This window comes from Triturus cristatus, chromosome 11 (assembly GCF_964204655.1).
Source record: "Triturus cristatus chromosome 11, aTriCri1.1, whole genome shotgun sequence".
NCBI classification, from domain to species: domain Eukaryota; kingdom Metazoa; phylum Chordata; class Amphibia; order Caudata; family Salamandridae; genus Triturus; species Triturus cristatus.
The window spans coordinates 1,173,265,675-1,173,409,853 of record NC_140594.1 but is presented as its reverse complement, the minus strand read 5'-3'; the positions used below and the strand labels follow the sequence as shown (position 1 = coordinate 1,173,409,853).

The window sequence follows — 144,179 nt, the reverse complement described above, 5'->3', positions numbered from 1 at the left end:
TCTTTTCCAGAAATTACCCTACCTTGTGAGTTGGAGATGTCTTTAATTGGCAGTGGCAGATCTGTTTGTCCCAATGATGTTTACTTTCACGTGTGGTTACTGCATAGTTTGGCGAGTATTCAGAGAGGTTCTAAGGCATGGCCAAAGTGGGAAACTGCCTAGGGGACCCACCTTCCAAGGTGGCCCTTGGAAAAGTAATTTGACTCCATAGATGGCCTCTCTTGTTATATTGGGGAGAGGAGTTGGCCTAAAGGCAAGGGGATACCAAAAAAGGGGATTCCAAAGGGGATGATGGACGGAGCGTTTGAGCAAATCAAACACTCACCCCCAGTCAACTGATCTGGGTTTAATCCATCATCATTCTTTAGCTCACTCCACCACCCCAGTTCAGGCATGGCCATATGCAAATCAGTCTGACCCTGTGCCTCATGGGAACAGTCCAACCCGAACTGCCAAGCCAGGTCTTCCCTGGACCGGAAACAAGCTTCCTAGGACCGGTTTCATGAAAAACCGAAACCGCTCCTACGATGCTTGTTTCCAGTCCAGGGAGGACCTGGCCTGGCAGTTCGGACTGGACTGTTCCCATGAGGCACAGGGTCAAGACTGATTTGCATATGGCTGGGTTCAAACTGGAATGGCATGGTGAGCAAAAAAACGATGGATTTAGGCCCAGATCTCTGTACTGGGGTGAATGTATGACATTGTTCTGCATTCTGTCCATCAACTGTTGTTTTTACTAAAGACAAGGGCTGTCAACCTCCAATCTGGAGAACTGGCTTCGAGTTTCAGCAAGGACGCGCAACATCCTGTGATTCTGGGCAAATCACTTAATCTCCCCGTGCCTAACAAAAAAAAAAATGAATGTGTCCTCATATAACGCAACTGGTGCTCGTGTAAAGCGCCCTGATACATTTAGGTCAAGTTAGCACTATATAAAACTATGTAAAAAAAAAAATTGTAACCTATTTCCTTCTGTCTGCCTACCCGTCTCACGCTCTGTCTCTCTCCAGTGTCATCTTAAGAAATTTAAGTCCCTAGCCAAAAGATGTATTTTGGCTCTGTTTTTGTTACCCAGTTTGTAATAACTTGCCTTACAATTCAATGCTGTTTGGTATCTCACAGACCTCATTTATCAGAAACAGGGGGGCATATCATCAACAAGGCGTCCATTTTCGGGCGAAAAGCGGCGATAATTTTATCGCCTAGTGAGCAAGGTCACGCTTTCGCGTGAAACCTTGCATTAGCGCCTGAAATGTGAACGCCCAGCTTTGCATCTCTAATGAGATGCAAAGTGGGCGTTCCTGCCCTGACATGACTGGAGAAATGTAGCTAAGCGACATTTCTCCTATTATCAAGCCCCACGCTATGAAGTATAGCGGCAAGAAAAGTAGCGATAACCCCTGTTATTGCTACTTTCCTTACACCTGCTTCAGGACTGACTTAGCCATGATATCCTATGTAAGGTGGATATCATGGCTAAGTTTGTGAGTCCCTATCAGCAAGCTAACGCCAAACTTTGTGAAATTATCGCTGGATTTCCAGCGATAATCTCACGTTAGGCAGTTAGCGCCAGGATTTTTATCGCTTTTGAGATAAGCGTTGCTAATAGCACGCTATCCCAGCGATAAAAATCCACGTTACCCGGCGATAATTATCCTAGCGCTAAGTGCGCTTAGCGATAATTATCGCCGGTCCTTGATGATATGCCCCAGAGTCTGTAGCATTGTTCCAAAGAGGGGCCCCAAAATATGTCTTGCTCAGGGCTCCAAAAATCCTTGAGACGACGCTGCAAGTGCTGCCTGGCTTGATTTGAGCCGGTGTTGTTTTCTTCGAGTGTTGCTCTGAATGTGGCATCCTCCTCGCCTTCTGAAGGCTTCGCGCCTGAAGCTTGGCCAACCTTTGGCAGTGGTGAGGCAGATCACCCCAAAAAAAGCCCATGTTCACTGCTTTCAACTGGTGTCTCGGTCAGTTAGAAACTTTATTGCATTTTGGAAACTTCCTTCTCTCATTTTTTCTCAACCAGGGACACTTCTCCATTTTTTCGTGGCTCCTCTTTACTTTGTTTGCATCTTCATTTCCCTTCGTCTTTTATTGTTCTGTTTCCTATCATATTTTTAGTCCTTTCCCCTTTCTCTTGCTCTTTCTGCTTGCCATCCAATCTCCACTTTTATTTCGAAATTTGACACTCTTTACCTCTTTTCCTGATTGTATTTAATAGTCCCTTTAAAGTTCTGTTGATTCTTTTTTAACCCTCTAACTTTATAATTGTTCTGTGATTTTTGAATTTTAACTTTTGTTTGAAATTCCCGAGCTCGCTTCATCTTCAGCTCGGCAGTGTTTCCCAAAGCTGCCAGGATTTATTCCCATCGCTCATCAAATCAGTCGCAGATGCAAAGGATGTTTTTCTTGCCCTGTTTTCCGCTGCTCCATGTCTGCCAGTGTCTCGGGGTTTAGGGCGAGATGCACAATTATGGAAACCAGAAAACGCTCCCTGGTGAAAGGTGTCATCATCTGATTTGTCTTGTAAACAGAAGCTGCCTTTGGAAGTAGTGGGGGCTGCCCTCAACCCTCGTCGGAGGCCCTCGCGCACAATTATCCGTCATTTCACGGTAACAAAATGATTATTTATAGGGATGAGAGCGCTGATCCTGCACACGCCTGCGATTATTGGATGCCAGAGAACCACAATGGGCCATGTTGTTCTCCAATTGTATGAAAACAAGAGGCTTGTCTCTATCCCACGACTGCCAGCCGGATTACAAATTAAGCTGTGGAGTTTAAGTAAAAAACACCACAGGGACGCCCTTTTTACACAAATACACACACAGAGAATTACACACACGCCCACATACACACAGATCTGGACACAGAAAAACAGAGAGAGGCACACAGACACAAAAACAGCAGCCAATCAGAGCACTGTCTCCTGCTGGAGTCTGGCTCGCATGGGACCGAGAGGGCACAAAGGCAAAGATCTCACTGGGCCAATGAGAATGCTCTATTTTTTTCAAATGGGTTTGAGGGAGAGTCCCCCGAAACCAACTGTCGAAATATACAAATATTTTCAACCTTAATTTCTCAAAAACCACTGAATGGATTTACACCAAATCACAAAAGCACAATCTGGGTACCAAGATCTCGCTTCCTGCAAAATTTGGTGTAAATCCACTCAGCAGTTTTTGCTGTAGCCCGACCTGAAGAATTATTTGGAAAATGCATGGGATTTTGCTTTTTTGGGGCTTGCTTTTTTCTCGGCCCCAGCTTGACAGATCACCCCAAAACTTTCCATGCTCAAACTAGGCATAAAAGAGCAGGTTTTAAAAAAATAAGGTTTTTGTGGGGATTCGTCAAACGGTGCCGAGGTTATTAGCAACACAAAAATGCATTTCCTATGGAACAGCTGAGATCTCCTGTTATCCGGTGGCGACCGCCACCGGATAACAGGAGATCTCAGTTCACATGGAGCGTCTCAAGGCTGGTACGGACTGCACCATCCTGTTCATTCATTTGGGAACCACTGGCGTAACAAAACTTGAGGGGGCCACCCTGCAAGGCATGTGCAGGGGCCCCCTCTGGGCTCAATCAGGAACTCTGCAGCCGAGTGCTGTGCTAAGGGGGCCCCCTGGAGCTTGGGGGACCCCCGCACCGCGGGGGCCTGTGTTACGCCCCTGCTGGCAACTCGGGCTCTGGTTCTTGTGCCCAGGGCAAGTAAAGCGGAGTGACCATGTGTATCCCAGTATGAGGAGTTCCATGAGTCTGGATGTGTGGACAGCGCACACGGATCGGGCCGTGAACCACAAGAACATCGACTGACCATGTCTATCCAAGTGTGAAGAGGTCTATGTGTCTGGATGTGTGGACAGCGCACACAGATCGGGTCCGTGAACCACAAAAACCCCAGCTGACCATGTCTATCCAAGTGTGAGGAGTTCCATGTGTCTCGATGTGTGGACAGCGCACACGGACCTGGTCTGTGGACCACAAAAACCCAACTGACCATGTCTATCCAAGTATGAGGAGTTCCATGTGTCTGGATGTGTGGACAGCGCACACAGATCAGGTCCGTGAACCACAAAAACCCCAGCTGACCATGTCTATCCAAGTGTGAGGAGGTCCATGTGTCTGGATGTGTGGACAGCGCACACAGATCAGGTCCGTGAACCACAAAAACCCCAACTAACCATGTCTATCCAAGTGTGAGGAGGTCCATGTGTCTGGATGTGTGGACAACGCTCACGGATCAGGTCCATGACCCACAAAAACCCCGACTGACCATGTCTATCCAAGTTTGAGGAGGTCCATGTGTCTGGATGTGTGGACAGCGCACGCGGACCAGGTCCGTGGACCACAAAAACCCCGACTGACCATGTCTATCCAAGTATGAGGAGTTCTATGTGTCTGGATGTTTTGACAGCACACGCGGATCGGGTCCGTGGACCACAAGAAACCTTTATGGCTGTAATGACTTTACTAAGCCTCACTAGCCCGTCAGTTGGCCCTTCTGAATATAGTTCCTTTTCGTGAAGACCTCTCCTTTTTGTTGTGCATTTGGGTGAGGGGGGATTTGTTGTGGCTTAACATTTCTTCCATGTCCTTTCCATCATCCTTCTGTTCTTAGCCTGTCCCCTGGTTCTTGGTGGCTCACTTCTGAGTGATGAGGAACCATGGGAGGCCACCTGGAATGTGTGATGTGGTGGGGTTACCAGGTTAGTCACTTGAAAGAAGGCTTGTCCTGCTGTGTGCCTGTGGTGCTGTTTCTCCCTATGTCAAGTAATACATGACTTAACGATCATCTGAGCGTGCGCCTGCACTTTTGGGGACATGCATCACAACATGTGAACATGGAAACATCTCCCAGAATAAAAGTAGAGTCGTCCTGGCCTTATTAGAGCAGTGTTACGGGGTGGAAGGGTGGATCTTCCAAGGAGTCTGTCATTCCTCTCCGAGGACTCTGCCCTCCAACTATATATATATACACACACACACTTTTTTTTATATTCAAGCCCTCACTGCCCGGAAATGACGTCATGTTCCATACTGAAGCTCCTCCTTTGCGCTTCCTGCAGTTGAGGCACTCTCTTGTTCTTTATTCTTTCAGCTTCCACTGCCCCCCCCCCCCCCCCGTGTTTCTTCTGTTCAGCTTTCACCCGTTGCTCCAGATTCATGCTCTGCAGTCACACACCTCTCGTTCAAATTAAACTCGCGATGCAGACAAGTCCACGCCTGCTGGTACCGCGCGCTGCTCTCTATCAGTCACCATTATAATGAACATTAGGAGCAAAAATGTAAAAACAATCATACTGTGAACACTGCATGACATCAAACAAGCAGTGGTCGAGGCCACCGTTTAACCTATGTCTGTCCTATACGAATCTTAGCAGAGATGTTTCCTGCTCTTCAGCTGGGGTTTCCTGGCCTTTTTTAACCAAAGGCAGGAATTTAAAAAACTATTTGCAGCTTTTATAGCGCGAACTCGACCCGAAGGTATGGGAGCGCTTTCTTTACATGACCTCCATTTACATTACACAAGGACACATTCATTTTTGGGAGGCACGTGAAGATTAAGTCATTTGCCCAGAATCACAGGATGTTGAGCCGACGCCGAGACTCGAACCTGCTTCCCTAGCTCGAAAGTCAGCAGCTCTGGCCGTTAAGGCACATCCTCAATCAGCCGACCATACACATGTTTTCTGTCCGATGAAGGGTATCAGAACCCACCCCCCTCCTAACACCCCACCTATGTGAGGTAGTTGAGGTGACCGAGACCAGCACAAGACCAGGCTAGTCCGGCAACCGGTTCTGCAGCCTGGCTGCTCGGAAAACTGGGGGCCTGCCCTCCGCCTCTGAAGATTACTGCAAACGGTGTTTTTGAAACTTTGGTTTTGCAAAGTAAGGCGCTTTGAGGTCTGCGTGGGTCAGAGGGAAGAGGAGGCGCGTTGGAACATGTTGGAAAGAAACCAGTCCTGGGCTGCCTGGGAGGTTTAAGAAAGAGTGAAATGCCAGAGGAGGGCGGGAGGGCTCAGGATGAGCACACATGTTCCCTCTGCATCGTTCACTCCACAACCCAGGGCCTGATGGGAACTTTGGGGGCCTGAGTAGTGTCCGGGGACATTACCTCCACCATCCTGAGGGTACTCCGCCTGCCACATTTAAGATGTTCTCCGGCCCTGTGGTCATCTCTGTACATTGAAGTGAACCGCCACCGCGGTGGAGCCTTTCGATGTAGTAAAAGGTTTGGTGCGCGGCCCCGACTGTTTTGATGGCCGCCCACCAGAGTATTTTTTCTCAAAAACAAATGCGGAGGTATAAGTTTGTTTTTACAAAATAAAAAAACGAATGACCCACGCCCTGGAAGTTTTCTCCTAGGGGGGACATCATTATTCTTTTCATCATGCGTCTCTCCATTAGGTTTTTCCTCGCGATGATGCAAAGACAAAAAAAAATGCATTACACTGTCCACTCTAAACAAGCAGGAGGGTGTAATGTCCTTCCTCCAACGGCCACTACTCCATTGGGCCATTAGAGGAAGTATCCCGTCATTGGACCAATGGGGCTCTAGTGAGGGAATAGTTAAGGTCCACCATCGCTAATTCAGGTTGGTCGACTGAGGATTTGGTGGGCAAACATGACCGAGTACCATTTATGCCAAATTTTCAATTGAGCCCTTAGTCTGAAGGGAGTGTGGATTGAAGTAGGCGGCTCTAGGATTCAAAGGCAATACATCTGCCCTGAACTTCACTCACTCCCTAAGATTCGATACATTTGTTCGAGTCCTAGGTGAGTACTTGATTCACCCACTCATCAGCCAGGCTCTCATCTCTATTGCATTGTTATTCGATAATCCTGGATCAGATTACAAAATCGCTGGTTTGTGATTCCCTAATAGTGAATTTTAGGGATTCGCTATTAGGAAATTGCAAACAGTGATGTACTACAGTGTGTTTAGCACTGTTAGCGATTCCCAGTGGGACGCCATTGACCTACCTCATTAATATTCATGATGTAGGTCGCAATTTGCAACCCTTTTGGAATCGCTAAAAACTTTTTAAGCATCCCGTTTTCCTTAAAGGAAAACAGGTTGCGTTTCAGGAATGCAAATGAAAAGTTGTCTATTTTCATTTTGTATGAGAAGGAAGTTGTCCGTGGGACCACTTCATGCTCTTACAAAACGTCTTTACCAACATTCAGAAAGGGGAAGGGGTCCCTTGGGGGCCCCTTTCCATATGTGACTGGGTTACCATCTCCTTCAAGGAGTCGGTCAAATGTGAATGTTTTGCAAACACATTCTGTTCACAAAATATTCACACATACTACTGTGATTCGGTATTAGGAAGGGACTCCCTAAACATGCACCTTTCTAATACTGAATCGCAAACCCTGTTTGTGATTTGGTAATTGGTTACTGAATCGCAAATAGGACCTCTGTACATACGGAAATGCTTTTTAGCAGTCAAAAGCGGCCTGATTCTGCGAATCGGAACGTTTGCGAATGCTAAAAGGTTTTGTACAAGTAGCCCCATGTTTCTCCATTTGAAAGCTTGATACATAAGGGGTTAAGGCTGTGCTTTAGGTGATGGAAGGGGGTTTAGACTTGAGATACTCTCTGAAACTAGAAATTACACTGAGTAAACTTAAAGACAAGGCACAGCTTTATATTTGAAAACACTATGCTTTATTTATATATTATAAAGTAAGGATGTTATCAACACCACCGAAAATAACAGAAAGCCCTTGCACCTCCAGGGCTAGGAAAGAGCTCTAAGCGGTGTGAGCACTCTCCCAGAAAGCTACCATAATCGGGGCAATTGGAAGTATATGGTTCTGTGACTGCCATTTTCTGCATAATTATGGATTTACTGCACCTGTCACACATAACCCACGGTCTGCCGCATAAATTGAAGATTTTAACAAAAGGATTAAAAGTTACTAAAAATAATGCCACCCTTGGTGCAGCAGAACAGTGACCTTTTAGATGCTGCTTGCTTTTATGTTATGTGTATTTGTAAAGCGCACTACACAGATGAGGGTATCCTCGTACTGAGCAGGTGTGCCTCATCCTGCCTTAGGTAGGTCGGTTAATTGAAAAGCCAGGTCTTCAGCTTCTAGTGGAGTTCAAGAAGAGAGGAGACGGAGGCTCTGATGTGGAGTGGGAGTCGTTCCATGCCTTAGGAGCGATCTTAGAGAACGCTCATCCGTCTGATCTGGTTCTGGGTCTGCCTGGGATGTGTGTGGGTAGAAATCCTGCAGAGCAGAGGTGTCTGGGCAGTTGGTGGAAAGAGAAGCAACTGTCCAGCTAGGTGGGGTCTAAGTTGTGTAGTGCTTTGAATGTGTGTGTGAGGAGCTTGATATGAGCATGTTTGTGTGTTGAGTGCCAGTGGAGATCCCCGAGGTGTGGTGTGAGTCGTATTTGGGAGGTTGAGGATGAGTTTGAAAGCCGAGTTCAGGATGGTTTGTGGTCTGCTAAAGAGTAGCTTGGTGATCCCAGCGTAGAGGGGGTTCCCGCAGTCCCGTCATTTTTCAAGTGTTGCTTGGGAGCCATTTAAAGGTCTTCCTCAGCAGGTTGCGGTGACGGCGTTGTCTTGTGCGGTCATGTCAGTTTCCTATCAATGATTATTACGAGGCTCTTGGCATGGGTGCTGGGTGGGAGTCGGAGTTTGGCCAGCCACCATTTGAAGTCACATCGGGAGTTGTTCCTGCTGAAGATCGCTACTTTTGTCTTGTCGGTGTTGAGCTTCAGTTTGCTTTCATCCAGTTGGTGAATTGTGTCATGCAGGCGGGGAATTTGTTTCTTGTGTTGGGGGTCTTGTCCGAGAGGGAGAGTATGAGTTGCATGTTCTTGGCATAGGAAAGGGTGTTGTGTGAGTGAATTATGTTGGTCAGAGGGATCATGCAAACGTTGAAGAGGGTGGGATTGAGCGATGAACCTTGAGGCGCTCCGCAGATGAGTTTCTCAGGAGTGAGGTACCAGGCTGACAGCTTGTTTTCCGTCCGTTAAAAAGGACCAGATCCAGCAGACAGCAGTCGTTTGGATGCTAATCTTGTGCAGGCACCTGACTAGGACAGGGTGTAAGAGTGTGTGAAATGCTGCAGAGAGGTTCAAGTGAATGAGGGCTGCTGTCTCCTCTGTCAATGATCATGCAGGTGTCATCTGTGGCTGTGATGAGTGCTGTTTCTGTACTGTGGTTGGGCCTGAATCCATACTGCGTGGCATCGAGGAGCTGATGGTAGCTGAAGCGGTCAGTCAGGGATCGATAAATTAGTTTCTCCAAGACCTTTGCCATGTATGGTAGGAGGGAGATGGGTCTGTAGTTGGAACGCGTGGCTGGGTCAGCCGATGGCGTCTTGAGCAGGGGAGTGACGGTGGCATGTTTCCAGGTGTTGGGAAGGTGGCTCAGCCGGTAAGGGTGTTGAGGACGGGTATAAGTGCTTTGCTGATTGGTGGGAGTCCTTTGGTGAAGGCATGGTGGGGCTAGAGTCAGTTGGGCCCCCTAGTGGATGGTCTGCGTGGTAGCAGCGATTTCGACAGTGGTGATGGCACGGCAAACCAGGAGCTCAGGGTTCACTCTTCAGCCCTGATGAGAAGTTGAGTTGCGACAGAGAAGGGGCCCAGTTGAGGGTCGAAGTTGCTTTATATGAAGGTGATTTACTTACAGAAGAATTCTCAAAGCTTGTTGCTAAGGTCTTGTGATGGGGTGATGTTGCTGGAGGCTGCTGGTGGCGCTGTGATATCTTTGATGATGACAAAGATTTCCTTGCTACTGTTTGTACCGGCATTGACGCAGTCTGCAAGAGCTGTGCGCTTGGTGTTCCGAATCTGCTGGTGGTGGAGACCTAGGGTGGATTTGAAGATCTCTTCATCTGTGGAGTCTTTACTTGTTCTCCTTTTGGGCTTCGTCTGCTTGAAGTGGTATTTCGTCAGCATGAGTTCCTCTGTCTACCAACTGGCTGTAGTTAGGCTCTTGCCTTTGGGTTGTGCTTGACGTGAGCCAGGATGTCGGCTCATGCGGTGATCCAGGTGCTGAAGTTCCTAATAGCTTTCGGCAAGCTGCTGGTGGGCTAGGGCCAGTGTGCGGAGAGGGCGGGAGCCCACGCCTCTTCTGTATTGATATTCAAGCTGCTGGTGGGCCAGTGTGCGGAGAGGGCGGGAGCCCACGCCTCTTCTGTATTGATATTCAAGCTGCTGGTGGGCCAGTGTGCGGAGAGGGCGGGAGCCCACGCCTCTTCTGTATTGATATTCAAGCTGCTGGTGGGCCAGTGTGCGGAGAGGGCGGGAGCCCACGCCTCTTCTGTATTGATATTCAAGCTGCTGGTGGGCCAGTGTGCGGAGAGGGCGGGAGCCCACGCCTCTTCTGTATTGATATTCAAGCTGCTGGTGGGCCAGTGTGCGGAGAGGGCGGGAGCCCACGCCTCTTCTGTATTGATATTCAAGCTGCTGGTGGGCCAGTGTGCGGAGAGGGCGGGAGCCCACGCCTCTTCTGTATTGATATTCAAGCTGCTGGTGGGCCAGTGTGCGGAGAGGGCGGGAGCCCACGCCTCTTCTGTATTGATATTCAAGCTGCTGGTGGGCCAGTGTGCGGAGAGGGCGGAAGCCCACGCCTCTTCTGTGTTGATATTCAAGCTGCTGGTGGGCTAGGGCCAGTGTGCGGAGAGGGCGGAAGCCCACGCCTCTTCTGTATTGATATTCAAGCTGCTGGTGGGCCAGTGTGCGGAGAGGGCGGGAGCCCACGCCTCTTCTGTATTGATATTCAAGCTGCTGGTGGGCCAGTGTGCGGAGAGGGCGGGAGCCCACGCCTCTTCTGTGTTGATATTCAAGCTGCTGGTGGGCTAGGGCCAGTGTGCGGAGAGGGCGGGAGCCCACGCCTCTTCTGTATTGATATTCAAGCTGCTGGTGGGCCAGTGTGCGGAGAGGGCGGGAGCCCACGCCTCTTCTGTATTGATATGGAAGCTGCTGTATTCGGTTACTTAGCTGATACTAATGAAGTTAAACTCTTACCCTGAAAGCATTAATATGCGATAAAAAGGCAAAGCAGTTTAAAGAATATTGGCATAACGTGTCACTTTAAGGCACTCAATTGCTACATAATTTAGTAAGGCCTTCTCTATAATTTAGTAATGCATTGCTGCTTAGTTCCAGTGGCCCTGCTTATCAGTAAGGCTCCCAGACTTCCATTTTTACTGATTTTTACATATAAATACAGATGAAAAACAACGTGTTTCCCTACCTATATTTATTTTGAAAATCAAACAATACGGAAAGTGTGGTTTCTTTTGCACGACTTGCCGCACTGTCAGTCATACTTGCCGGCCAATAGTTGTGCACGTGGACAGCACGGGGATTATTCTGTGATAAACCTCTGGCACTAAACCTTGACAGGCATCAAGGGTTAAGTGGTATTGATCATTTATAAGGGTGGAAATCTACCAGCTGCAACTTCTTTTTTCACAGAACACAAAATAAATCCGAAAGAATACTGATGAAATGAGAAAAAAATTAATAATGAATGCTTGCTGAAATGTTACAAAATAAATATAATAAAACACAAAGATTTATTCTGTCCGTGATGAAGGCTTTCTTTTAAACTTTGTAAAAAGCACAGAGAAAGGGGTTCGAAAACACTGTAAAATCGTGTTTATTGCCTATATTTTGGAGTCTAATAGAGCTTATTAGGCTAATGTAACATGAATGCACGACCCTTGAGCACAGTGTTATCAGTTTAATAACTTTCTTCAACTTTACTTAGGCCTAACCAGCAAAAGCCCCAAGTGTCACATGGGGTCATATTTAGTAATCTTTCACGCAACGCACGTCATCAAGCAAAGTTGCTGCGCTGCGTAGCATGAAAGAGGAGAGAGCAGAAATGCTCTATTTTTACAAAGATATGGAGCGTTTTTGCTCTCTTCTTGTGCTGAGACCTTTAGGTAGCCTAGCTCCAAGGCAGTCACCCTTACATTATAGTGCAAGGGGGCCTGTGTTATGAGCAGGATTGTTTTGGGGCAGGATGGGACACCTTCCTGCATAAAAACAATCCTTGGAGGCATTTTCCTCTTTCTGTGTGTACGGCAGAATGCAGAACATATAGAAAGAGGAAATAACAAGGAGAAATAAAGGAATTTTTCCTTCTTACGCCTCACTGGGAAAGGCCTAGCATTTTCACGCATTCCCTGGTTTACTGGCTTTAGTAAATCTGGGAATGCACCAAAATCCATGGGTGGGTGCGTGGGACCGCCTATGGCCCACCCAAGGAACACCTCTCAGGTTAAAATGAAGCTTAACGTAATACAGTGCAAGTAGCAGCGTTGTGTTACATTTCTTTACAGTGCCACGCAAATCTTTGCAAATCATGCCTTGTGTGGCTTTGTGAATTCCAGATAAGCCTTTGTGTGACAATTCCGTCTTTTAATATACATTAAAGATTACTAATAGCTGCTGTCCAAGCTATTCTCATAGCTTTGGGTGGCAGGTAGGAGTCATTTTAATTTATATTGAATTATTAAACAACTGTTGTGCTCTTCACAAAATTAGACAAACAGCGCCACCACGTGGTAGGCTGTCATAGATGCCGGTTTTGTCAATAAAGTGCCGGTGCCGAGCACTGGAAACTACCAGCCCAAATTAAACACTGCTCTTGGGGAAACTCATGGGGCAGGTAAGAAAAGGGTGATGCGGGAGAAGGCAGTCTAGCTTTCCATGCCATGCGAGGGAGTTTGTTTCTACAGATGGGAGGGGCAGGGTGGGGTGTTCATGCATTAGTCAGGATGTAACCAATGGTGGGTAGATAGAGACTCAGCCTTCGGAGGGTGAGAACCAGCCTGTGTGGAGGTGTGGTGGATGTGACACACTGACTGGGGAGTGTTGGAGAGAAACCAGAGATTGGTGGACGGATTAATTGATTCTGCATCCTGGGATCCTAACCACAGTCAGACTGAGGGGGGATGCAAGTGGGCAAGCCAATAAATGAACATGTAGAGCAGAGCTGAGCCAAAGGACTGACTTGGCTCTAAGAGGCCATGTACGAGCCGAGCCATGAAAATATTTCCCATGTAAATCAACCAACAGATATCATGTACAAGTATAATAAAATCTCTTCAAAATTCACAAAAGTGTATTTCCTTACCATGTGTAAACATTTCACCTTAGTACTTCAGGTTGATCACTGCATTGATTAAAAGTGATCATTTTTAAACATGAACGTAGAAACATGCCTGACCCTTATGATGGCAATGCCACTCGAGAACTAAGAGGCACGGCAGCTGCCATTTGTACCCTCTACGTGGACTAGATTGTTATTATAGCTGGAGTAACATTATAGTGTATCAACTGAAACATAAGCAGCTTTTGTACCTCACACATCCTGAACTCATGTGTTTGAAGGTGCATTTATATAAAGAATAAGGAGGCGCAGTGAAGTAAAATATTAGCCGAGGATCACACAGTTTGGTCAAGTGGGGAAGCTGAGTTTGATCCCAGATTTTCTGGTTTCACGTTGTGCAATTCAGCCACTACTTTGTACTCTCTTTTTCTCTCTTTTTTTTAAAGCAAAAGTCACTGCTTTCTCTTTACTTCTTTGTGCATTCGGTTAGAGCGTGGGTAACCAGCAGGAGGCACGTGAACGTTCAGCGCGTTTTGGGCTCGAGTGTCAAAAAGGACCTTGATCTGAGCCAAAGCCAGGCATTTGACTCTAGGCTTACTCGATATTTCATTGGCTCACCCACTTCTAGGGTGGGAGCAAGGCAGTTGTGGGATAAGAGGGGTTGCAACCACTTATGGTATTGGTGGGGGATTGGGGTGAAAGTGTATTGTTGCCAGGGTTGGGCTGGCCTATTGGGCAATCTGTTAGTACCTGATGGGCTGGTCTGACAGGTCAGTGAATTGGGGTGCCTTTTTGGGCAGAATCTGGGCCTGGTATAAGATCTGGTAGGTGGGTTTTTACTGCTGATTTCCCTGATATTACCACAAGCATTGCCTGCATGTCCGGACTGGCCGTAGCGGGCATTGGGTATTTCCCTGGTGGGCCTCCAGGGTGGGGGCTGGTTTTGGGCACCTGTGGCGCCATTTTGTTATTGGGGCCGGTATTGCAGGATAGCTGCAATATTGGCTCCCTGTAACAAAATCGGCCGAAACCGGCCCTAGTAAACAGCTCAGCCGCATGCCCCCCTCCCGGGGGCTGGCCGAGCAGAGTGCCAGAGCCAGTATCGGTTTCCAGTCCGGCCCTGGCAGCAAGCACAAGTGTGCTTATAGTGCCCGATGGACTGCAGCAAAGAGGCATTATGCAAGAGAGCATCTTTCACTCCTCGGATTCCCATGCCGGGCTCTTCAAGCAACAGGAGAAACCAGCCCTTTTTTCATCACATGAGCCTCCCTTGACTTGACGTGGTTCATTTGAAGGTCCCTTCAGACACACATTTGACTTTGCTCTCATATCATGACAGTGTCGCCCATCTATCCATGCTTGCACCAGTGACGTAGGAAAATGAGGCCTCTGGCACCATGCAAGGGGCTTTTTGCACGACCTTGTGTGACTTTGTGAAGAAACATCATGCAATGTAGCGGCTCATGCTGTGTTGTGTAACATTTCGTTGTGGTAGGCATTTCATGGGTGAAGCATGTACGTTCCTGTGCATCCGTATATGGAATTTGTCGCAATCCCAGATTTACTGACGGCGGTAAACCTGGGATTGTGCCAAAATGGAGTGTCTAACACAGAGAGACGTGAAGAAGAGAAATAGGTTTCTTTCTCCATGTTACTTCCTCTTTCTATGTGTGTTGCATTCTGCATCTCACATAGAAAGGGGAAATTGCCTCTTAGGATTGTTTTTGTGCAAGAAGGTGTCCCTTCCTGCACAAAAAACAATTCTGACTGTAATGGCCGCACCCCTGCAGCATGGCGCCAGGATGCCTGCATTGACGCAAGGCATCCTCAAGTGTGCCAGCGCGGGTAGAGTGCTGAAAATCGCTACATCTCAGTAGATATAGCGCTGTTCAACTCTTTCCCGTTCACGCAATGCAGCGCTGCAACTTAACTTGCTGCGTTGCAGTACATAAACTTTTAGTAAATCTGCCCCTTAATCTTTGGGGCTGGCCTATAATAAATTGCCCTTTTAACTCCAGCGCTCCTAAGTAATATGTGTGATCTTCGCCATCTGCCACTTCCGAAGTAACCTTTTGAATAAATATTGCCACTGGTGACGTGTTATTTTTGTTTTGATTAGTTCGGGATCCACAAACGCTGCATCGAAAATACTAAATTTACAGGAGGAAAAACAACTGGAAGGCAGAAACGAATTAGAAATGTAAGGATAAGGGAAATGAAAATAAGAGGTCGGTTTAAAACATGCAGTGATTTACAAAGATCTCTTCTGGAAAAATGAAAAAGGAAGATAAAAACGTAGCGGCAGATTTACAAGGCCCTTGCGCCACTTTTGCGTCATTTTTAACATGGGAAAAGAGACGCAAAAGTGTAAATAAGCCCCGTAGAGTTTGCGGGGTCAGGTCTCCAAGCAAAAAACATTTTAAGGCTAGGGACAGGCTTCAGAAATAAAGTTAAGATATTTGTGTGGTACATCACTGCCATCTGCAGGCACAAATACAATTAACATCAAATGAAATCGAGATATTTCATCCAATATCATTTCCAAAATCAGTAGAAATGGTCGATATTGGAACCCCGAGTCGTCAATTACCCCTAATTCAGCACATAGAACCTTCGCCAGTGACCTGCAAACAGGAGAGGGCACATCAGCCGTCCAGAGTGCAAGGTAGGGCCGGCCTGGAAGTCTTTGTTAGTTTTGTGCATTGAAGGAGATTTCTTAACGTTGTAGTGAACAATGGAATGAGAAAGCGACTTATGTAGCGCTCTAAACCCGAAAGTATCAAGGCGCTTGCAGAGATGAAAAAAAGAACCTGCCAGTACCAGATGGAATTAATCGGAACAACATATACATCTCTCATATAAATTGCAGACAGTAAAACAATGGGCACCTTCTAATGTAAATGAATGGTGCCTGAATCTTCTATGTTATATTCATTTAATTGCTTTGTTTATTTCATATCAGTTCTTTTAGTTGCCCATCAATATTTGGTATTCTTTATGTCATGAAAGTGCCATTACTTGCTTTGTCAACGCTATGGGCAAAGAAAACAAAAGGACAAAACTAAAAGAAAATAATAAAACAACAGAAGGAGTAGTGAGCAAAGGGGATAATAAAACATTAGCAAGAATAGGACATTATATATTACATTCCTGACAACATAATTCAGCAGCTAGTTACTTCTCGTGTGCAAGATTACTGGTTTAAATTTCAGTTAAACAGGATTTCTATTGTTTTTCCTATCCTGTTACATTAATATGCATTTTGTATGAAATATGTCCATGGTCAGTATATAGTATAACATTCAATGTAAGGAGAATTTATGAATTCCAATGGAGAACATACCATGCAGTTTCAAAAAGAGTTCAATAGAACAAATATTGTTTCTGCGCTCAGTTCATTTTATGGCATTCCATAAAAACGAGAATTTTTGAATGACAATAGCGAGCACACCACCTATTTCCCTAAAATATAAACCAATATTCCATCCGAAAAATGCAGTGTCATTTCAATGTCTTTTTCTAAAATAATCAACCTTTTCCCCACAATTTTTGCATACGCAAGTTGCTGTAATCATCTTTTGAATTTAGGAAATTCAGAGTGTAATTTTGCATTATTGATTTATTTTTTCGTTACCATACGCAGAGGAAGATATTCAAATGTCAGTAATTGGCAAATTAGTAAACTACTGTCAACATTTAAACATTGAATTCGAAACTGAATGTGTGTGAAAAACGAATCTAAAGTTACAGTGCCGTCATTGGCTCAGAAGTGTCTACTGTTCTACCCAATCACATATCTAGGAAGTAACAAGTTAGGAACTTCCGGTATGTGCTACAGTGTCCTTTATGTCGTATAGTGTCTATGTCAATGCCCAAATCAATAATATCCCATTGTGATCTTGCACAGCAGCGCCCCCGCGACATTCCCTCGACAGTAACAAGGCGGGTCCTTGTGATGTCTCAACACGTTTAGGAAAGATAGTCATTTTAGCTCCACACAGACATTCTTTGCTCAGATCAGAGGCTCTTACAAGCGTTCATTGAAAGAGGTGCTGCCTAATGTAGGTTCTTTCCACGGGGTCCACTGGCTGATGATCAGTTGCAATGACATACCTTTGAATGAATACTATCACTCACTCCTTGGTGTCCTAAGAAGGGTTTCTTCATGGCCCGGTCGTGCCATGCACTCATTGTCATTGCGCTGTGACTTTGAAGCATCTCTGGACGCTGTAGTGACCGGACCACCCCCGGAAGGGTGTCCAATGGCTTCTTTCTAATACTCAGTGAACTCCCAGCTCATCATTATCCCTCACCCTGATGCAGGCCTTTGGGTGGACACCACTGATGGCGGTCACTGGGATCCCTGGACCTCTCAGCTTGGTTCCTCTGCTGCCGTCTCGGTGGGTGGAGTTGGGGAAACTAAGTCAAGTCCAGTTTGATGATGCTGGTGGTAGGAGAAGGGTGGGAGTGAAGACTGACGTCACAGGTTACTGGAGGGTGGGTTACCTCCATGTGCTGGGTGCCCCCCCAACTGTGCTGTGGCCTTCAGTAAGGTAACTGACAGTTCTGTACTTCCTGGTTTGGGTTACTTGATTTCTGGGCAGAGGGCTTGGCAATCTCCCCTTTACCGCGCAGCTTGGTGTTGTGGGTGAGACATAGGAGCGAGGGTCTCTCCTTCTCAGCTATGAGGCTGAGGGTAACTCTGCTAAGGCTAAGGCTGACCCTCAAAGGACAGATCTACACTGAGGAAAATATGCACATATATAAAGAATCACAAGTCAGGGCTGGCTTTAGCGCTGGAGGCGTCGAGTGCAAAAGTTTTTTTTGTCGCTCCCCCTCCAATGACCTCCTCCTCAGATTCCGTCACTACCATCCAGCAAAAGTGCCCCTCATCCCTCCATGGCCCCTCTTGCAAAAGAGCCCCTAATCTCTCCAATGCCCCTCTCGCAAAAGTGCCCCTCATCTCTCCATAGCTCCTGTCGCAAAAGTGCCCCTCATCTCTCCATAGCCCCTCTCGCAAAAGTGCCCCTCATCTCTCCATAGCTCCTGTCGCAAAAGTGCCCCTCATCTCTCCATTGTGCCTCTTGCAAAAGGGCCCCTCATCTCTCCATAGCCCCTCATCTCTCCATTGCCCCTCTTGCAAAAGTGCCCCTCATCTCTCCATTGCCCCTCATCTCTCCATTGCCCCTCTTGCAAAAGTGCCCCTCATCTCTCCATTGCCCCTCATCTCTCCATTGCCCCTCTTGCAAAAGGGCCTCTCATCTCTCCATAGCCCCTCTCTCACATACATTTCATTTGTTTTAAATCGCTGGTAAAGGCTGGCTTTACAAATCACTCAGCTATTCATATAAAATACAGATCTGTTCTTTCCAGCAGGCACATTAACCCTCTGCGCTACTTTATGGTGATTCAAAATTGCCACTAGACAAAACTCCGAACTATCTCTAACAGGAACATTAATCACAAGAGTTATCTTGACATTTGTATTGCTGCCTGAAAGCTGGACGCACAAGGGACTCTGCAGCAGGTGCTTTTAAATCATAAGGTATTGCTGAACACAGCACCCCTTCCACCTCCAGGTCAGTGCCCAGTGTGGCGGCACCGGTTGCCCTGGTGCAAATAAAACAGCAGCAAGTTTTCAGTTCAAAACTCTAATGTCATGCCTGCCCATACAATACCTAGATGTACATACTTTTGGAAAAATTATAGACATATTTCCATATGCAATTTTTAAAAAGGGTCTGTATTTTGATACTATATGAAAATATTTGGTGGACGGCCACCGTAGGTTTGATGGCCGTTCACCAATTTTTTACTTTTTTAGTTTTTCAGAAACAAGGGAGTATATTTCTGAAAGAGAAAAAATGGGTGCCACATATCCCCCCCCCCCCCCCCCCCCCAGATCCGGGAAGTGGGAATTTTTGTCCCAGGGTCTGGAGTTCATTGTTTTTCTCTGTCTGCTATCACCAGATTTGTCCTGGTGGTGAAGGACAGGAAAAAAAGCATTACACATCCACTCTAAAAAGGGCAGGCAGTGTAAAGTCATTCCTCCCACAACCTATACTCCGTCAGGCTATTGGAGGAAGTTTTCTGCCGAAGGAGCCAAGAGTGGCTCAGTAGGCAGACAGTTTATGATCCACCCTTCTCTAAGTGAGGCGTGCGGACTGAGGGTTTGGCGAACAGGGTACTCCGTTGACATTGTGATGGACTACCCTGGCCTTCAAACTCTAAATCGGGCACTAACATTCTAGCTGCCCAAACTGCAGATCAAGCAAAACCTTTCTGACGATAACCATATCCTGAAGTCAGAGCCCCAAAATATGCAGGACAAGAAGGGAGCTCATGAATGGGAGCAGCTCTGTGAGCCTGTATGGCCTTCTGTCCATCGTGGCATCAACTCTCACAACCCATAGTCAAGGAAAGAGATGACGACCAGCTGGAAGCAACTATTGGACCTCTTGTGTTCAGGGGTGGAGGTCATCCTGCTCTAAGATGGCGAATCAGCAGCTGTATACAGAGGACCAGTCACCACCATTGCACCGCATGAACATTGTACTATTAATGCAGAGCAACAGAAGTGCAGCTTTAACAAAACAAGAAAATGTGACCCACCCAACCGCTTGGTGAAAGGCAGTCCATTCTTTGCCATATACCACTTGGAGTAGAGATGATTTTTCATTGCAGTAGGCTCTAGGATAATATAAATTAAAGTTGCTGAAATTGTGTTTATTTGTTCAAGGCCACAGCCACCATGCAGCTACTGTGACGTCTCTTTCTCTCTCTCTCATCTCATCACCCGTGCAATTCATTGCATCATCACATATTCTATGAAGGTTCCAACATGCTTTTCCTACACATAACATACTACACATCTCACTGCTATAAAATAGGGAAATAACAAGATGTTTACAAACAATGAAGAAAACATTAAAAGGACAAGAAATCTTTGTAAAGACAATTGTATGAAGGAGACAGAAAGATTACTCAGACATGTAATAGACAATGCAAGTAATGTACAGTCAAGGCACACTTGAGCCTGCTAGATACTGTCTAAATGTGTGGTGGCACAAAAGATGGCCTCCTTACCTGCCTGGATCACTGCTGTAATCCAGCAAATCTGTTGGTGTCTTCACTTCTCTATTGATCCTTCTCAATTCTTTTTGTGTCATTCAACTTTCAGACTCCTGCTCTTTTAAGAGCCACCTTTCTGAAAAATCCACACTGCGTTCAAGAAATGCCAGTCTACTCAGAATCCAAATGTGACCACACTCAGTGTTCATCGCATTGCAGAATAGCTTGATCACTCGCATGGGACAGAATTTTTGACCTGTTTTTTACACCTTCAGGATTTTTAATTCTGAAAATATCCACAATGCACACCATTTTATTTTGCACTGCATGCTTCTTATTAAACCACCTTTCTCTCTCATGGATCTTCGCAAGTTCTCTCTCTACACTCACTCTCTGTCTCAGAACTTATGTTCTTATTAGTCGTCTTTGCAAGACAAACCAAATCATTTGATTTTCTTCCTCTGGATAGCTCAAACAGGACCTTTATGACAGAATGAGGGGTCAACCTATATACTTCAAACCTTGAAAGAATCTCTTATCTCCAATTCTTCCCAGTCACCATTGCAATCCGTAGGGTCACCTTGAGCGTCCTGTTGAATCTCTCTACCATTTCGTTTGAATCTGGGTGATTTATACACCTTTTTTATTAAAAACTCTTCCATCTCAGACTACATTAGTTGGACAGCATTGTCTTTCAAGACTGTCCCAGGTAGACCCTTCCTGCTACAAACCTTGCTCAAGAACTTAGTCACAGTTTGTGTTTCAATATCATTAGTGATACAAACTTCTGGCCACCTTGATTACATGTCAATCAAAACGATAACATATTTAGAACCTCTTTGCTACTTATAGGTCCCATTCTAGGTTGTGATGTCATCCCAGGGATTTTTCTTGAAACATCCTCATGACCACGGGCTGCATCCTGGCCTTACAGAACCTATCACTATGTAAAGGGTCCACACAGTTTTTGAAAACTCTCTCTGTCTGCATATCTAAACCAGGCCATCAGAAACTCATCCTCAAACCGTTCCTTGATTTTGCTTCCCCCTAGGTATCACAGAAGTGTTAAATCCACCAATGAACCTTTAATTGCACTAGGTGGCGTAGGCTTCTAGCCTCTCAAGCGCAAACCTTGTCACTCAGAAGTCTTTCCCTGATCTCCCACAACTTTCTACATTCCGGACAGCAACAGTCTTTTGGCTTTCAGCCTTTCTTATTATGAGGTGAACCAAAAGCTCTTGCAACATCTCATCACAACCAACTAAACATTTCCGCTTACCTTCACCTACAACTCCATCTAAAATCTCACACAGCTTAAAATCTTCTGCATTTCTTCACTATCCTCCTCTTCATCAATACTTTCTTTCATCTCTAACTTGGAGAACCAGTCTTGTGGGAATCGACAGAAATCGCTGTTAGCATGAGCTGAAGCCATTGTGGTTGTGGCAGCCATTTTAGTTAGCCATGTGCTCCCCATGTGCTTCTTCCGTCTTCACTGTTGCCTGCTTTTCTATTCTGCTTGAGTCATCAACTATAGTTAACTCTTTCAGCACTGAGCCAGAGCACTGCGCATGCTCAGAAAGGCCTGTAGCAGCTGGAATGCACCTGTCTTAGAATGTCAGGCTATTTTAACTGATGTAAGCAGTTCTGGTTTCCCCTCCCACCCTGCTGGCTAAGTTTTGTCCGACCATATTTGTCAATAGCTATTCCTGTGTATGCCTGTACCTCCCCTTTGAGTCTCAATGCTTACAGTGCAGAAAAAGCTGTATATAAAGCCTGTGTTCTGTGACTTCTATGCACTACCTCATACAGTTCCTGAGGCTCTGTATTGATGTAGTCCCACTCATGAGTGATGAATAAATTTGTTGTTTGATATTTCAGCTTCAGTCCCAATTTCTTCTTTGTTGGTTTAAGGACCCGTCGACAGATAAGGGTGAACATTGCACCAGTGGGCTCCTAAAAAGGCTAATTTCCACAGTGTGACACATCATCCTTTGCTCCAGGAATGTATAAACATCAAAGGCAAGCTCTTGCAATGAGTGCACCCATTTTCAGACTCTATTTGACACAGCTGCAATGCCTTTTTTGCAAAACACTTTTCTTGAAGGTAAGTGATCCATGTTGACAACAAACCTACTTCCCCACAAAAACTTCTTCAGTTTCCTTATTGCCCAAAAGATACATAAGGCATCCTTTTCAATGAGCTAATCATCAGTTAAGGGCCTTAAAAACACTGTAATATGAGAATAATTGTTCTTTTGTTATCACCCTGTCCTTGTTTCAACACTGCTCATAATCCTTTTGAGTGGGCATCAATTACCAAAGTAGAGTTGCCTTTATGTCCTCAAACTCCTTGCTGTACTCCACAGACCATATAAACCTTGCTCCTTAGCAACACGTTCAGATTTCTGGTGAGATCAACAAACTGTGGCACAAATGTATAAAAATATTCTGTCGTCCCCCAAAACCTAATTTATCTTTGTTCTTGGTTTAAGTAGATCTTGAATGGTCTTCACTAATTCCTCCTTTAGCTAAATGTGTTCACACATAATTCAATGTCCTAAATACACAATCTCTCTCCTATCAAAATTGCAGTTGGTAGATTTTAAAGTTAGCCACTTGAAAAAGCCTACCCAAAACTGATCTGAGTTGATCTTCATGCTCTGTCTGGTGACACCGCAGATTAGAATATCATCTTGGAAAAGTTTGACTTCAGAGATGCCCTTTAACGCCTTCTCCATAACGACTGGAACACTGAAGCTATGAAAATGAGTTCCAAAGATATCCTTAAAGTTCCAAATGGAGTAATAAATGCCATTAAATCCTCCGATTGCTCATGAAGTATGATCTTGTGGGAAGCAGGTGTGAGATCAAGTGTTGAAAACACTTTGGAACACCTCATTTGTGACAACATGTTACTGATGTTTATAAGGGGATACTTGTCTACTACTCTATATTTATTGATCTCTGTAAAATCGATACACATTTTCACATCACCAAAGGCTTTGCATGCTATTAACACAGGTGCCAACCAGTCCATCGCTTCCACCTCTTCAATTATTCCTTCTTTCTTCAAGTCTTTCTAATTTATCTAACATCACTTTTCTCAATGCAATTGGAACACCACTTATCTTACCCGCTACAGCTTGGGCATTGTTGGGAGTTATCTTATAAACTAAATGTAGCCCTATCACATGTGGAAATTCCTTTTGTATTCTTGCAGCAAGCTCACTATTGTAAATGTTATTGACAGCAAGAGCTTCTCCTAACTTTATGAGGGATCAATATTTGAATTCAAAATCAATCCCATGTCTATTTCGGGAAACCAGTTAAGGATGCTGTCATCTCTAGTGGAGACATAAATCGTGCCCCCAGCAAACCTATCCTTGTATTCTAATTAACCAAGATAATGCCCTTTGAGTTTAATAGGCTTTTCTGATATGCAAGTGTATACCTTCATCAATAAAGTCCTCAAGCTGTGGTCAGTAGAGAACTCACCACACTCCTTTTTCCTCGTGCATCACAACTCATGTCTTCAGCAGGTTAGTCGTTGAGCTGACGCTAGCAGGAAACACCTGGGGCCTCTTGTAGGTAGGTCCGGGAGCACAGACTATAACCGTTTAGTATGTTGAACAATAACTGGTCGTGGCATCCATAAATATCCAGGAATTCATTGATCTTAGATCCTGGAGTTGAGTGACTCCGCAAAGTGGTTCATTTGTTTGTTGAATCAGCAACAAGGAACCCGAACATGCTCCTTGATTGCCCGGATGATGGACTGGAGTCTGAGGCCTTTATCAATTCAAATGTCAGGCTGTCAAATTCCATCAGGGAGTTTCTGACTGTCCCTTTTGGGGTGCTAGAGAAAAGCCGACACGTTGTTCCAAGGCACATAATGACCTGCTTAGGGCATTAAAAGCAGTATATAGGAGCATTGATGAAGCTTGCCAGTGAAGATGTACATATAAAAGGGAGCTTGAATGTAGGAAAAAGGCTATTAGATTAGTAGACTGCAAATCTCTCCTGACTGGCAATTTGTGAAGAGATAATCGTGCCTTTGGGAAGGTTGTCTATTGCCCTTCTTTCCGGGATTTAACAGATTCGAGTAGTGGTACCATGATTCTCCTTGGTAAACGGGAAACCCATTTTTCAAATTTATATTCTTCCCCCTGCTAATTCTTATTTCTCCGATGATAGATGGGGGCTCATGGACAGGGTCGCTGGAAGCACGGGCGTTGAATTATCTGATGTGATTACAGCCCTAAGCAAGTGTCCTGGTGGCAAGGAACCAGGCCCAGATGGGGTGCCGTTGGACCTATTTAAGATTGACATTGACCTCTGACCCCTCTATTGACTAATGTATTAAAGGTTATATCCAGGCAAGTCCCTCCGCTATCTTGGTCCCATGCCATGAACGTTCCAATTTTTAAGAAGGGGATACATCTGATCCTCAGTTCTATCAGCCCATATTGTTGAATCTATAGACAGGATTGTTCTTGATCGTCTTGAAACATGAGTCCAGGAAAATCATGTTTTTGGGACCTTCAGTGGTTCTCGTTCGGGCCTTGCTACCCTTGAACAATGTCTTAATCTGCATCAATTTATTAGCAAGTATGCCATAGCTAAGCAGAGCAATTTGTACCTTTCATTTATGTACTTGAGCTCTACATTTGATCAGGTAAATAGATCAAGGCTTTTCAAATTATGCTCAACATGGGCATGGAAGAACTTATTGTTTGTATCTTCAGGAAATTGCCTGCTGATGTCACAGCTAGTGTAAGATATGGGCCAAATGGTGAAATGAATGAGGCACTAAAGCTCGTGAGTGAAGTTTGCAAGGCTGCAAACTCGCTCTTTTTGTGTATTCACTTTACGTTACCGGCCTTGAGAAACAGTTGGTTAGTTTGGCCGTAGATTCTCCGCGAACAAGCTCCCGCCCTTTATACCGACAATTCGGTGCGCATTGCCAGAACTCCAGTAGGGCTCCAAAGGTATCTTGATTATTTTACTAAGTTCAGTTCAGATCTAGATCTTTCAATTAACCATAATAAAACCCATACTATGACTTATGATGTTACTAGACGGAGAAATAACCCTTTTTGCTGAATAACTCCAAGATTGAATTGGTGACCACGCATACCTACTTGGGTGTTTTATTTGATGAAGCCTGTAATTGGAAACCACAGGGACAAATTGGGAGCCCTGAGTTTGCAATGAGTACTGAAGCACTTTTCAGTTCTGCCTCCAAATTGGAGATTAAGCAGATGGTTGAGTTAGTGGCAGTATATAAAGCTAAACGTCTCCCCATTGCAACTTATGTCACCGGTCTCTGAGGGAATACCCCAATTTGCAGTATTTGGAAATGTTATTTTTGAGGTGGTTACCCGTTGTACCCAAAAGTACCTTAACTTATGTTTACCACGCTGAATTTCAGCTAGGGGAAATTGTGGATTATATTTGCCTGCGACCCTTGCGGTTGTGGCAGTCCATACGGACAAAGCATGAACACGGTCTTATAGGCTGATTCTGAATGACTGTCTTGGATTAGATTAAACACTTAAGATCCCTTGGTTTCCTTCACAGCATTAAGAAAGTGGTTGCTGCTCCCTGCTCTGAAGCATGCTGGCGTTAGACATTGTAAACCTACATTCATGGTTTTTACCGTCACTTTCTTCTACGTCAACTTTCCTGGCGTACCTAAATATATTCAATTATCAATCAAGTTGAGAGAAGCGTTATCTTGAATACTGTGCTGTGTTTTGCCGAAAGACTACTGCACCTTACATTTGTATTATTTTTAAATGCCAGCAACATTTAATTTTTAATATGATGCCCACTGGATCTGTCAGTCCATGCTATGTAGTATGTAATGTCTTTTACTTTTGCACTTTGCAATTGTATTGTTTTGAAATGTTTTTATGGTCAGATCTTTTAGCGTGTTGACTAATTTTAACAGCGCAGAATGTTTTTATAATTATTAATATTTTCTTTTTTAAGATTTCCTTTTGATGATGTATTTGGTAATTAGAGTCTTAAGGAATGATCGGCTGCATAACTTTTTTTCATGCTGTCCCTTTTATGGTTATGGTTTTAGGCAAATGAAGATCATGGTGATGATGACGCAGTTCAGTACAAAAGAAATAACGTCTGTCTCACCTGTTGTGTTAAAAGAATGTCGAAGTAACCGAATGCCCATCCAGTGCATTGCATCAAACACGTTCATAGTCAATGTAGTAAAGATGGTTCTCCCACATAGTGTGCACTAGGAGGGTGTAGGAGAGTAGGATCTGCTTCACATGTTTACCCCCACTTTTTGCTGGTGTTTCACTGTTTTTCGACTTTAGTCTGGCTGGGGCTCTGCTATTCAGGATCCCAGTCTAGCTGCTTCCTCTCTAAATTGATTCCTAGTACTTTAGGTACACCACAAATTGGATTCTGAGGTGCCCTTATAAGTCCCTATTATATGGTATACTATGTACCCAGGGCATAGGTACCCCAGAGGCCTCCCAGGGGCTGAAGCATGTATTATGCCACCCCTGGGAAGCCCTCCAAAATGACACCACAGGTCTGCTACTGCATCCTGGGTAAGGTGGTGCATGCACCCCTTACTGAGATATAGGTTCACTATATCTCACCTATCACTGAACATATAAACCTATCAGTCACCCCTATGGCAGGCCTTATCAATCCTGAAGGCAGGGTGCTTGGTTTTGTGTGAGAGGGTGCCCATGCATGAGCAAAGACCCTCTGCAGCCTTCGGAATCTCTTCTCCGGGGTTGTCTGTGATGCAGCCTGACCATATACTCTTAAGTGCATTATAACCCAACGGTAAATGCTAACTTTGGACTGGCTGCATGGAAACATGTTGTGTTTGGTGTCAAACACCTTGGAATCAAAGCCCCACACCAGTAACTGGTGTGGGAGATTGATCCCACTCTTCTAGAGGGACAGACATGACAGCACCGGTATACCCGGTACCCGATTAAAAGAGCCTTGGCATCACAAAATGGATGCTGCAGCCACAGACATGAGTCTGGCCTCCTGCTGCTGACAGAAACTCCAGCAGGGGAGGCCTGGACAATAGGTTTCCTGTCACAGGGAGGTGTTACCACCTCCCAGACAGGCCTTAGTGGATTAGGGCTGGGTGGGAGCACTCCAAGAGTGCTTTGAAGTCCTGCACTGGGGGCACATTTGCTGTCCCTGTGCATAGTCCAGCTCAAACCGGTTGCAGGGGCTTCCAGCCCCTGCTCTGACGCGAAGCTGGATAAAGGAAATGGGTGTAGCCACCCCTCTTTCCAAACCCTCCCAGAGGTCGGTCCCCTGAGTTAGTCCAACCCCTTCCTTGGCTATAAAGAAGGAACCTCTGTAACCAGAACTTTAGATATTCCTGGACGAACCTCTGAAACTGAATCCTGGAACTTCGATGATCTGTTCAACGCCAGATGACTGAAGAATCTCCCTTGGGGTAAAGGAGTTACTCCCCTGCTTGGCAGACACCAAAGATGCATCTGTCTGATCTGCATTTCCGAAGCCCTCGCCAGAATCTGAAGACTTTGCAACACCAGAGGTGGATTTCCAGACTTCCCAGAGGCCGAACCGAGTACCCAGCAAAGGTGAGATCCGTAGCCCTCATGGGTACTGTGGAACCGGAACCCAAGGACACCGTGCACATTTGTAAGTGCATCAGCTTCCCAAAGACTCTCGAGGCTGTGCATTGCGTTACTTGTAGCCCAGACACTAAACTCCTTTTGCACTGAAGATTGTGGGCCTACACACCACGAGTGTTCCGTGAGCCCGCTCTTGGCATTCCCGCTCGAGGTCCCTTTGCAATCACTGGTCTGTCGACTGGTGGGTCCCTGTGAAGGTAACTCTGACTTTCCTTGGGCTTCTCTGGTTGCTCCAGATGTGCCCTCACTCCTCCTTGCTGGGGGAGTCCCTCGGTCCTTGCTGGTCCGCACCGAAGCATCGTTCTCCTTTCAGCGTGAGTTGCTGTTGCCAAGGCTTGTTGTGTCCAATCCGGGCACCGACACTGCAGCACTCGACATCCTTTGTGGGACAGATCGAATCCAGCTCCTGGTTGTCCTCGACACCTCCTGGTCCTCGTGGCTGAAGAGTCAAGCTTCACCTTCTTCACCTGAAACACCCGACATCGGTGGGCATTCGTCTATCGCGCCCCTGGTCACTGGCAAGTGACCCAGACTCTGTCCCTTCTGCTTTCAGGTTCTTCACATCACTGATCTAGGCTTGGATCTCTTCGGACACTTCGCATCTTCCCAGCAGCAGCACTTCATCGCCAGCGGCCTTTGAAAATGACGACGCGACCCAACACCATTTGACACCTATGCACCCAGCTTCCCTGGGTGAGGTAACTCGAGTACTCTGGTGCTCCCGTGGGTGTTGACCCTAGAACTGTCTAAGTCCAAGAGGGTTTGGACCTAGTCCATTCCTAAGTGTCCTTTAACTTTAAAAATCTAACCGCGACTTTCCCCATAGAAGCTAACTGGAGCTCGTGGCTGTGTTCTCACACTGCACACGGCCCCGTGGGTCCCCTGTGCCACCACCTTGGGATGTCCCTTGGGGTCCCAGTGATTCTACAGGCTCTAGGCCTTGTGTCTAGTTAAGTCGTGGTTCTTATACCACTATTTTAGTATATGGTTTGGTCCGCCCCTAGGGCCTAACGTGTATTTGTGCTATTTTACTGTAATATTTGAAGTGTAACTTATGTGTTTTGACCTCTAGCCTCATAAAGAGACTAGTAGGGTGAGTTTAGAAATGAATACATATATTTTAAATATATACTGGGTGTGGTCTCCTTTCATTTAGCCACTCAAGAGATTATAGACTGGTAAAAAAAGCTGCTTTACATTCCTTCACGACTTAGCCCGAAGGCTGCTCTCCATAGCTACTACTAGGATAGCTTTCAATAAAGGTTGTCTTTAACCTACCATCAATAAGGGGTTGTCTGGACTGGTGCAAGGTGCCCACTATAACTAGTGGACAGCATATACCAGGCCAACTTCTCACAGAGGGTACATGGAGACAGAACTTGAAGTAGCTGAAATTGGCTTTATTCACTGACTGCACCAATTACCAAGCAGCTACCAGGACGCCTCTCTACATTCTCTTTTTGATCTCACCACTCCTACACCCCCATACACAGGGACATCTTAAGGATTCTGGGGGCCCTGGGCCAAACATATTTTGGGGGCCCCTGTTCAGAACAGCTTTGAATTTATGATCCAATATGAGCCCCTGTTTCCCACGCAGTTTCTGCTTCCTCAGCTGCGTTAGCGATCCAGTTTGCATTATAGGCATTAACCTATATATTCCCGATGTAAACGGACGCGTGCAGCTGACAGCAGTAGGATTTAGTGTTTTCTGCCCTGCTACTAGGTTTTTAATACTTTTAAAATTGTATATGTGTGGCTGAATTACTCTGTGCTTTTCAACAATTTCTCCTACCTACGCGCACTTGCACTTTACTTGATTCTGCTTGCCTACACTTCCTTAGCTGCTCCGATTCGCATCTCGCTTTTCCTCCAGTTCAGGTCCGCCGTGGCTGATACGCTGATTGTGCGGAGGGCTGGGGTTACTATCAGGCTCCTCACTTCCACCCAGGCAGTTTCTGCTTCCTCAGGTGCGTTAGTGATCCAGTTTGCATCATAGGCATTAGCCTATATATTCCCGATACAAACGGATACGTGCAGCGGGCACGCCGCTGGCACCCCAAAGGTAGGCCCGTCTGTGCCCGTCAGCATCCCGGAGGGGTCTGGCACCGGCCATGCTACCCAGTTCTCCTCCGGTGAGTTTCTTCCACTATATTACAATAGGGAAAAACTGCTTAGCCTTAGGCGGCTACCATTACGTCAGTTTATAGCGGCTGATCCGAGCCTGGAGGTAGACTTTCGATGCAATAAGTGCAACTGGTCTCTCCTCTAGCCCAGGAAACTCGCACCCAAAATCTCTCCACGCAACAATAAGTGTAAAAACAAGAAGAAAACAGAGGACTTAAAGGCCACCCTTTTGAATTGTCGCTCTATGCAAAAGCATGAACCACACATGTGCCACCTACTTTAAGATGAACAGCCTGATCTTTTACTTCTCACTGAGACCTGGCTGTCTGAAGCCTCCAACCCTACTATCACCTTGGCCATCCCTACGGGTTATAAAATCCTTAGGAGGGACCGACCGAGTGGTAAGGGGGGCGGTGTCACCATAATTTACAATAAAAAACTAGACTGCTCTCCCATCCCGATGGAAAACATAGAGGGGGCAGAGTCCTTAGGCTTCTGCTGTACCTTAGTCCCCATCAAAGCATAGCTGTTTTTCTGATTTACAGACCTCCAGGTGCAATTGGAAAATGTATTAATACGCTTAATACAGCCACCACCTCCCTGGCCTTAAAATACAACAACTACCTTTTCTGGGAGATTTCAATATACATATGGACAATGGAAAAGACCCTCAAACAATTTCCTTGTTGGAGACGCTGCAGGCCTGCAACACGTTTCCATCTATTTCTTCAGTCACCCATTAGAAGGGCCATACCCTAGACCAAATCTTTCACAACTTTGACATATCTATAAGCCTACCTCTTACCATTACCTGGTCTGACAACCTCATATTAAAATGTGTCATTCCCAACACTGCCACAGCCCCTCAGGCTAACGCAGGGCAGAGGGTCCCTAATTAGAGGAAGTTCCCTAAAATATCCATCCCAATGTTAGCAGATGCCCTCGGTTGTTCCTCAACGGAGCTGTCTGGCTGCCCCGACTCGGACGCCCTATCAATAGAGTCATGGCTCTGAACCAACATTGGTACAGAGGTACTGGTTGTTTCCCGCTCCTCAAAGAGGTCGGCCCCACCAGCTACATGGTTAAACGATTCCCTCAGATCTAGCAAAACAAATTGTAGAAAAATGGAACGGAAACTGTGTAAATCCTATCTACCTGAGGACAAGAAGGTGTATAAAGACACCTTAAAAGATGCTTACATTCTCGTGAAGGCAGCCAAGAAAAACTTCTTTCAAATCAAGATAGAAAATGCCCAAAATAAGAGTAAGGAAATCTTTAGCATAGTTAAGTCTTTTACCCTTACCACCCCGAAAGCCAACACAAAGAAAGGGCCATGCACGGAAGAATGGTATAATCAAATAGCTCAATTCTTCCACAAAAAGATCTCTGTGATCCAACAAGCCTTCACTAACATCTCAGAGGAAGAACTGACCTTCTACCTTAGTTCTTCTAGGAAATTTCACCTCTTGGATCCTCCATCTTTACAAGCTTTCCCTGAGTTTCAGCTTGAAGAGTCACCGACCCTTCTCCAAAGCATTAGGTCTGGCTCTCCTACCCACCCATATTCAGCAAATATCCTGAACCTATTAGCTCCCACCATAAACCCCATGGTAAACCAGCTCAAATAATGTTTCCCTCTCCTCAGGCAACATGCCGAAATTATGGAAGAATGCTAAGATTCTTCCACTGATATAAAAGGCTAACGCTAAACCGACAGACCCTGCCACCTACAGGCCAATCTCCCTTCTTCTGGCCCTCCCCAAAGTATCAGAGAAGTATGTAAACAAGGCCCTCCAAAAACACAGTGATGTTGGGAAGCTCATTCATGAGTCCCAATCCGGTTTTATGGCTAACTACAGTACAGAGTATGGTCTGCTGGCAGTGACTGAATTTCTCAAGGGTAAGCTGGACCAGGGAGGCAAGGATGTTCTGATACCGCTCGATCTGTCGGCGGCCTTCGATACGGTCCCACATGAGAGGCTCCTGGAAAGACTTGCTAACATCGGCCGAGGGGGGGGGGAGGGACCACCTTAATGTGGATGTCATCCTTCTTGGCAAATAGATCTCAGGACATCTGGCTTCCCCCTTTCTCATCCCCGGTTCTGGCCATGAATATAGGTGTCCCTCAGGGCTCCATTCTCAGTCCTACCCTTTTAATATATATCTATCCCCCTTGCATTTCTGGTAGAGGAAGAGGGCGTCAAAATAGTTTCCTATGCTGATGACACTCAGCTGATTTTTACGTGTGAAAAAGGAACCGACTTCGACGGGGCAATGATTAGGTCTTTCCTCACAAAGGTTTTTAACTGGCTTAAGATCAATCAGCTGAATTGCAATCCTGACAAAACTGAAGTTGTTTTCTTTGGTAATCCCGAAACGCCTGACTGGAGCTCTTGGTGGCCAAAAGATCTGCCATCCCCACCCGCGGAATAGGAGAAAGTAAAAAATATAGAAATTGTCATAGACAAGACACTCTCCATGCACTTTCAAATCCAAAATCTTACTGGCGCTTGCTTAGGCATACTCCGGATGCAAAAAAAAAATCCTGCCACTGTTACCGCTTGAGAGCAGAACAATCGTGGTGCAAGCCCTAGTGACATCAAAGCTTGACTATCTCAACAGCTTGTACCTCGGTCTTCCCAAATCCCTTACACAGCACCTACAAGTGGTACAAAATGCGGCAGCCAAAGCCATCCTGAGACCTAAACACAGATCTAGTATGACCCCTATTCTTAAGTCTCTAAACTGGCCCTCCATAAAAGAACAGATGAACTTCAAAGCGATGACCATCTTCTTTAAAGCATTCCACGGCTTAGGAGCCGGCTTCCTAAATAAGCGCGTTAATCGCTACACAACATCTAGACCCCTAAGATCTTCCTATGCCAACCTTGCCAATATGCCTAAAATATGCCGTGCCCGCACTGGAGGCAGATCCCTCGACTTTCTAGGTGTGAAATTGTGGAATAGACTCCCTGAGTTTCTGAGACTAACCACAGACCTACTCTCTTTCAGGAAGAACTTAACAACCTGGCTTTTTAATAACCGATGTGTCTTTTATGCACGTTTTCCTCCCGCTGTCACTAGCCAGGATACTCTAGTCTGAGTAGCTGCATGCTTTATTAAATACACTATTTCATTTCATTAGGTCCCTGACAGTGCAAAGGAACACTCGTCCAAATTCTAAGTGCCTTATTTATGAGGCTTTGCTTTACTTTTATGTCGCTGGTGCGTCACGTTTTGTGAGGCACTCGCAGCATACAAAATGTGCCATGTTGAGCCCTATTTACAAAGTGACGCATCTAGGCCGATGCATCACTTTGTAAACCGCTGCACCACATTATACCAGTGGCAGGTATATTGTATGCAGGGTGGGTGTTCCCCCTCAAAAAACCTCATAGAACTGGTGCATTGAAATCTATGAGAACTCAGTGCACCACTTCTAGGACTCCATTGCGTCAATATCTTACACCTGCCTCACGGCAGGTGTAAGACTGATGCATTCCCTTTCACGTGGGGCTTGCCCCATGTGAAAGGACACATTGCTGGAGTTGCGTCTATTTTCAGACACACCCCAGCAATGCATCACTTTTGCGCCTACAGATACGTCAGAAATACTGACGTATCTGTAACTCTTGCGACATGATGCGTCATACAGTAAATGTGACGCATCCATCATGTCGCAAGGAGGGCGCACTAAGAAGTGACGCATCCCTGTTTTCACACAGCGATGCATCACTTCTCATAAATAAGGCCCTAAATGTGTTTACATCTAATATTCAGGGATAGGTATGTGTGTTTTCAATATTGTAACACAGCAGCAGCTCACCAATATTACTGCAAATAATCTCTGTGACGCCCTCCCATTACTTATATGTTGGGCCTTGTTTTAATCCAAAAGAAACTTTTTTTATGTATATTGCATGAAACAAACACAACATTTCTCTGCAAAATGGCTGTACTAGACTCAAACATCAGGTACATAGAAAATAAATGAAAGGAAAACAGTATTTAAAACAATCTGTTTAATAAATATTCAAGGTCATTGGGGCAATACTCTGGAGAATGGAGCTGACTCTGTCAGGGGGCCCCCTGAGAGGCTGGGGCCCTGGGCCAGAGCCCACTTTGCCCATGCATTAAAACGTCTCTGCCCATACACCCTACAATTCTCTAGGAAGGGTCTTACATTCTATTCCATCTCACCAACCATACAACCCCCATACCCCCTAACAATCTCTAGGAAGGGTCTTACATTCTATTCCATCTCACCACCCATACAACTCCAATACACTCTAACACTTGCTGGGAAGGTTCTTAGATTATATTCCATTTCACCAACCATACAACCCCAATACACTCTAACACTTGCTGGGAAGGTTCTTAGATTATATTCCATATCACCACCCATACAAACCCATACACCCTAACACTCTCTAGGAAGGGTCTTAGATTATATTTCATCTCACCACCCATAAAACCCCAATACACCCTAACACTCGCTAGGAAGGGTCTTACATTCTATTCCATCTTACCAACCATACAACCCCCATACACCCTAGCACTTGCTGGGAAGGTTCATAGATTATATTCCTTCTCACCACCCATACACACTAACACTCTTTAGGAAGGGTCTTAGATTATATTCCATCCCACCACCCATACAAACCCAATACACCCTAGCACTCGCTGGGAAGGGTCTTACATTCTATTCCATCTCACCAACCGTACAACCCCCACACTCCCTAACACTCTCTGGAAAGGAACTTAGATTATATTCCATCTCACCACCCATACAAACCCATACATCCTAACACTCTCTAGGAAGGGTCTTACATTCTATTCCATCTCACCAACCATACAACCCCCATACAGCCTAACACTCATGGGGAAGGTTCTTAGATTATATTCCATCTCACCACCCATACAACCCCAACACACCCTAACACTCGCTGGAAAGGTTCTTAGATTATATTCCATCTCACCACCCATACAACCCCAATACCCCTAACACTCTGTAGGAAGGTTCTCAGATGATATCATATCTCACCGCCCTTACAACTCCCAATACCCTAACACTCTGTAGGAAGGGCATTTGATCATATTCAATCTCACCACTCATACAACCTCAATACACCCTAATACTCTCTGGGAAGGTTCTTAGATTATATTCCATCTCACCACCCATACAACCCCCATATACCCTAACACTCTCTGGGAAGGTTCTTAGATTACATTCCATCTCACCACCCATACATCCCCAATACCTTCCATCTCACCACCCATACATCCCCAATACCCGTAACACTCTGTAGGAAGGTTCGCCGATGATATTCTATCTCACCACCCTTACAACTCCCAATACCCTAACACTCTGTAGGAAGGGTTTTAGATCATATTCCATCTCACCACTCATGCAACCTCAATGCACCCTAACACTCTCTAGGAAGGGTTTTAGATTATATTCCATCTCACCAACCATACAACCCCCATGCATCCTAACACTCACTGGGAAGGTTCTTAGATTATATTCCATCTCACCACCCATACAACTCTAATACCCCTAACACTCTGTGGGAAGGTTCTTACATTCTATTCCGTTCCACCACGCATACAACCCCAATACCCCTAACACTCTCTAGGAAGGATATAACATTCTATTCCATCTCACCAACCATACAACCCCCATACACACTAACACACGCTGGGAAGGTTCTGAGACTGTATTCCATCTCACAACCCATACAACCCCAATACCCCTAACACTCTCTGCAAAGGGTCTTACATTCTATTCCATCTCACCATCCATACAACCGCAATACCCCTAACACTCTCTTGGAAGGGTCTTACATTCTATTCCATCTCACCATCCATACAACCGCAATACCCCTAACACTCTCTAGGAAGGGTCTTACATTCTATTCCATCTCACCACCCATACAACCCCAATACACCCTAACCCTCTCTGGGAAGGTTATTTGATTATATTCCATCTCACCAACCATACAACCCCATACACCCTAACACTCGCTGGGAAGGTTCTTAGATTACATTCCATTTCACCACCCATACAACTCCAATACCCCTAGCATTCTCTAGGAAGGGTCTTACAATATATTCCATCTCATCACCCATACAACACCAATACCCTAACACTCTCTAGGAAGGTTCATACCTTAGATTCCATCTCATCACCCATACAATCCCAATACTCCCTAACACTCTCTAGGAAGGGTCTTACATCATATTCCATCTCACCACCCCATACAACCCCAATACACCCTAACTCTCGCTGGGAAGGTTCTTAGATTATATTCCATCTCACCACCCATACAACTCCAATACCCCTAACATTTTTCAGGAAGGGTCTTACATTGTATTTCATCTCACCACCCATACAACCCATACATCCTAACACTCTCTAGGAAGGGTCTTACATTATATTCCATCTCACCAACCATACAACCCCCAGACACCCTAACACTCGCTGGGAAGGTTCTTAGATTATAATCCATCTCACCACCCATACAAACCCAAACACCATAACACTCTTAAGAAGGGTCTTAGATTATATTCCATCTCACCACCCATACAACCCCAATACACCCTAACACTCTCTAGGCAGGGTCTTACATTCTATTCCATCTCACCAACCATACAACCCCCATACTCCCTAACACTCGCGGGGAAGGTTCTTAGATTATGTTCCATCTCACACTAATACAAACCCATACACCTTAACACGCTCTAGGAAGGGTCTTACATTCTATTCCATCTCCACAACGATACAACCCCCATACACCCTAACACTCGCCGGGAAGGTTCTTAGATTATATTCCATCTCACCACCCATACAACCCCAATACACCCTAACACTCACTGGGAAGGTTCTTAGATTATATTCCATCTCACCACCCATACAACCCCATTACCCCTAACACTCTGTAGAAAGGGTCTTAGATTATATTCCATCTCACCACCCATACAACCCCCATATACCCTAACACTCTCTGGGAAGGTTCTCAGATTATATTCCATCTCACCACCCATACATCCCCAATACCTTCCATCTCACCACCCATACATCCCCAATACCCCTAAAACTCTCTAGGAAGGTTCGCAGATGATATTCTATCTCACCACCCTTACAACTCCCAATACCCTAACACTCTGTAGGAAGGGTTTTAGATCATATTCCATCTCACCACTCATGCAACCTCAATGCACCCAAACACTCTCTAGGAATGGTCTTAGATTATATTTCATCTCACCAACCATACAACCCCCATACTCCCTAACACTCTCTAGGAAGGGTCTTAGATTATATTCCATCTCACCAACCACACAACCCCCATGCATCCTAACACTCACTGGGAAGGTTCTTAGATTATATTTCATCTCACCACCCATACAACTCTAATACCCCTAACACTCTGTGGGAAGGTTCTTACATTCTATTCCGTTCCACCACGCATACAACCCCAATACCCCTAACACTCTCTAGGAAGGATATAACATTCTATTCCATCTCACCAACCATACAACCCCCATACAAACTAACACACGCTGGGAAGATTCTGAGACTGTATTCCATCTCACAACCCATACAACCCCAATAACCCTAACACTCTCTGCAAAGGGTCTTGCATTCTATTCCATCTCACCATGCATACAACCGCAATACCCCTAACACTCTCGTGGAAGGGTCTTACATTCTATTCCATCTCACCACCCATACAACCCAAATGCCCCTAACACTCTCTAGGAAGGGTCTTACATTCTATTCCATCTCACCACCCATACAACCCCAATACACCCTAACACTCTCTGGGAAGGTTATTTGATTATATTCCATCTCACCAACCATACAACCCCATACACCCTAACACTCGCTGGGAAGGTTCTTAGATTATATTCAATCTCACCAGCCATACAACCCCAATACCCCTAACACTCTCTAGGAAGGGTCTTACATTCTATTCCATCTCACCACCCATAGAACCCCAATACCACTAACAGTCTCTAGGAAGGGTCTTACAATATATTCCATCTCACCACCCATACAACCCAAATACACCCTAACACTCGCTGGGAAGGTTCTTAGATTATATTGCATCTCACCACCCATACAACCCCAACACACCCTAACACTCGCTGGGAAGGTTCTTAGATTATATTCCATCTCACCACCCATACAACCCCAATACCCCTACAACTCTGTAGGAAGGTTCTCAGATGATATTTTATCTCACCACCCTTACAACTCCCAATACCCTAACACTCTGTAGGAAGGGTCTTAGATCATATTCAATCTCACCACTCATACAACCCCCATACATCCTAACACTTGCTGGGAAGGTTCTTAGATTATATTCCATCTCACTACCCATACAAACCCATACACCCTAAAACTCTCTAGGAAGGATCTGAGATTATATTCCATCTCACCACTTATACAACCCCTATGCCCCTAACACTTTGTAGGAAGGTGCATACCTTCTATCTCATCTCACCACCCATACAATCCCAATACTCCCTAACACTCCCTAGGAAGGGTCTTACATCATATTCCATCTCACCACTCATACAACCCCAATACACCCTAACACTCGCTGGGAAGGTTCTTAGATTATATTCAATCGCACCAGCCATACAACCCTAATACCCCTAACACTCTCTAAGAAGGGTCTTACATTATATTCCATCTCACCACTCATACAACCCCAATACACCCTAACACTCGCTGGGAAGGTTCTTAGATTATATTCCATTTCACCACCCATACAAGCCTATTTCCCCTAACACTCTGTAGGAATGTTCTTAGATTATATTCCATCTCACCACCTATACACCCCCTGTGCCCCTAACACTTTGTAGGAAGGTGCATACCTTCTATCCCATCTCACCACCCATACAATCCCAATACTCCCTAACACTCTCTAGGAAGGGTCTTACATCATATTCCATCTCACCACCCATACAACCCCAATACACCCTAACGCTTGCTGGGAAGGTTCTTAGATTATATTCAATCTCACCACCCATACAACTCCAATACCCCTAACATTCTCTAGGAAGGGTCTTACATTGTTTTTCATCTCACCACCCATACACCCATACATCCTAACACTCTCTAGGAAGGGTCTTACATTATATTCCGTCTCACCAACCATACAACCCCCAGACACCCTAACATTAGCTGGGAAGGTTCTTAGATTATAATCCATCTCACCACCCATACAAACCCAAACACCATAACACTCTTTAAGAAGGGTCTTAGATTATATTCCATTTCACCACCCATACAACCCCAATACACTCTAACACTCTCTAGGCAGGGTCTTACATTCTATTCCATCTCACCAACCGTACAACCCCATACACCCTAAGACTCGCGGGGAAGGTTCTTAGATTATATTCCATCTCACACTAATACAAACCCATACACCCTAACACGCTCTAGGAAGGGTCTTGCATTCTATTCCATCTCACCAACCATACAACCCCCATACACCTTAACACTCGCCGGGAAGGTTCGTAGATTATATTCCATCCCACCACCCATACAACCCCAATACAACCTAACACTCGCTGGGAAGGTTCTTAGATTATATTCCATCTCACCACCCATACAACCCCAATACCCCTAACACTCTGTAGGAAGGTTCTTAGATTATATTCCATCTCACCACCCATACATCCCCAATACCTTCCATCTCAGCACCCATACATCCCCAATACCCCTAACACTCTGTAGGAAGGTTCGCAGATGATATTCTATTTTACCACCCTTACAACTCCCTATACCCTAACACTCTGTAGGAAGGGTTTTAGATCATATTCCATCTCACAACTCATGCAACCTCAATGCACCCTAACACTCTCTAGGAATGGTCTTAGATTATATTTCATCTCACCAACCATAAAACCCCCATACTCCCTAACACTCTCTAGGAAGGGTCTTAGATCATATTCCATCTCACCAACCATACAACCCCCATGCACCCTAACACTCACTGGGAAGGTTCTTAGATTATATTCAATCTCACCACCCATACAACTCTAATACCCCTAACACTCTGTGGGAAGGTTCTTACATTCTATTCCGTTCCACCACGCATACAACCCCAATACCCCTAACACTCTCTAGGAAGGATATAACATTCTATTCCATCTCACCAACCATACAACCCCCATACACACTAACACACGCTGGGAAGGTTCTGAGACTGTATTCCATCTCACAACCCATACAACCCCAATACCCCTAACACTCTCTGCAAAGGGTCTTACATTCTATTCCATCTCACCATGCATACAACCGCAATACCCCTAACACTCTCGTGGAAGGGTCTTACATTCTGTTCCATCTCACCACCCATACAACCCAAATACCCCTAACACTCTCTAGGAAGGGTCTTACATTCTATTCCATCTCACCACCCATACAACCCCAATACACCCTAACACTCTCTGGGAAGGTTATTTGATTATATTCCATCTCACGAACCATACAACCCCATACACCCTAACACTCGCTGGGAAGGTTCTTAGATTATATTCAATCTCACCAGCCATACAACCCCAATACCCCTAACACTCTCTAGGAAGGGTCTTACATTCTATTCCATCTCACCACCCATAGAACCCCAATACCCCTAACAGTCACTAGGAAGGGTCTTACAATATATTCTATCTCACCACCCATACAACCCAAATACACCCTAACACTCTCTAGGAAGGGTCTTACATTATATTCCATCTCACCTCTCATACAACCCCAATACACCCTAACACTTGCTGGGAGGGTTCTTAGATTATATTCCATCTCACCACCCATACAACACCAACACACCCTAACACTCGCTGGGAAGGTTCTTAGATTATATTCCATCTCACCACCCTTACAACTCCCAATACCCTAACACTCTGTAGGAAGGGTCTTAGATCATATTCAATCTCACCACTCATACAACCCCCATACACCCTAACACTTGCTGGGAAGGTTCTTAGATTATATTCCATCTCACTACCCATACAAATCCATACACCCTAAAACTCTCTAGGAAGGATCTGAGATTATATTCCATCTCACCACTTATACAACCCCTATGCCCCTAACACTTTGTAGGAAGGTGCATACCTTCTATCCCATATCACCACCCATACATTCCCAATACTCCCTAACACTCCCTAGGAAGGGTCTTACATCATATTCCATCTCACCACTCATACAACCCCAATACACCCTAACACTCGCTGGGAAGGTTCTTAGATTATATTCCATTTCACCACCCATACAAGCCTATTTCCCCTAACACTCTGTAGGAATGTTCTTAGATTATATTCCATCTCACCACCTATACACCCCCTGTGCCCCTAACACTTTGTAGGAAGGTGCATACCTTCTATCCCATCTCACCACCCATACAATCCCAATACTCCCTAACACTCTCTAGGAAGGGTCTTACATCATATTCCATCTCACCACCCATACAACCCCAATACACCCTAACGCTTGCTGGGAAGGTTCTTAGATTATATTCAATCTCACCACCCATACAACTCCAATACCCCTAACATTCTCTAGGAAGGGTCTTACATTGTTTTTAATCTCACCACCCATACACCCATACATCCTAACACTCTCTAGGAAGGGTCTTACATTATCTTCCATCTCACCAACCATACAACCCCCAGACACCCTAACACTAGCTGGGAAGGTTCTTAGATTATAATCCATCTCACCACCCATACAAACCCAAACACCATAACACTCTTTAAGAAGGGTCTTAGATTATATTCCATTTCACCACCCATACAACCCCAATACACTCTAACACTCTCTAGGCAGGGTCTTACATTCTATTCCATCTCACCAACCGTACAACCCCCATACACCCTAACACTCGCGGGGAAGGTTCTTAGATTATATTCCATCTCACACTAATACAAACCCATACACCCTAACACGCTCTAGGAAGGGTCTTGCATTCTATTCCATCTCACCAACCATACAACCCCCATACACCTTAACACTCGCCGGGAAGGTTCGTAGATTATATTCCATCTCACCACCCATACAACCCCAATACAACCTAACACTCGCTGGGAAGGTTCTTAGATTATATTCCATCTCACCACCCACACAACCCCAATACCCCTAACACTCTGTAGGAAGGTTCTTAGATTATATTTCATCTCACCACCCATACATCCCCAATACCTTCCATCTCAGCACCCATACAACCCCAATACCCCTAACACTCTGTAGGAAGGTTCGCAGATGATATTCTATTTTACCACCCTTACAACTCCCTATCCCTAACACTCTGTAGGAAGGGTTTTAGATCATATTCCATCTCACAACTCATGCAACCTCAATGCACCCTAACACTCTCTAGGAATGGTCTTAGATTATATTTCATCTCACCAACCATACAACCCCCATACTCCCCAACACTCTCTAGGAAGGGTCTTAGATCATATTCCATCTCACCAACCATACAACCCCCATGCATCCTAACACTCACTGGGAAGGTTCTTAGATTATATTCCATCTCACCACCCATACAACTCTAATACCCCTAACACTCTGTGGGAAGGTTCTTACATTCTATTCCGTTCCACCACGCATACAACCCCAATACCCCTAACACTCTCTAGGAAGGATATAACATTCTATTCCATCTCACCAACCATACAACCCCCATACACACTAACACACGCTGGGAAGGTTCTGAGACTGTATTCCATCTCACAACCCATACAACCCCAATACCCCTAACACTCTCTGCAAAGGGTCTTACATTCTATTCCATCTCACCATCCATACAACCGCAATACCCCTAACACTCTCTTGGAAGGGTCTTGCATTCTATTCCATCTCACCATCCATACAACCGCAATACCCCTATCACTCTCTTGGAAGGGTCTTACATTCTATTCCATCTCACCATCCATACAACCGCAATACCCCTAACACTCTCGTGGAAGGGTCTTATATTCTATTCCATCTCACCACCCATACAACCCCAATACCCCTAACACTCTCTAGGAAGGGTCTTACATTCTATTCCATCTCACCACCCATACAACCCCAATACACCCTAACACTCTCTGGGAAGGTTATTTGATTATATTCCATCTCACCAACCATACAACCCCATACACCCTAACACTCGCTGGGAAGGTTCTTAGATTATATTCAATCTCAGCAGCCATACAACCCCAATACCCCTAACACTCTCTAGGAAGGGTCTTACATTCTATTCCATCTCACCACCCATAGAACCCCAATACCCCTAACAGTCTCTAGGAAGGGTTTTACAATATATTCCATCTCACCACCCATAGAACCCCAATACCCCTAACACTCTCTAGGAAGGGTCTTACATTCTATTCCATCTCACCACCCATACAACCCAAATACACCCTAACACTCTCTAGGAAGGGTCTTACATTCTATTCCATCTCACCACCCATACAACTCCAATACATCCTAACACTCTCTGGGAAGGTTGTTAGATTATATTCCATCTCACCAACCATACAACCCTCATACACCCTGACACTCTCTAGGAAGGTTCATACCTTCTAGCCCATCTCACCACCCACACAACCTCAATACACCCTAACACTCTCTAGGAAGGGTCTTACATTCTATTCCATCTCACCACCCATACAACCCCAATACCCTAATACTCTCTAGGAAGGTTCATACCTTTTATTCCATCTCGCCACCTGTACAACCCTCATACACCCTGACACTCTCTAGGAAGGTTCATACCTTCTATCCCATCCCACCACCCATTCAACCCCCATACACCCTAACACTTTCTGGGAAGGTCTTACATTAAATTCCATCTCACCACCCATACAACCCCGATACACCCTAACACTCTCTAGGAAGGTTCTTATATTATATTCCATCTCACCACCCATTCAGCCCCAATATACCCTAACACTCGCTTGGGAAAGTTCTTAGATTCTATTCCATATCACCACCCATACAACCCCAATACCCCAACACTCTCTAGGAAGGGTATTACATTCTATTCCATCTCACCACCCATACAAACTCAATACCCTAACACTCTCTAGGAAGGTTCATACCTTCTATCTCATCTCACAACCCATACAACCCCAATACCCTAACACTCTCTAGGAAGGTTCATAACTTATTTCCCATCTCACAACCCATACCACCCTCATACACCCTGACACTCGCTAGGAAGATTCATACCTTCTATGCCATCTCTCCACCGATACAACCCCAATACACCCTAACACTCTCTGGGAAGGTTTTTAGATTATATTCCATCTCACCACCCATGCAAACCCCAATATCGGTAACACTCTCTAGGAAAGTTCATACCTTCTATCCCATCTCACCACCCATACAACCCTCATACACACTGACACTCTCTAGGAAGGTTCATACCTTCCATCCCATCTCACCACCCATTCAACCCCCATACACCCTAACACTTTCTGGGAAGGGTCTTACATTATATTCCATCTCACCACCCATACAACTCCATAAGTGTCTCTGTAATCAGTGTCTCTGTATCATCAGTGTCTCGGTCTCATTTGTAGCTCGGTGTCATCGGTGCCTCAGTACCATCAGTGTCTCAGTACCATCAGTAATCAGTGTCTCTGTACCATCAGTGCCTTCAGTATCTCAGTACCATGACCATCAGCATCTCAGTGCCATCATTGTCTCAGTATCATCAGTATCTCGGTACCATCAGTGTCTCAGTACCATTAGATTCACAGTACCATCAGTGGCTTGTGGGATATGTTCCCTGTCTCCCAGTCTTGTGGCATCGTGGTTTGTCTTTCTGGTTCTCTGTCTCTCTCATCATGGGTTGGTTGGCAGCTGTGTAGTACAAGTTGCATGGTTCCTAGTCTTGTGACACTGTCTTTGTGGTTTGTGGGTCCCTGCCTCTCTCCTCCTGGGCTTGCTGGAAGCTGTGTGGTACAAGAGGTCTGGTTCCCTGTCTCCCAGTCTTGTAGCATTGTGTTTGAGGTTTGTGGGTCCCTGCCTCGCTCCTCCTGGGCTTGTTGGAATCTGTGTAGTACAGGCTGCCTGGTTCCCTGTCTCCCAGTCTTGTGGTGTTGTGTTTGTGGTTCTCTGCCTCTCTCCTCCTGGGCTTACTGGAAGCTGTGTGGTACAGGCGGCCTGGTTCCTTGTCTCATTGCTTCTTGTTGGCTGTTTTGTACCTTGGTCACCCTGCTTGGCTGCATGTTTCCATGTGATGCTCGTGTGTGGTTTGCATGATCTAATTTCACTCCCTGTCAGGCAAGATGCCAGTGTTCAGTTTATTCTGCTTGGCAATGTTGGGGTTGTCTGCCTGTGGTCATTGGTTAGTCCTCAATCCTGCGTTCAGGTGGACCTTGGTGTTGCTGTGTTGTCCGTCTCCTGCTTCATGGGGGTTCACTGTTGCTCTGCTGCTTCTGGTGACATGTCCTCTCTGTTCTGCCCATTATACCATCCCTGGTCCTTTTTCTTGGGTCCCTTGCCTCTATTTGGGGAAAAGGTGCTCTTTCATGGTTGCCACTGTTCTTGCTCATTTTGGAGGTTGAGTGGTGCTGTGGCCGCTCTTTGCTGTCACTCTCAGACCTCAGCCTCACTCTGTTTCTGTGAGTGGGTATCCAGGTGCTCTTTAGCATGGGGGTCTCCTATGTTGACCCCCTGTGGGTGTTTGTGTGAGTGTTTAGGGTTTCTGGCTGATGTCAGCCAATGTGTTTGTGTTGCTCATTGGCCTGTGGTGTTCTCTGGCTGCTTACTTTGGTTGCAGGGCTGGCCTGTTGGGCCAAGACCCATGATCCACTTTGAGGGGGCTCCCATTGGTACGCACCCACCCTCTGTTTTGAGTGTCTCTTGCCTTCTGACTGTGGTTTAACTTCTTTCATTGATCCCCTTGCTCTTGGTCCGTTTGGATGTGTTTGGAGGCTGTGGTTGTGCTTGCTCCTCTTGAGCTCCATGCTGTAGTTGGGGGCTAGGTTGTGGTACACCCTGGCTCCACTTCTGCTTGGCTGGATTCTCTGGAGCTCCTCTTGGTTTATAGGATTTGTGGTTTGGCATCTGGCTGTTTCTGGTGCCCTGCGAGGGTTGGCCTTGCCTGCTCTGGGTGGTGTGCGAGGCTGGCTGTGTTTCCAGTACTCTACGTCAGCCATTGAACCTTTAATTTGTGCACTCTGGAGTATTACTGACCTTGGACCCACCCTGTGCTACCTGCTGTGCTTGGGGCCTGGGCGTTTGTGACAGGACCTGGATCGTTTCTTGGGTTGTCTGGACTCTCCTGCTCTTAAATTGTCAGGTTTGGGTGTAGTTTGTGGCTGTTCTTGTCATGTCTAGCCTTGGTAGGTTGCTCTGTGTCTCAGGTCCTGGAGGCTCTCGCTGCGGTCTGGCTATGCTGGTGAGTAGTTCTTGGGTTGTCTGGGCTCCTCTTCCTCTTTGATTGTCAGGTTTGGGTGCAGTTTGTGGCTGTTCTTGTCATGTCTAGCCTTGGTGGGTTGCTCTGTGTTTCCAGTCCTGGAAGCTCTAGCTGTGGTTGTGGGTATGCTGATGAGCAGTTCTTGGGTTGTTGGAACTCCTCTTCCTCTTTCATTGTCAGGCTTGGGGTGTAGTTTGTGGCTGCTCTTGTCATGTCTAGCCTTGGTGGGTTGCTGTGTGTTTCCAGTCCTGGAGGTTCTATCTGCGGTCTGGCTATGCTGGTGAGCAGCTCATGGGTTGTCTGGGCTCCTCTTCTTTTATTGTCAGGCTTGGGGTGTAGTTTGTGGCTGTTCTTGTTATGTAAAGCCTTGGTGGGTTGCTCTGTGTCTCAGGTCCTCGAGGCTCTAGCTGTGATCTGGCTATGCTGGTGAGCAGTTCTTGTGTTGTCAGAACTCCTCTTCCTCTTTGATTGTGAGGCTTGGGGTGTAGTTTGTGGCTGTTCTTGTCATGTCTCACCTTCATAGGTTGCGGTGTGTATCCAGTCCTTGAGGCTCGAGCTGCGGTCTGGCTATGCTGGTGAGCAGTTCTTGGGTTGTCTGGACTCCTCTTACTCTTTGATTGTCAGGCTTGGGGTGTAGTTTGTGGCTGTTCTTGTCATGTCTAGTCATGGTGAGTTGCTCTGTGTTTCCACTCCTGGAGGCTCCAGCTGTGGTTGGGGTATGCTGGTGAGCAGTTCTTGGGTTGTCAGAGCTCCTCTTCCTCTTTGATTGTCAGGTTTGGGGTGTAGTTTGTGGCTGTTCTTGTCATGTCTAGTCATGGTGAGTTGCTCTGTATCCAATCCTGGGGGCTCTAGCTGCGGTCTGGCTATGCTGGTGAGCAGTTCTTGGGTTGTCTGGACTCCTCTTCCTCTTTGATTGTCAGGCTTGGGGTGTAGTTTGTGACTGTTCTTGCCATGTCTAGCATTGGTCGGTTGCTCTGTGTTTCCAGTCCTAGAGGCTCCAGTTGTGGTCTGGCTATGCTGCTGAGCAGTTCTTGGGTGGTCAGAACTCCTCTTCCTCTTTGATTGTCAGGCTTGGGGTGTAGTTTGTGGCTGTTCTTGTCATGTCTCGCCTTCATAGGTTGCGGTGTGTATCCAGTCCTTGAGGCTCTAGCTGTGGTCTGGCTATGCTGGTGAGCAGTTCTAGGGTTGTCTGAGCTCCTCTTCTTTGATTGTCAGGTGTGGGTGCTGTTTGTGACTGTTCTTGCCATGTCTAGCCATCGTAGGTTGCTGTGTGTTTCCAGTCCTTGAGGTTCTGTCTGTGGTCTGGCTATGCTAGTGAGCAGTTCTTGGATTGTCTGGGCTCCTCTTCTTTTATTGTCAGGCTTGGGGTGTAGTTTGTGGCTGTTCTTCTCATGTCTAGCCTTTATTGGTTGTGGTGTGTATCCAGTCCTTGAGGCTTTAGCTGCGGTCTGGCTATGCTGGTGAGCAGCTCATGGGTTGTCTGGGTCCTCTTCTTTTATTGTGAGGCTTGGTGTGTAGTTTGTGGCTGTTTTTGTCATGTCTAGCCTTGATGGGTTGCTCTATGTCTCAGGTCCTGGAGGCTCTAGGTGTGGTCTGGCTATGCTGGTGAGTGGTTCCTGGGTTGTCTGGGCTCCTCTTCTTTTATTGTGAGGCTTGGGGTGTAGTGTGTGACTGTTCTTGTCATGTCTAGCCTTGGTGGGGTGTAGTTTGTGACTGTTCTTGTCATGTCTAGCCTTGGTGGGTTGCTCTGTGTTTCAGGTTCTGGAGGCTCTAGCTGAAGTCTGGCTATGCTGGTGAGCAGTTCTTGGGTTGTCTGGGCTCATCTTCTTTTATTGTCAGGCTTGGGGTGTAGTTTGTGACCGTTCTTGTCATGTCTAGCCTTGGTGGGTTGCTGTGTGTATCCAGTCCTTGAGGCTCGAGCTGCGGTCTGGCTATGCTGGTGAGCAGTTCTTGGGTTGTCTGGGCTCCTCTTCTTTTATTGTCAGGCTTGGGGTGTAGTTTGTGGCTGTTCTTCTCATGTCTAGCCTTGGTGGGTTGCTCTGTGTTTCAGGTTCTGGAGGCTCTAGCTGAAGTCTGGCTATGCTGGTGAGCAGTTCTTGGGTTGTCTGGGCTCCTGTTCTTTTATTGTCACGCTTGGGGTGTAGTTTGTGGCTATTCTTCTCATGTCTAGCCTTTATTGGATGTGGTGTGTATCCAGTCCTTGAGGCTCGAGCTGCGGTCTGGCTATGCTGGTGAGCAGTTCTTGGGTTGTCTGGGCTCATCTTCTTTTATTGTCAGGCTTGGGGTGTAGTTTGTGACCGTTCTTGTCATGTCTAGCCTTGGTGGGTTGCTGTGTGTTTCCAGTCCTTGAGGCTCTAGCTGTGGTCTGGCTATGCTGGTGAGCAGTTCTTGGGTTGTCTGGGCTCATCTTCTTTTATTGTCAGGCTTGGGGTGTAGTTTGTGACCGTTCTTGTCATGTCTAGCCTTGGTGGGTTGCTGTGTGTTTCCAGTCCTTGAGGCTCTAGCTGAAGTCTGGCTATGCTGGTGAGCAGTTCTTGGGTTGTCTGGGCTCCTCTTCTTTTATTGTCAGGCTTGGGGTGTAGTTTGTGGCTGTTCTTGTCATGTCTAGCCTTGGTGGGTTGCTCTGTGGTTCAGGTTCTGGAGGCTCTAGCTGAAGTCTGGCTATGCTGGTGAGCAGTTCTTGGGTTGTCTGGGCTCCTCTTCTTTTATTGTCAGGCTTGGGGTGTAGTTTGTGGCTGTTCTTCTCATGTCTAGCCTTGGTGGGTTGCTGTGTGTTTCCAGTCCTTGAGGCTCTAGCTGTGGTCTGGCTATGCTGGTGAGCAGTTCTTGGGTTGTCTGGGCTCCTGTTCTTTTATTGTCACGCTTGGGGTGTAGTTTGTGGCTGTTCTTCTCATGTCTAGCCTTTATTGGTTGCGGTGTGTATCCAGTCCTTGAAGCTCTAGCTATGGTCTGGCTATGCTGACGAGCAGTTCTTGGGTTGTCAGAACTCCTCTTCCTCTTTGATTGTCAGGTTTGGGTGTAGTTTGTGGCAGTTCTTGTCATGTCTAGCCTAGGTGGGCTGCTCTGTGTCTCAGGTCCTGGAGGCTCTTGCTGTGGTCTGGCTATGCTGGTGAGCAGTTCTTGGGTTGTCTGGGCTCCTCTTCTTTTATTGTCAGGCTTGGGGTGTAGTTTGTGGCTGTTCTTGTCATGTCTAGCCTTGGTAGGTTGCTCTGTGTTTCAGGTTCTGGAGGCTCTAGCTGAAGTCTGGCTATGCTGGTGAGCAGTTCTTGTGTTATCAGAACTCCTCTTCCTCTGTGATTGTCAGGCTTGGGGTGTGGTTTGTGGCTGTTCTTGCCATGCCTCACCTTCATAGGTTGCGGTGTGTATCCAGTCCTTGAGGCTCTAGCTACGGTCTGGCTATGCTGACGAGCAGTTCTTGAGTTGTCAGAACTCCTCTTCCTCTTTGATTGTCAGGTTTGGGTGTGGTTTGTGGCTGTTCTTGTCATGTCTAGCCTAGGTGGGTTGCTCTGTGTCTCAGGTCCTGGAGGCTCTTGCTGTGGTCTGGCTATGCTGGTGAGCAGTTCTTGGGTTGTCTGGGCTCCTCTTCTTTTATTGTCAGGCTTGGGGTGTAGTTAGTGGCTGTTCTTGTCATGTCTAGCCTTGGTGGGTTGCTCTGTGTTTCCAGTCCTGGAGGCTCTAGCTGTGGTCTGGGTATGTTGGTGAGCAGTTTCTTTCATCTAGGTGTCCCCACTGTCTAGGGATGTCCTGTTGTCTCAGTCCCCTTTCTCTATGTTGGGTGGTATGGCTCAGCCTTCTGTTCTTCTTTGATCACTCTGGTGGTGTTTTCTCGGTCCTCCTCTCTTACGACCTTCACTGTTGTAGATATTTTGATGGGTGCAGCCCTTATCCTCTTCTGGTCTAACTCTTTTTGCTCTTTATTCTCTCTTCCCTATGGCTGCTTTATGGGTGAGTTGGCTGCTTTGGGTGGATGCATTTGTTGCCCTGTTGGTTCCTTTCTGATTCACTATGGCCTTCCACTGGGATGCTGTGGTGTGCAGGCCCTGAGGGGCCTTTAGCTTCTAGTCAGGGGATTTTTGTCTGCTTGACTATTGCATGGCTTGAGTCTTTAGGGTGACTTTGTTCCTGGTGCACTCTAAGGGGATTTCTGGCTGAGCTTCTCTGCTGCCTTGGGTGTTTTTAGTCTCTGTGGTCCCAGGTGGGTTCTGCTGCCTTTGCATTGGTCTCATGCGGTGTTCTTTTTTCAGCAGTCAGCTGTTTTCCTCGGGCCTGTAGGTTGCCCTGTCCTCTCTTGATGGACTGGGGAGTGCTGCCCTTCGGGTCGTTGGCCACCTTTTGGCCACGCTCATCCTCAGGGCCTTTCCTTCAGTTGTGGAGCCTTGCTGTGTCTCATCAGGGTGGCACCTGGTTGTTGGTTCTTAGAAAATTCTGTCTTCTGAGGCTCTTTGTCTCTTGCGGTTACTTTTCTAGGTTCTAATATGGCCCTTCTGGGCAGGGTCTTCTGGACTCTCCCTTCCTGTTAGGTTTTGACTACACCTGTTCTGGCTTGCTTTGTGTGTGGCTTGTTGGATTCGGTCCGGGAGGTCTCTCTGCTTGGTTCTTGGACTTTTTCCTCTGGCTATGAGTGTCAGAGAAGAGTGTGTTTGCCCGAGGCTCTTCAAACCTTGTTTTACCTGTGGTGCTGTACTCCTCAATTGTGTGCAGTTTTTGTGTTGCTAAGCTTGATGGGCCTTTGTTTTTTTTGCAGGTTTATACAGCGCGATCTCCAACCGAAGCTTTTGAGGGCTTTACACGTGCACCAGCTACGTTACGCATGGACACATTCATTTTTGGTTGGGCACAGGGAGATACATGATTTGCCCAGAATCACAGGATGTTGAGCCGACGCGGAGACTCGAACCTGGTTCCCCAAATCTCTGCTCTGGACATTACTACTGTGATGTGTCCTCATTTAGCAGGGACACAACAAGATTGAGGAGGTAATGCACTGATTACTTACCAGTAATTTGCATTATTTTAATTTCCCTTCTTTGCCCCAGGACTTGCATCCTTTCCTCCCATCTCTCAGCCATGACCTAGATTGCCTTGGCTTGGGGAATGCCAGGTCGTGGTGGGGCAGAGCTGAGGTGAGGTGGTGGGAGGGTGTTTGAGGTTGTAGACCCCAAATGTGGCGCCCAGGAGGTGGAGTACACGCTTCAGCTAGTGGCTACTACGCCTGGTAGTCGGAGTAATGAAGATTACCGGTAAGTGATCAGCGCATTGGAGGGCATTGAGGCTCAGGGAGGGCTGCTACATGCAATCAGACAGGGAAGCTACAGGGGCTCTTGGTCGCCACAGGAAGCGTTCAATGCCACATACAAACTTTCTAAGGATCTGGGTCATTTTTCAGTGTTGTTGGGCACGAGCCTCGCCCCCTGCAAGGTACAGCTGACACTTCTGTAAGCTGCCATGTACACCAAGCTTTTTGATTTCACATTTTGGAATATTTTTAAAGTCGCTGGAGCTTGCAGAGGGCAAGAGGTGGGACGGGTGGGTGCCACCCGCGCAGTCTGGACTGGCCCTCGTGATGCACCTGCTGGGCACCGGCCCTGATTGGCAGCTGGACCGGCTGAAGCGTCCCGCCCAGCCGTGCTCCTTGGCTGAGCCTCCCCCCTCCAGGGCCGGCATCAGTGGCTCTCTGAGGCTCCCGACTGGGCAGGTCACCGGGGACCGCTGAAGGGCGCAGTCCGTCGGGGTGCCAAGGGCTGTGGGACCGGCGCACCCGCTTCATTGATGCTGGCGAGTAGGACGGAAGTTCGGAGAAACTTCAGCGGCGGTTCGGAAGAGTTCGGAGCCGGTTTGAGTTCGGAGCCGGTTTGGAAGAGTTCGACGAAGGTTCGGAAGAGTTCGAAGAGTTCGGAGCCGGTTCGCTGAGTACTCTGCAGAAAGTCGAAGGTAATTCGGAGACAGTTCGGAGAGTGTTCGGAGACGGGTAGAAGGAAGTTCGGAGACAGTTCGGAGAAGGCTCGGAGACGGCGCGGGTCCATGACCCCCACGAATGGACTGACCGGCGGGCTCTCACCATGAGGGTCCTGCTGCAGTATGTCGCCCTCTTCCTCGCCCTGGCCTCCGCACTCTTCCTCATCGTGGCCACCTGGACGGACTGCTGGATGGAGAACGCCGATGATTCGCTGGAGGTAAGCGGACCGTGAAGGATGCGCTGGCGGTTCGGACCGGGAGGTGTCCGCCTGCGGGCAGTGCAGACCCTGCGGCGTCCGCCACTATCCGCCGAGTCCGGAGGGGCCGTCAATGCACAAACAAGGAAGCACAGGGGATAAACATTGTAGCTAAAGTTGACACACTATTGTGAAAAATAAATAATAACGCAACAGAATAGTACTAGTGCTAGTGTATGTAAAACAAACCAAAAAAAGTCCGAACAATATCCGAAACAAAGAATAGTATTTAAACGCAACATGCAAAATATACGTCATGAGAATAGAATAGCTGATACAAAAACTAGTAAAACAAGAAAAATGCAAACATTTACTTAATTTCGAAGTATTCGAAGCAAAGGCAAGTAGAATGCGTTGACGTTGCCTTTAGCATTTGTTGTCCGCGTGGTTACGAATTCTCGCGGGCCTGGGTTTGTTTTTCACCCTCCTTTATACTGGCTACTCTTCAGAATATATTCTGGGGTGCACCCCCTGTTCTGACACTCCTGCGCAACCATACATGCACCCGCAGCCCCAAAAAGGAGTGACACTCGGGATTAAAAGTTTGCGTGCCATCCCTTAGCTCAGCGGGTTGAGTGAATGTTGCAGTGACGACATAAGCACAGACAAGTTAGTCTGTTTCGAGGGTTTTTAATACCAGAAACACTAACTGATAAGCCAATGACATTGCACTGCAGCGGCACACATTTAATGGAAATATATATTGAAAAATGAAGTGCTATCGGGAGTAAGTTAAGAAGATGTTTTTAGGTTTTTATTTCAATCAAAGCAATATTTTTTGAGCTCTAAATAAAAGTTAAACTGTTGTAACCCAGACCCCTGTGGTGATCACACAGTCGGACACAGAGCGATGCACTGGGCTCGGAAGGGTGCAGCTGTACCGGCTCCACACTGCCGGTCTCGGGTGCATCGGCTGTCTGTGGTGCAGGCGCATTGACACACTGCGCTACCAGAGCGCCTGCAGTTTGTCACCACAGGTAAGAGCCGCGTGATGCCTCGTGATAGTAAGTGCGCCGACTGTGCGAACGCTTCCTGAACGTGTGTGTGTGTGTGGGGTGGGGGGGTGGGGGGGGGGGGGGGGGGGGTGTTATAATACAATACCGAGGAAGTGTCTCAGTCATAAAGTGACGAGGTATGTTTAACCCCCCTCCCCTCCCCTCCCCCCCCACCCATGTAATGCGCACTCTGCTGCGGGACCTGTTTACACTGTTACTGAAGCCGTCATAATTCGGTTGCAGAAGAAGCGGGTGTAAATTCCAGTGCCGGCTACCCCGGTGACCAGGGTGTGTGATCCTGGGTCAGCACCTTATTCTTCTGTACCCAGGCTCGTTTTGCTAAACGGAAAGTGCCAGGCAAACACTTGTATTAATAATAATTTTTATAAAAACATGGCATTGACACCGGGCTGCCTCCATGTGTATGAAACTGTCTGTGACATGAATTCCACTTTTATTGTAGTTAAAGAGCCTTTCCTTGTTCAGAGGTCCTCGGTAGCCATCTCGCCGTTTTGTTGCACGTCATCTCACCTTCAGAATAGTTTATTTTTTTGTATCGTATTGTAACTGCATTTACATAGCGCTTCCTACCCCTTAGAGGGGCCAAAGTGCTTGAGGACGAGTCGAACACTTCTCTAGGGGCGCCATGGATGGAGGAGTGTGAGTCTTCAATGGCTGGTCGGTACACATCTGTTCCCCGAGCGTGCGTGCCTCGGGGAACAGATGTGCACCCTTGGTTGTGTTCCTGCATCTGTGCATGGTCTTAAAAAGGAGCGCGGGGCTGGTGCGGTCATGTGATCTATTGCGCAATCTGTCCGGCGAGCGAACATGCAGCCTTCATGTGAGCGGTCATGCAATGTCAGGCGAGCAAACATGCAGCCTTCATGCGAGCAGTCATGTAATATATCATACAATCTGCCAGGCAAGCACATCTACAGCCTTCATGTGAGCGGTCATGTAATATATCACACAATCTGCCAGGCAAGCAAATCTACAGCCTTCATGCGAGCGGTCATGCAATGTCAGGAAGGCGAGCATGTAGCCTCCATGCGAGCATTCATGTAATCTGTTGTGCAATCTGCAGTCAAGCAAACATGCGTTGCTCATCTGATCAGTCATGTAATCTGTCATGCAAGTGAACATGCAGTGATCATGCGAGCAGTCATGCAATCTATTGTGCAGTCTGTCAGGCAAGCAAACATGAATCGTTCATGTGAGTGGTCATATATGTGGCACAATTTGTCAGTCAAGTGAATATGCAGCAGTCATGTGAGCTGTCATGTAATCTGTCAGGCAAGCGAATATGCCTTGTTCATGTGAGCTGTCGTGTAATCTGTTGTGCAATCTATCAGGCAAGGCAAACATGCAGTGATCATGCGAGCAGTCATGCAATCGGTCAGGCAAGCAAAAATGGGTCAGCCGTGTGAGCAGTCTGTAATGTGTGGAATAGTCTGTCAGGCAAGCACACATGCATCCTTCATGTGAGCGATCATATAATGCGTTGCACAATCTGTCAGGCAAGTGAACATGCAGCAGTCATGTGAGCTGTCATGCAATCTGTCAGGCAAGCGAACATGCATTGTTCATGTGAGCTGTCGTGTAATCTGTTGTGCAGTCTATCAGGCAAGGCAAACATGCAGTGATCATGCAAGCAGTCATGCAATCTGTCAGGCAAGCAAACGTGGGCCAGCCATGAGCAGTCTGTAATGTGTTGAACAGTCTGTCAGGCAAGCAAACATGCAGTGATCATGCGAGCTCTCATGCAATTTGTTGTGCAGTTTGTTAGGCAAGCAAACATGCGACAACCATGTGTGCAGGTTGTAATGTGTTGAACAATCTGCCAGGCAAGCAAACATGCTGTGATCATGCGAGCTGTCATGTAATCTGTTGTCCGTTCTGTCAGGTAATTGGTCAAGAATGGGTCATACATGGGCTCGCGCTCCATCTCTGGGCTGCATCCACCCTACAGAAGTTCAGAGTTGACCCTAAAACCTGACAACTCCCAGAAGCAGCCCCCCCCCCAAGCGCTTGGATACCATCACGGTGATAAGCAGCGCTCCACAAATCGTTGATCGATTGATACACCTGCCATATGCTCTTGTAATCTGTGAGTAGCTCTGTGGGCCGCTCTCGCTGCTCATTGGCAGCTTAGTTGCGTCTCAGTCCTGGTAGATTAGACATAGACCAAGTCATGCTAAAAGTTTAAATACGTTTCCGCTTTAGTGGGTTTGAGAGTGGACGCATCACACTGCACTTCCACAGAGGGCACTGCCAGTTCAGACAGGACATGGGCAGCTACCTGCATTTCACTGTCTGTGCTGAGGGACTTATCAGTGGTAGAGCGTGACTGGATGCAAAACACTCCTGTGAACCAACTAACACCAAGCGGTGGTACAGAAACCCTGTGACGGTGCAAAAAACCCCCAAAACGGGCCACATCACTTTGCGCAAATGTTGGCGCTAGTGCAAACAAGATATAAACAAAATTGGCTTCGGTTTTCAACACAGAAACACATGGTAAAGCAAAAACATTGAGAAAACCGACTCTGAAACCACAATCAACACATCTTGTAATCAGTTGAGTGAGTAACAGAGATAGATGTTCGCAAAGAAAACTCTAACCCACAATAACTTTTAATAAAATATATTTTGCACTATTTTCAACTGCTCATTTTAAGAAAAATAAAAAAAGCCTCACAGTCCAATTCTTCCCCTTTTTAAAAGTGAAAAAATATATTTCCTCTATTCCTCGTTATGCAAACTCAGCAAACATGGAGCTCAATCAGTTTGTGGCCTGTTTGCCCAGGTGAGCACACGGTTAGGAATATTCTGTGCGACAAGAATTCAAATATCACATGCATATTACATACATACAGAGTTAACAAAAGCTGGACATATGTAATTGACTGTTTGTTTATGTCCCAGATCGAAGCTTTTCTAATATAATTTAGTAAAAAATGGCCACAGATACAGGAAGCCAAAGGCTGGCCACAACAAACCAGACCATGGGTTACAACCACACGCGTGACACCAAGATCTCCCCACATAGAACAAATTACGACCACAGACCTCTCCGACTGCACATACATGTCTGCCTATAACCCCCCTGGAAGTTTAGGTGCCACGATACCCCACTGGTGACAGCTATGTGCTATAGCAGGGGTCTTCAAACCTTTTTGCTCTGAGCCCCCCCTAAGCAAAATGTTTTGAGGTCAGGCCCCCCTCCTAAACTTTATGGCGAGGATTTGGAGAGCAGGATGGACATGGCCGCGTGCAGGAGGCGGGGCTTATCAGTTGATTCCAGGAGTATTTTTTCTATAGTTCATCAACCACACTAGATATGACAACATCCACGAATCGCGCCCCTTTCCTCTGTCTCCTGGACCATTACTCTGAGGCCCCAGGGTCGAGAGGATAAGGGCTCTGCATCTGAATGCAACCCAGCTGGCCTTCCACCTGCCTCCCCATGGACTTGGCTATCACAATAAAAACTGTCCCTGAACAGCTAATGCTGACTTTGAGGTGCCCCTGCCTGAAAGTGAAGGGTGTGGTGGCAGTGCAGAAAATTAAAGAAGAAACCAGCCTTAATTAACTGAGGCACGTAAAGCCAGGGTCACCCAAATTATGAGCTTCTGCAGCAGCGGCAGCGTTTTCCACATAATTATGAGTTTACCGCATTTGCTACATAATCAATCATCTGCTGCATAATCTGCAGAATTTAGTCCAGAAAATTGATTCCAGCTCAAATGGGACAAAAGTTACTTAAAGCGTGACAAAGTGTTCCGGAGCAGCGGAAGGCCGTTTGCAGAGATTGACTGGTAATCTTGTAGCTGCTTACTGCTGTATTTGGGTGTTAAACCGGTACTAATGAGGTGAAATATTGCCCCTAACAGCATAACCATGAGTTAAAATGTCAAAATAATGAAGTAATGCTAACCATAAAATGTGCTGCATTGTGCCGCATAATTTATATTTTCTTGCTGCATAATTTATTCAACCCTGCCGCATATTGTGGTCCTCTCCTGCTGAATAATTCCAGTAGCTCTGCTTAAAGATTCATGGTAGCAAATATTTATTCTGTCTGAGGTGTAATGTTGGGGTGTTATCAGCTGAGTTCTGGAATAATGGTGACATAAAAATGTCTGCATTAGATGCAGTCTGATTAGTTATTACTAACAACTATATTTTGTAAAAACTTGTTTTATCTCAAACACTGCATCAATTTGCAGCAGCCTAGTTTACGCTATGTGAAATACTATTTTAAAATAAGGGCTGTCATATTTACAGGGCTTTCTGCCAGAGGCTGGGACCTCACAGCACTACAAACAGGGCCACTGGAATTATGTGGCAGGAGAAGGCCAAATTATGCAGTAGGGTTAACAACATTTTGCAGCAAGCAAAGGCGAATTATGCAAGATAATGCTGAACATTTTGTGATAGCATTAGTGAATTATTTTTCAATTTTTACACTTTTTAACACTGTCCTGGCATATTTCCCTTCATAAGCACCAGTTTAATGCCTACATATAGAAATAATCCACTTAAATTACTGTGAATACACAAAACACAGACTTTAGTTTTAGCAACATCTTTGACCCTGCCAGCACACTCAGTGACCTCTGACCCCAAGGCACTCCGATCACAGTTTTGACTTCAATCGCACTGAGTAAATGAAAACAGCCTGGAAATGCAGCAAATACAGGCTGTACTTCCAGGCCATCTTCATTTACATGTGTTTGCAGAGGCATTTGCGCCCCCCCTGGGAACACATTCACGCCCCCCTCCAGGGGGGCGCGCCCCACAGTTTGAAGATCTCTGTGCTATAGGAATGCCAGATAAGATAATATGGCGCAATTTTGATACACTCAAAAACTTGATTTAATGTTTCCGAATCCAATGGTGCTTACTTTGTTGACTTCACAAAGATGAAAGGCGGAGTCACCACTTCAATGCTTCAAGTATGTGCTAAATGCTGGACTATTTTACCCAGTAGGATAAAAATGTAAAATACAGGCCAAGGATACTGGAAACCATACAGTTAATACCAGAAATTGGTTTATAATGTGTTTTTTAAATTATATTTTTATCCAGTGGCACAGCGAGCAGGGTACTGGGCATACCCTTCCCACTTAGGGTGACAATAGCAAAAGAACAGATGATGCTTCGCAATGCAAACATTCACCCCAGTCATAAAGATCTTGCTTTTAATCCATCGTTCCTTTGCTCCCCACACCACCCCAGTTTAGACCCAGCCATATGCAAATCGGTCTTGACCCTGTGCCTCATGGGAACAGTCCAGCCCGAACTGCCAAGCAAGGTCCTACCTGGACCGGAATTAAGCATCCTGGGACCGGTTTCAGGGTGTCACCCCTCATCAGCCAGGATAGCTTGAATCCAGATGCACAGTGAGCACAATGGATTTCGGCCCAGATCTCTGAACTGGGGGTGAATGTTTGACCTTGTTCCGCATTCCGTCCATCAACTGTTCTTTTTTGCGGGAAGAGGTGGCAGAGATGACATCAATCTGAGCTACATTTAAGCCGTATTATCCAAGGCGGAGGACATTCCCAGGTAGATATTGACTAGGCTGTTGTCGGAAGGTTGTTGTCGGGGGCCTGAGCTTGATGCAGAGGCCACACTTCACCCCGGGCAACACCTACTTAAGAGGGCCATGCAAAATTCACAAAATTATTTATTAGATGGTACTACATTGGTGGAAGGTTACACAAAGCATAACTTTTGCATTGCTTTTTTGTGATAAGGACCCATTGTTTATTCAACTGAGTAATTAAGATCCTCAAAAATCATGTAAAAAGGGTGGTAACAGATTTTAGTCACAACTGAAGTCATTTATTGCTGGTCCACATTACGTTTAGGAATTACCGTGATTTTTAAGCTTATTCGACCGTATGTAAAATGCAGATTCTTTGCAGGATCTGATGATCAAGCTTTGAGAAAATTAGTTTTCACTCACAATTTTTCACACTGATGGTATGGATAGTGCTTCACAAAGCAAACAAGAGGGTAATGTTGCTGTAAGTTCACAAATATCTTTCTGATACATGTGAGAAAAAACGTCTGACAAGATTGAGTGAAGCATGTACTTCTAACACCAGCAGCGTGTCTGCCAGCTGACTCCCCACAGACTGTAGCTGCACCAGAGATGTAACAAAAAACTAGAGCGCTAACAGCCTATGTTCAAGATGCGTGATTCACCCAGTGGAGGAGTAAGGGTGACATGGCCACTCAGTAAACAAGGAACATGGGCCCTCCACCACCCAAGTCTGGTATTAAAAACAGCACCGATTGAGGTGCAATGGGCCTCTGAGACCCCTGGGGTCTGGTGCCTGCCATTGAATCTACTGCACCCCCCTAAGGGCACTCTTGGGTGCCATGTTGGTGGGAAATGATCCATTAAATTAAAGCCCTTTTTCTTTGAAGCAGGCAGCAGTGAATGGAAACAATGATGGATTTAAGGGATTAGTCATATGACAGATATGAAATTGCTGTTCAAACATGAGAGGGGGAAATTAGTTTTTAGTCAGTCTTGGCATGTTATATGTTAAAAGGCCTAAAATAGTTAGTGAGAGAGAGCCACACCTGTGTTCTGTTGCCCCCTTCCGCATCAGCTTCCTCAGGGTTAGTACCGCCTTTATTTTAAAATAATAATTTTTTGCTAAACAGATGAGGTCTTTTAGTCTACAATTTTAATATGTAGGATTACATTTTTGAGAAGGGTACACTATCTGCAGACAAATGTAATTTTTTAATATTTTTTTAACAAATAGGCTGTCTGACTCTCCAAAAGAAATGTTGTTTGGACATTACATTTTTCTTTGCGCTTTTCCCATTTCTTTCTTCAGTAATATTCTTTTGCATTTTCCTACAAGACAGTCTACAGGCTGGAAAATACTTTTTGCTATATGTAAATGCATTGGCATGTTAAAAATAATGTAAAATATATATATACATATTGTCTACAAAAATGTTTGTATTCATGTATACCACATAAATGACTACAATAAAAGTGGTTTAATTAGAACTTTTTCAAATCATACAGCTCTACGTAAAACAGGGTTATTTAATTATACAGCAAAAAAAACCTAGATGCAGGCTGACTTACATCCATAACAAGTGAGAGTTAAAATCCAGCTCCGGGCGTTTCCATAATAATTCTGCCATTTTGTAAGCCTAAAAGAGCAGGCCTGTTGTCCCTTCTTGTTGTTTCTGTAGCACCCCGGCTCTTTTACAGTCCATGGTTAATTTGTAAACAAATAAGTGCCGGGGCTCTCTTCAGGAGACAGCTTGCACCAGCCCATTTCTCCTGCTAGTGCTGCCTAAAACAGAGAACCAACTACTAACCATGAAAGTGGGGAGAGGATGTGGTGTAATGGCCAGAGCTGCCAACTTCGGGGCTGGGGAACCAGCTTCTAGTCGTGGCGTCAGCTCAACAGCCTGAGATTTTGGGCAAATCAGTTAATCTCCCCGTAAATTAATGTGTCCTTAACTGGTGCTCATGAAAAGCGCCGGTGTTGATAAGTAAGTGCCGTGCTGAGCACCGGAAACCACCGGCTCAAAATAAGCACTGGTTACAGTACTCTTTGTAACACAGTAAATTGAATTTTAGCTTCTACTGTACTATTGTTTTGCACATCACATTACCTTGTAGACAACCCATAAATAACAAATATTTTCGTTTTATGATACTTAAATACTAGAATGTTTCTGGTATGAAAACATTACAAGTGTAAAGTTATAAATTAACTATGTCCCACTTTCCAAATGTTTAGCATGTTTAGGGACAAACAGTTTAATAAAACACATATTGAATAGACACATTGTTACAACTCTTGTCAAACTTACATACCTCTCTGAGAGGCAACAGAACTGCAGTGAAACCTGTCATGGATGGCACAGTAAAACGTTACAGACAGCTCACACTGTAATAAAAACCTAAGACGAATTCATGTAGAGATAAACCATGATTGTGGGAATACTTCTAGCAGCAGAGAGATCCATTTTTACGTATTGTATTTTATGGGAACATTTATATAGCGCCTACTACCCCTATGTGGGGAACCGAAGCACTTGCTCACATGGACAAGACGCTAGGCAGCGTAGAGTGTGCTTCGAAGGGCGTTTGCTTTGTTTTTGATCCTCTTTGGGAAGTGTTTCTACGTCATGTGTGATGACCACCGAGGTGCGATTATTGTGTCATGGGACGCAGCGGTGCAAGTGGTAGACACACATATTGTGGTGTTGCAGTACGCTGGCAGCTTTGAGGCACTTTAAATATCCCTTTATGGCAGTATTATGAACAGAATCTACTTAGCTGGTTATTGTACGGGGTCGTCTATTTTGAGTATTTTTGTTTCATGTTTCTGATCCTGAGTGGTTGTGGTTGGAAGGGGATCTCCTGGGATGGACGTAGTGACCGTCCTAAATATCTTATGGTCCATGTGAGCTGTAAAGAAGCCATCTTAGAATCTGCCTAGTTCGGACAAGCAGCGGCGGGCTAGATTGCGTCATATATTGTAGACGCAATTCAAATTAGAAAAAGTGCTTTCTCCTTATTGTAGCATTTGGGTTGAAGTTGGGGCTTTTAATTGTCTTGTTTTTAATATTGCTTGGATGCATTTTATATCGTTTTTTAAATGATTATTTGCTGTATTTTATATCTTGTTCATTTGTGGCCTATTTTGATTGTGTTGAATAAAGATTTTTAGCAGAACGACGAGATGAGAGTTCCCTGATTGGCCAGCAGCATGTCGCAAAGGTGAAGGCTGATTGGTCCTCTCCAGTCCCAGGCATCACAGACTCTGCAGCCTCAACGCATCTTTAATCTGACGCAACAAACGTGCTAGCAGTGGCAGACACAGGCTTTTGGCTGGGCGCAGTGTTTTCAAGACCCCGCTGCGTCTTCCTCCATTTGTAAACCATAGGTTCAGGCTCCACTCTTGAAGCCCCCGATGACCCTGTGCAAAAAGAACATTTCTAGAGGAATAAGTATGTGCAGGGTGGAAGTACTGGTCTTTTCCCACAGACTGCCTTCCACAGGTTCCTTGTTTTCTGAGTTTTGAACCTCCTTTCCTTGGAATTTAAAAAAATAAATAATTATTGAGCTTTTATACATAACAATCGTGGTGCGCGGTGTAACATCATGACAAAGACGTATACAGCATATGGCGATCAGTGGTTACAGAGTAAAACAAAGTACATACAGATCATCTGTAAATAAATGGATGCCTATGGCGGGAAACCCATGTATGGAACTGAATCTAGATGCGCAGTCCCTCCCTTCTGCGCAAATGTGATGTAAGAGGGAACAGAGGGTGGGTGGCCTCATGGTTTCTAAGAGCAAGCAGCTGAAGATGGGTAACAAAAGGCAAGTTAATTAACAGGACTAGGGTTAATGCTGTCTGGCGTGGTGCTACCAATAGTGTTAGTTTCTCTAGTGCACAGGTATCTCGTGTATGGCCCCCAGAAGTTCTTGGGATGACTACGAGGAGGAAGTAGTTCGCGAAAGTTTTTGGTTTGCGTACTGCAGTACAGCATGTCGTGCGACCACTGTGCTATTGTGGGTGTAGAGCCTCTGGACCAGCTAATCGCCACTCTGCACTTCGCTATGAGCAGTCCCATGTTGACCAGTCGCTGCACAGCCTTGGGCGTCTGCTTGAAATATCCCAAAAGGGCCAGTGCGGGGTCCAGGGGTAGTGTCGAGTCGGTAATTTCCCCCAATTCGCTAAAGACGGATTCCCAAAATGTGTGCACCCCCGGGCAGAGCCAGGCTAAATGTAGGAAGTCTGCCGTCTGTTCGTTGCACCTCTCACAAACTGGGCTGTCCCTTAACTCGTATCTATGCAACCTCTCTGGCATGTAATATACTCTGTTTAAAGACTTAAAATGGATCAGCCTATGCCTGCCGTTTAAGGAAATACGTTTAGTACTAGCGCAACAGCAAGTCCACATGGGGTAATCTATAGTTTGTTGTAAATCCTGTTGCCAGGCCAGCCTGGCCTTGCTGTAAGAATTTGCCCTATGGGACATTGATAGCTTGTACATGTTGGAAACAATCTTGCGGGGAGACTTAGCTTTGATGGTGAAAGACAATTCCATCAACTCTGGGGGTTCTTGGAGGTCTTCTCATATGTCGCGTAGCGCATGTTGCGTTCTATGGACCTTTCCTTGGTATTTTAACTCCGTTTCAGAACCAAAGGCAGAAAACAGAAGCTTGTTGACATGTTGTGAGGCTTGGAGAACTTTAGGGGCAAAGTCATCGTATGTCTTGCAGACGCCTCCCATGTTTGCCCCCCAAAACATGCCAGGCAAGATGTGGTGGTGATTCACGATGACGCAATGATGCAGAAACGTGAACGAAGTAGGTTTTAACACTGTAAAGATAAGCTTGGGAGTCACATTTTGGCCACTGTAAAAGCTGCGGACTCGAGAGCCCAGGATGGCTCAGCGAGTCATACATAAGATGCAGTCCTGTGTCAGCTGTCTGTGTCTGCCCCAGACTCTGAAATCTGTGCTAGTAATGTGGCACTTGGCAGCTCTGCTGAGCACTGCCCTGTGCAGCATTCTTTGAATGTCTGTAATGCACGAATCCTGCCCCCAGCAGCAGCTCTCAGCAGTAAATTCAATAGCAGCATTTAAGGAGCCCTGGGGGGCAGGTTCAGGGGAGAGGCTGCGGCTGCAGAGCACAGACAGAGCTGGCGACTGAGGCCTCGATTACCAGGGCCCTGGAGTTAATCCAGGGTGTTTAGAGACTGTTATTTCCCTGACTAATTTTACCTTTACCCGGGGTGGGTGGGGGTGTAGCAGTAGTTTTAAGTTGTGGTAGGAAATAATGGGGACTACAAGATTTGGGGGGACAGAAGCAGGACCCCTGGATTTAGCTCTGTTTCCTGCATGATTTTCCACAGCTGTCACACAAAAGGCAAAATCCATGTGTGAAAAACAACAACTTGCATTTAGATGGGCTCGAAAACTGCTGTTACCTGGTCCAACAAAAAATATCAAGGCACTTCAAACCGAGACTGGAGCAGAGTGGTGTTTGTGGTGGAGGGCACAGAGGTGGTTACCCATCAATGGTGCATCACATGGAGGGCCAGGGTATGTGCAGGCAGGGCCACTGGAATTATGCGGCATGAGGACCAATTTATGCAGCAGGGTCGACAAGATTATCTGGCAAGAAAAGGCAAATTAGGTTGTGCAATGTGGCCCCTTTTTGTATAGTATTACTTACTTTTTTGTAATTTTTACGCGTTAACATTATCTGGGCAAAGGTTTCATCTAATTAAGCCTGGTTTGACACACAAATACATCATTATCCAGAAGAAAGGTGACCAGGCATCCTTTGTGAAGCGCATTCCGTAAGCGGCAACGAGTTGCTGTATTTTTTGTATTGTGATCCAATTGAGCTAAAAACAATTTTTTTTGTTAAAATCTTCAGATTATGCAGCAGATGATGTATTACGTGGCAAATACGGCAATCGATAATTATGCTGAAATGCCGCAGCCGTCAAGTCACATAGTTCCAGTGACTCTGTGTATAAGTCATGGCAGTTTTAATGGTGCAGTCCAGACTCCATCATTTAGAGCTCTGGCTAACTTTACCGCTCCCTTAGATGATTTTCTTTTGCCTATCTGTGGAACATTTCATTTCCATCTCTGGGTCCATTGAACCTGGCTCTCCACCGGAGCTGATCCCGCCAAAACATTTGGAGCATGGACAAACCTGCTCTCCTACATCCTTTGTTGCAGGCCTTGTTAATGCCGGGGCTCCCAGGCTTCCACTGCTTCACTGCTGAAGAAACCAAACGCAGTCCTTTCTAAGGTTCACCCAACATCTGTGCAGTTCCATTTTTGGAGAGGCATGTTAATCGAGAGCTCTGCAGTTGTTTGAAATAGAACCATCTACAGGAACCTGCGCAGTCTGGTTTTCGACTGGGACACAGCCCAGAAACTGCGCTGCTTTCGGTCTTGGGAGACTTATGAATGCGGGTGGACACGGCTCATACAACTTCCTTGGTACTTCTTTACTTGTCTGCGGCATTCAAGACTGTATCTCATTGCCTCCTCTTTACCAGACTGGCAGAGGTCTGGGTATGAGGATCTGCAAAGTAGGGATAAATAGGAGGATGTATTTGGTCTTCCTCATCCCGTTTCAAGCGGTCGACATGTTTCAGCCTCGAGCTTTCAGTCCCCTCTCTAAAAATACCAGGGGGACTCTGTCCTCCAGTGTCCGCTCCCGGCTTGACCCTGCCCCAATCTATCACCTTGTTTCCTGCTATCGACCTGTGGGCCTTTGCTCTTCTAAGCGGGTAGGTGCCATTTTCAGAGTGTGATTCTCACTCCAAACTCATGATGCCCCAACCACATGAAAATAAATTATTTCCTCAGCACACACTTGGTTGGTGTTTTGAAGGACTTACTGGATATGGCTAACTTAATTTGAACTCAACCGTGGCTTAGTGTGCGTCAGACTATTTCCCAGATCCGGGGGTCGGGTGTTGGGGCGGTACCAGTCAGTGAATCATTACTGTGGCCTTCACACACCCCTTGAGTCTCAGGTTTTTATTTCCAGTTCTGGCTTTTTATCCAGCACTTTTAATCAGCTTCTTTGGATATCCACTAATTTTTAGGTTATCGATTGTGCGGACCTAGAGTGGTGGAAATAATGTTTAAAAAATTCTGCAGTTAAAACTAATTCTGAGAAACTTCCCAAAGGGAATGTTGTCCCTTAGATCTCTCTGGTGGAAACTCCTGCAGAGCAGTATACTGTTTTTGTAAGTTCCTTTGGCGAAGAAGGAAGATGTAAGGATTCTCTGTTCTTCTTTCAGTTCGATGTCCACATTTTAATTTTGTGTCTATTTTCATGCTCAGGGAACACAACTTACCCTCCTGCGCAAAAGAGGAAATCACCAAATGTTTTGGGATCTGGTGCATACCCAGAACATGTCTTCTGCGTATCTTGTCACAGAGTCATGCTTTCCCTGTATAGATTTTTTTTTATCCACTGTTTTTTTAAATTTTGGCATGAATACATTGGCGAGCTACAGAGCGAAGGAATAGCCCATGGCTGTTCCTTTTGTCTGAAAGTAGAAATTCACAGAAAAGGGGAGAAGGTTCTTCTTGAGTTCTATTTTCTGCCAGTGATAAGATAATTTAACCGAGTACTTATCGGGGCTCTGTCCTCCTCTCTAGTCACAATTCAATGATTCCGAATGCTTCAACCAGAGGAAATGTTGGTAAGTCGGAACTTTACACCCAAAGTAACCAAAATCATCAAAAGGATTGAACATGGTTCTCTTTATCAACCTGATTGTGTCTAGTGTGTCCTGGGAAAATGATGTTGTACCCCAATTTCCAAATACCCCAATTTCGAAATTCATTGGCATTTTTCTGAGAGCATTGCACCCTGACACTAGTGGACATCCCAACGGTTTCTATAAGTGTTTATCAGTCATTGGGAGTAAACATATGGCTGGAATATTTGGATCTGGGCTCCTCAGGAAGTCAGATTTTTTTGGGCAAATCCACCCTTGGCTGAGCCCTTTCCTCTAAATATCCCTGGGTTACTCCCAGAGTCGAGGGGTTGGGTGTTCGTGGAGCTGGCTGCCCTCTTCCTGGTTGCATATTTTGTATGTCCGCTTAATTATGTTGTCATTCCTGTTACGTAACACAATGCCACCGTCCTTAGCTGCTGATTAGTTTCAATCTCTTTGTGGGCTGTCACCTGGGCTAGAACTGTGAGTTGTGATGTGGGGAGATGATTTTCAGAATATGTATTTCTGTCTTACTGTCTTATTCCCAATATACCCTTTAGGACTGGAGGGACGTGAAGTGGCCGCCTCAGTCTATCTACAGGCATATCTCGAACAACGTCAAAGGTTGGAAGAATGCACCCAGGATTCAGTCCCAACTGAGGCATTGCCAATAAGGCTGCTGGGTGTATAGATAGTATAGTATACATTGTTATAGAAGAAGGGCCACAAAGGTACATACATGTTTTGTGTCTGGCACACACACAATGAAAATAAAGTTGCTGACCAATCTAGGGAATAAGGAGGGAGTCTGAGGAAGGTAAGGACATCGTTCATGAAGAAAGAAGTCTGTAAATGCTGGCTGATATAGTGACGACTTAAATAAAGTATTGACACAGCTTATCAAGGAAACAATATAAATTATCGATTATATTTGCAGCATTTTTTTTGTTGAAGAAAATAATTTTGATGTGGCAATTTCTTTTCACCAAAAATTTTTTCTTCAGAAAAAACACAAGACGTGAAATATATCATTTACATATTTCATTTTCAGATCCCACTCAGCCTGAGGATGATGTGGCTTGATGAAGGAGTGGGACTTCTTCCACATTTCTAGAACCACCCCAAAATGTTTGCTGATGCTTCACTTACCGCAAGTGTTTGCACCTCCTCCATCTGTGACCCTCGTCTGGTCCTATCCGTGCGCACCATGAGGCTTCAGCTACCTAATGGGACTGACTATATGCAACGAATCTCAATCTCTGTTGAAATAAACCTAAATCCACTGAGTAAATATGTTCAAATCGATTCCGTAATAACATACACCACTGAATATTGCCACAGTGGATAGTACATTAAAATCCTCTCAGCCAATCAGAACCCTTACCATATTTTGTTGGGAGGCTCGGTAGTTAGCACCAAGTACATGACAGTGTTTGAGTCTTTGGAGGGATCCAATATGTTCCTTCCTTAGCCCTCAGCACATGCAACTCATTCCCGAACACCTTCCAACATGCTCCAGTTCCTGCGGGCCATAATGCTCAATTAATGCATTCATTGGAATGTTGAGAGTGGGACAGACTATCATATGCATCAGAATGCAGTTCGAAACAGGCTTTCAGCTACACTTATCAGACTAGGCAATTCATATCTATAGGAACAGATAAGGCCTGATGATGTAGGCATCATATTCATGCGCTAATAGCATTATCGAACTTAAAGGCGGTTATTATGGCACTTATTTTGCCCAACCTCCTTTGTGAGTGATCGGATGAGGCAACGGAGTAGACTTTAACTGGCTGCAGGGTCAGTATCTCTATTTCTAATTCTTTATCTACTTCCTTTCTCTGGTTCTTCTAAGTTTGAGTGTCATGAATTTACTAAAGGGTTTCTTAGATTATGTGACGTAATAACATGATACCACAGGGTACCGTACGACAACATAATATAACGCACCACGAGCTGCCATAGAATTAGACAACATTTCATAGGATGATCTAGGAACACAACAGCAAAGAGTGGATCCATGCTGGCTTATCATACCATACAGACATTGGCAACATCAAAAGTGTTGGCTTTTTGGGGGAAATGTTTGGCAAAGGTTGTGTAACTTTGTGTGTGTTGCTTCCCCACCCCTGCTACCCTATAAATAAAAGCCCTGAGTGATGCTATATCGTGGTCTACAACACTATGGAAGCTGCAAGGAATGTCACTTTTGAAGAGATTGCATTAGCAAAGTTAAGCTGTACCTCAAAGAAGAATGTTGTGAAAAAGAGTCAGAATATGAACTTTGTGTTGCAATTGGTGAACTTAAAAGGATATAGAAAAAAATGCACAGTAGAGTCTTTTGATGTCTTTGCATCTTCAAGCAGACCTATGTCTGTACCATTTCTACTTTGTGAAAAAAGCTGAAATCCCACAGCATGTTATCATGACAACAAAGTAAAACAAATGAACGAGCAAGGGCTGCCAGTGAATAGCCTTGTGTCTTTATGGCAAGCTAAGGCATCCAAACAGTGGCAATTCCTAAACAAAAAAGCCTCACATCTGCAATTAAAATGTTTTTGTATAAGCAATGTAAAAACATCATAGGCCACACACTGAGTCTCAATTACACGCTAACCATCATGGGAAAACATAGATTGCCTTAGCCTATGTTGTCTCTCAATGTTCCCCTAACATAGTAAAACACACACACACACTGCTAAGTAATTCTTGAGTTGAATTTAACTATTCTCAGTTGACATTACAGAGTAATAATTAGTACTCACAGGGTTCACCATGTCAGTATTTCAAATCCCTCAAACATTATTGACTATTCTCATGTAAGCTCTCTTAACCACAGTCACTACAGGTTGAGATTTCTTGTTAGTCTTTACATAGATGAACCTCAACTCCTTGCTCCTCACTCTTCCTTGCTTCGCTTGTTTCTTTATCCGGAACCCTGCAGATGACTCTTTTTACAGATTGTGTTTGGATCCAGTTTGCTTTGTATTTCCTAGAACTATTCATAGAATTGTAAACCTGGCAAAGATTGGAATTTTGTAAGTACAATATTCCTTGACATATTCATTTACTGCCTCTGATGCTTATCAACAGTGTTTGTTTCTTCCTAGTGTTTACTTGTTTCCAGGACTCTCCATGCTCGCTTCTCCTCACTGTCCATTTCTTCCCAGTCTCTCCCTGTGCTCAGGTCTCCCAATGCCCATCTTTATATTTACATAGAGTCCATATTGCCAGTGGCTCTTCAGCCTATGTCCTCCTATATATCCTGGTGTCTGTTGCTTCTCTCTCTATTTATCTCCTGAGTCTGGACTTTCCTAGTGTATTCCTGTCTCCACGTTTCGCGAGTGTGTGTCTCTTACACGTTTCTGCCCCTGTCCGTTTCCCTCTGCCCATTTGTTCACAGTGGCTCCAGAGTCTGCGTCTCAGTGTCCATGACTTTCAGTGTTTCTTTCATCCTAGTATCTCCTGGTGTCCACATCTCCCTACAGCCTGGGTTTCAACAAAGTCTTCCCACTGTCCCACACCCATGTGTCCTTGGAGTCTGTTTCCCTGATGTCTTTATGTGGTACATGTGTCTCTCCATGCCTATGTCTTCCCACTGTCCCACACCCATGTGTCCTCAGAGTCTGTTTTCCTGGTGTCTTTATGTGGTACACGTGTCTCTCCATGCCTATGTCTTCCCACTGTCTCCCATGCTCATGTGTCCTCAGAGCCTGTTTTCCTGACGTCTTTATGTGGTACAAGTGTCTCTCCATGCCTATGTCTTCCCACTGTCTCTTGTGCTCATTTCATCAGAGTCCGATTCCCTGGTGTTTTATGCCTTGCAAGTCTCTCCATGCCTATGTCTTCCCACTGTCTTCCATGTGTCCCCAGAGTCTGTTTTCCTGATGTCTTTATGTTACAAGTGTCTCTCTATACCTATACCTTCCTACTGTCTCATGTGTTCCTGTGTCCTCAGAGCCAGATTCCCTGGTGTATTTATGCCTTGCAAGTGTCTCCTCATTCCTATGTCTTCCCACTGTCTCCCATGCCCATGTGTCCTTAGAATCTGTTTCCTTAGTCCCTATGTCTTCCAAGTGCCTCTCCAAGTTCATGTCTTCTCATTGTCTCCTGTATCATGTGTCCTCAGATTCTGTTTCCCTATTGCCTCTGCTTTTCAAGTGTCTCTCCACATCTACGATTTTAAGATATCTCCTGTACCCATGTGTCCTTAGAGCCCATTTCCCTGGTGCCTTTGTCTTCCAAGTGTCTCTCCCTGCCTCTGCCCTCACACTGTCTGCTGTGCCCATGTGCCCATGTGTCCTTTGAGTCTGTTTCTCTTGTCTTTGTTTTCCCACTGTCCCTCCATGCCTATAAGACCTCCAACCCTCAGTCTAGGTCGAGTAAGACCTCCGACCCTCGGTCTAGGTCCACTCTCTCCCCACAGCTCTGCTGTGCCATCTCTTGCCTCCAGACCCCGACCTCCTCCTTGGGAGGTTCGAGGCTGCTGCCCGCTCCTGCACCTGATGCCAGCTCCAACTGGGACCAGACTGCCTGCAACCACCGTAACCTTTCTATGCCGTTTTTTTTCTTAATTTTTCCCTGTTTTGCCACTGTTATTGTGCCCATCTGTGCCTTGCTCTAATTCCACCACTGTTTTGATTTTCTCGTGCCTGCCTGTTCCTTTTGCCTTTCGCCCCTGCGGCCCCTCCCCCCTGGAACCCAGAATTACCCCGCTCCTGCCTCCCAGCCTCTCCTCCCTCCCACCTCCCCTACTTAATGGCGGCCGCTGTGCGGTCGCGCCGCCAGCACGACGAAGGTGCGCCAAAGGCAAGCCCGTCTGGACCCATACCCGACCGCGGCCAGCGCCAGGAACCCTGGACCTCCCACTACCCATTGCTACAACACCACCACCCTCCTCACATTCAACCCTGGAAGACTTAGAGAATGCCAACAGGCCTTGCCGAACATGACACATGGCCAGTTCTCCTGCCTCCACTGTTGCCAGACCCTCACCGCCACCCCGGCCTCCAACACCGCCGACGCCAGCACAGGCAACACCCTAACATGCATCCTCCTCAACGTACCCTCCGTACACAAACACGCCATGGAAATCTGGAACCTACTAGTATTATGAGTTCAACCCAGACCCTCCGCCTTCAGGTGCTTACTGCCCAAACCTAGCATCATGGGTTCTACCCAGACTCTCCACCTTCAGGTACTGAGTGCCTAAAACTACTATCATGAGTTCTGCCCAGACCCTCCACCTTCATGTACTCACTGCCCAACACCAATATCAGGAGTGCTGCCCAGACCCCCATGTTACGGTACTTACTGCCCAGCACTAGGATCATGAGTTCCACCCGATACTTACTGCCCATCACTAGTATTAAGAGTTCTACTTACTCCCTAAAACTAGTATCACAAGTTCTACCCAGACTCTCCCACAGGACAGGTACTAACTGCCCAAACCTAGCATCATGAGTTCTACCTAGACCCTCCACCTTCAGGTACTTAATCCCCAAATCTAGTTTCATGAGTTCTGCTCAGACCCTCCACCTTCAAGTACTTACTGCCCAGCAGTACAACCATGAGCTTCACCCAGACCCTCCTCTTCAGGTACTTGCTGCCCAATACTAGAATCATCCTTCCTCTCCGACCCCACGAAAATCACCTGCAGAGTCCCACAGGGTTCATCTCTGAGCCCCACCCTCTTCAACATCTACATGTCCCCCCCTCGCAGCCATCGTCCGACAACACGTCCTCAACATCCTATCCTACACCAACACCCAGCTCATCCTCTCCCTCACCAAAGACCCCACCACTGCCAAACTCAACTTCCAGAAAGGAATGCAAGACGTCGCTGTCTGGATGACCAACAGCTGCCTGAAGCTCAACGCCGAGAAGACAGAAGTCCTCGTCCTCGGTACCACCCCTTCTGCATGCGACAGAACCTGGTGGTCGACCGCCCTCAGAAGCCCACCTACCCCCTCAGACCACGCCAAGAACCTCGGCATCGTACTCGACTCATCACTCACCATGAACTGACAGGTCAATGCCGTCAACTCCAGCTGCTTCAACACCCTCCGCATCCTCTGCAAGACCTTCAAATGGATCCCCCTGAGTCAAGGAAGACAGTCACCCACTCACTCATCACCAGCAGACTGGACTATGAATACGCACTCTACGCCGGCATCACCAAGTTCCTACTCCACAAACTCCAGACAATACAGAACACCGCCGCCAGACTCGTCCTCGGCATTCCCCGACATGAACACATCAGCCAACACCTACGAAGTCTCCACTGGCTCCCCATGGAGAAAAGAGTCACTTTCAAAATCCTCACTCACGCCTACAAATGCCTACACAACAACGGACCCAAATACCTCAATGACAGAATCAACTTCCACGTACCCAAAAGAAACCTCCGATCTTCCAACCTCGCACTGGCCGAAACCCCACGCATCCACAGAGTCAGAGCAGGCAGAAGATCCTTCTCTCACATTGCAGCCAAGACCTGGAACAAGCTACCGGCAGACATCAGACGCACCCCCTCCCTGAACACCTTCAGGAAGACCCTCAAGACCTGGCTCTTCAGCTAAACAGATCTGCGGACGCCCCCCCCGTCCTCCCCCCCAGCACCTTAAGACCCTCACGGGTGAGTAGCGCGCTTACAATTCCATGATTGATTGATTGATTGCCAATGTCTCCTGTGCCCATGTGTTCTCAGTGCCTGTTTCCCTACTGCCTGTGTCTTCCAAGAGTCTCATTGTCTTTGTCATCCACTGTCTGCTGGGCCTGTGTGTTCTCAGAGTCCATTTCCCTGGTGTCTTTATGTCTTCCAAGTCTCTGTCCATCCTCTTTTTATTCCTACTAGCTCCTGTGCACATGTGTCCTCAAAGTCTGTTTACCCAGTGGCTATTCCTTCCAAGAGTCACCACATGTGTATGTCTTCCCTCTGCCTCTAGTGCCCATGTGTCATTGGAGTCTGTTTCTCTTGTGTCTTTATGTTTCCCCACTGTCCCACCATGCCTATGTCTTCCTACTGTCTCCCAATACCCAGGTATCCTCGGAATCTCTTTACCCAGTGACTTCGTTTTCCCACTATCTGTGTGTCCATGTCTTTTCCTGTCTATATCTCCCAGTCTATGTGTCTTCTCAGTGTCTATAGCTCCCCTGAGTCTTTATTTCCCTCTTGTCTTCATGCCTCCAGGTCTGTCCAGTGTCTATGTCTTACAAGTATCTGCTCATATCATTGTCTTTTCACTGTCTCACTGTCTCCTGGTCTCCCCATAGTCTTGGTTTCCCTAGTGCCTATGTCTTACAAGCATCTTTCCAGGTCTATGTCTCTCAAAGGCTCCTGTGCACATGTGTTACCCAAGTCCCCTGAGTTTCCCCAGTGTCTTAAAAGTATCTCCCTATCTGTTTCTCCCCAGTGTCCATGTCATTCCAGTCTTTCTTTCACCCCTGTATCCATGTATTTCCAGTGTTTCTTTCTTCCTAGTGTCCATGTCTTTCCAGTGTCTCTTTCTCCCCAATGTCCACCTCTTTCCGGGGTATCTTTCTCCCTTGGGTCCATGTCTTTCCAGTGTCTCTTTCTTCCCAGTGTCCACCTCTTTCTGGGGTATCTTTCTCCCCAGTGTCCATGGCTTTCCAGTTTCTCTATCTTTCTAGTGTTCATGTCTTTCCAATGTCTCTTTCTCCCCAGTTTCCATCTCTTTTTAGTTCTTTCGCCCCAGTGTCCATGTCTTTCCAGTCTGTCTTTCTCCCCAGTATCCATGTATTTCCAGTGTTTCTTTCATCCTAGTGTCCATGTCTTTCCAGTGTCTCTTTCTCTCCAGTGTCCATCTCTTTCCTTGGTCTCTTTCTTCCTAGTGTCCATCCATGTCTTTCCAGTGTCTCTTTCTCCCCAATGTCCACCTCTTTCCGGGGTATCTTTCTCCCTTGGGTCTATGTCTTTCCAGTGTCTCTTTCTCCCCAATGTCCACCTCTTTCTGGGGTATCTTTCTCCCTAGTGTCCATGTCTTTCCAGTTTCTCTATCTTTCTAGTGTTCATGTCTTTCCAGTGTCTCTTTCTCCCGAGTTTCCATCTTTTTTCAGTGCATCTTTCTTCCCAGTGTACATGTCTTTCCAGTCTCTTTGTCCCCAGTATCCATATATTTCCAGTGTTTCTTTCTTCCTAGTGTCCATGTCTTTCCTGTGTCTCTTTCGCCCCAATGTCCATCTCTTTCCTTGGTCTTTTTCTTCCAAGTGCCATGTCTTTCCAGTGTCTCTTTCTCTCCAATGTCCACCTCTTTCTGGGGTATCTTTCTCCCTAGTGTCCATGTCTTTCCAGTTTCTCTATCTTTCTAGTGTTCATATCTTTCCAGTGTCTCTTTCTCCCCAGTTTCCATGTCTTTTCAGTGTCTTTCTTTCCAGTGTCCATGTCTTTCCGGTGTTGCTGTCTCCCCAGTGTCCATCTCTTTCCATTGTCGCTTTCTCCCCAGTGTCCATGTCTTTCCATTGCCTCTTTTTCCCTACTGTCCATGTCTTTCTGGTGTCTCTTTCTTCCTAGTGTTCATGTCTTTCCGGTGTGTCTTTCTTCCTAGTGTTCATGTATTTAAAGTCTCTCTTTCTCCCTAGTGTCCATATCTTTCCGGTGTCTCTTTCTCACCAGTGTTCATGTCTTTCCAGTGTCTCTTTTTCCCTATTGTCCATGTCTTTCTGATGACTCTTTCTTCCCACTTTCCAGTGTCTCCTTTTCCCTAGTGTCCATGTCTTTCAGGTGTCTTTCCCCAGTGTCCAAGTCTTTCCAGGGTCTCTTTCTCCCTAGTGTCCATGTCTTTCCGTGGTCTCTTTCTCCCTAGTGTTCATGTCTTTCCAGTTTCTCTTTTTCCCTAGTGTCCATGTCTTTCTAGTGTCTCTTTCTTCCTAGTGTGCATTTCTTTCTGGTGTCTCTTTTTCCCTAGTGTCCATGTCTTTCCAGTGTCTCTTTTTCCATTGCATCCATGTCTTTCCGGTGTCTCTTTCTCCCCAGTGTCCATGTCTTTCCATTGCCTCTTTTTCCCTACTGTCCATGTCTTTCTGGTGTCTCTTTCTTCCTAGTGTTCATGTCTTTCCGGTGTGTCTTTCTTCCTAGTGTTCATGTATTTAAAGTCTCTCTTTCTCCCTAGTGTCCATATCTTTCCGGTGTCTCTTTCTCACCAATGTCCATGTCTTTCCAGTGTCTCCTTTTCCCTAGTGTCCATGTCTTTCAGGTGTCTCTCCCCAGTGTCCAAGTCTTTCCAGGGTCTCTTTCTCCCTAGTGTCCATGTCTTTCCGGGGTCTCTTTCTCCCTAGTGTTCATGTCTTTCCGGGGTGTCTTTCTCCCTAATGTCCATGTCTTTCCGGGGTATCTTTCTCCCTAGTATCCATGTCTTTACGGCGTCTCTTTCTCCCCAGTGTCCATCTCTTTCTGGTGTCTCTTTTTCCCTAGTGTCCATATCTTTCTGGTGTCTCTTTCTTCCTAGAGTCCATGTCTTTCTGGTGTCTCTTTTTCCATAGTGTCCATGTCTTTCCGGTGTCTAGTTCTCCCCAGTGTCCATTCCTTTCCGGGGTATCTTTCTCCCCAGTGTCCATCTCTTTCTGGTGTCTCTTTCTCTCTAGTGTCAATGTCTGTCCAGTGTATCTTTCTCCCCACTGTTCATGTATTTCCAGTGCCTCTTTATTCCTTGTGTCCATGTCTTTCTGGTGTCTCTTTCTCCCCAGTGTCCATGTCTTTCCAGTGTCTCTTTCTCCCCGGTGTCCACGTCTTTCCAGTGTCTCTTTCTCCCTAGTGTTCATGTCTTTCCAGTGTCTCTTTTTCCCTAGTGTCCATGTCTTTCTAGTGTCTCTTTCTTCCTAGTGTGCATTTCTTTCTGTTGTCTCTTTTTCCCTAGTGTCCATGTCTTTCCAGTGTCTCTTTTTCCATTGCATCCATGTCTTTCCGGTGTCTCTTTCTCCCCAGTGTCCATGTCTTTCCATTGCCTCTTTTTCCCTACTGTCCATGTCTTTCTGGTGTCTCTTTCTTCCTAGTGTTCATGTCTTTCCGGTGTGTCTTTCTTCCTAGTGTTCATGTATTTAAAGTCTCTCTTTCTCCCTAGTGTCCATATCTTTCCGGTGTCTCTTTCTCACCAATGTCCATGTCTTTCCAGTATCTCTTTTTCCCTATTGTCCATGTCTTTCTGATGACTCTTTCTTCCCACTTTCCAGTGTCTCCTTTTCCCTAGTGTCCATGTCTTTCAGGTGTCTCTCCCCAGTGTCCAAGTCTTTCCAGGGTCTCTTTCTCCCTAGTGTCCATGTCTTTCCGGGGTCTCTTTCTCCCTAGTGTTCATGTCTTTCCGGGGTGTCTTTCTCCCTAATGTCCATGTCTTTCCGGGGTATCTTTCTCCCTAGTATCCATGTCTTTACGGCGTCTCTTTCTCCCCAGTGTCCATCTCTTTCTGGTGTCTCTTTTTCCCTAGTGTCCATCTCTTTCTGGTGTCTCTTTTTCCCTAGTGTCCATATCTTTCTGGTGTCTCTGTCTTCCTAGAGTCCATGTCTTTCTGGTGTCTCTTTTTCCATAGTGTCCATGTCTTTCCGGTGTCTAGTTCTCCCCAGTGTCCATTCCTTTCCGGGGTATCTTTCTCCCCAGTGTCCATCTCTTTCTGGTGTCTCTTTCTCTCTAGTGTCAATGTCTGTCCAGTGTATCTTTCTCCCCACTGTTCATGTATTTCCAGTGCCTCTTTATTCCTTGTGTCCATGTCTTTCCGGTGTCTCTTTCTCCCCAGTGTCCATGTCTTTCCAGTGTCTCTTTCTCCCCGGTGTCCACGTCTTTCCAGTGTCTCTTTCTCCCTAGTGTCCATGTCTTTCCAGTGTCTCTTTCTCCCCAGTGTCCATGTCTTTCCAGTGTCTGTTTTTCCCTCGTGTCCGTGTCTTTGCGGTGTCTCTTTATTCATAGTGTTCATTTCTTTAAAGTGTCTCTTTCTCCCCAGTGTCCATCTCTTTCTGGTGTCTCTTTCTCTCTAGTGTCAATGTCTGTTCAGTGTATCTTTCTCCCCACTGTTCATGTATTTCCAGTGCCTCTTTATTCCTTGTGTCCATGTCTTTCCGGTGTCTCTTTCTCCCTAGTGTTCATGTCTTCCGGTGTATCTTTCTCCCTAGTGTCCATGTCTTTCCGGGGTCTCTTTCTCCCCAGTGTCCATCTCTTTCTGGGGACTCTTTCTCTCTAGCGTCCATGTCTGTCCAGTGTATCTTTCTCCCCAGTGTTCATGTATTTCCAGTGCCTCTTTCTTCCTAGTGTCCATGTATTTCCAGTGTCCCTTTCTTCCTAGTGTCCGTGTCTTTCCAGTGTCTCTTTCTCCCCGGTGTCCACGTCTTTCCAGTGTCTCTTTGTCCCTAGTGTCCATGTCTTTCTGGTGTCTCCTTCTTCACAGTGTCCACGTCTTTCCAGTGCATCTTTTTCCCTAGTGTCCATGTCTTTCTGGTGCCTCTTTCTTTGCAGTGTCCATGTCTTTCCAGTGTCTCTTTCTCCCTAGTGTCCATGTCTTTCCAGTGTATCTTTATGCCTAGTGTCCATGTCTTTCCAGTGTCTCTTTCTCCCCAGTGCCCATGTCTTTCCATTGTCTCTTTCTTCCTAGTGTCCATGTCTTTGCAGTGTCTCTTTATCCCTAGTGTCCATGTCTTTCCAGTGTCTCTTTCTCCCCAGTGTCAACGTCTTTCCAGTGTCTCTTTCTCCCTAGTGTCCATGTCTTTCCAGTGTCTCTTTATCCCTAGTGTCCATGTCTTTCCAGTGTCTCTTTCTCCCCAGTGTCCATGTCTTTCCAGTGTCTCTTTTTCCCTAGTGTCCGTGTCTTTGCGGTGTCTCTTTATTCCTAGTGTTCATTTCTTTAAAGTGTCTCTTTCTCCCTAGTGTCCATATCTTTCCGGTGTCTCTTTCTCACCAGTGTCCATGTCTTTCCAGTGTCTCTTTCTCCCCAGTGTCCATGTCTTTCCAGTGTCTCTTTTTCCCTAGTGTTCCTGTCTTTCTGGTTTCTCTTTCTTTCAAGTGTCTCTTTTTCCCCAGTGTCCATGTCTTTCCAGTGTCTCTTTTTCCATAGTGTCCATATCTTTCTGTGGTCTCTTTTTCCCTAGTTTCCATGTCTTTCTGTGGTCTCTTTTTCCCTAGTATCCATTTCTTTCTGGTGTCTCTTTTTCTCTAGTGTCCATGTATTTCTGGTGTCTCTTTCGTCCTAGTGTCCATGTCTTTCTTGTGTCTCTTTTTCCCTAGTGTCCATGTCGTTCTGGTGTATATTTCCCCCCAGTGTCCGTGTCTTTCCAGTGTCTCTTTCTCTCTGTGTCCATCTCTTTCTGCTGTCTCTTTCTCCCCAGTGTCCATGTCTTTCCAGTGTCTCTTTTTCCATAGTGTCCATGTCTTTCTGTGGTCTCTTTTTCCCTAGTTTCCATGTCTTTCTGTGGTCTCTTTTTCCCTAGTATCCATTTCTTTCTGGTGTCTCTTTTTCTCTAGTGTCCGTGTCTTTCTGGTGTCTCTTTCTTCCTAGTGTCCATGTCTTTCTTGTGTCTCTTTTTCCCTAGTGTCCATGTCGTTCTGGTGTCTCTTTCTCCCCAGTGTCCGTGTCTTTCCAGTGTCTCTTTCTCTCTGTGTCCATCTCTTTCTGGTGTCTCTTTCTCCCCAGTGTCCGTGTCTTTCCAGTGTCTATGTTTCTGTGTTAGTCTCTCGGTTCATGATAGAATGCACCCCGGACCTGACTGGAGTCAGAAGAAGCGCGTCTTTCGCTCCTAGACTTCAGCACTGTCTGTCTGTCCACGAGGCGCTCAGGTTACGTTTACTCTCAGCTGCTCCCCTTTACTTGCTGTGTGGTCCTAAGCACACTTTCCTAGCTGCCCCTCCCTTCAGCCAGCTCCCCCTTAGCTGTCCCTGCTCTGTGGGGTCATGGATGAGGCATGAAGCGCAGGGCACTCTGAGAAAGGTTTCAAAGGGCGTGTGATGTCACTGCCGCCACCCCTGTCCTTTAGGGTGTATGACATCCCCCCTCCCCAGGACAGTCCCTCTCAGAAAGCTCCCATCCGGACATCCAAGCGGTGACCTCGCCCACCCCTTCAGGAGGTGCCAGACGTCCCATGAAAGCAGCAGTGACTCAGGGGGTGCTGGCGAGCCCTGTGCCCGGGGGCAGAGATACCCTTGTGCCCGCTGTCCAAGGGCATCTCTAGCCGCGTCGGCCTTAAGTGCGCCATTAACAGCTCTTTTGGTTAATGAGGAGCGTTATTTTCACGTACACGGGCCTAGCGTGAATACTAAGTGTGTCCGAGGCTGCTCCGGGCATTAATAGCTGAAGGAACGGCCTCCTGGCTTTGGTCTGATGACCCCATGAGGCGTCCTGACCAGGGCTGTGCCGGGAAGCGATGCGAGACTTGGCAGCTGCTGATGGAGATGGCGGCCTGGCAGGTGATGCTGGCGGCCTGGCACCCGCTGATGATGAAAATGGCGGCCTGGCAGGTGATGATGATGAAGATGGCGGTCTGGCAAGTGATGATGGCGGCCTGGCAGCTGCTGATGAAGATGGCGGCCTGGCAGGTGATGATAAAGATGGGGCCATGGCCCCTGCTGATGATGAAGATGGCGGCCTTGCAGGTGATGATGGCGGCCTGGCAGGTGCTGATAAAGATGGGGGCCTGGCAGGTGATGATGATGAAGATGGCGGCCTGACAGCCGCAGGTGACGATGAAGATGGCGGGCTGGCAGATGCTTATGATGAAGATGGCGGTCTGGCAAGTGATGATGGCGGCCTGGCAGGTGATGATAAAGATGGGGCCATGGCCCCTGCTGATGATGAAGATGGCGGCCTTGCAGGTGATGATGGCGGCCTGGCAGGTGCTGATAAAGATGGGGGCCTGGCAGCTGCTGATGATGAAGATGGCGGCCTGACAGCTGCTGATGATGAAGATGGCGGCCTGGCAGCTGCTGATGATGAAGATGGGGGCCTGGCAGGTGATGATGAAGATGGGGGCCTGGCAGCTGCTGATGATGAAGATGGGGGCCTGGCTGCTGATTATGAAGATGGGGCCTGGCAGCTGCTGATGATGAAGATGGCGGCCTGGCAGGTGATGATGAAGATGGCGGCCTGGCAGGTGATGATGAAAATGGGGCCCGGCATCTGCTGATGATAAGATGGCGGCCTTGCACCCCCCCAGGCCTCTGAGGGCATCAATCCGAGGTTTGCAGACACAAGGCTGGGGTGAAGGGATGCCCGTCTCGGCCTCTGGCCAGTGGGGTCACGCACAATGACGGGGCCCCCTGCAGAATGTGATGGGGGCCCCTGAGTCTCCCATGTCTCACAGATATTCATTGGCGTTGGGATAAATTGGGGCTCCATGGAGGGTTGGGGCCCTCTGCGCTGCAGGGGCTGGCCTGCTTAATGCCCCTGTCTCTGGCTGCAGTGGAGCAGAAGAGCTGTATCTGTGTCCTGTCAGGCAGTGCTGTGGTCAGCCAATCACACATGGAGCTGTACCTGTGACCTGCGAGGCAGTGCCAGCCCATCACACATGGAGCTATACCTGTGTCCTGCCAGGCAGTGCCAGCCCATCACACATGGAGCTGTACCTCTGTCCTGCCAGGCAGCGCCAGCCCATCACACATGGAGCCGTACCTGTGTCCTGCCAGGCAGTGCCAGCCCATCACACATGGAGCTGTACCTGTGACCTGCCAGGCAGGGCCAGGCCTTCTCACATAGAGCTTTAAGCGCGTTGTGCCAGCCAATCACACATGGAGCTGTACCTGTGTCCTGCCCGGCAGTGCCAGGGTCAGCCAATCACATGTGGAGCTGTACCTAACAAACACCTGATTGATTGATTGACCTATGTCCTGCCAGGCAGTGCCACGGCCAGCCAATCACACATAGAGCTTTATGTGTGTTGTGCTAGCCAATCACACTTGGAGCTGTATCTGTGTCTTGCCAGGCAGTGCCACGGCCAGCCAGTCACACTTGGAGCTGTGTCTCCATCCAACCAGGCAGTGTCACAGTCAGCCAATCACAGACAAAGCTGTATCTGTGTCCCACCAGGCAGTGCCGTGGTCAGCCAATCACAGATAGAGCTGCACCTGTATCCTGCCAGGCAGTGCCGCGGTCATCCAATCCCACATGGAGCTGTACCTTTGTCCTGCCAGGCAGTGCCATGGTGTGCCAATCACACGTGGAGCTGTACCTGTGTCCTGACAGGCAGTGCTGTGGTAAGCCATTCACACATGGAGCTGTATCTGTATCCCACCAAGCATTGACACTGTCAGGCAATCACATGGAGCTGTATCTGTGTTCCACCAGGCAGTTCACGGTCAGCCAATCACACAAGGAGCTGTATCTGTGTCTAGTGCTTTAAATGGGAAATAATAAGTGCAGGTACTCACCAAATGGATCTATAGGCAAGGAGTGGAGTTTTGGGTGGAACAAGGGGTGGGGTTTGAGGCAGGACAGGGGGTGGGGCTATGTTACTAACTTTTTTAGACTTTATATGCAAGAATTGAGGCTGCAAGCGGGACACGCAGTTAGCCCGCTCAAAAGGGCAGCCACCTTAGTGCCACATTATGCACATCTCCACGTGTAGTTGTGGGGACCCCCGGGGAGTCCCTAAAGTCTGGCGCAGATTCCGCATCATGGTGCATCGGAGGGTTGTGGTGAGGTACTTATACCTGCCCCCACCAATCTGGCTGTCATTTTGGTTCCTCCTGGTCACACTGTCTCCCGCCCTATCGCATACCCGGCATGTTGGCTGGGGTTTTGGTTCCTCCTGGTCACGCTGTCTCCCGCCCTACCGCATACCCGGCATGTTGGCTGGGGTTTTGGTTCCTCCTGGTCCCGCTGTCTCCTGCCCTATCGCATACCTGGCATGGTGGCTGGGGTTTTGGTTCCTCCTGGTCACGCTGTCTCCCGCCCTATCGCATACCCGGCATGTTGGCTGGGGTTTTGGTTCCTCCTGGTCACGCTGTCTCCCGCCCTACTGCATACCCGGCATGTTGGCTGGGGTTTTGGTTCCTCCTGGTCACGCTGTCTCCCGCCCTACCGCATACCCAGCGTGTTGGCTGGGGTTTTGGTTCCTCCTGGTCACGCTGTCTCCCGCCCTATCGCATACCCGGCATGTTGGCTGGGGTTTTGGTTCCTCCTGGTCACGCTGTCTCCCGCCCTACTGCATACCCGGCATGTTGGCTGGGGTTTTGGTTCCTCCTGGTCACGCTGTCTCCCGCCCTACTGCATACCCGGCATGTTGGCTGGGGTTTTGGTTCCTCCTGGTCACGCTGTCTCCCGCCCTACTGCATACCCGGCATGTTGGCTGGGGTTTTGGTTCCTCCTGGTCACGCTGTCTCCCGCCCTACCGCATACCCAGCGTGTTGGCTGGGGTTTTGGTTCCTCCTGGTCACGCTGTCTCCCGCCCTACCGCATACCCAGCATGTTGGCTGGGGTGCGTAGCCAGGGAACGAACATGTAAACTTGTTAATTTGTGTTGCAGGTGGAGTTACAGGGCAATCCGGAGGCTGAATGGTACATATGGGTACCCTCTTCAGGAGCACAATAGGGGTGCAGAAGCCAAACAACCCCAGGAGTCTTTACGGCAGGACCCTGGAGGAAAACGGCAGCCCCCCGCTAGTCCTTCGGGCGGTTGTAAGTCTGAGCAACCGGGGGCGTGCCATGCCATACTCCGCCCCTAAAAAGGCGTGAGTAAAGGGATGGCGTGGTGGTCCAAGGTATTTAAGGGGGATAATCCCCACATAAATGGTTGCACCGATTGGCCACGGTGTAGTTGGCTCCTCAGACCGGCAGGGCTGCTTAGGTCAGTCACCGCTGCCCGCCCTTGGATCGCCCGTAAGTTAACCCACCACATTGGCATACTCCTTGTATGAAATAAACCTGCAGCAAGATGTTTTCCAACAAACATGTCTTGTGTGATTGTTGTATTGCTGTGCGCGCCATGTTCTTCTTGCGGGGGGAGGTTGCCTATATCGACATTATGTAAGGATGTCGGGCAAGAAGTGGAAAAATGGAATCATTTCAACAAGTCTAATCGGCAATAAACATGACTGACAGCCTATGTTCGGGCACACACAAAATCAACATCTGGGCTTGACGGGGCTAACAACTCTAACTAAACATTCAGAACGCGATTTGGCAGTGCCAGAATGATGTTGGAATTTGAAAATCACCAAATTCCTGAATTAAATAAATTAAAATGTCCTAGTTAATACGTACTACAGCATGTGTCCATGTTTATTTCCTTTGGGGCAGAACTTTTTTAAACATGCATCTGTCCACAATCGCAGGATGTTGAGCCGATGCCAGGATTGGAACCTTCTAAAGTTGGCAGCTTTGTACGTTAGGTCACAGCTCCTTTGCTGCCCCTGCAATGTAACCTCTCTGGTAACTTGTGTGAGAGTTTGGTGTGTGAGGGCTATTCACTGATACTGCTTGAATTAATGCAAGTTTTACATTGCACAAGGAACATGTGGCTGGCTAACCCCATGTCGTTCTTGCGGAGCAATGCTTAAAGACACTGCAGGCATCAGACATAAACATCCTGCAGCTGCTGCGCCAATGGCCTGCGCAGAACTAGCTTCCTGCAGTTTACCAGAAATGAAAGGGCCTCTTGATCTTTCTGCTCCCCCTGGGGTTCAATCGAGAGCCCTGGAGCTGTGTGGGAGGTGGTCAGTCCTCGGCCAGCTGACATTCATTGTATGAAGTGCTCTCAGGTGAGGCCGGGAGGCACAAGGACATTCTGACCGAAGAGCAGAGGCAGACCCCGACAGGCAGAGATTGTGCCTGCAGCAGCCTATGCATTCCACCTTGCTGGACCTAATTAGCCAATTGGAAGTGTGAATAGGATGGCGCCGTGCAACAAGAATCATGGAGTAGGCGCTACATCACGAGAGTGTTATGCATACTGCTCTCTGCCTGGTTCATCCTCGGGTTCGGGGATGATTTCAATAAACGTTGTTGATAACAATGGTGTTTGCACCAATGCTGGGCCACCCCGAGTACCGGTACCCTCATTTGTCCTAGAAGAAGTCCCGGTACTCAAGGGGACCAAACTTAAAAGTGCTGGTACAGGTACTCAGTTCCGGTGAGTACCGGCCCATTTAAAGCACTGTCTGTGTCCCACCAGGCAGTTCCCGGTCAGGCAGTCACCCATGGAGCTGTGCCTGTGTTGCTGTGCGTGGGAGGGGCCTAGTCCATCCTGATTGTGTCTGCCCTTCACTACTGAACTATGGAGCGCAGGGGCCTATGTTCGTTTCATGCCTCAGGGCCCGTGGCTCACTTGTTACTGCGCTGCTCGCCACGTCACCTCCTCCCAGGGCCGGCTCTAGGGCAGTGCGATGGGTGCCACCGCACCGGGCGTTGACTTGGGGTGGGGGTGCCCTGTTTGCAAATATATTATGGCTTGAAAACCACCTGCTGCCGCGTTCCTTGCTTCCAGCAATTTTCAAACATCCATAAAAATGTCAAGATAACTCCAGTGATTAATGTTCTTCCTGGAAAGAGACAGAGTTTTGTCTAGTGAAAGTTTGACTCCTCGCAAGATAGCTTAGAGGGTTAATGTGCCTGCTGCTAAGAACGTGTGCCATGCAGATCACAAAGTGCATATAATGGGTTTATGCTTTTGTCAGAGAGAAGTTTTTGTTACTTGCAGTTTAAAAGTTATAATCCTAATATAGATAAATGAGGTATTAACTGTCATCAAAGAGCTGCATGCGAACTGTAAGGTGTATATTAGACCTACATGTTTTTTTGCTCAGTCTTTCCTTAACCTAATCTTGCAGGAAGGGTTCATTTGGGTAGAAATAATTATTATTATTAAAGAGAACCCCTAACAATTAGTGTTATGTTTTAAATTCTGAATTTGTGATTTTTCAGACCAAGCACTCTTAATTAAACTATACTGCCTACCAGTATGGACGACATGTGACTCCTACATCGTGTAATCCTCTGTCTTATGTAATATTTCCTATACACTGATTTATACGTGTGATTGTCTCTGTTAAATATATGTATGATGTAAAGTGCTCTGACACCTCACACTGGTATGAGTGGCGCTATAAATCTAAATGACTCTGAGAGACTGGTTATGGACACTTGAGGGACACTGTTAAATGGTGGTAGTGAGGGAATCTGTGGCAGCGGTGGTCATTGGGGGCGTCAACAAACATTGTCGCACAGGGCGCCACCAGTGCTAAAGCCGGCCCTGCCTCCTCCCAGGAAATATTTGTAATATAAATTTGTAGAGGGGGCAGAAAGCAAACCACCTAGACAACAGTACTCTTGTTTGCACAGAGCGCGAGAAAACCCCCAAATGTTGAGTACATGGCGTACTGATAAGTGCCAATATAAAAAAAATTGAATTTTTGTCATAAGACATTGTAGAGTGTCTGGGGTGCTAGAAGGAAGAGGCAGGTACACGGGAGGACAGATACACCGTCTTCACTGTTCCTGGACACAGGCAGTGCTTCTGAACACTGATGGCACGCTGTGCAGCTGCACCTGACACACAATCAGGTGGCTTATAGAGCTCAACTACTCACCCGTAAGGGTCTCAAGGCTCTGGATGGGGTGAAACTGCGGGTCCGTCAAAAGCGCTTTGGTTCAGTCGAAGAGCCAGGTCTTGAGGTCCTTCCTGAATTGAGTCAGCGACGGGGACTGCCTGAGGGGCAGAGGCAGGGAGCTCAGGTCTTCGCAGTGAGGTAGGAGAAGGATCTTCCCCCGGCTGTGGTCTTGCGGATACGTGGGACTGTAGCCAGGGCCATTCGGGCAGAGCGGAGGTGTGTGGAATGCGAGGCGCTGGTTGAGGTACACAGGTCCCACGTCGTGTAGGGCTTTGTAGGTGTGTGTGAGGAGCTTGAAGGTGATTCTTTTGTTGAGGATCCCTCAGGGGGCTGCTGATGTGGCTGTGGTGTGGGATGTTGAGGATGAGTCTGGCAGAGGCATTATGAGTGTTGTGTAGTTTCCTGAGGAGTTTCTGGGCGATGCCTGTGTAGAGTGCGTTGCCGTTGTCGGTTCTGCTTCTGATGAGCGCATGGGTGCAGCCTCTGTGCTCTGTCTGTTTATGGCTAGACTACAGATATTAATTGGCGCATTAAAACATGTTCATGCAACTGTCAACCCCGGTCTGCAGCAAACCTCCAGGGCCGCCATCTTCCCATGACCTGCGGTGCCCCGTCAGCTGGCGGGGCCGGAGACTTCACTCACCACATGGATCTGGACACTGGGGGTAAATCTGCTAAAGAACGCTGTTCGTGCAATTCAGCCCTGTTATGTTTCACACTTGATCAAAAACAGGGCAGCCTGTTTACAAAGTGTTGCACATTGATAGTGTCAAGCACAAAAAAAAACATGCTTTAGTGACACAAAATACGACTTAGCATTGTGCAATGGCGCACAATCAGAATACTAGATCCCAAGTGATGATTTATGTGACTTTTACACTCAAGGCTAGTGCTGAATACACATATCAACACACAGACGGCCGCCCAAATAGTGTAGTATGTGTAATATGCAATAGCATTACATGTATTGGGACCACTTCACGTCACGTGCATTTCCACATTGTTTGCTCCTGTCTTCATTTGGCCTTAGGATTCAAAGCAACCCAACTTTCAGTAACTTAGGTACGCTTGTGTTTGTCAAACGCTGTAGGTGTTTGTGCAGCCCCATTCCTTGAACCCACTTTGCACAGATATTAGGGGCCTCATTTATGGCATTTTGGCATAGAGGAGCGCGCCAAAGTAAAAGGGCAGAAATACACTGTATTTAAGCAATATGGTGCATTCCTGTCCTCTCTGCCATCCCTGGCGCAGTTTCGGCAACCGGGCGCCAATGTGAAACCCTGGCACCATAGTGCAAAGGTGCCTCCATTGCAGGCAGGATTGTTTTTATACAGGAAGTGGCGCCTTCCTGTACAAAACCAATCCTATGGGGTATTTTCCTCTTTCTATGTGTACTGCAGAATGCAGCACACATGGAAAGAGGAAAAAACAAAGAGAAATTAGCACATTTCTCCTCGTTATACCTCACCTCAGGAGCCGTATAGATTAAACACTTTCGCAGGTTTACATCACTTTGTAAATGTGGCTCAGTGACAAATTGCATGGGTTTTGCATGGGAAAACCCACCGCAACGCCCATGGAATGCCTCCTTGATAGAGTAAGGCAACGCAGCGACTTCCGCTGCTTTGTCTTACTCCATATCTTTGAGGTCATGGAAAGTCACGCAGAGTGACTTTGCGTCGCCTCATAGATATGGCTAAGAGGCTTGCACTGCCATAGCTTCGATACAAGTGCTGCTCCAGCGGCGTACGCCTCTCATCAAGAAGTCCCTCTGTGTTTTGCTTTTACTCCAAGCGACCCCATGCCATTCGATGCCGCTGTCACCTCAACTTTCAGTGCAAATGTAGGGCTCTGAGTGCTCTGGGTACTGCCCTCTCCACCCACACGGATTTGGGGGAATGGGGGCGCGGACGTACTGATGTGGCAGCCGCTGTGCTTACGTCATCGTGACCCTGAGGATCCAAGCAGTGGCTTGGAGTATTGGATGAAGGCCACCAACCCACACTAGTATATACGGGGCCTCATTTATGGAATTTTGGCGTAGGGCAGTGCAGCCGGCACCTTGCTGCACTGCCCTACACCAACTCGAAATGGCAGGAATGCACCGTAATTAAGCGATGCGGTGCATTCCTGTCCTTTCCGCCTGCGCTGGTGCCGTTAAGGCAGCCGAGCGCCAACAGAGGTACCCGTGGTGCAAGGGTGCATCCATTGCAGGCAGGATTGTTTTTGAGCAGGAAGGGGCACCCTCCTGCACAAAACCAATCCTACGAGACATTTAACTCTTTCTATGTATGCGGCACAATTCAGCACACACGGAAAGATGGAAAAACGAGGCGAAATTAACATATTTCTCCTCGTTGCGCCTCACCTCGTGAGGCATACAGAATTGATGCTTCTCCAAGTTTACACCACTTTATGAATCTGTGTTGCGTGGGAAAAAAAAACGCAACACCCATGGAATGCCTCCTGGGCGCAGAGTAATGTGACGCAGCGGTTTGCACTGCATTGCCTTACTCATGATTTTTAAGGCCACAGAGAGCCATGCTGGGTGGCTTTGCATAGCTTCATACATCTTTATGAAAGCCGTGTGTCATGCATGTACCACTTGACGTGGTGCAAAAGTGAAGCAGGGCTCTCATGAATATGCCCCGTGTTTCCTTGACAACAGGCTGAGAGCAGAGGTGGTAGGGGTAAGGGGGTTGAGGATGTTGACAGAGAGGGGTAGGAATCGCTTGGAGCAGGCATGTCGAAGGGCGCTGAGGGTGAGTGTAGGGGTAACAGGAAAGAGAACAATGGAAAACAAACTGCGAAGATCAGTGGGTTGTGACCAAATGGTCATACATAAAAAGGAGACGCCCCCGACCGACTGCGGTTCTTAAAGACCAATTTCTCTATTGAACCTGGAGGTTAAGGCCTTGGCCAAAGTTCTGGCCACCAAGTTTTGTGGGGTCATCACCTCCATCATACACCCTGACCAGTCGGGTTTCATGCCATACAGAAGCACCCGGCTCAACCTGAGACACCTTTATGGTGTCCTGAATATGACCGGATCTCCTTAAACGTAACCAGCAATATTGATGTCCTTAGATGCGAAAATGGCATCCAACAGCATAGAATGGACATATCTCTTTGCTACACTGGACAGCTTGCGCTTTGGGACGAAGTTCATGGGATGGATCAGACTCCTTTACCAGGCTCATTGATCCGGGTGCGAAACAACGGGGCGACGTCCTATGCTTTGCTCTGCTTAGGGGAACCCGGCAGGGCTGCTCCCTCTTGCCCATGATGTCCACTCTGGCTCTGGAGCTGCTTGCGGCCTAGACGCTCTGATACAGGGGATTGGTCAGTGGGAGGCTGGGAAGAGCATGTCTCGGTATCCGCTGAGTGCATGCTACTCAGCCATCCCAGTCATTGGCCAGAATACTGGAGGTCTTTGACCTCTTCGGGCGCTACTCTGGCTACCAAATATATTGGAACAAATCTCTTATCCGCCCCCTGGCATGTGCAATGCCACAGTTTCCCTCTGATGATGTAGCATCAGTGGTGTTGGAGATATTCCAATGCCCTGGCATCAATGTCACCCGCGACCGTCAGCAGTTTATGAACAGAAACATATTGCCTCAACTGGACATACTCCGGGGAGATGTGGCTCACTGGCAGAGCCTACCACTCTCTCTGGTTGGCAGGGCTGCCCTCTATAAATGATGTCCCTTCTGTGCCTCCTCTACATTCTTCAAAACACCCCGGTCCCGGTCCTGCCTGAGTTTTTCCAAAACATGGGCCACAAAGCCAGCCTTCTCCTTTGGGGATTTGGGGCCCCACGTACTGCGCTCAGGAGAGTACCGCAAGGGATCTACGATGGTGGCCTGGCAGTCCCTGATATCAGGAAATACTACTGGGAGGCACAGCTGCTTGTAATTAATGACATGGGAATTGGATCTTGATTGGTGTCAGAGGGCAGACCGAGTGGCTTATCAAAGTTGGGGCTGCCCCAAAAAGTGGGTAAGGGTGTGGTGAGCCTGGTGTGCCTTCAGAGGGTCATGACCGGCTGCACTGTTGTTTAGAGTGATGGGAGATCTTTTATTTGCTGTGCCGAAAATGACGATTCTCCCACGAAGTGTGTACTGCCCGTACACGCACCATCCTGATTCTAGCCTCGCATTTGGCTATTACATATTGTATCTTCCTTCGCTCAAAGTGAAATGTAGAGCGGTGTATATGTCCTTTATAATCTGTACAATGAGCAAAGATTTCAATAAAAAAAATGTATAACATTTTTTTTAAATGTACTTGCTCAGCAGTCTTTGTTTATGCCTCAAATATATTTCCCCTCTTCACCCTCTTCAGTGAGCTTGGAACAAAGTCCCCCAGAGTTTCCAAATTCCATATGTGTTAACCCTCCACCTCCCCAAAAATTGCAGGGCTGAAATCATGGGCACATTTAGTGTATTTTCCCATTGTGGGAGAATTAAGCTTGGATGTAGGTGCACATTTCACCCCCCCCCTAAGAAGCGCACTCCGTTCAGCAGTGATGCTTTTACGCATGTCTGCATCATCTGCCATTTTGCCAATGAAATACAATCAAGCCCTAAGCCTCCTCCAAGCCTCCTCACTAACACGAGAGGTGAGAAGGTTTGTGCGGTTGCTGCTGAGTTCTGTGCCATAAAAAAATGTCCAAGTGTCAGGTTTTAGTAATTAATGTTTTCATTTGTTTATGTCTATGCCCCTGAGAAACTGCTTCCAAGCACTACAGATCAAAAACGTGTTGACCATAACCCAAGAAGAAGAGGCAGAAGACCTAGGGGTGGGTGGAGGGAGCAGAAAATGAACCAGAATGGTTGGGTTGGGTGAGTGGTGGACAGGGAAGCATAAGCAGATGTATCACAAGTGGTGCTATGCAGCAGAGTAACCTCTTCAGACACTGGTGGCCAAAGTGTGTCCTAAAAACATAGGGGCAGATTTATGAGCCCCTTGCGCCACTTTTGCGTCACTTTTCCCATGTTAAAAGTGACGCAAAAGTGGCGCAAGGGGCTCATAAATCTGCCCCATAGGGTCTTCGGAGGCTTTTAAGTGCTTCAGCTCGGACCTCAGTGTCAGGTCCACGACGAGGATTTGTCTCCTGCAATTACATCAATGAATCACTTGGAAACTGTTGCCAGGAAGTAAAACAAACACACGCAGACAGCTGGGCATTTTAAAAATAGTTAAATAGAACGTGTAATGGGGTTGCAAATGGAAAGTTGTGTGAAACAAGGAACATATATGTATGTATCTATATCATATTTCTATAGTCCACACCTAGTCAAAAGGCACCGGAGCACAGTACATGGTCAAAGACAGGCATAAAGTCAAGGAGGGACAGGAGAGGTAGCTGGTTTGACAATGGTTAATGCATTGCGATGTAGTGTTCTTTATTCAACTCTTCTAAATTGGACACAGTTAGGGTGGTCTTGACGGATACGAGGATGTTGTTTCAGATCCTGGGGGCATAGATAGAATAGGCCTGCTGTCTTGCTTTTCATTTGTAGACTTCTTACTCTGCAGTCTGGTGGTGTCCTGGCTCCTGGCTGCAGTTGTGCCGAAATCTACCAGAGATGGTGAGCTTGTCTGCAAGGTAAGCGGGTCCTGGTTGTGATAGCTTTGTAAGTGATGCAGCTTGTTTTCAAGATGGAGCCCATGGAGTTCCATCAGTCTGGGGGTGAAGTGATCAAGTTTCTTCAAGTCTTGGATGAGACATACTGCAACATGTCAGATGTCCGTAAAGAGTGCCAGTGTGGAGTCTGGAAGGCCACGGAGAAGGACATTAGCACCTCTCACACTCAAGAATACAGGGGCTTGAACAGCAGCCATGTAGTCACTTTCTGGAAGCAATGGTTTTACTATGTTTAGAAGAGAGAGGTGGTACCAAATGTATTCTTTGGCAATGTATTCTTTGACAATTTTGGTTTCACAGAGGGCCCTTAAAAAATTGGAATGAGTTGGGACTTAAGAACTTTGCATTGCCTTTGAATTGGTGGAGATATCGTTTTCCTTATGCAATGTACAAAGACATCGTCTTACCCCCAACTTTGAGGGAGTTGAGTATTCAGCGAAACCTTGGAGATATAGGGCATTGAAGACTGACCATTGCAGAATTCTACGGGAAAGGGTGAGTGTAATAACGGAAGAAGGGTTGGTATTGTTGAATTGCTGCCGGATCTCCTGTACTTTTCATGGAAGAAGCGGTTGATGGCATTGCACTTATCAGTGAAATGAGGAATAAGTGGGTCCGGCAGGGGATTGATGCTGTGCTTCACTGTCTTGAAGAGCATTCTGGTTGTCTATATGGCTTTGTTAGTTGTGTTGTTATAGTGCTTTGCTTTGGCTGATGTGATGAACTGTATGTGTATTGATTGGATGGGTTTCAGTAACATGAGGTCCTCTGGAGTTCTGTTTTCCTTCCTTTTTTTCTTTTTTGTCTACTGACGGGTCATTTATTGTCAGCAAGGTCTTTAGAGTACTGGGTTCTGGGTCTTTGGTTTGCACTTGCGCTTTATAATTGGGTGTGGATGTTCGCAGAACTTTTAAACAATTGTTGATGTTGTCTAGAATGGTGTTGGGTTCACAATAGGAGCTGCCAGGGTGAGAGATGAGTTCAAGCATTAGGTTGTCTAAGGAGAAGTCTTCGAAGGATCTGCTTTTTTTGTTGACCTTGGTTTGCTAGAAGGACTGTAAGCATTAAGATAGGCACGGCTAGGTAGTCAGTCAAACCCAGGGATATTAGTTGATTTCACTGGATTGATGTCGAGAAGGCAAGGCCGAGGATATGGCCATTGGGTTGTGTTAGTAGTGTGGTATGTTGTGCCACGTTGAGTGCATTACTGAGGTTGAAGCTGCCTTTACTGGGGGCGCCTGGGCGATGGGACACCCTGATGAGTTGGTTGAAGTAGGGAGAAGAAAGGAAGGGAGGTAACTTCCTGTGCCGATAGATGAGGGGAAGACAGTGATGTCCCTTCCTGAACAGAAAGATGATGGGAAATGCAGTGGTGTCACTGCCTGGGCAGATGGACGAGAGATGGGAAAATCCTGAAACATGACTTTTGTATATGGTAAGCATCAAGTGCAGGTCTTGCAGACAAAATGTACATACAGGAGTGTTTTTTTCTTGCACTTTTTCTATTGTGACATGCCACGAGGCATTGAATTTGAGATCAGTAATACAAAAATAAGTACAATCTTAGCTAATGAGCACCTTGTCTGCTGGGCATCAGGCTATTGGTTTTGGAATGAATTTAACAATTTGTTTTAGAAAGGTCACTGTGGCTACACAATGATTTATGAAGGTGGAGCAGTGTTGTATGCCTTGTCTTATGTGAGCAGCAGATATGCACATGTATGAGTAGATGAATGAAGCAAAGGAGGCAAAACCAAAGGGAATGATGGACGGAGAGTTGAACATTGCACGCACTCACCCCCAGTCAACTGATCTGGGTTTAATCCATCATCATTCTTTAGCTCACTCCGCCACCCCAGTTCAGACATGGCCATATGCAAATCAGTCTGACCCTGTGCCTCATGGGAACAGTCCAGCCCGAACTACTAAGCCATGTCTTCCCTGGACCGGAAACAAGCATCCTGGGACCAGTTTCGGGTTCATATCCCTCATCAGCCAGGCTAGCTTGAATCCAGTGGTAAAGTGAGCAAGGGACCCACGTCTGGGCATACCCCGCCAACTTAGGGCGAACAAAGCAAAACCAAAGGGGATGATTGACGGAATGTTGAACATTGCAAGCACTCACCCCCAGTCAACTGATATGGGTTTAATCCATCATCATTCTTTAGCTCACTCCGCCACCCCAGTTCAGACATGGCCATATGCAAATCAGTCTGACCCTGTGAAGCAAAGGATTCAACACTCATGCAGAGAGGGTTCATTTACTGTCCACAAGTGATCACACCAAAGCAGGTGGCACCAGAACTGGCATAGAGACTGTGTCTGTGCTGTGTGGCATTACCTGTTTGCCTGTATGTTTCTTGTCAGTGTGCATCAGTCTCTGTTTGCTGGTTTACAGACATGGATACCAGACATCCCCTTTAAGTCTACTTTCATAGCTCTTTTTCAAGCCCTAATTCCTCACACTGTGCATGCCCCCATGAAATGAAGGGGCATCTTTACAAGGGGATTGTGCCACCGATGGTCTGGTGGTGCAATGCCCTGCTCCATAGTTACATAGTGGAGCTGAGCCACTTTCTGTGGCTTAACGCCGCTTTGTAAATACAATACCCTTTCACGCAGGTGTCTGCGTAAAAGGGGCGTGCAATGGGTGTTGCTGTGGGCGTTCCATCGCAACACCCATTACTTTTTGATGCAGCCCCAAATTTACAAGTATCTTTAAATCTGAGGCAGCGCCAATAAATAATGCCATGAAAAAGCAGGCGTTAGATTGGTGCAACGAGGAGAAATACTTGTTTTTGTGCATTTAGGTGTCGCTTCCTGCACAAAATAATCATTGAATAATGGTGATTTGCTACTTCTATAGGTGCTGCTTTCTGAAGCACACATAGAAGTAACAATTCACCACTATTGATGGTTTATGTGAAAGGAGGGACACCTTCCTGCAGACAAACAATCATTCCCTGCAACGCAGGCACTCTTGCACCATGGCGCAAGGGTGTCTGTGTTGGCGCTAGGCAGGTATTTTTAGCACCAACGCTTAGGAAAACTCAGGGGTGAACTGTCTTGTAAATACGTCACATCCCTGTGTTTTGGAACTGGTGCAGTGCAGCGTTGCAAAATTTGACGCAGTGCCATTTCCTTGTACATATGCCTCTTAGTTTACCCCACTCCTGCTTTCTTCCTTCTCTGTCCTGCAACCTGTTTTCCAGTCTTGCTTCCTCCTTTCCCACCAGAGGCCTAAGGTCTGCCACCGACCATCACTCTATTTTGGGGGTGATAATTCTATTCACAAGACTCCTTCATCTTTCCCTCTCTCTTGTTTCCTCCTTTTCACTCACCTCTTAAGTCTAGGTGCCCTGTCTGCATGAATGCATATAGATAGTTCTGTGCACATGTGTGCCTGTTCATCTGCTGGTCTATGTGTGAGCTTCTGTCGGTGGGTATGTCTGTGTTTGCAATGGCGTCTTAATGGTAAGGTCTATATATTTACATCTATGTTTCATTTATATTTGTGTGTATGTGGTCTATCTGCCTGCATGTATAAATGCACTCTAGGAAAGTCAAACCTATTGGTTTTGTCAATGCTTGTAGATTTATGGTGTTGTAGCAAGAAGTCCTGCTTGGAGGATTAAAGTTGGTCTTGTTTTGACTGTATGTTACATGCAATTCAATAATTTCCTGGTTTATTTCTGTTTTCCTGTTGCACCACCCTCCACTGCTGATGTTTCTCTGTTCTTCCCCCCGGCAGGTGAGTACCAAGTGTCGTGGACTGTGGTGGGAGTGTGTCACCAATGCCTTCGATGGAATCCGGACCTGTGACGAGTATGACTCCATCCTGGCGGAACACCCATGTACGTATCTCCAGATTCGTTTTAAGGCATGGGCAAGTGGGCAGTCGCCCAGGGCTCCCACCTTCCAAGGGACCCTCTGGGAAAGTGAACTTCTCTTTTACTCTATCTAAACCTCTATCTCTCTCCTCTCTACCTGCCTCTATCTCTGACTCTGTCTACTCAGTGTCATCTTAAGGACTTTTGGGGTCCCGGACAGAACAGGTTTCAACTGCTTTTGTGTGACCCTATTAAACTATAACATATAATTTAGTATTGCATGGCATCATGCAGGCTTGAACGAACAAGAAATGGGTAATACAATTCAAAGTTTTTCTGCACAGGGGTGCCCCAAATTAAATGATGGCTTGGGACCTCCAAATCCTTGGGGTTACAGTGCGTACCCAGTTGGATTTGTTAGCACAAATCTTATCTTCCTTTGAGGGCTGAGGGACAGCTGTGAACTCAGGGGGTTCAGGAGCAATGGATGGTCTGCTGCAGACAGGTGGAATCACAGAGGCAGGCTGGTGATGCCACCTTGTGTCGTGTCCTCAAGAACCAGTGAGTGGCAGTGGAACGCCCCCTGCTTGTGAAGATGTTGTGCCTCCCCCGTTTGAAGTTCTCATCTGCAGGAGACACTCAACAGAATGTCCTTCCTCAGGACATTCCCTGGAAGATTTTCCATCAGAAGAGAAGCCTCAATTGAGGATTTACCATTCCATAATTAAATCAGAGGATTACACTTTAGCTCCCAAGTCTAAAGCAGGCTTCTTATTTCTAGTCCGGCGCTGTACTTTGACAATCTAATACATTCTGGGAGTTGTAGTGTAAGGGCCAGATGTATGACCCATTTTTGCATGCTCAAATGCGTTTGCGAACCCGTTTGCGCATGCAAAAACATCATGGGCCATGTACAAAGCCCATTTAGCGAGTCGCAATTTATGTGCGATTCGCTAAATAGGTTTTGCGACTCGCTATTTGGAAGGGGTGTTCCCTTTCAAATAGTGAGTCTCAAACCCATGTACCAATGATTTGCAACCACAATTGTGGTTACAAAACACTTGCAAATACCACCTACTTCAAGTAGGTGGTAATGCATTCGTAAATGGTAAGGGGTTCCCATTTGCAAAATTATTTTTTAAGGCCAGGCAGTGGGACCACTGCCTGCCCTAAAAAAAGAAATATGTTCTCTTGTCCACAGACTGACTGATTCACTGATTCACTCACCTACTCACTCACTCACTATTTCACTCAGACACTCTTGATAATATCACCAGCAAAGAACAGACCTACTGTGTTTGGGTATCCAGAATCTCTCTATGGTTGCCTGCTTCTGAATAGAGTGCCTCTAATGTGACTGGAAACCATTTGGGCATTCCATAAGCTTTTGAGATTTTTCAGTATGTTACCAAATGCATGTCTCTCTCGAAGTGTTCAGAGCATGTAAGGTGGCTGAAGACTAATTGAGTGGAGGGGACAAAGGGTGGGGGAGGAAAGTAAAAATGCGGCAAGTAAAGTGATGACTGTGACTCCGATAATAGCCTTAGATAGCGTCGCCAAGCCAAACAGGTGAAGGTTATACAGATTTGCTAAATTTATGGTGATTTTCTTACTCCATCTGAGGCACCAGGAAATAGAGTCATAGGTTGGGCACATGGGTTGAAAGTCTTCAAGTATAAATTCTTAGGGTCGAACTTGCAAATAATCCACAGCGTGGTGTTGGCTGGTCTCAGGGTTTTTAAATAACCAGGTATACTTTAGATTTTTGGTTCAGGCAACCAGATCTGGTGAATTGTGATAAGCTCTTCAAACAGCAATTAGTTAACTCAATACTGTGTGACACAAAGGCCTCCATGAGGGTAAGAGCTGGTAGGGGCAGAATATGATTTTGAAATGATACTGCAAGATGAAGAAGCTGATAGTGTATAATTAAATTGACAGGCGAGGCAGAAGAAAGCTCAGAAACCTTGAACATAGACTGTGGACTCAAAAATATCAAGCGTTCTTCTGAGGTTTTACAATTAAAAGGTAAATGTTTACATGCACATCTAAAATGAAAATGTTGTTTCAGAGGGTGTCCAATGTAGGGTCAAGTGGATCAAATCTATGTCAGATTTTTATGATTAACACTGACAATAATGAGTTTCATTTAAATTCATTGTATGTAAATTTATGATATGCGGGCACCTTGAAAGTTTGCCACAGTCTGCCTCTTCCGGACCTCATTTGAAAGCCTTTGTATTACATGTACCTCTTTAGACGACATATGTTCATGACAAAGCGGTCTGTCTCCTTTGAGGACATACATCTTTCATATGTTTGAATATCCTGCACTAAAAACACTGCAGCATTAAGTTCATACCTTGGAAATCCTCAAGTGAATGTACGGAATTTTCTACACTCGGATGTATACAAATGTATATCATTTAGAGATTATGCATGTTGATGTGAAGCCCAAAGTATGCCAGGTTCAGAAAACCTTTCACATTGGAGAAGACACTTGCATCTCATCACATTAAATGACAAAGTACATGGCCAAACAGTGTCTCAAAATCTGTTCCCACTAGTGTTGACTCAGTAGGCTTGTGGGATCTAATGCATTTGATCATGTCAACTCCTTCGGTGCTTTCTAAACACTAAACTGCTGTTAGATGAGCGGAGTTGTCTGCCTTTCCTTCTAGTTTTTTGCAAGGCTTGTTCTCACATCACTGACATCTTTGAGACGCAGTTTGTTTGAATCGGGATTCTGGTTGAAGTGCTCTATTATGCTATGTGGGGTATATGTCACTACTTTAACCACAATCAATACCAACACTCCCTCACTTCTGTAAAGAATTTCTCACCCCCTTATCTATAACATTGAAATGATGATTACTTCAACTCCATCACTTAAACACTCTTATCTCTAACTTTTAAAAGCCCATTGTTTCTACCCCGTCACTTCAACCTGTGCCTCAACAATAATCGAAACACTAAAACTAAACTTCACCCTATTTCTAACCCTTACTGTAACAGTAAAGATAACCCCTCCCCAATGTGAATCTTAAGTCTAAACCTTACAACTAATATATCAAAATGAATTAACTTATATTTAATTACATTACACCAAGACAGACACTATAATCTATAATCCTTAATTAATGTAATTATTGGGTTTACATGTTTCTTCAGCAGTTACAATTGTACTAGTAATTAAATTGCATGTATTTTAAATTAGTTAATTTATAAATGAATGTTAACCTCAACCCTAAACCTAACTTTAACCTTATTTCCACTCCAGACTGTAATACTAAAGTTAACACTTTCCTCAAATGCAGCACTACACCTAACCCTAACCATAAAAACAATTTTATAAGAATGTGTAAAATACATTTAAATAAATTTGACAACACTAACTAAAAGATAGAAAATGCAATCTATAACCCTTAATCGATACAAATACTAGATGAATCATTTTTCTGTTGCTATGTGTTAGTAATTCAATTAGATATAGTTAAAGTTAATTTATTTTAAGAGAAAACCCTAACCCTAGTCCTATACACTACACTAAAGTAACCATAATCCTAAATTTTAACCCTATGAATACATTTTGTTTGAGGTAATTAAAAAGGAAGGCTAATCCAAACACTTATACATAGTAATAATGTTTGCAGTAAACCTAGCTTGGTCTTATACTTTACTCTAACCTGAACACTAAATGCTAAAATAATAAACTGTATTGAATCAGAGTGCATATGTTTTCTATAATGGTACTGAGAAAGAGCCTCTGTACTATGTATGTTGGCACAATCACAAAGTACAGAAACAGTGTTAATCATTGGGTGCCATTTCAACACAGTTGATTGGCTCCTATTACTCAGAACAAAACTTTCCAAGAATGAAAGTTAAATGGAGTCTCGCGCACCACTGGAAATTTGAATTCCTTACAAGGTTAGATGTAATATTTCAAATCATAGACAACTGTATTGATGAAAATGTATGATTTATTCTTCATGGTACAAAACCCAATTGCCACATGTTTCGCTCAGACCAATAAGCTGATGGCCTTTTTCAAGGATCGTGCAGAGGTTGGCTGACTGTAAAATTAAGTCAAATAATGTGTTCATTTTCTGAATGGAATTGACTCCAATAGTCACATTGTCCTTTCCACCACAGTGAGGCAAAGTGTTAAGTCTTTATTCACCATGTTGGCTGCGTTTTCTATTAGTAATGATAAAGTATTATTTTCAGTAATAGAATTGTCTAATGTTTGAATAATCAAGCAATGTGGGATACATACTGAGATATCCATGCAACCTAAAATACATAGGAATAAAGACCAGAGGGGTAAAAACCATCACAAGATATGCACAACTGACAACAACACTAGTTCATCATTAACCAGCTCAATTCAGAGAAAACTTAAGTGGTACTTTTCAGGAACGATACCACACTTTGTAATCAAGCCTGGTGACCAATTAAGCTTGGACAAGCATCCAGCTAAACCAATCAAACCAGGAACCTTGGCTTACTGGTGGACAAATAACTATTGATGACCAATTAAATAACACTGTGGCATCATCATGATTCCACACCCTCAAGCTCCTCCAAAAGATCTTCTGGTGGCACCCAGAGAATAGTCATCCAGGATCTGATAACCTGCAAACAAGACAATGGCAACATTCTCTGCGTGGGCATCTCCACACACTTCACCCTCGCATCTCCAGGTCAGCCAGACTAATGCTCCAACTCTTCCCCGCACTCACATCACAAACCACCTAAAAAAACAGCACTAGCTCTTGGTTCGCAAACTTGCTCCCTTCAAGCTTGTCACCCACATATACCAGGCCATACACAAACAAATCCAGTTTACAGTACAATAATACACTACTGACCTTTGCGTGAAAAGGAGGCATATTCCCCGCAGGTAAACAGCCCTCACAAAAAGCTGTCACCCCGCATGCAATTACAACGTGGTTGTTACAACGACCACGTTGTAACAATGCATACCATTACCTCGCAAGTCGAAACAATGACTTGTGGAGGGGGGAAGAAGGTGTTGAATTTAAAATCCAACAACATCCCTACTGTCAGCACAGACTGGAGTTGGAATAGTAAATTATACTATTCCAACATCCAGCACCCCCCTGCAAGTCATTGTTCCAACTTGCGGGGTAATGGTATGCATTGTTACAACGCAGTTGTTGTAATGACCGCATTGTAATTGCATGCAGGGGGACGGCATGCGTGAAAAGGAGGCATATTCTACCCTGCATATAGTACACTGGTCAAACAGCAAGAAATAAAGAACAAAGGTTACGCACACACACACACACACACCAACCCTCCTCTCAATCTTTCTTGATAAGTACACACGCAACAACAATCAATTACAAGTGAGGAGCTGCCTAGTGTGAGCAAAGTGTCATGTTCTTTTTTTAACAACCAGTCCTTAGGTTTTCTAAAAATTAAGCCAACTAGGGGATAAAAGTACCGGGCCCAAATCACAAAAGTAATCTGAGACAAAATCCTAACTTTACGACTTTTGATATTCACAAAGGGCATTTAGGAGCAGTAAAGTTAGGATTTTGTCTCAGTTAAACTTAAGTTTTGGTCTTAAGTTTTTCTTAAGTCAAATTTAAGTTTAACTGAGACAAAATTCTAACATTACTATTCTTAAATGCCCTTTGTAAATACCGAAAGTCGTAAAGTTAGGATTTTGTCTCAGTTAAACTTAAGTTTTGGTCTTAAGTTTTTCTTAAGTCAAATTTAAGTTTAACTGAGACAAAATTCTAACATTACTACTCTTAAATGCCCTTTGTAAATACCGAAAGTCGTAGTAAAGTTAGGATTTTGTCTCAGTTAAACTTAAGTTTTGGTCTTAAGTTTAACTTAAGACCAAAACTTAAGTTTAAAGTTGTAAAGTTAGGATTCTGTCTCAGATTACTTATGTGAATCGGGCCCAGAATTTGTATTCTATTTTATTATTGCATGCAAACCTGTAATATGTTCTATTACATACATAAATACCTTTTTTAGATGCTTTAAAAGTCAGTACCACTGGAATTATGTGATGCTGTGGCTTTTTCCGCATATTTATGAATTTCCAGCATTTGCACAATAATCTACAATCACCTTTATAATTTGCAGAATTTAATATCAAAATGTGTTTCTAGCTCAAAAGGATCAAGTTGCTAAAAATACTATCAGGTGTGCAGAAGTGAATGGGAAATTAAAAATAGAAAAGTTTTAACTTTAAAATAAATACTAAACATAGTCTATGTTTAACATTAATGTACATTGAATTTATGTATTTACTTCAAAAGTACAACATAATAGACAAATAGTACAGCTTTATGAAATTAATTTTGAATTAAAACATTAGTTATTAGTAATATAATAAATTAAATGAGAACTATTTTGCTGAAATGTAAGTTAAAAAATAAATCCCCACCTGAAGAAAGTTTTTATTGTTCATTAATTAACATTAAAAATGACGTATAGAAATGATTATAATAATGTTGTTATTTTTTTAAATGTTAATGTTACAGTATGCTTTAAAATAGGTCAGTTATTAAATATGTTGTAATTAAAAATAAATATGTGCTCATTGTTTTTAGTTTTTTAACATTAGTGTATATTTATTTATAATTTTGATTATTTTAAATAATTTAACCTAATTTATCATTAATTCATATTGGATTTTATTTTAAGTCCCTATCTCCAATATTTTTTATGGGAGGGTGTTGTGTTGCCAGTGGTCAGATATGTGTAGTGCAGGACTTGCTGAAAACATGTAAACTGCATGTGTAAGTTAATACATAAGTGTAGTTACACTTGTAAGTTACTACTAAAATGTAAGTCATTACAAAAGTGTAAGCTACACTTGTAAGTACTACAGAAATGTAAGTTATGACAAAAGTGTAAGTTACAAGTTTATGTTACAGCAAAAGTGTAAGTCACATGTGTAAGTTACTACAAAAGTATATGTTACACTTGTTTGTTACTAATAATGTGTAAGTAATTAAAAGTACGTTAGACGTGTAAGTTACTACAAAAGTGTAAGTTACATGTAAAAGTTACTACAAAAGTATAAGTTACATGTAAAAGTTACTACAAAAGTGTAAGTTACATGTATAAGTTACCACAAAAGTGCAGTTTATGAATAGCACTTTGTAGTAGGTTTTGTAGTTCTACTGTAGTACTACAAAACTTACTACAAAGTGCAGTTTGTCTATCAGGCCTTGAGTGTGTTATTACCGCACACGTATACCTTGGAACTCGTAATCGAGACCTTAGTGCATCTCTGGATGAAGCTTGTTGGTGCATGTCTCTGTCTGTGGTTGGTGTTTTCACTGGTCCATGTCTATGTCCCATGCTCTAACATCCCTCCCTGCTTTGCAGTGAAGCTGGTGGTGACCCGAGGGCTGATGATCACAGCAGACATCCTAGCGGGGTTCGGCTTCATCACCCTACTCCTCGGGCTAGACTGCGTCAAGTTCCTCAAGGACGAGCCCATGATTAAGCTGAGGATTTGTTTTGTGGCTGGAATCACACTGCTCATCGGAGGTAAGTCTGGGAGTGTCTGACAAACAGTGACTTCGCACTCTGTGCTGTTGCTGGGAAGCTGACAGGCTATTGCATGGTGTTGGTGAGACTTCCTTTTCCTGCTTGCAGTTTGCCTGGTTGTTTCTCTTTACAAACTCAATGAAGTTGGTACATTGCATCTCCAGTTGGTGTGTTTGCCTGAACTATTTTAGGTAGGGACAATATTCATGTACCAAGCAATAGTCATGTAACAAACAAAGCATGGTGATTAATGCAACAAACCTGCTTGGGGAGGCAAGATAGTGGCTGTGTGAATACTGCTGAAGCCGCTCGTCCAGCGCTCCACAATGGACTAAATCCTCCACTCTAGATGGATAAATTGAACCGGATTCTGATCGCAACTGTCAACAAATGCGGCGTGACTGGGAAAGTAAAGATACAAATCTTTTCACTACTTACTTGGCCATTTGTGAGTACACCTCTGAGGGCGGTGCTGAAGGCGTTCGCGGTGTTGGTGGTGGTCGCGGAGTCCTCTGGTGAAAGACGTCGATCTCAGCTCCCTGGTCGAAACATGCCGCCAAAACAATCAATACCCCCGCGGGATCGCGGCGAGAAAAGCGCCGCGGCTGGTGGTGTAACAGAGGCGGCAGGGGGAATGATGCCAGCTCTGTAAAGCAACAGATGATACCCGGGATATTTTCTGGACTGGGCAAACCTGCAGCAAAACCAAAGAGAGTTGAGAAGGAGCTACTCCCAGTACTGTCTAAAGGGTTACTAGAGGAAATAGAGACCCAGGAGACAATGGCAATATCAGTGTGGTGGATGTAGGGGACCCCTGCTCAGCATGGGGAGATGTGGAGAATCACAAAGCCTTAGTTAGCAGTAGGGCAGATGGTGTCACTGATAAGGATGGAAACACGGGGGAAACTGTACATAGGAAAGGGAATCCAGTTAATCACTCTACTCCTATGCCTATTGTTACACTGGAGGAGTGCCCGCAAACACCGGAATATGGAGAACGTTTTTTTTTCTCTTAATGAAGACTCTGATCTGTCTAATCCCAGTGACCCAACTGATCTTGACAACTCAGGGACGGATTCCAACAGCCTTCTCTCTAATCCCAGTACACAAAAGCGACTCCCTTCATTAACCAAACGCAGGAAAAAATCTAAAAGTGTCGGAGTATTGCAAGAGTCTGGGTAATCAGGATCTGATCATAGCCAGCTCAAATGGGACTACTCAACTACTCAGCTTCTGAGTGAGATTGGCGGGCATGATAACCGAGACAGTGGTAGCGGATCTATAAATCCGACCGATAAGCTTGAAAATGCAAAAGAGCCCCCCCCAATGACTCTGATATATGCAACCGTTAAACAGATACAAGGTGAAGCAAGACAAGAACATCAACGCGCCCATATCGCAACAAAGAAGCTTCAATGAGCAATATAGTAAGTAAACAAATCCTGTGCTGAGATTACGGAGAGAACGGCCGCCCTGGAGGAAAGAGTGGTAGCACAAGAGACTGGCGCAGACAGCTCAGCCTGACAGGTTTCCTCAAATGTATCCCGTATGATGGACGTTATGTGGAAACTTGAATCTTCTTGGTATCCCTGAAAATGTGGAGGGGGATGACCATAGATGCTTTGTGTTCCGCCTGCTGAAAGGGGGCTTTCCTGAGCTTGGGCAGTGGGATTGGGAAAAGGAGATTCAGCGGGTTCACCGCTTCCCTCTCATGCTTAAAATGAAACACGACCCTAATAACTCTAGTGACAAACCAAGAGCCATATTAATCTTTTTTGGCAATTTTCTCCTGCGCCAGTCAGTATTTGGCAAAGCCAGACCTGAGGCACGACAGTCGGCGGAGGGTCTCTCCTTCTATGTTAGACCTGATTTCTGCCATATCACGGTAGAGAGAAGGTGGAGGCTCCGCCAACTAATCTCGCCTTTCCAAAGGATAGGAGCAGAGGTTTTTTTACTTAGTCCAGCAAGACTTAAAACTATTTATAAGGGTACTACTAGAATATTCACATCAGAAATTCAAGCTCAAGATTACCTTCATTACATCTCGGAGACTAGGGTCTCCAAGGGGCCTGAGGGATAATTGAGGGATAACTGAGGGATAGCTGACAGGTATGTGACTAGATAGAATCTACTTTTTGGGGGGGAAAGGGGAGGGGCGCTGCTATCTTAACTATTTAAGTTGCTCAACTGCTTTCTATTCTCTTTTGTGGGGGTTCTCTTAGGGTTTTTTTTCAGTTTGGTTTTCTGGTGGGTGGAGCTGGACGGGTTGCGGGGAGAGCAGCTTCATGCAGGAGGCATCACAAGGGTCTTCGGACCTTTCTTGCCTAGGGATAGAGGGTAGGGGGAAGTTACAGGGGGTGGGTGTGGCGACCCTGTTTGTTGTATTTGAGATGTCAGATATGGTAGTTTTAGTGTCAGCAGTAGGGGTAAACAGGAAGAAGTGTAGAATGGACATGTTGTATATTCAAAAATGGTGTTAAATAAATTAAGGATAGCCTCAATTAATATTTGTGGCCTGAATAATCCCTTGAAAAAACAAAGGATTAATGTGGATGTGCAATATCTGAAAGCAGACATAATTTGTCTCCAAGAGACTCACATTGAGGCCAGTAGACTTAGGATCAATGAACTAGAAGGATATCATTTGGTTTCTGCTACTATACAGGGGACCCGCACAAGAGGGGTTGCGGTGATGGCAAAGAAGAGCACAGGTTTAAGGTTCCCACATTCCAAATCCGATCAAAACGGCAGATGGGTTATTACTCAATGCCTCACCGAAGGTTACACTTTTACTCTATGCTCTCTTTATGGTTCGATACTTGATGATCCGACCTTATTTGATTGGTTGAGTGTTCAGTTGGTGGGCTGGCTCCTACCCCTAATCATCTGTGGGGATGATAATAGAAATCTTTATGGCTGAATTGGGAAAATAGGTGGAAGCTCATACGTTGGACGAAAACCTAAAGTCTTTAAAGCACTTTCTAATTTTTGCAAGATCCACGGCCTCTCTGATGCATGGTCCATACTTAAAACTCAGGATGCAGGATATACCTTTTTTTCTGCCCCACATCAGAACCATGCTAGGCTTGAATTTGTTTTCTTATCGCAAGAGATTTTAACAAAATCCAACAAACAGAAATACCCTCGGGTGATGTCTGATCACAACCCACCAGTGTTGGAGATCTCATTACAGACAAGAAAACCCCTTACTTCTCACTGGACTTTTAACAGAGCATTATTATATGAGGATGACTATGTGCAACATTTGAGGGAGTGGATTCCTAGATTTTTGGAAGAAAACAGGGAAAGTGCGCATGTTGAGATAATCTGGGATACACTCAATGCCAGGATCAGAGGGGAAACTACTGGATATGGCTGGGCTGCACAGGCAAAGGAGAAACATTTTCGTCAGGAACAATATCAGAAGCTGAGTGTAGCTGAAACTCAATTGATGCAGGCTATTACCAACAATCGAGAAGTAGAACAGGCACAAACCAGGGTTGCTGCTGCCAAATCCTCTATCATAGAAGTATCAGCGAGTAAAGCAGAAGGGAAATATGCTGCTTGGCGGTCCAGACTGTATGAGTGTGGGGAAAGGGCGGGTCATGTGCTGGCGATGCAGGTGAGACAACGCACAACCCAAGGAGGCATTTCATCGATAGATGATCCAGGGATAGAGTCGGTCACAGAACTTAGCGAAATTCGAGCTGCCTTTCACCGTTTTTACCAGAAGCTTTACTGCGAGGATATTAGCAATGATTAGGAGATAATGGACCATTTTGTGGCCGGAGCTCCAGCGGAGAAACTAACTCCAGAAGAGCGAGAAGCCTTAGAATCTCCAATAACATCAGAGGAGACATACGGTGCTATCTGCTCATTGGTTAGTGGGAAGGCAGCAGGACCCAACACTATACCTGGTGAGTTTTATAAAATCTTTGCCTCCTCCCTACAAGAAATAATGAAGCACGTTTATGTGAATGCCCAGATTGGCCATGGGGTCCCAAAGTCTTGGGAAGCAGCTAATATAGTTGTCTTTCCTAAGAAAGGAAAACCACCTAATGAAATGGGGTCATATTGCCCTATTACCTTAATAAACCGCGACATTAAAATATACGCCAAGATATTCGCTGCTCGCCTTGCAGCCTATATTAAGAGATTAGTTTTCCCAATTCGACATGGATTTGCACCTGAACGTAGTACCATAGATCACATCCAGAGGGTTATTACCCTCTTTGATGCGGCAGGTATTACCGGGGACCCTATCGGGCTTATCTTGCTTGATGCAGAGAAAGCCTTCGATAGGGTCCCCTGGTCTTTTTTATGGGCAATCTTAAAGGACAGAGGAGTAGGAGACAAATGCATCACGGCTATGAAATCAATGTATAGAAGTCCGACCGCACGAATTTCAATCATGGGGGAGATGTCGGACCCTATATTTATTAGTAGAGGGACCCGGCAGGAGTGTCCTTGCTCACCCCTACTGTTTGCGCTTTATATAGATACGCTGGTTAGAAGGATTGAAGCTAACAATTTGATTGCTGGAGTGCGGAACATTTGGGGGAATAGAAAAATATTGGCATATGCCGATGATCTCACCATAATGACTTCAAATCCTGTGAATGCTTTAATCGAGGAAGAAGCAGATATCTTTGGAAAACTATTGTGTTATCGATTGAATCAGAACAAAACTCAGATCTTGACCGGTAATGGTCTTCAGATAAGCGACGCACAAGTGGTTCAGAAAGCAGTCTATTTGGGTGTAGAAATCATGGCAGATGTCTCCTATATCAAGGAAAACAATTTAAACCCCTTAATTTTGAAATTTAAAACCGAATTTAGCCATCTTGATAATTTAAAGCTTACGATGGTAGAGAGATGCAATGTCATCTTCTTAAGGGCCATTCCCTTGTCCATCTGTAATGCCAGGTTTATTACAATGAACCAACTTTTTTTCTAAATTTATCTGGGCTAACTGCTGCCCTCGAAGAGCATTTAAACTACTACCTTTGCCTAGAGATAGAGGGCGGTGGGCAGTACCCAATCTTCGAAGGAGGTTCTGGGAAGACCGCGACGGCGCCCCGTTAGTCCTTCGGGCGGTTGGAGGGCCTGACCAACCGGGGGTGTGCCATAACACGCTCCGCCCCCGTTAAAAGGGGCGGGAGTATTAGACAGATCACGTGATCCAAAGGAGGATCTGAGAAGAATGTGCCGCACCGCCGGGCATCGACCCACCGTGCGTGCTGGCTCGCAAGGCGGGCGGAGCAGCGAGGGGCTGCTTGCCCTGGATCGCCCGTAAGATAACCCACTCTATCGTCATACTTATGTTGTATGAAATAAACCTGCAGCAGTTCTTCACCCATAACGAATGTGTCAGTGTAATCTTTGGGTGACGTCTGTGCATACGTGTTGAGTGGAGCGGATGACGGTGTGGTCACTATGCCGCTGCCCGCGTCCCACGCAGGGGGACATCAGAAGGGCAGCCCTCTAGTGGCCACCCGTCGGAGCCTCCCCCCCCCCCCTGTTCCGCCTCTCTCTAGAGGCCGCGCCTTGGGAGGGGAGGCCCCAACGGGCATTGCTGGGGGAGGCGGGCCGCTGGGCCGGGCGGGGCCAGGCCCTATATAGCCTCCCGCCGCCGTAGATCGCCCTCTGCTTCCTGCGTGCACTCCTGGCTGCGCGTGATCCCACCCTTTCCGCTTACCCTGCGCGGCTTAGGCAGCGCGCAACTGGAATGTTATAATGTTTTTTCTTGTGTTGCAGGCAGAGTTACAGGGCGATCTGGAGGCAGAAGGGTACCTCTGCGACAGTCGGTATAGTAAGGGTACCCCTGTCCGGCACAGTAAGGGTGCCCGAGCCAAGGTCCGGGAGCCGAAGGAGGTTCTGGGAAGACCGTGACGGCGCCCCGTTAGTCCTTCGGGCGGTTGGGGGGCCTGACGAACCGGGGGTGTGCCATAACACGCTCCGCCCCCGTTAAAAGGGGTGGGAGTATTAGACAGATCACGTGATCCAAAGGAGGATCTGAGAAGAATGTGCCGCACCGCCGGGCATCGACCCACCGTGCGTGCTGGCTCGCAAGGCGGGCGGAGCAGCGAGGGGCTGCTTGCCCTGGATCGCCCATAAGATAACCCACTCTATCGTCATACTTATGTTGTATGAAATAAACCTGCAGCAGTTCTTCACCGATAACGAATGTGTCAGTGTAATCTTTGGGTGACGTCTGTGCATACGTGTTGAGTGGAGCGGATGACGGTGTGGTCACTATGAACCATCCAATCCTTGATCCACAGCGTCGTTACGTCCCCGCTCGTTGCCAGTGGAGATGTGGGGGAAAGAATTCCGTAAATAATCACTGCCAAGAAAGCCTTCTCCATGAAAATCCAAGGTTTACTTTTCAGCAGAGCATCCGGTCACGAGTGAGTACAGCATCTGATTCCGACTGACAGTCTCCACACATATATATATACAATCTCACCCACATTCGAACAAAGACAAGCCCCACCCCTCGAGCGCAGCTCGTTTCCATACAAAGGTGCAACATATGAAATAGACACGAGCAACAGCGCATTGCACTTGTGACGACTTCATAACAAAACTGTCCATACTAATGAAAACAAGTCGGGGGATACAAAGCACTCACAGGTGCACGCGAGATGCCACACCTTGTCTGTGCGTCTCTCTGTTCCAGACATGCCTGTGAACCCCTGCTTGTGCTGGGTAAGTGCCTTCATCTTTGGCACTGCAGCAGGAGTGTAAGACTTGAACCATTGGACATGCATGAGGGATGTCCCATCACATGATGATGGGGAATAGAGGACACGTGGGTGTGGCAGCCGGAACCAACAAACAACTCAGGAATTTGAAAACAACGAGTCCAGATGAGATAAGGATGTGACCGTAGCCACGGTTCGGCCATTACCTGCCTCAGCGAGCCCGAACACCATCCTCAGAGAACTTTCTGAAACTGCCCTCATTCCGTCTGAACTCTCGAGGTGGAAAGTCATTCGCAGTTTTAGGCTCCAAAGCAAGGAACTGCTTCCTAGCAGTATGCGCTCCATAGGATCCGAAGCAACCTTCAAAAAAGAAATTCAAACTTGGCTCTTCCGAGCTGCAGACTCACCTTGTATTGCTAATGTGACTCTACTAGCCTAGTCTTAGGAACCTGTAATAGTTTTGCAGAGCAACAGGATGCTCTCTTTTGAGTGACCGCTTGTGCTCTATAAATACTTACTCACATCATATCATATATTCTTGGCTGCAACAACAACTGGGTGGAAAGTACTCACATGCCCAGTAAAGTGAAGCAGCGTGGATGGGGAGGTACTCATTCTCTGAGTAGAGTGGGGGACCGCTAGTTTGGAGGTGCTGGAGTACATTCCTGCTCCACCAAACTCTACGGGATCCAAGATGTCTCCCTGAGTCTCCGCCTTCATCCTTGCACCCATGTTTATACTCCAGCGAGTCCCATTGGCTCCTTTCCCTTCCATTTTGCTCTTGTAATTGGCAAGTGTGTCTCAGCAGCATGTCCCCTGGCACCTCACTCAACTATAAACTTTCAGTTGTTGGCATGGCATTTACTCTCAAAATGTTAGTTATAAATATACTTAGAGTTTAAAAAAAGAAGAAGATTTCCAACAGTTAAGGCATAAAAGTTATGGGTAATATTTTGGAAAAAGGGATTTTGCTGCTACAAACCCTGTGATTTGTGAATCACAGAATTGGCAACGGCAAAATGACTGTGTACTTCTGCCCATACTCCCCAACTCTTCCCCCGTCCCAACTAAAGTGTGTTACCCTGGGCAGATACATTTACTATCATCTGTCACATCTGTATAACCTGTAAACACTGAAGTAGCTGACACGTAAGCACTGTAAAGAAAGTAGCATTAACTTGTATTTGAAGATAACCCAGCATGCACCTGTAGTAAGGAACACTAGCATTAGCTACCAGCCTTGCCTACCTTTGGCTGTCGGTGCAGACAGGCTCCGCGCAGCAGCTAACAGCTAACAGCAGGCGCCTCATTCCTAGAGCTGGCTTCAGTTAACAAGGCCTCAGTGCGATGAGTCTGCACCAGTGAGCAGGAATAATGACCCTGCAGCGATGCTGGCTGCGTCCACCTGCCACGAGCCCCATCCAGCACTTGTAAATGGTGGTGTAAGTCACATTCCATAACCTTACTAGAGATAATTAGGGGTTGGGGCCATATAATAAAAGCTGCCTAAATGTGCAAGAGTCGTGCCCTCTAGACTCAAGGAACAAATGCATCTCTTTGCATGTCTGTCTTTCTAAACATCTCATCTGCATGTCTGTCTTTCCATGCATCTCATCTGATTGTCTGCCTTTCTATACATCTCACCTGCATGTCTGCCTCTCTATACATCTCATCTGCAAATCTGTCTTTCTATACGTCTCACGTGCATGTCTGTCTTTCTATGCATCTCACCTGCATGTCTGCCTTTCTATACATCTCATTTGAATGTCTGCCTTTATGTACATCTCACCTGCATGTCTGTCTTTCTATACATCTCATTTGCATACCTGTCTTTCTATACGTCTCACGTGCATGTCTGTCTTTCTATGCATCTCACCTGCATATCTGCCTTTCTATACATCTCATCTGCATATCTGTCTTTCTATACATGCATCTGAATGTCTGTCTATACATCACATCTGCTTGTCTGTCTTTTTATACATCTCATCTTCATGTCTCTCTTTCTATATATCCCATCTGCGTGTCTGTCTTTGTATATATCTCATCTGCATATCTGTCTTTCTACGCATCTCACCTCCACGTCTGTCTTTCCATGCATCTCACCTGCATGTCTTCCATTCTATACATCTCATCTGAATGTCTGCCTTTCTATACATCTCATCTGAATGTCTGCCTTTATGTACATCTCACCTGCATGTCTCTTTTTATACATCTCATTTGCATACCTGTCTTTCTATACGTCTCACGTGCATGTCTGCCTCTCTATACATCTCACCTGCATGTCTGCCTTTCTGTACATCTCATCTGCATGTCTGTCTTTCTATACATCTCATCTGCATACCACTCTTTCTATACATCTCATCGGCATGTCTCTTTCTATACATCTACTCTGCATGTCTCTTTCTATACATCTCATCTGCATGTCTCTCTTTGTATACATCCCACCTGCATGTCTGCCTTTCTATACATCCCTTCTGCATGTCTCTCTTTGTATACATCTCACCTGCATGTCTGCCTTTCTATACATCTCTTCTGCATGTCTCTCTTTCTATTCATTTCATCTGCATGTCTCTCTTTCTATACATCTCATCGGCATGTCTCTTTCTATACATCTACTCTGCATGTCTCTTTCTATACATCTCATCTGCATGTCTCTCTTTGTATACATCTCACCTGCATGTCTGCCTTTCTATACATCTCTTCTGCATGTCTCTCTTAGTATACATCTCACCTGCATGTCTGCCTTTCTATACATCTCTTCTGCATGTCTCTTTGTATACATCTCATCTGCATATCTGCCTTTCTATACATCTCTTCTGCATGTCTCTCTTTCTATTCATTTCATCTGCATGTCTGTCTTTCAGTACATCTCATCTGCATGTCTGTCTTTCTATGCATCTCATCTGCATGTCTGCCTCTCTATACATCTCACCTGCATGTTTGCCTTTCTGTACATCTCATCTGCATGTCTGTCTTTCTATACATCTCATCTGCATATCTCACTTGTTATACATCTAATCTGCATGTCTTTCTATACATCTCATCTGCATGTCTCTCTCTTTCTATACATCTCATCTGCATGTCTGTCTTTCTGTACATCTCATCTGCATATCTCTCTTTCTATACATCTCATCTGCATGTCTGCCTTTCTATACATCTAACCTCATTGTCTGCCTTTGTGTACATCTCTTCTGCATGTCTCTCTTTCCATACGTCTCATCTCCATGTCTGTCTTTCTATACATCTCATCTGCATGTCTCAGTTTCTATATATCTCATCTCAGTGTCTCTCTTTCTATACATTTCATCTGCGATTCTCAGTTTCTATATATCTCATCTGTGTGTCTGTCTTTCTATACATCTCACGATATGTCTGCCTCTCTATACATCTCATCTGCATGTCTATCTTGCTATATATCTCACCTACATGTCTGTCTTTCTATACATCTCATCAGCATGTCTCTCTCTTTCTATACATCTCATCTGCATGTCTGTCTTTCTGTACATCTCATCTGCATATCTCTCTTTCTATACATCTCATCTGCATGTCTGCCTTTCTATACATCTAACCTCATTGTCTGCCTTTGTGTACATCTCTTCTGCATGTCTCTCTTTCCATACGTCTCATCTCCATGTCTGTCTTTCTATACATCTCATCTGCATGTCTCAGTTTCTATATATCTCATCTCAGTGTCTCTCTTTCTATACATTTCATCTGCGATTCTCAGTTTCTATATATCTCATCTGTGTGTCTGTCTTTCTATACATCTCACGATATGTCTGCTTCTCTATACATCTCATCTGCATGTCTATCTTGCTATATATCTCACCTGCATGTCTGTCTTTCTATACATCTCATCAGCATGTCTGCCTCTCTATACATCTCACCTGCATGTCTGCCCTTCAAAACATCTCACCTGCATGTCTGCCTCTCTATGCATCTCATCTGCATGTCTGTCTTTATATACATCTCATCTGCATGTCTACCTTTCTATGCATCTCATCTGCATGTCTGTCTTTCTATATATCTCACCTGCATATCTGTTTTTCCATGCATCTCATCTGCTTTTCTGTCTTTCCATGCATCTCATCTGCATGTTTGTCTTTGTATACATCTCATCTGCATGTCTGCCTTTCTATACATCTCATCTGCATGTCTGTCTTTCAATACATCTCATCTGCATGTCTGTCTTTCTATACGTCTCATCTGCATATATCTCTTTCTATACGTCTCATCTGCATGTCTTTCTATACATCTGATCTGCATGTCTCTTTCTATACATCTGATCTGCATGTGTCTTTCTATACATCTCATCTGCATGTCTCTTTCTATACATCTCACCTGCATGTCTGTCTTTCTATACATCTCATCTGCATCTCTCTCTTTCTATACATCTCATCTGCATGTCTCTTTCTATACATCTCACCTGCATGTCTCTCTTTCTATACATCTCACCTGCATGTCTGTCTTTCTATACATCTCATCTGCATGTCTCTTTCTATGCCTCTCATCTGCAAGTTTCTTTCTATACATTTCATCTGCATGTCTCTTTCTATACATCTCACCTGCATGTCTGCCTCTCCGTACATCTCATCTGAATATCTGTCTTACTATGAATCTCATCTGCATGTCTGCTTTTCTCTACATCTCAGCTTCATGTCTCTCTTTCTATATATCTCATCTGCATGAGGTAACAAAGCAGTGCATGAAGGGGCACAAGTTAAAGTTAGTTCACTAAACTGCAATTGGCACATTTCTGTGGTTTCAGTTTTCAAACATTATTTCTTATCTCATTCAGCAGCTAACTATACCGTCACTTTAAAACTTGTTTTTCAGTAAATTTCGGTCTTTTTAAAAAATTTAAGCTAAGATCATATTACCATACTTAACTATAACGACAATTTAAGACTTGTTTTTCAGCAATTTCTGCCTTTTTTATAATTTCAGCTAAGATTGTATTACCATACTTAACAATAACGTCACTTTAACCTTTGTTTTTTCAGTAAATTTCCGTGAATTTTTGATCACATTCAAAATTGAGCATACACCCAACCCCCTCAGGCAAACTGCGTAAGCCTTTGTCCACACGCAGCCAAGGGGTTGGGCGAAGGGCCTAGCCTCTCTTGCCACCCACCTTTTCCAGGCCTCCCCTTGATGGCCCAAAGTTTGCCTCAAACGAGAAAAGTGGTTGAATTTGTTTTTTTTTGGGGTGGGGGAAGTTTCAAGCAGATTCATCAAAAGGTATCAAAGTTATTAATGAAACAAAAATACTTTTTCTATGAAAACTCTGACCTTACTATAACTACACAGTGGCAACCACCACGGTGTAATATCTATCTATCTGTCTGTCTGTCTGTCTGTCTGTCTGTCTGTCACAGTGACTGTTATCCCTGTGTAGTTATGGTCACCCTCACTTTCCAGTGAAATTCCCTCAAAGACATTTTTCGATTTGCCTATAGCTTTGGCCCAGATCTGGCACAACATTTGGTACTCACTTACTGTATTTGGTTTGAGTCCAGCATATCGAATTTCCTAAAGTAGTAGGTTGAAGTAACACTTGGTATTTGCAAATTTGCGCACATTTGTCAACCGGCAGTTACCAATGAGGGCCAAAACAGTTAACTATAATGACACTGTGTCAACTGCTGTTCGACCAATCTGCTCAAAAACTTTCCAAAATAAATGCCCATCCAATTTGGTTTTGACATGGAAAGTTTTGTGAAGATTCGTTCATGCGGAAGAAGTGGTGGGCAAAAAAGTGGGTGAGGGGAGGGGGTAGCAGAAGTGACATTTCCCATTTTAAATCCATGGGGTAGATATTCACAGAGCTACCTTTTCAAGCCCATCCTACATCAATTTCAAACAGATATTTCTTAAAAAATATTGAACATTTCGCCAACAAACCACTATAAGCACATTGTCTGAGTAAAGTTTAGCTTTCTTGCCAAATTTGTTGTAAATCCGTTCTGATTCTTGTCTGTAGGCTCAAATGAAATGTCCAACAGGAGCTAAAATGGGACAACACATTTTTTTTACACCCTTACATATTTTTCTCTGCACATATCAAAACAAAAATTGACGTGCCAGACCTTAGCTAACTGCTTCAAATGATTGACTAATTTGGTGCCTATCTGTCCATGAAGTCCAAAGTTGAAGGCAAATAAGAAATGCCTTTTCTACGGACAGTATGTTTGAACCATAACTATACACTGGTGACCACCAGTCTGTGTAATACTGGTGAATACAGTGCGTGAGAAAAAATGTACTGAAAAGACCACAGTTAAAAGCTAGTTATGGTTCAGCCAACACAACCCTGAAAAAGTCTTCAATTAACCATTTATGGTATTCCATTTATTACCACAAACCCTATAAATCACACCCCTGCCAAATGTTTCTCATGGTGGACAGCTTTTTATTTCTTACCCCCTTGGTAAGGTGGGGTGTTGAGCTTGGGTGGGTGAGAGATATGGAATGCATTGTGTGTGTTTCCCAAAATCAAGACAGGATCTTGACTCTGCAGCTGAGAGACCCTTCTCCCCCTTGCCTCTCAAGACAACAGTGCCATCTAAAAAGACAGCACACATCTTTTTAATGGGCAAAGGTTTTGAATTGCAATGGGTTTGAGTCTGACTCAACACCACAGTAGACCCAACATGCCGCAGACTTATTGACAATAGGAAAAAAATGGCAGTATGTTGACTATATTATCCTGCAGGCATCTAAACATTTAACGTTTTCAGCCCCTCCCCCCCACAAATTCCATGACTCCATACGAAAAGAATAAAGAGAATGAGCGATTTCCTAGTTTGCCGTGCTGAATCTCTTTCCCGTGTTGAAGATTACAGATGTCAACTGGTATTCTTAGGTATTGCACATCTGGGCGCTGGGCCTTCGTTGGTTGTGAGATACGTTTGCTTCTTCTTGTAGGTATCCCTGGCATCATTGGTTCCGTCTGGTACGCCATCGATGTGTACGTGGAACGATCGTCCCTGGTCTTCCACAATGTCTTCCTGGGCATCCAGTACAAGTTTGGCTGGTCGTGTTGGCTCGGAATGGTGGGGTCAATGGGCAGCTTCTTGGGAGGGGCAATGCTGACCTGCTGTCTCTATCTCTTTAGAGGTAAGTGCTGGAGCCTGGAGCATCCTTTCCTATGATGACCCCACTCCTTTGCCCTCTGTCCTTAAACCTTTCATTGTCCTATGTTTAAGAAATATGAGATGGAGCTTAGAACACAGCACACCAGCTTCACTCCACGGAGTTGACCTTCGAACATGATGACCGACTCACCTACGGCAAACTCAACCCCCCGAAATGCACACCCTCTGCCCGGAGACCCCCACTTTATCTTCAAAGAGTGTAGAATAATGCCTGAATATAAAAGGCAGTGGCATGCACTAGATTGTGAATAAGGCTCCCAGTTTTCCGTTTTTACTGATTTTTACAGATAAATAGAAACAGAAAACAATGTGGTTCCTGTCTGTATTCATTTTTAAAAGTGGAAAAGCATGGAAAATGGTGCTTCATGTGGGTGACTCTCCATGCTGTCTTCGGTGATTTCCAGGACAACAGCTGAACAGATAGGCAGCATGGGAAGATAAAAAAACCTTTAGATTTTCCTAAATACAGGCATATATTGACATATATTTGTACTCAAATACTGATATTTAGATGTGAGTGCAGTGTATCACTATATTTGGCTGCTTAATTTGCTCAAACATGACATGCCTCAAAGTATGAGCGCAAGTTTATCAGTTAAATATATGTAGAAATATTATATTTTACGACTCCATTTTTTCTCAAAACACGAAGTAAACATGGATAAGGACCAATAAGATGGCCAAAAAATAAATATGGATAAATACAGATGGAAACGTTTAAAAAATAAATACCATAAAACCGGGAGCCGTAATTGTGATACAGTTTCATGGTGTCTGTCCGTGGCTGAAGCAGAGACTGCCCCCGGACCGACACTTTCCACTTTTATTTCTTATGAGGTGAAATCAGCAGTAAGGGTCTTCAGGAGACTGTGTGTTGCATGGAGCATCTTTAGGAATGCTTCTTTTATGCAGATGTATTTAGACCTTAGTACCACCCGGGCACTGTGAGTGGCAAGCCATTAAAGGGCATGATTCCCTACTCTTTTAGAAAGAGCCAGGAGCGGCTCAGCCAGGGATATCAACTGGAAATGTTTTCCTGTGGTGGACTCTGGCAGTGTCATGTGAAGGAGACCTGTGTGGCTCACTTGAGATATTTAACACCAGACAAACTTTCACCAGGGATGTCTTGTCTCATCCACACTGCCCTTCCGCACCAGGACCTACCAGCCTCACAGGAGGGAAATAAGAAGATACCTGAGCCCAAGGGGCATTTCACCTTCAACAAGGTCCCATGTCTGGCAGGCCCCTCTCAAGGTATATTGAGGCCAATGACCATGGGGGCTCCAGCCACTTGATAGCTAACTAGATCAGTTCTGTGATTGGAGGAATGTGTAGTTCGCTACCACGTCATGGGAGGTGTGTCAACTGAAGGGAGCAGCCTTAGAGTCATGGGTGCCTTCACTAAGCAGGTTTCTAGACATTCCTGCGAGGAACCTCTAGATGCTAAGCCTTTATGACCCAGGGGTTTGCAGATCTCTATCAAGAGAGCTGATGGTTGTCCATGGTACCCCAAGCATGTCCCGATCTACTGGTCCTTGTCTCTGGTCTCCTGTGCCATGCCACCCATGCATTGTTCGTTGACTCTGGTCTCCTGTGCCATCCCACCCATGTACTGTTCCATGTCACTCGCCTCCTGTGTCGAGCTACCCTCGTACTGTTCCTTGTCTTTGGTCTCCTGTGGAACCCATGTACTGTTCCTTGTTTTTGGTCTCCTGTGCTGTGGCACCCATGTACTGTTCCTTGTCTCTGATCTCCAGTGCCATGCCACCCATGTACTGTTCCTTGTCTCTGATCTCCTGTGCCATGCCGCCTGTGTACTGCTCCTTGTCTCTGGTCTCCTGTGCCATGCTGCCCATGCATTGTTCCTTGTCTCTGGTCTCCTGTGCCGTGCTGCCTGTGCACTGTTCCTTGTCTGTGGTCTCCTGTGCCGAGCAGCCTTTGCAATGTTCCTTGTCTCTGGTCTCCTGTGCCGAGCAGCCCGTGCACTGTTCCTTGTCTCTGGTCTCATGTGCTGTGTCGCCCGTGCACTGTTCCTTGTCTCTGGTCTCCTTGCCGTGCGGCCTGGGCACTGTTCCTCGTCTCTGGTCTCCTGTGCCGTGCCGCCCGTGCACTGTTCCTCGTCTCTGGTCTACTGTGCCATGCCACCTGTGGGGTATGAATCTGTGCAGTCCTTAGCTTTAGGGTGGGGATCTCACACCACAAGAACCATTTGCTGGTGGTTAAGGAGGGTCTGGTGCCCACTTTCTCAACTTATGAACACGTCAAGTCCTATCACTGGCCTGGTGTGACTGACTGAAGGCAGATCCCCCAGTGTAGCACACCCTGAATGTATATCAGCACCTCTCTTCTTCTCCTTGCATCATCTACCTGACTTCTTGCGCTTATAACATCCTCTCTACATCCTTAACTCGGGCACTCCCTGACTGTCTCTTGCACATTTACAGACTGACCTCATACATACTGACAGCCAGCTTTAGCCAGACATTCCCACCTAACCTCCTCCTGGAGTGGACATAGTTGTACTTAATCCACCCCATAGCTGTACACCACAACACCGCCCCCTACTGGGCCAAGAGAAGGCAGCCAGGTGGGCACTCAACCTTCAGTACAGACCCATTTCAATGATCTAGCAAAATAGGCAGTATTCGTTCTTATGAAGTGAGTCCCCCTTATAAAATGATCTTTATTGGACAATGATATTGAGATAAAGCTGGTACTTGTGACCTATTACTGAAATATTAGCACAGGAGTGTTCTAGGTAAAGGCTGCTCACTCGTCACTGCCTAACTGGGAGAGATGTCCCAAAAAAGCCTCTCAGCATAAAGAAATATAGTAAAACATTTTGCAGATGTGACAAGTAACATAGGTAAATATATGTGGTAAGGGGATGTATGACGTTACAACGCACACTATTACAACGCATGCACTTACAACGCATTTTTTACAACGCATAATCCATTACAACGCATGACATTACAACGCATGACACTACAACGCATTTTAAAAAAATACCTTTACAACGCACTACCATTACAACGCATACTACCTTTACAACGCATACCATTACAACGCATAATATTAAATTACATTTAAGGTAAGTATTAGATAGTATAGGGGTAAAAATTACTATTCTAACTCCAGGGGGTGCAACAGTAGGGTAAGTGTTGGATAGTGTAGGGGTAAAAATTACTATTCTAACTCCAGGGGGTGCAACAGTAGGGTAAGTGTTGGATAGTGTAGGGGTAAAAATTACTATTCTAACTCCAGGGGGTGCAACAGTAGGGTAAGTGTTGGATAGTGTAGGGGTAAAAATTACTATTCTAACTCCAGGGGGTGCAACAGTAGGGTAAGTGTTGGATAGTGTAGGGGTAAAAATTACTATTCTAACTCCAGGGGGTGCAACAGTAGGGAAAGTGTTGGATAGTATAGGGGTAAAAATTACTATTCTAACTCCAGGGGGTGCATCAGTAGGGTAAGTGTTGGATAGTATAGGGGTAAAAATTACTATTCTAACTCCAGGGGGTGCATCAGTAGGGAAAGTGTTGGATAGTATAGGGGTAAAAATTACTATTCTAACTCCAGGGGATGCATCAGTAGGGTAAGTGTTGGATAGTATAGGGGTAAAAATTACTATTCTAACTCCAGGGGGTGCATCAGTAGGGTAAGTGTTGGATAGTATAGGGGTAAAAATTACTATTCTAACTCCAGGGGGTGCATCAGTAGGGTAAGTGTTGGATAGTATAGGGGTAAAAATTACTATTCTAACTCCAGGGGGTGCATCAGTAGGGTAAGTGTTGGATAGTATAGGGGTAAAAATTACTATTCTAACTCCAGGGGGTGCATCAGTAGGGTAAGTGTTGGATAGTATAGGGGTAAAAATTACTATTCTAACTCCAGGGGGTGCATCAGTAGGGTAAGTGTTGGATAGTATAGGGGTAAAAATTACTATTCTAACTCCAGGGGGTGCATCAGTAGGGAAAGTGTTGGATAGTATAGGGGTAAAAATTACTATTCTAACTCCAGGGGGTGCATCAGTAGGGTAAGTGTTGGATAGTATAGGGGTAAAAATTACTATTCTAACTCCAGGGGGTGCATCAGTAGGGTAAGTGTTGGATAGTATAGTGTAATATTATGCGTTGTAATGGTATGCGTTGTAATGGTAGTATGCGTTGTAATGGAATGCGTTGTAATGGTAGTTTTTAAAAATGCGTTGTAGTGTCATGCGTTGTAATATCATGCGTTGTAATGGATTATGCGTTGTAAAAAATGCGTTGTAATGGTAGTGCGTTGTAAAAGTTGCGTTGTAAAGGTTGTTCCCCGTGGTAAGGAGTGTCATTTTTTGTTATTTTTTCATCACAGATGTTGGATCGGGCAGAAACATCTCTTCTTACTCTTCGAGGAAGGTCCAATCACGCGCCGGCACAGCCATGGCCAAGTTGTACGCATCTTCCCAAACAGCGACTGCCAAGATGTACGCGGTGGACACCAGAGTTTAAAGTCAGCCATCTTTGATGAATGTAAAACCCATTGCAGAAGATGTCCGCCATTTCCAAAGAGACATCAATTTTCTTTGGATTGTAGCACCGGTAGACCCTACTTTATCTCCTGCTGTACCTTGGGGTTTCGGCCCAACTTTTGTTGTGATTTGTAAGATCCAAGCGTTTGGGAAACTCTGTTTTTTCGCTGCCCACCAGCTTGGCATCACAATCCCTCTTTCCCTCTATTGCTCAGCATTTAGGGACATGTTTTTATACCAGTCTGCCAATCTAGATGTGGCAGGACCAGTAGGCTTCTTGAAAAGATAATGTACCCAATGCATGTAACTATTGACTGAGGTGTAATTCCATTGGGGATTGATCAAAAATGAACATATTCTTCAGTCCAGGAAGGGGGGGCTCAAACCGGCACCCGGCCCACAGCGTTTGGCCCATCGTTGGCTTGAGATTCTGGATAGTTTTGAGATGTCAAGAATTCAGACACCTCCATTGAGTTCAGGGAAGTGATTTTGCATTTTGCATTTCCAGACTGCAGTGGTTTGAAGGGTCAGCTTGACATAAGAGCAGCACATGGAAGCGCCCGCCATTGTAGTGTGCAGAGGTCCAAAGTCTTTCAATGTTGCATGTTCTGAGGTCTAAACGCAGCATGTGAAGCAGTTTTAGAATGATCCCCACATTGCATCGCATGTTATAGCAGACACGGCTGCAGTCTGCGAGGGATCCAACCACCTTTAACATTATTTCTCATCTCGAGGAGGTCATCAAACCCACCATTGCATTGATCCTAAAACATCACTTAGGAGATCCTGTCTCAAAAAACGTAGCAGCGCGTATCGATGAGATCGCGCTGATCTTCTCCCAGCGTGGGATGTCTCGAAAGGTACAGGACTGAAGACATGGATATGGGAGACACAGCCTTCCTGACCAAAGAACTCTCTGCCAAATTTCAGAACTTCACAAAATATTTAGTAAAAAATCAAGATCTGAAAAAGGTCATGATTGAAACATACTTATATTTAAAGCCACAGTACGTCAGAATGTTGTGTAGGATGTGGTACAAAGGTCTATTGAAGATTTCACTTGTTGGGAATTCATGACTGCCTACAAGGGCTTGCCAAGGGTCTTTACACTGGCAAGTTCTTTAGACATCTAAGCTCCATAAATGCACATTTAACTCTCTGATATGATCAAATAATAATCGGAAACTTCACTAAAACTGGGATTGTCTGTCAAAAGATGAAGCTAAAAGAGTATACCGCTGAACACCCTGGACCGGATGCACGGAGCACATGTGCATTCACAAAAGGTCTGATTTGCAGAGACAGGCCATTTGCAAACGCAAAAAGGCTTTTTGTCATATGTGAAGCCCAAATTGAGATTTGGTAACATGTTACAAATCGCAATTTGAACACATAACAATTTGGTATTTGGAAGGGGTGTGTTTAGAGTGTCCCTTCAAAACACCAAATTGAAATGGTGAGTATTAATATTTGCAACCATGTAGTGGTAACCGCTTCAGCCAACATGAAGGAGAACCCAAGGGACCGCTGCCCCTTTATGAATGTTGACAAAAATATTTCTTAAAAGTTCTTTGTCCCAGGCACCACTGCCTTCTCCTAAAAAGTTACTTAAACTTTTATGTGTTTTTGAAACACATTCTGTTTTCCTTTAAGGGAAATGAGTGCCTTTTAAAATAAGTTTTCTGAGCAGGTGCTTAAAACATGGCCCCCGCTCGGCAAACCTGCAGTGCTGTGAAAAGAGTCGCCATAATAGCAGTTCCCTCACAACACAGAGGTCTCCATTAAGCAAGCAGATCTCCATACAGATAAAAGGCCCAGTGGCAGCGGGGTGGAGGCCGGGGCCTCTATCCCTGTGGCAGACAAGCTTAATGGCTAGCCGGGTAAAAAAAGACTCTCTTGTCTCCTTTACGCATCATCATTTGGGTGTGTCCCTGGGATACTGAAGACAGAATATCATGGTACGGAAATATTGAGGGCAAAATGTCTAAATCAAAATATCAAAAAGTGAGTTAGAATAGATTTTCTGTACATAATTCTATATATATATACCTTGACAATATATACCTTCAAGGTGCGTAGAAGTGGAGTTAGGAATAGTAAATCTGTACATCCTTCAGATGCACTTACCTTTCAATATTTGATACTTGATTTTTTGTCCACGATAATCTTATATTACAATATGTCTATGTTCGATATTCAATATTATAATCATCATTTGAAGACAATTCCTCTGCTTTTTCTTAAATTGCCTAGTGCTTCTTTGACATAATATAACAATAATTGTATTTAACTTTTCCTTTTAATTCAAATATATCCAAATTTCAGTATTTCCTTAACTACATTAATTGCAATATACTTTGATCTCATTGTTTAAAAAGCACCAAAATCAGCACTCACCATAAAAGTGTTCTTGCCACCATTAATCCTCCATATCGTCGTAACATAAAATCAACATTTCTGCTTACGTGACACTCTGCCAACTTTATTTACAATTCACTCTCTACTCTAAAAAGCCAGACAAATGTGCACTCGCCAGTCTTGGGGCTTCATCCTCCCACAAAGGCGTGTAATATGCTCCAAGAGAGTGTCAGGACAAATATAAAAGAAAATTGTGGTTCAATCACAAAAAAGTTCCAAGAGTCGATTGATCGTATGCAATGTTTTTATATACACCATTTTAGGAGCTGAGAACTTCTCTCAGGTGAGTAGCAAGAGGTAACAGTCAACACGTGTTTCGCCCCTTTACATGGCCATCCACCTTTGGCTTCCTCAGGGCTGCATATTTACAGGTGAAAAAGGCGTGCAATATTTACAGTGCAAGGCAAGGCAAAAAGGTAATTCAGAAATTATTAAGACACGTAATATAGGAAAGGTGCATTATCCGTTTTTTGGTTAGAAAAACAGCATGCAGTATTTGCAGTGCAAGGGAATGTAGAGGGGTGTTCACAGAATATTTAGGCACATGAAGTCAGAAGGGTGCGCAGTCGATAATCATATAGCACATTTGTCCGTATGCCGTGGAATATAGTTATGTACAGCCGGAAAGGACAGTGAAGCACAGTAGTAGATGTTTAGGAGGTTATTGGCCATGAGTCAAGGTAAGGGTTAGGTAGGCAGTGTATAACTTTAGAAGTGCGCAAGGAAAGGGAAGCACATAAGGCAAGTGGTGAAAAGGTTGTGAGGAACTCGCACCTGAGAGAAGTTCTCAGCTTCAAAAACTGCGTATATAAAACATCGCATATAATCAATCGACTCCTGGAATTTTTTCGTGATTGAACCACAATTTTCTCTTATATGTGTCCAGACACTCTCTTGGAACTTTCTTGTCACCAGTGGGATGGGGGTCACCCACTGTCAAGGACAAATACTTCATGCGTATTACACTCAATAATACGGCCAGTAAGGGATTGGGACCGTGCTGTTCCCCCTATTTCGCGTGTAATATGCTGCTTCACTGACATACTTACAGCATCAGAGCCCCTCCATGCTCTTCCCACATTGATTCTTTATATGATATTCCTACATTTCACACAACAGAGGCTTGCAGTAAGCACTCATGTTTAACTTAATCTTTTTTGTTTGTTAGGTTTCTTATGCACTACAACATTTTTCCATTTTCTACATTCCTTCAGAATCTCTCACATTTAATTTATTCTGAAAGTCGACCTTTGTTCTATATAAGCTGCGATCTTCTAATGTGTTCACCACAAGATCTGTGGATTACCTGAGAGATTGCAATCCAGGATATTTCATTTTCTTTGTCCTTTTTTCGTATTATGGTCTAGCAGCTCCATGCCACTCTTTCTACATTGAGCTTTGCTACAGATTTCTGAAAACACTAAAGGCAAGATGTACAAAGCCATTTTGTGGTCCCAAAGCCTGCGGCTCTCTAAGTCACCGGGTTTGCGACTGCTATAGGCTTTTTACTTTCTAAAGCAGAGGTCCCCAACCTCTTCTGTAGTGAGAGCTACTTCTGATCAGTGAAATTCATTGTGAGCTACTGAAGTATAAGCAACTTGTGCATTGTTTCCAAACACCCTCACGCCCAGATCCGTTGACTTTAAGCCTAGCTATAACCCTAGAACCAGATACTATGGTTTGAACAAAATACTTTGACTAGGGGCTATGACAGGACTGCCATTTGTGTCAGTGAGAGGTGGTCTTTGGGGATGTATGAGCATGTGTGCGTATGAATGGGATGATTGTGTACGGGTGACTGAGAGCCTGTGTCATATGTACTTGTGGCACAGGAATACCTTTCGTCATGTGTGGCACCGTTACATGTATAATAAAAACATATAACTACTTTTTTTAAATGGGAGAAATTTAAAGTGCATAAAACGTTCATGATATGGAACATTTTTCTGCACTTTAAATTTCTCCCACTTAAAATAATGGCTGTATTTTTCAGTTATAACTATGTCACTGTGCCAGCCACTGGGAGAGAGATGCCTGCTGTGTGTAAAGGCGACATTTTGAAATGGGAGAACATTAAACTGAAGAGTTAACTTTATGTTTATATGGATTCCATGAAACTCGTCATTTCATCCAATTTCCAAGTGTCACAATTATAAACACCAGGCATCTTGATCCCAGTAGCCTGTAGCCAAGGTGCCATATTTGTAACAGAAAGATGCAACCATTTGTTTAAATGGGAGGGATTAAAAGTGAAGAAACATACTTCAAAAAGCATTCAGACGTAATTGGCTAAAGTGAAAGTGGAGAAAAACATTACGAGTTAGGTCCTGATTATGATGCCGGTCGGTCGACTGTCCGAACGGCATCGTATTGGAATGGAAACCGACTGACTAGTAGACGGTGGTTCCATCCGACAAATTAGGATGCAACTGCCCATAAGGCAGTCAGAAACATCTATTTTTCCATTGTGGCTGGTGGAGCGGTCAGAAAAGGGCCACACCACAAGCCGCATTGGGAAAATGGATGTTTACAAACATCCATGCACCATATGCCAGGCACTGTGTGGTGCCTGGCACTTGGGGTACGGATGTTTTGGGGGGCACCACAGGACCCAAAGTCTGTTTCCGACTGCCTTTCAAGGCTGCCTGAAAGGGACATCGTAATCCCTACGGTGGTGCCTGCCCAGGCACTGCCCCATTTTAGGGGATTACATTACGACCAACGACGGGGGGCTCCTTAAGCAAGTCGAAATCATCAGTCGGTTCCTCTGCATGCTGCCTCCGACCGCCGTGTATCATATAATGTGGAGGTCGGACCACAGGACTAGATGTCGGTCAGACTGCAACAGATAAGCCGTCGGTTGCAGACCGGCCAACATTATAATGAGAGCCTCAATGTTTCATAGAAATATTTTGTCTTCACTTTACATTTTTCCCATTTTAAAAAGAGGACTGTATTTTTCAGTTAAAAATATGGCACAGTGTTTACTGGGAGCAAAGAGACCTGCTGTTTGTAAAAGTGACGCTTTGAAATGAGTAAAAATTAAAATGAAGAGTTAACTTAATTATTTAGGTAACTTTTCATTTTAATTATCTACCATTTAAAAACTTCCAGAAACATAATTTTGCTCTCACAATTCAATATTGAGTTGACAATGACTTATTTAAGAATGAAATATCTCAGTTCTTCAACTCTGTGCTCTGGGTCATACATTTGACTCCATTACTGCTCATTATCAGGCCCTGATATCTGCAGTCTAAAGATAATAATGTAAAATAAACACAACCTTCCCTTAACTTTAAAACTAAAATATGACCCTGTGCTCATTTAAAAATGAACGTAAGCCTGTGAGCTACTCTGAAGGTGCCAATGAGCTTCGGATAACTTGCGATCGACTGGTTGGAGACACCTGTTCTAAAGTGTACTAATCCCACAAGAAGTTAATGAATCACAAATCACATTTCCTTTAGGGAAGAGGGCTGAATTGAAAAAGTATAAACTTCACTAAAATGTTGTCACAGTCTTGGTGGTTTTCTTACCCCAGCAGGCCACCATCCCTGTGATGACATCCACTTAGAGTTAGTTGCAATTTGCAACCTACCTCTTGAACATCAATGAGCTATGTTGAATTGTGACCCACTCTGAATGGTGATTTTTTCCACTGACCTATTAGTACATGTCTTGGTTTGCAAAATCAGAACTGATTCCCAAAAAGTCACTGCGCAATTTGTGACCATTTTTTCACAAATCAATTTTTAGAATGTCTAGCCCTAAAGTTTTCTGACTTTGATGTTCTGGCAAAATTTTATACTGCTCATTGGCTGATGATATAGGTGACCCTTGAGAAATTGGCTGGACTTACGTGAAATGTTTGTGGCGAGGTAAGAGTCTCTGTGGAACCAGACACATACTTTTTTATCCTGCATGAAATATTGATTAAAGGGGGGCACTTTGTACTTGAATTTAAGCACTGGTGTCCTTTTAACTACTATGAAAGATGGTTTGAGCAAGCACATTTTAGGGTGAGCGACCCTATACCTCTGAAATCCGTAGAGCAGTGGGTTGCCTGTTTCTATCCTTGAACTGTTAGAATACTTATGCACTGGATTCTGTTTAAGACTATTTTATTATGATTATGACAAGTGACAAATGTGCATTATACGGCAATCCTTTGTTATTCTTTTTTCAATTCAGTTTATTTTACATGTCAATAAAATGTCTCTGTTCATCTAGAGTACTATCTTTTTGGCTTATGAAATCATTATGTTATGATATCACCACTTGTTCAAGTTTGACATAGCTTCTCTGAAAGAACAATAAATGTTAGTGCTGCTAGCTATTTGATGAAATAGTCTGAGTTTTTAGAGTTTTTTCTAATGGCTTTGAGTGATTGAAATACAGTAAGGTATTTGCATCAGCAGGAAGTTTTAAAAAACGTTCAAGTTTCTACATGTGTAACACAATTTATTTTGTGTCAAACTGTAAAAAAAGCTAATGATGAAATCATTCTATTGTTCTGCATGTTGAGGTCACACCCATGGCACTAAATAAGTTAAGTATGTATGTTGTAAAGCAATCTAGACTTTCTTTTGATTCATTCCAAACTATGAAAAAGTCAATGGTATATAAATTATTCGACATGTAATATACTTCAAATCACGCAACAGATAAATTATCTGCATTCAGCATGAAAGTGGCACCCATACGGCTACCATGAATTTATAAATAGTATGTACAGAAACAGAATGCAATTTTATAAGTGCCATATTAACACAGTGGAGAATGAATCATTCAGGCATCTGCACATTGGAGAAGGGTCCCTTAGACGACCAGCAAGCATTTCATGAGTTTCGAACATGCCTTAACACTTCTAAAGATATATTTTCCATTTTTAGAAATGACCACCACTCTCCAGATCATAGTCTGTTGACAGTATCCATAAAACTGTACTCATAGTAAATGGACTACTGTTTGGCCTTATAGCTCTATCCCAGCAGACGGAGCCTGACGCCATATTCACAGAAGTTAGCAGATAGCAACTGGCCAGGCGACAACTCAACCAATGTAAGTCCAAGAGCAGCAGAGTAATGTAATGTTATAGTCCTTCCCTAATGAGAAACTCAATGAAAGTTGGCAGAGACCTCTTTGTAACTACAAAATTCTCAGACAATATTTTTAGTAAAGTTCAGAGTGCTGTGGTTGCCCGGTGAAATTATTGGATCTGACTACAAGTCCCAGAATGCAAAGAAAAAAACACTCTTAACTTTATACACATTGATCTATGAAATGTAAGAGCCCTGAATAACCCAGTTTACTTGTAGTGTGTCTATCTTGGATTAAGGCAGAAAGTTTCTTTTAATCACACTACAAATGCTGTTGTACACTTTTACATCAGTACCAGATACACATATTTCTCCACTGTACATATTACTTTCCACCACTTCCCCTTTCCTCCCCCATTGAACTCCAGATCATCAAAGTTTCGCTCCCACACTATATATATATACACTGAATATATATATATATATATATATATATATATATATATATATATATACATATATATATATATATGTATGTATGTGTGTATGTATGTTTGTGTGTATATATATATATATATATATATATATATATATATATATATATATATATATATATAGATATATATTGAACACTGCATAGTTTGTACATTATTGTGATTTTCTATGGATTTGTGGCATGATTTATTTTGGGATGAAAGGCAGTTAATTGAGAACTTAACTTTATGTGTTGAGTAGGGTATAGTCCACCTTTCATCTCTTATTCAGTCCCCTGGTCAATAAATATTTTCATAACAAAATTTTCCTATATTTACTTAAATCATATCGGCTCTTCTCAATTTTCTAAGCCACTAAATACTGGCTTTCAGTCTCAGTTTCTGTTAAGTTAGGTATTTTTAAAATATGTTTTATCATTTTAGTTAAGTATTTTGTTTCGTTATTCTTGTTCTCTGAGATGTATAAAGAAATGTGAATCTACCAATCCCAGCCCCAGTATTTGAATTCCTGGGACCCATTCCAGGGTGACTTGAAGCACACCCTGCACTTTGAAGACAGAATACACAAAGTGAAGCAAACTGGGATATATTGCACAAGAAAGATGGTAAAATGTAATTATGGGCACTTCGGAAAATCAGACACTCGCCTTTATTGTAATCTATTTAAAGTTCATAAAATGCCTATTAAATATTTTATATGATCTGAAATGTGTGCCTTCATATTTTTTCAAGGATTTTGCCAGTTTCCTGCAGTGGTTTTTCATATGACTACTACACGTATCAGGCTGTTTCTCCCGAAAGGACAGACCAATAGCCTCAGAGATAACACTGCGGGTTGACGCGGATGTGGGTGAATGAAAGGGGAAAGTTGGCATTTAAGTCCTTTTTTAAAGGTTACATAAAGTATGACAATCCTTACAATTTCAACAGAATTACAGGACGCAGCCCGGGCTATTTTTACTTAAGAACAACAACTCTTTAATAACACTTTAAACTAGGGGTCTCCAACCTTTTATGCAAGAAGAGGTCCTTATAGTGAATTAAAATCACTCTGAGCTACTAATAGTACTTGTGTTGTAAACGTGACCACATCAGACAAGATTAGATTAGATCACCAGCACTGATCACCCCTCATCAGGCAGGGCTGCCAGCAGTCATGACAAACAGGCTTTGTCAATGTGCAATGCTTCTACATGGGTAGTACATGACAGCCATTGCTGAAATACCCCTGGCACCAAAGTGATACTGTTAGTAAGTTTCCCCAACGCAGCATGAATCATGAGTTTAAATATATTTTGGAAAAGTAACCATTTTTTTTTTTTTGCAAACATCATCTTATCAGTGCTGAAAAGGCGTTCAATCTTTTTAAAACCGGGACGGTGACCACTTCCCCATTGATCACAGTGATTAATCAAGGTCATTCATTTTGGTTTCCTCTTTTCATGAACATCAGTTTACTATTTTCATTTAAACTCGATGTTCATTTAAATGTTCTGTTGGATTCTTTGCATAATCCTTACCCTAAGATCTATTTTACGTCTCTGTCCTAACATTTGTTGCTGATCTTATTTCCTTCCTGACTCTTTCAGCCACTGTTTTTTGGGCTGATCTAATCACGTCCCCAATTCACAAACGTTCCCCATGACTAGTTGACTTTGAGCTCTAGGAAAATGATTGTAACAAAATATAATGAACGGACAAGGTATGGAAATACAACAAGCCTTTAACGTGTTAAAATGTAGTCCCTGAGAGTCTGCGGTATGGAGCGGTTTTCCCAGGACACTGGCAATGTCTCCCTGCTTTTGGGTAGGATTGAACAGCACATTTAAAGAGTTGTGTGTCTCTGATCTAGCCGTGTTAAGCTTGACACCTCCTGCACCTCAGGACACCCCATCACTACGGGAATTCAGGAAAAGTCTCAAGACCTGGCTGTTCGAATGAACAATCACCACAAAGCAGTTAGCTACACCAGAGCCTTGACAAACTCACAGGTGATTTGCTGCACTCTATAAATCCCTGATTGGTTGATTGACTGATTGTTCAGTGGATGGATCTTAGAAATGAAGCGGGCAGAACAGACTTCAACTCTCAGTACACCGGGGTACAGGCCCACTTTCAAGAAGGACACACAAGGACCACGCAAGTTGTTTCTCAAACTCCTGCTCTGGATGGTACTGAGACAGCGGGCCAGGTGTTGAACCTCTGCACAGCATGTCTGATCAGTGTGTCCTCAAATGTGCCTAGCAGAGACTTCTACCTCCCAGGCCATTGAGAGCTGATGAGGTACATCTTTCCAATGCCAGGCTGGATGAATTCAAGTAGGACCTGCAGAAGGCCAAGATGAGTCAAGGGTCCCACAGAGGTGTCGAACACAGAATGTGGCTCACAGGGAGTGTGATCTTCATGATGCGACAGACCGGCTCCCATGCACTTGTAGAAGGGTCTTGGAGAGCTCTGATGTGGCCTCTGTTGGGCCAGCATCTCTGGATCCCTTGGGCTGGCTGGAGGCTTCCACACAGGCAAGGCCAGCAGCAGAAGAGATTCAGCAGGGCGCGAGCCCTTGAACTAGCACCTAGAGGAAACAGGCAGTACAGCTTGACATCCGGGAAGCTCTTCAGCAGGATCCCTGTGGGATAGTGACAGTGTCGCTCTTCCAATGGCTCCTGCTTATATTTGAGTATTGTGTGGAGTTGCACAGCTTAATTTATGCGGAGTCCACATTGTTCATGTGGGAACTGTGAGCATTATGTGGTTTTCTATGAAATATTTTCCTTGCACGAAACGTGTAGGCCGCGTCTTTAGTTGCAAAGTTTGGGTTTATGATCATCTATTCATGGCAAAAGGATGCGATGGATCATCAAAATGTAAAAAATCCTTGTGACAAATGTTAAAAGGGTGGGACAGGCATTGCAACTCTACTCGGTGACACATAGATAAGACAAAATATGCCAGACAAACACACGTTGAATGAAATATTACGCAATTACATAGGCATATTTAAAGCAATAACTCATCAAACTATCGGTAAACTCTGCAAGGAGTTTTATGTAAGATCACACTTTTGTGATAAAAACTAAGCAGAGCGCTACTTCTACTCAAACTAAAAGGCACTTCAGAAGCAGTCGCGTCCTCTAGTTCAGGTAGGTTTTCTTAATTTAAAAATCTAGCCAGTGACATTGGGAGAAGGCTGTCCCCCTGACAGATGATGGAATGGAGGGTAGAGCAGGTTTATTCTGGTCCCAGAATGCATTGCAGAAGTTGTAGCCTGCTTGTCAGGTAGTTGCTAGTGGTGGATACTGGCATGCATTTTTGGGGACTGGGACATATTTTTTATCATCGGACTTTGACCCAGAGAGAGAAACAGGTAGATAAGGAAGGCAAAAAAGAAGAATAGACTGATAGGAAAACAGAAAAAACTGAGAAAAAAGAACCTGCAAGAGTTGAAGAAAGAGACAGGAAGTGTAGGGTAAATGAAAGAAGAAGCGTTAGGTGGAATCAAGACTAGGCTGCCTTGGCATTCAGCCGCCCCGGCATTTGTCAGTGCCATGGTTCGCTCCTACGTAAAACTGCCCGTCCTTGTGCTGGTTTTATTTATTTGTTTACAAATTAAGCACTGCCATGCCTGTTTTTTCCCTCTGCTCCCTACATCTAGATTAAAATATAGTGGTTGTCTTTACTTCCACTTCCTGGACAATATAATGAAAATATTCCAAAGTGTCACCTGTGGCAGCAAGAACTCGCTCATGAAAAGGGTGGGCAGGTCTCACTGGCTTTGAGAGTGTTGCATCGGTTGTCTGTGGAACGAAGGGTCGTTTTCTAAAACACTGCTTATGCCATATTGCATATTTTATGTTCAAAGTTTTTCACAAAGAAACTGAACTCCAAGAAAAAACATGTCAACAATGAGCTGCCAGATGGAGAGGCCTCATTTCAGACTTGCCACATGTAGAGGGAGCAAGAAACCAAAACCAGCCCTGGCAAAATATTCAAACCTGCCCAGCTCGTCCAGATACCATAACTGGGACAGGGTCATAGCACCAGTACAGTGCTTTAGAAAGAACTACAGGTACTCTTTAGAGTTCCTGTTTGCACCTGAGAAGTGTTGGCTCTCTCCCATTAAACACATTGAAGCAGCACTGAGAACTGCAAGCACTTTCCCATTATATGAATTGCAGCAGTGCTGAGAAGTGCTGGTGCTCTCCCATTAAATGTATTGCAGCAGTGCTGAGAAGTGCTAATACTCTCCCATTAAATGTATTGCAGCAGTGCTGAGAAGTGCTGGTGCTCTCCCATTAAATGTATGGCAGCAGTGCTGAGAAGTGCAGGTGCTCTCCCATTAAATGTATTGCAGCAGTGCTGAGAAGTGCTAGTACTCTCCCATTAAATGTATTGCAGCAGTGCTGAGAAGTGCTAGTACTCTCCTATTAAATGTATTGCAGCAGTGCTGAGAAGTGCAGGTACTCTCCCATTAAATGTATTGCAGCAGTGCTGAGAAGTGCTAGTACTCTCCCATTAAATGTATTGCAGCAGTGCTGAGAAGTGCTGGTGCTCTCCCATTAAATGTATGGCAGCAGTGCTGAGAAGTGCAGGTGCTCTCCCATTAAATGTATTGCAGCAGTGCTGAGAAGTGCTAGTACTCTCCCATTAAATGTATTGCAGCAGTGCTGAGAAGTGCAGGTACTCTCTCATTAAATGTATTGCAGCAGTGCTGAGAAGTGCTGGTACTCTCCCATTAAATGTATTGCAGCAGTGCTGAGAAGTGCAGGTACTCTCTCATTAAATGTATTGCAGCAGTGCTGAGAAGTGCCGGTACTCTCCCATTAAATGTATTGCAGCAGTGCTGAGAAGTGCAGGTACTCTCTCATTAAATGTATTGCAGCAGTGCTGAGAAGTGCCGGTACTCTCCCATTAAATGTATTGCAGCAGTGCTGAGAAGTGCAGGTACTCTCTCATTAAATGTATTGCAGCAGTGCTGAGAAGTGCTGGTACTCTCCCATTAAATGTATTGCAGCAGTGCTGAGAAGTGCTGGTACTCTCCCATTAAATGTATTGCAGCAGTGCTGAGAAGTGCAGGTACTTTCCCATTATATGTATTGCAGCAGTGCTGAGAAGTGCGGGGACTCTCCCATTAAATGTATTGCAGCACGTCTGAGAAGCGCAGGTACTTTCCCATTATATGTATTGCAGCAGTGCTGAGAAGTGCGGGGACTCTCCCATTAAATGTATTGCAGCACGTCTGAGAAGCGCAGGTACTCTCCCATTAAATGTATTGTAGCAGTGCTGAGAAGTGCGAGTACTCCCCCATTAAATGTATTGCAGCACGTCTGAGAAGTGCAGGTACTTTCCCATTATGTATTGCAGCAGTGCTGAGAAGTGCGGGGACTCTCCCTTTAAATGTATTGCAGCAGTGCTGAGAAGTGCTGGTGCTCTCTCATTAAATGTATTGCAGCAGTGCTGAGAAGTGCTGGTACTCTCCCATTATATGTATTGCAGCAGTGCTGAGAAATGCCGGTACTCTCTCATTAAATGTTTTGCAGCACGTCTGAGAAGCGCAGGTACTATCCCATTATATGTATTGTAGCAGTGCTGAGAAGTGCAGGTACTCTCTTATTAAATGTTTTGCAGCGCGTCTGAGAAGCGCAGGTACTATCCTATTATATGTATTACAGCAGTGCTGAGAAGTGCTGGTACTCTCCCATTAAATGTATTGCAGCAGTGCTGAGAAGTGCTGGTACTCTCCCATTAAATGTATTGCAGCAGTGCTGAGAAGTGCAGGTACTCTCTCATTAAATGAATTGCAGCAGTGCTGAGAAGTGCTGGTACTCTCCCATTAAATGTATTGCAGCAGTGCTGAGAAGTGCAGGTACTATCCCATTATATGTATTGCAGCAGTGCTGAGAAGTGCCGGTACTCTCCTAATAAATGTATTGCAGCAGGGCTGAGAAGGGCCAGTACTCTCCCATTAAATGTATTGCAGGAGTGCTGAGAAGTGCAGGTACTCTGCCATTAAATGTATTGCAGCGGTGCTGAGAGGTGCTGGTGCTCTCCCATTAAATGTCCGCTAGCAATGCTGAGAAGTGCAGGAACTCTCCCATTAAATGTATTGCAGCAGTGCTTAGAAGTGCAGGTACTCTTTCTTTCAAATGGAAAAAGTGCAGGCACTCAGTACTGGACAGTACCTGCCTATTTAAAGCACTACATTGGACATGGTTGGGTCATTGCCGTCCATCGAGCTCTGAAAGCAGCTCTCTGACTTGCAGCCTACCGAGGAAATGCCAGCAGGGTCGGACTGGATACAGCAACCAGCCCTGGGAGATTGCTTCCTGTCAGGCCCTGGGAGCGGGGGGCACAAAACCAGCCCCCGCCCCTCCGGCCCACCGGGGAAATGCCCGGTGCCCGCTATGGCCTGTCGGCCCTGCATTAAACCCAGATCAGTGGACTGGGGTGAGTGTTTGATTTGCTCAAACGCTCCGTCCATCATCCGCTTTGGTATCGCTGTCGGCCCGGCATGCCAGAGTGACAGAAAGGTCAGTCAACAAAGATCTAATGGTTGAATTGGTCGAACCGAAAGTACTCTCGAAGTATATTGTAAGCAAACATTACAGCTGCGCTGTCAGCCCCAACCCAGCAGGGCGAACATGCGCCTTTAATTAAAAAGAGAATGCTGCCTTTCTGGGTGACCAGAAATAGGTTAAGGCCGAGCCTGCTGGTTTAGTGGATTAATGTCCACTGTAGAGACCTCATGGCCACAGGTTCAAATCCAGGTGGGCTCATCTCAGCCATTCACCTTCTGAGGTCGATAAAATAAGTCCCATTGAGTTGGGCGACGATAAACATCTGTCATTGAGTGCCAAGATGCCCCTCTGGATGAGCGTGCGCTTTACAAAAACACATCATGTAAAAACACGAAAAATATTTGTCAATGTAAAACAGCAGATGAATTCTTGCAAACGCGGGTACCAATGTTTAAGGTTCGAAAGACCGCTTTTTAACAGCAGCGTTTTCCACCAGAAGCCTAGAATGACGTTTTGATTCAGCATTTACTACGAAAGCAGCTCAGCGGGTTCCATGCCCGCTGCAAAGGTTTTTTGTGCTTTGTGCAGGTCAGAGATTCAACTCCCACCAGGCCGTCTCTGTCCTTTCTCCTAAAACGAGTTCCTTCTGGCTAGAGAACAGGAACAGCTGTAGCAGTTTGGCCAACGATGCAGCAAAGTCCATGTACAGAAGTGAAAAGGTTTGTTTTAATTTACTTCCTTCCAGTTCTGTGTCGTCCCAGCTGTGGCTCAATGGTGGACTCCTGAGAGCTAATCCTAGCGTCCTCTGGACCAAACAGTGTGACCGTGGGCCAATTATTGTTTCTTCCATTGTACCCCTTCCCTAATTGGCCACAATGAGCACTCTTGCCATCAGGCTGACACCAGGTGGTAAAACGGATGAAACGGGGACATTTAGAATCAACCGAGAGCCTATTTTGTGAGTCAATAAAAACATTCATAGAGCTGTCTCTAATTTTTGGATTATTTTTTTTGCTCTGTTGGAAACGTATTTTAATGTGTTTCCAAATGACGTGCGTAAATTGTTGCCTGGTGCCCCCTGCTGGACAGAAGAAGCAAGATACAGTTTATATCTAGCCTCCAATGTTGCTCTACTCCTGAAAAGGCTCCAGGAAAATCAAAGCTCATTAAAGAGAGATTAGCGGGTAACATTCAAACATCTTCATCCTCTCTTGTTCCCAAATGTGTGACTTTGTATTTTTATGTACATTGCATTCAACTTAATATGAAACAGCTACAGAACAAAAGAGCGGCCCTGGTCGCTGCTAATTGGCTCACCCGCCCTGCTGCCATGTGCTTGGCAGGCTCTGCTCACACGCTGTTCCAAGCCTTCTAATGCCCCCATTGGCCAAGAGCCCAGACGCAGCCCGACAACCATTGGATGACAGCCAACCGAGGCTCTTACAGTCAACCACCATCATTGGCCGGTCATGCTTGGTTCAAAGCCTAATGGGGAAGGGGGAGGGGCAGAGGTAGATTGCTTTGCAAAAAACACTTAGATATTTCTTAACAGCCCAGCATCCTGGAAGAGGAGCTGGGGCTGAGTCAGTCACACGTACTTTTCGACTCACTTTTAATAGTAGGGTGAAATGCGACTTGAGGGGGTGTGTCGAAGAGCCAAGTTTTGAGGTCTCTTGCGAAGATGGGGAGCGATGTTATCTGTCTGCGGTGGAGCGGAAGGGTGTTTCAGGCTCTGGCTGCGCGGAAGGAGAAGAAGTTGCCTTCCGATCTGGATTTTCTGCTGCGGGGGATCACGGCGTAGAAGAGCTGGGCAGATCGTAGGGTCCTTTGGGGTGCGTGGAATTTGAGTCTGCTGTTCAGGTATGCTGGTCCGGTGTCGTGGAGGGCCTTGTGTTCATGGGTGAGCATCTTGAAGGTGACTCTAGCTTCGATGGGGAGCCAGTGGAATGTGTGCAGGTGCTGGGAGATGTGGCAGTGTCTTGGCAGGTTGAGGACCAGTCTTGCAGCAGCGTTTTGGATGTTCTGTAGGTGAGGTTTTTTCCGGCATAGAGTGCGTTGCCGGAGTCGAGCCTGCTGGTGACCAGGGTGTGAGTGATGGTCTTTCTGTGTTCAAGGGGGATCCATTTGAAGGTCTTACGTAGGAGGCGGAGGGTGGGGAAGCAGGAGGACGAGACGGAGTTGTCTGGCGGTCCATTTTGAGCTTTGAGTCCAGGATGATTCCCAGGTTGCGTGCGTGGTCCGTGGGGGGGGGGGCGGGATTCCGAGGGCGGGGGGCCACCAGGTGTCGTTCCAGGCGTCGGGGTTTGGGCCCATGATGAGTACGTTCGTTTTGTTGGTGTTTGGTTGTAGGCAGCTGTTTTTCATCCATTTGGCGACGGCTTCCGTGCCTTCTCAAAAGTTGTGTCTGGCGGTGTTGGGTTCGTTGAATAGGGAGAGGATGAGTTGGGTGTCGTCTGCGTATGACACAATGTTGAGTCCATAGGTTCTGATGATGGGGGCGAGCGGAGCCATGTAGACGTTGAAGAGTGTGAGGGATGTTGTTCGAGCAGGGATCCAGCCACACGCATTTCTAGATCGCTTCCGGTTCTCATTGACAAAACTACCTTGTGGCGTCTAAAGAAAAAATAACAGCCCCTCTCCCCCCGTGGCTTATGGGGAAACAAAACCTCTTTAGTAAATGCCTCCTTGAAGTATTCGCTGCTCGGCTGCAGGGCAATCTGCTGCAGGCCCCAGGCTTTAACTCAACTCTCCATCCGGCTCCTTTATCTGGAGTGTCCAATGGGGGTTGTGCATTTGCCAGGTGGGAAGATGGAATATCAATTTAGACACAGCACTGGGAGAGAAGCTGTGCAGTGTTTTACTTTGCTTCCTGAGGCCAGCGACTTGACTTCTCTTCTCTTCTCTTCTCTTCTCTTCTCTTCTCTTCTCTTCTCTTCTCTTCTCTTCTCTTCTCTTCTCTTCTCTTCTCTTCTCTTCTCTTCTCTTCTCTTCTCTTCTCTTCTCTTCTCTTCTCTTCTCTTCTCTTCTCTTCTCTTCCCCCTTCCCTCCTCTACCTTCCTCTCTTCTCCTCTCCCTTCCCCTCCCTCTTTCCCTCCCTCTACTTCTCCCTCTCCCTCTTCCCCTTCTCCTCTCCCCTACATCCCTTTCTTTCTCTTCCCTCTCTTGAAATCTCCCTACCTGCGCCAACCAACATACAATTTACCTCGAGGAGCTGGAGGCACCAGGAGCCGCCGTCGCAATTCAACCCCAGCCTATGTGGGCTTCGGTCCACTGGGGAAATGCACGGTGGAATAAAAGACCTGTCCAGCCTGACCAAAAGCCCTGACAAAAACCACCTCCCAATTAGCAACGGCCCGACTGAAAACACACAAAAGCAACCCTCAGGAGGTTGAGTGGAGTGGAGCTGTAACAACAGGACGGGGTTCTTTCTTGCCGCTCTTTGCAAATCCACTGAACATTGTTAACTTTTCCCATGTCATTGGCACGAACAGAGGCTCTGGCTAGAGCGGGAGCAGTCTCAAAGTAGGGCTTCTACTTAATGTTTAATTTGTAAAAAAATAAGTGCCAGTACTCTGATCAGGAGGCCACTGCAGCTTGCAGCACACAATGCCCCTGCCATGCAGTCAATGATAGTAACAACACAACTAATAACCCTCACACTCCTACAAGTGTAATATATTCAGTCTATTTCAGGCACCCAAAGCTCTGAGAATGAACTGGGCGGCAGGTAATCGTCTTTTTTAATGTATATTGAATTAATAATTAACTGTCATTGTGGGTATCTCTAAATTAGCTGGACAGCGCCACCATGTGACGGACTGTCCCGAGCACAGGTGCTGATAATTAAGTGCTACTGCTGAGCACCAGAAACCACCGGCTCAAATTAAGTACTGCTTCCATGTATCAAAACTCCATAACCTCTGGACATTTTGGTTCCAGACTGTGGGGTTTTGGAACATAGTCAATGCTGGCAACCCCACCAAACACTCCTAGGCGAGAGACGATGACCTGGGAAGCTGAAAGTCATACTGGAGGCAAAAAAGGGGATGCACTGAGAGTTTGATGAGCAGAGGACGTCTCACCACAGTTTCTAGTAGGGCTGATCCTCCCCCCCTAAGCATCATGGCATGGAGGCGAGTTGGCTCTTAAATCCATATGCACAGCTTCCTACAACTGCAGGTCGTTAGGCAGTGATCACCTCTTCTGGGGAGCTTTTCCTCCCCCAGGGGCACCTCCCAGCACACCCCTCACCCCCAATGGAGTCCTCTTTCCACCTCAGGGACAGAGTCAAGCAGCACTTCTAGCATAGTTCAAGGTCCCCAGGTCTGTCCTTAACTTAGGAAGAGAGTAGGGGTGGTGGGGGGGGGGAACTCTGCTACTCCTGCGGAGTGGGTGGAGTTTTGCCCACTCTGCGTTCCACTTGGAGTGCAGAGTTCCAGAAAAGCTATGCCAACTGCCGCACGGTGGAGTTTTTTCTCATGCATGGCTTGCCAACGTTAAGTTGTCAGATGTGGGAGAGAAAATTGAGTGCTAGACCGCCTCCCGGCGAGATTTGTCAACACAGGCAGTCGCGGCAGGTTGCTTCCGCTCGCCTTGAGAAAGCTACCGCTCAAGTAGAAAATCTACACGAGCGGCAGAAAGGAAGCAGCGCCCTCTGTCATGCAACATGGTGCCGTATGTGCTGATTTTACAGCATGACACAAGCTCCCGACGTTAAAAATCAGCACAAGCAGCGCAACATACCCAAACCCCGCCATTCTTGGAACTCCACGGAAACTCGCTGAGTTTTTAGGTAACTGCATGAAATTCCACGGAGTGAAACTCTATGAGTTCCCCTCACCCCTAGAAGAGAGCTGCTAGTCAGACACTGCAATCCTGGAGCTCAGTAGATGCCAGGCTCATGCCTATGGGACTCCCTTCTTGGTAAATAGTTTTCTGTACACTGACCTGCATGTCTTCTCCAGTACACTCAAATGTGAAGTCCAGAGCCTCCCTCTGTTTTGAATTATACCTTGTTTTTTGGGTGTTTAACACAGGCTGTCCCAGCCGTAGTCCTATGATCTGCAGAATCAGCAAGACGAGAGGGCAAAGTAGGGTGTGCCCAGACAAGGGATGTGAAACACACCCACCAAAAGGGAGAGGTGCTTTCATTCAGTCACCTCCCCAAACTGTCTGCATTGACAGTTTTTGGAAAGCAACTAGATAGCAGGGTCTGCCGTTCCACTTCACAGGGAGCTCCCACCCCACTCTTCAGCTACCGGGACCTGGCTGACGTCAGTCAGGAGCCTGTGGGGTGTTCCAGGCGCCCCTCAATCAATAGAGCAGGCTCGCCACAGTCTCCATATTATCCACCATCTACCCACGCAAAGGGCAAAATGGGTTCATGCCCCACACAGTAAAGTACAACACATACTCTACACACTGACCCTACACTCTATCTGAAGAGTTAACTTGCTCTCTCCACCCATGTCCGCCACAGCTGAAGTGAAGGAGACCAGGCAACCAATTCAACTGGAGAGGCCAGTATGGAATCCCCCCCGCCTCCACCCTAGAGTTTCAGGGGCTCATTTACAAGATAATGACGCTATGCTATGCGGCACCGCAAGCCAGCTTGCAGCGCCATGATACACCATTAGGAAAGTGCAGGTAAGTGCTGTATTTATGGCAATACGACACATCCCTGTCCTTTCCTTTGCACTGGGGGTGGTAAGGCAGGCTTGTGCCAATACAGACACCCTTACGCCAGACGCAAGGTGCTTTTGTTGAAAGTGGGTTGTTTTTATGCAGGAAGGGACACCTACCTTCTAACTGTTGCGCCACTCCTGGAGGGGCGCAGGGTTTTGATGGATTCCCAGATTTACGCTATGTTGTAAATCTGGGAATGTGTCAAATGCCATGCATGTTGAGTGGGAACACCCACCGCAACACCCAGGGCATGCCTCCCCGACGCAGTGTGAGGCAACGCAGTGACTTGTGCTGCGTTGCCTTACACCTTAATCCAGATCCACAAGGGCATGAAAAGCCATGCAGGGTGGCTTTACGTGGCCTTGTAGATATGGCTCTGCATCCTGCACCGTCGGAACATCACGAAAAGTGATGTTAAATAAGCCCCTCAGTGTCTCTGGCGTGGCCTGGACCCCCTCATGTCTTGCTTCTCAAGTTAAGTTACAGCCAGATGTGAGGCATGATCACATGCCTTGAGGGACATACTCTATTCTCTAATCTCCCTCCTCATGGTCAGGGCAGATCCTTTCTTCTCTAGAAATGAACTAATAAAGAAATGTATACAATAGCTAAATACCAAATCCCATAGCCAGTGTACCCCGAATAAACAAAGCCAGCTGCAAGCAGGTTTCATGAAGATCTGCAAAGCACCCAAGGGGTGAAGGTATTGGGCTCCGTCTGGTAGTGGAATGCAGATTAAACCAAAACTTCCCATTTAAACGCATGTAGGATGGAAACGGGTCAGATTGAATCATGTCAAACGAATCACAACAACAAACACAAGCGCATGCTCCTCTCTTCAAAAGAAGCACATTTCCTGAATGTTAAGACCTCATCCCTTCCACAAGAAATCAACTTCGATATCCTGAACTTGTTCCAAGGTTTTTAAAAAAACATATATATTCATTGGCATTTTCTTAATTGCATTACAAAAACAATGTTCATCTTCATGTTCAGTTTAAAGTCCGCATCATACTCAAATAGCAGTGGTGGACGGGCAATGTGGGGCTCGGCCTCGTGGCGTGGGCCTCCTTGACCACTAGCCCCCGACCCAACCCATACACCACCCCGGGTCCCTGGTTATAGCCGCCCGTCCTTCCCACCCCGTAGTCACCGAAGACCCCTGGCCACCGTGTCCCGATGTCCCGATGGCCGGCCCGGGGCCACAGCGAAACCCAGACCCTGAACGCGCCATGCCCGGCCAAGGGAGAGGAAACCCCCCCCCCAAGCAAGACAGGGAGGAGTAGTCTCTGTCACACCTCTGACCTCCTCTCAACAGAGGGTTTCGATCGCTCTCCGGACCCCCAGGGGGCTGGCTCCCTGCATGCTGGGTGTCTGGAGTCCCTCCCAGGCCAACCTGAAAGGATCAAAGAGCCAAGCGGCAGGAAATCCCAACACCGCCTCCAGAAGCCAAGACCCCTCTCTGTGTGGACGCCGGACTTCAAAGAGAATGAGGCGTATAACAGGGGGTGCCGAGGGGACTGGGGCAAAGAGACCTGGAACTAAGAAGAGCCCTGCGGACCTGGTCATGGCTCGACGAAACTGCAAAGAAGGACGCTACCTGATCCTTGGAAACCATCTGAGCCCTGCTGACGTCGTCGCGGCTCCCGAGAACACTACGAACCCCGGGGCCTGCTGAGAGACTCGCGGCTCCCCCTGACCCTAAGACTATCGGAGCCCGCTGAGAGACTCGCACCCCCCCCCACTCTAAGACCAGCTGAGCCTGCCGAGTGAATCGCAGCTCCCCGAAGATCTTCCGATTGACAGTTCCTTCCTACCGGAGCCCTGCGGACGTGGTCGCGGCTTGAGAATACACTGGTCCGGCTGGACCCAAGACTGTACCGTGTCCCCCGGCTCGAGGATTGAGAGCTGTGTGAAGGATACTCGGCATTGACTCTGAACTAGAACTGTTCTGCTACCCCAATCTCCTTTGTCAAGGAATTACCAAGCTTGTGGTATTGACCAACGACTACCTTGCGGTTCATAAAGATCCAAAGAATCTCAGATAAAGATCTCCATTTATTGAATCCTACTGTGTGGTGTCCCTTTGTTAAGTAGTGCAAGCTCAGCGAGTGCGATCCTAAAGTACGAGGCCCCTTTCTGGAAGGGCCTCCCCGCCGGTGCTCGGCCTGGTTCTGGGAGAGGTGGCTTACGGGGTGGTCAGGAAC

At 45.6% G+C, this 144,179-nt stretch overlaps 1 protein-coding gene across 1 annotated transcript; it reads left to right on the top strand.

The window, feature by feature from the left end:
- The first annotated feature begins 52,082 nt into the window (after positions 1 to 52,082).
- Positions 52,083 to 124,410, top strand: CLDN16 (claudin 16). Its single transcript, XM_085634119.1, has 5 exons — positions 52,083 to 52,565; positions 95,812 to 95,914; positions 103,274 to 103,438; positions 117,073 to 117,264; positions 121,662 to 124,410. Exons 1-5 carry the CDS (start codon positions 52,452 to 52,454, stop codon positions 121,796 to 121,798), a joined length of 711 nt encoding a protein of 236 aa, XP_085490245.1. The 5' UTR covers positions 52,083 to 52,451; the 3' UTR covers positions 121,799 to 124,410.
- Positions 124,411 to 144,179: the final 19,769 nt, after the last annotated feature.

What these genes read in the sequence shown, in the direction of transcription:
- CLDN16 (XM_085634119.1), top strand. Translation starts at nt 52,452, where the DNA reads ATGAGGGTCCTGCTGCAGTATGTCGCCCTCTTCCTCGCCCTGGCCTCC. An exon ending in CATCCTGGCGGAACACCCAT is followed by an intron (nt 95,915 to 103,273) that starts GTACGTATCTCC and finishes CCTGCTTTGCAG; the next exon opens with TGAAGCTGGTGGTGACCCGA. An exon ending in AATCACACTGCTCATCGGAG is followed by an intron (nt 103,439 to 117,072) that starts GTAAGTCTGGGA and finishes TTCTTCTTGTAG; the next exon opens with GTATCCCTGGCATCATTGGT.